This window comes from Nicotiana tabacum, chromosome 20, assembly GCF_000715075.1.
Source record: "Nicotiana tabacum cultivar K326 chromosome 20, ASM71507v2, whole genome shotgun sequence".
Taxonomy (NCBI): domain Eukaryota; kingdom Viridiplantae; phylum Streptophyta; class Magnoliopsida; order Solanales; family Solanaceae; genus Nicotiana; species Nicotiana tabacum.
The window spans coordinates 17457937-17602115 of record NC_134099.1 but is presented as its reverse complement, the minus strand read 5'-3'; the positions used below and the strand labels follow the sequence as shown (position 1 = coordinate 17602115).

Here is a 144179-nt window from a genome sequence, read left to right as displayed (position 1 = left end):
TATTTATAGAGTTTTTGAAATTTTAGGCTCGAATTCGATGAAAACTAGGTGTTTTTGGTGTTGTTTGTAGCATTCCTAAGGTTGGAACAAGTTTGAATGATATTTTAGGTTATGTTGGGTCTTTTGGTTGAGGTCCCGAGGGTCTCGGGTGTGTTTTGGATGCTCAACGGGTCATTTTTGGAACTTGTTGAATTGTTGAACTGCTTGTATCTGGTGTCCTTCTACACGATCCCAGCCTTCATTTCGCGATCGCATAGTGTAATTCTGGAGGGAACCCAATTCCTTCTTCGTGATCGCATTGCTTGACTCGCGATCGCATAGTACTACCCCTTCCTCTTTTGTGTTCACATCTGCCCCTTCGCGTTCGCATAGTAGAAACATAAGTCGGTGGCTCAGTAGCCCAATTTCTTCTTCGTGTTCGCGTGTCTTCAACCGCGATCGCGTGAGGCAATCCTTTCCTCTTACGCGATCGCGTCCTTCCTGTCGCATTCGCATAGGCCATTTTTGGAGCCTTCCTTTTTACTCTTCGCGATCGCATGACTTCTTTCGCGATCACGATGTACAATATACCTAGGCAGAAATTAAAACCCAAAATCGAGGGTTTAGACCATAATTCATATTTTGGATTTGGGAGCTCGGGAGATCTCAAATTTTGAGCGGATTTTCACCTGGGCAACTTGGGTAAGTGATTCCTACTCGGTTTAGATTAATTTCCATGAATCTTCACTTAAATTCATCCTTTAATTTCGAGATTTTGGGGGAAAAGTTTTTAGATCTAGAAATTGAGTTTTGATTGGGTATTTCACATCAGATTTGGATAATTTTAGTATGGTTGGACTCGTGAGAGTACGATATTTCTAAAAATATAAATTTCACCCGATTTCGAAAAGTGGGCCAGAGGGGCATTTTGGTCATTTTACATAATTTCGCATATTAGCTTAGAATTTGATTGTAGAATCAGCTTCTTGAAGTATTATTTATATTATGAAATGGAATTTAATAGATTTGGGCCATTTGAAGTCGGATACTCATGGCAAAAGCGTGATTTCGAGTTGATTTTGAGCCGGTTCAAGGTAAGTGGCTTGTCTAATATTGTGTGGGGGACCTTTTCCCTTAGGATATGATATTTGGTAATTGAATGCCTTGTACGTGAGGTGACGAGCGCGTACTTGAGCTAATTGTTGAAAATCCAGTTTTACTTTAAGTACTTAAACTGAGTTCTTTTCTAACTTGTTTTATTCTACTTGCAAACATAGCCTGTGTTAGTTTAGAAAAGCATGCTTAGTTGACTTAATTTACTATTTGCTTAAACTGCCTTAATTGCATTACGTGAAGCATGTTAGTCTAGAATTTACTGTTTACTTGTTACGGACTTAGTATTTGTTTTGATATTCTTGAGTTGCTGCTGTGTGTTTTAAATTGGGACTACGGGATGGCATCCCGGGAGATCCCCTGCACGTGTTTATGATCTGGAATAGGATGCGGGATACCAAGAGATCCCTGGCATATATATATTGAGGATACCAAGAGTTCTTCGGGATACCAAGAGATCCCTGACATATTTATTTAGGATACCAAGAGATCTTCGGGATACCAAGAGATCTCTAGTGTATATGATGGGGATACTAAGAGATCATCGGGATACCAAGAGATCCCCGATTATCATCCTTGTTGTGAGCAGTATTTCCTTGTGTTTGCCTTATTTCTATTTCCGTTATTGTACCTTTATTATCCTGTATAGATTTTTACGGTAGATTCTCAATTATACTGCTTATTTATCCTGTCATTTTATTATTTATTTATCTCAGTAGGGCCCTGTCCTTCCTCGTTACTATCTAATCGAGGTTAGGCTTGACACTTACTGAGTACTGCTGTGGTGTACTCATGCCCTTTCTGCGCATGTTTTTCATATGCAGATCCAGGTACCGATTCACAGGCTTATCATCCTTGAGATAGGAAGAGCTTTTGGAGACTTCGAGGTATATCTGCCGCGTCCGCAGACCGAAGAGTCTCCCTCTTTATTCTATCTTGTAGTGTTAGCCCTTCTATCATACTATTGATATAGACATTTCCGGAGTTAGAGAATTTACTATCTTTCTTCAGCTTGCGTTCCCATGAGTTTTCGGGTTTTGGGATAGTACTGTAGGATCTTGTGATGTTGAGTTGTATATGCCGAGCGGCATTATATATACTATTTTTCCTTCAGTTGTTCCATTTTGAGTAATTATTTCGCAAGTTAGTTTATTTTCCGCATTGTTAGGCTTACCTAGTCGTAGAGACTAGGTGTTGTCGCGACAGTTCATAGAGAGTGAACTGGGGTCGTGACAATTTGGTATCAAAGCTCTAGGTTCATAGGAGTCACGGAACACAGGCCAGTTCTTAGAGTCTCGCTGATCAATACGGAGACGTCTGTACTTATCTACGAGAGGCTATGTAATTGTTAGGAAAAAATCTTCACTTCATTTGATTTCCTTGTCATGTGATATTGTGGCATACAATTCTAAACTTATGTCTTCTATGCTCTCACAGATGGTGAGGACACATGCTACTCGGGATGGTCAGGCACCCGCGCCCCCTACTGCATCCGTCAGAGGCCGGGGCCGGGGTAGAGGCTGAGGACACGCATGTGGTGTAGCGAGATCACCTGAGCGAGCTGCTGCCGAGGAATCGCTAGCAAACACGCCTACTTCTACTACTACTCCAACCCTTCAGGAGACTTTGGCACAGTTCATGAGTATGTACAACACTTTGGCTCAGGCTGGATTGCTTCCCCTTGCTGCAGCCACATCCCAGGCCTGGGGAGGAGCACAGACTCCCTTTGCCTGCACTCCTGAGCAGCGAGTGTATGTTGAGCAGGTCCCTGAGATTATTCCTATACTTCCTGCAGCGCCAATTCAGCCCGAGGGCATGGCAGTGGCTTTCGAGCAGGAGCAGCTAAGGCTTGAGAGGTTCAAGAGGTAGAAGCCTCCTGAGTTAAGTGGTTTAGCATCGTAGGATGCTTTGAGTTTTCTTGATGAGTGTTACCGTATTCTCCATACTATGGGTATTTCAGGATCGAGCAGAGTTTCTTTCACTACTTTCCAGCTTTGGGGAGCCGCCTATGATTGGTGGTGCACCTATGAGTTAGACAGTCCAGATGCGACTGCTTCACTACTTGGGCTTAGTTTTCTGATCTGTTTCTAAGAAAGTATGTTCCTCAGAGTGTTAGGGACGCATGGCGTGCAAAGTTTGAGCATTTGCACCATGGTGCTATGACTGTTTCAGAGTATACTGTCCGTTACACCAGTTTGGCTAGGCATGCACCAGTCTTGGTTGCTATTGTCCGCGAAAGGCTTCACCGGTTTATTGAGCGGCTTATTCCCCCCATCAGATCTAGCATGGCTCGTGAGTTGGAGATGGATATTTCTTATCAGCAGGTGGTGAGCATTGCTAGGAGGATTAGGAGTATACATTCTAGGGAGAAGGAGGAGAGGAAGGCCAAGAGGTCTCAAGAGTCGGGTCATTTCTCTGGTACCCGTGCCCCGCTTTAGGTCGCCATGGTAGGGATTATATGACTCTCCCCATTCATTCATCTCTTCCAGCAGCTAGCAGTGCTCCAGCCCCTCCTAGGCCTCAGGATCCATATTATGCACCTCCGGTGTCTAGCGCACCTCCTGCACGGGTTGCTTTTAGAGGTCAGTCCAGCAGACCTGGCCCGAACCAGTCATAGCCACCACGTCCTCCTAGGTCTTGCTTTGAGTATGGTGACACACGCCACATGGTGAGGAATTGCCCTAGACTTGGGAGGAGTGCACCTCCACTGACTTCTCAGCCATAGCATGCCCCGTAGAGTTCTGAGGCTATGATTACAACTCTAGCTGCTACCCTACCTACTCAGCCAGCTAGAGGTGGAGGTCGGGGAGGTAGAGGTCGCCCTTGAGGGGGAGGCCAGGCCAGATACTATGCCATTTTTGCCCGTACCGAGGCTGTTGCCTCAGATTCTATGATCACAGGTATTATACTGGTTTGCCACAGAGATGCATCGGTTCTATTTGATCTAGACTCCACTTATTCTTATGTGTCTTCTTATTTTGCTCTGCATTTGGGTGTACCCCGAGATTCTTTAAGCTCCCCTGTTTATGTTTCTACTCTTGTGGGAGATTCTCTTGTTGTGGAGTGCATTTATCGATGGTGTTTTATTACTATTTGTGGTTTTGAGACCAGAGCTGATTTATTGCTACTCAGCATGGTTGATTTTGATATTATTTAGGGCATGGACTGGTTGTCATTCCATTATACTATTCTTGATTGTCACGCCAAGACCATGACGCTGGCTATGCCAGGTGTACCACATGTCGAGTGGAGTGGTACTTTAGATCACACTCCCAGTAGAGTGATCTCTTTCCTTAAAGCTCAATGTATGGTTGAGAAGGGGTGTGACGCGTATTTAGCTTATGTGAGAGATGTCAGTATTGATACCCCTTCAGTTGATTCAGTCCCAGTAGTACAGGATTTTACCTATGTGTTCCCAGCTGATCTTCCGGGCATGCCGCCTGATAGAGATATTGATTTTGGCATTGATCTATAACTGGAACTCAGTCCATTTCTATTCCTCTGTATCGTATGGCTCCTCCTAAGTTGAAGGAGTTGAAGGATCAGTTATAGGAATTGCTTGATAAGGGTTTTATTCGACCCAGTGTTTTACTTTGGGTGCTCCTGTCTTGTTTGTGAAGAAAAAGGATGGTTCTATGTGTATGTGTATTGATTATTGCCAATTGAACAATGTTACAGTGAAGAACAGTTATCCGTTGCCTTGTATTGATAATCTATTTGACCAGCTTCAGGGAACACATGTGTTTTCTAAGATTGACTTGCGCTCAGGTTACCATCAGTTGAATATTCGGGAGCTAGATATCTCAAAGACTGCCTTCAGGACTCGGTATGGTCATTACGAGTTCCTTTTCATGTCATTTGGGCTGACCAATGCCCCAGCAGCTTTTATGCATTTGATGCACAGTGTGTTTCGACCATACCTTGACTCGTTCCTCATTGTCTTTATTGATGATATTCTTGTATACTCCCGAAGTCGGGAAGATCATGAGCAGCACCTAAGGACAGTGCTTCAGACTCATAGGGAAAAGAAATTATATGCAAAGTTCTCGAAATGTGAGTTTTGGTTGAATTTCGTGGCATTCTTGGGTCACGTGGTGTCGAGTGAGGGTATACGGGTGGATCCGAAGAACGTTAAGGCAGTGCAGAGTTGGGCCAGACCCTCCTCGGCTATAGAGATTTGCAGTTTCCTTGGCTTGGCGGGTTACTACCGTCATTTTGTAGAAGGGTTTTTATCGATTGCAGCCCCTATGACTAGGTTGACCCAGAAGGGTGCTCTATTTCAGTGGATAGAGCAGTGTGAGGCGAGCATTCAGAAGCTCAATATAGCTTTAACTACAGCCCCAGTTTTGATATTGCCTATAGGTTTGGGGTCTTATACAGCCTATTATGATACCTCAAGGGTTGGCCTCGGAGCGGTGTTGATGCAGGACGGTAAGGTGATTACCTACGTGTCTAGAAAGTTGAAGATACATGAGAAGAACTACCTTGTTCACGACCTTGAGCTAGCTGCCACTATTCATGCCCTGAAGATATGGAGCTATTACTTATACGGTGTGCCTTGTGAGATATATACTGACCATCAGAGCTTGCAGCACTTGTTCATGCAAAAGGATCTAAATTTGCTCTAGAAGAGGTGGTTGGAGTTGCTAAAGGACTATGATATCAATATTTTGTATCACCCGGGCAAGGCCAATGTGGTGGTCGATGCTTTGAGTTGCCGGGTAGAGAGTTTGGGGAGCTTGGCTTATTTACCAGCATCAAAGAGGCCTATGGCGATGGATATTCAAGGCCTAGCCATCTAGTTTGTGAGATTAGACCCTTCGGAGCCCAGTCGGGTTCTAGCTTGTGTGGTTTCTCGGTATTCCCTATTTGATCATATCAGGGAGCGGCAGTATGATAACCCTCATTTTCTTGTCCTCAAGGACAAGGTTCAGCATGGTGATGCCCAAGATGTGACTATTGGTGACGATGGGGTGTTGAGGATGCAAGGTCGGGTCTGTGTACGTAATGTTGATGGTATTCGAGAGTTGATTCTGGAGGAGGCCCATAGCTCGCGGTATTCCATTCAACCGGGTGCCGCGAAGATGTATCAGGATTTGAGGCAGCACTATTGATGGAGGCGGATGAAGAAAGATATAGTTGGATTTGTAGACCGGTGTCTCAGCTGTCAGTAGGTGAAGTACGAGCACCAAAGACCGGGTGGGTTGCTTCAGCAAATAGAAATTCTGGGGTGGAAGTGGGTGTGGATCACGATGAACTTTTTAGTTGGGCTTCCACGGTCTTTGAGGAAGTTTGATGCCATTTGGGTGATTGTGGATCAGCTGACCAAGTCCGCTCATTTTATTCCTATGTGTACTACTTATTCTTCGGAGCGGTTGGCAGAGATTTATATCCGGGAGATAGTTCGTATGCATGGTATTCCAGTTTCCATCATTTCAGACAGCGGTACTCAGTTCACATCACGGTTTCGGAGGGCCGTACAATATGAGTTAAGTACTCGGGTGGAGTTGAGCACATCATTTCACATTCAGACGGACGGACAGTCCGAGCGCACCATATTGATTATTGAGAATATGATTCGTGCGTGCGTGATTGAGTTTGGAGGGTCTTGGGATCAGTTCTTGCCATTGGCGAAGTTTGCTTACAACAATAGTTAATAGTCTAGCATTCAGATGGCGCCATATGAGGCCTTATATGGTAGGCGGTGTAGATCTCTGGTGAGTTGATTTGAGCTGGGTGAGGCTAGACTATTGGGCACAAATTTGGTTCAGGATGCCTTGGAGAAGGTTAAGGTGATTCAGGATAGACTCCGTACAGCCCAGTCCATACAGAAGATTTTCGCGGACCGGAAGGTTCATGATGTTTCCTATATGGTTGGAGAGTGGGTTCTACTTCGGGTTTTGCCTATGAAGGGCGTTATGAGGTTTGGGAAGAAAAGGAAGTGAAGTTCGAGGTTTATTGGCCCTTTTGAGATATTGAGGCGTGTTGGGCAGGTTGCTTATGAGATTGCCTTACCTCCTAGCTTGGCAGGAGTTCATCCGGTATTTCATATTTCGATGCTCTGGAGGTATCACGGTGATCCGCCGTACGTGTTGGATTTCAGTTCAGTCCAGTTGGACAATGATCTATCCTATGTTGAGGAGCCAGTCGCTATATTGGACAGGCAGGTCACAAAGTTGAGGTCAAAGAACATTACTTTAGTAAAGGTTCAGTGGAGGGGTCAGCCGGTCGAGGATGTAACCTGGGAGACCGAGCAGGATATGCGCATCCGTTACCCTCATCTTTTCACTACTTCAGATATGTCTCTATGCTCGTTTGAGGACGAACGAATGTTTAAGTGTTGGAGGATGTGACGACCCGGCCGATCATCTTAAGAATTAATGCCCTAATCCTCTATTAACTGTTTTCCCCAAGTTTATTTCTGCTAATGTGAATTGCCGGGATGTTCAGCTTTGAGTTTTGGATAGTTTTGGGACACTTAATCCCTAAATGAGAGCTTAAGTGTTGGAAAGTTGACCGTAGTCAGAACAATGTAAAGACGGCCTTGGAATGGTAATCTAATGGTTCTGTTAGCTCCGTTGGGTAATTTTTGGGTTAGGAGCGTGTTCGGATAGTGTTTTGGAGGTCCGTAGCAGTTTTAGGCTTGAAATGCCGAAGATTGAATTTTGGAAGTTTTCGGTTAGGTAGTGAGATTTTGATCCGTGGGTCGGAATGGAATTCGGAGAGTTGCAGTAGCTTCGTCATATCATTTGGGATGTTTGTGCAAAATTTCGGGTCATTCGGACGAGGTTTGATAGACTTTTTGATCAAAAGTGTGTTTTATAGAGTTTTTGAAATTTTAGGCTTGAATTTGATGAACAATAGGTGTTTTGGTATTGTTTGTAGCGTTTCGAAGGTTGGAACAAGTTTGAATGATGTTTTAGGTTATGTTGATGATTTTGGTTGAGGTTCTGAGGGCCTCGGGTGTGTTTCGGATGCTCAACGAGTCATTTTTTGGAACTTGTTGAATTGCTGAACTGCTAGTATCTGGTATCCTTCTACGCGATCGCAACCTTCCTTTTGCGATCACATAGTGTAATTCCGGAGGGGGGCCAATTCCTTCTTCGCGATTGCATTTCTTGACTCACGATCGCATAGCACTGCCCCTTCCTCTTTCGCATTCGCACCTGCCCTTTCACGTTCGCGTAGTAGAAACATGAGTCGGTGACTCAGTAGCCCAATTTCTTCTTCGCGTTCGCGTTGTCTTCAACCGCGATCATGTAAGGCTATCTTTTCCTATTACGCGATCGCGTGCTTCCTGTCGCGTTCGCGTAGACTATTTTCTGGAGCCTTCATTTTTACTCTTCACGATCACAGGCCTTCTTTCGCGATCGCGATGTACAATATACCTGGGCAGAATTTAAAACCCAAAATCGAGGGTCTAGGCCATAATTCATATTTTGGACTTGGGAGCTCGGGAAATCACAAATTTTGAGAGGATTTTCACCTGGGCGACTTGGGTAAGTTATTCTTACTCAGTTTAGATTAATTTCCATGAATCATCACTTAAATTCATCCTTTAATTTCGGGATTTTGGTGGAAATTGGGGGAAAAGTTCTTAGACCTAGAAATTGAGTTTTGATTGGGCATTTGACATCGGATTTAAATAATTTTAGTATGGTTGGACTTGTGATAGTACGAGGTTTCTGAAAATATAAATTTTACCTGATTCCGATATGTGGGCCCAAGGGGCATTTTGGTCATTTTACATGATTTCACGTATTAGCTTAGAATTTGATTGTAGAATAAGCTTCTTGAAGTATTATTTACATTATGAATTGGAATTAAATAGATTTAGACCATTTGGAGTCGGATACTCGTGGCAAAAGCGTGATTTCGAGTCGATTTTGAGCTGGTTCGAGGTAAGTGGCTTGTCTAAACTTGTGTGGGGGACCTTTCCCATTAGGATATGATATTTGGTAATTGAATGCCTTGTATGTGAGGTGACGAGCGCATACTTGAGATAATTGTTGAAAATTCGGTTTTACTTTAAGTACTTAAACTGAGTTCCTTTCTTACATGTTTTATTCTACTTGCAAACATAACATGTGTTAGTTTAGAAAAGCATGCTTAGTTGACTTAATTGACTATTTGCTTAAACTGCCTTAATTGTATTACGTGAAGCATGTTAGGATAGAATTTATTGTTTACTTATTATGGACTTAGTATTTGTTTTGATATTCTTGAGTTGTTGCTGTGTGTTTTAAATTGGGACTACGAGATGGCATCCCGGGAGATCCCCTGCACGTGTTTATGATATGGACTGAGATGCGGGATACCAAGAGATCCCTAGTGTATATGATGAGGATACTAAGAGATCCTCGGGATACCAAGAGATCCCCTGTTATCATCCTTGTTGTGAGCAGTATTCCTTGTGTTTGCCTTATTTCTGTTTCCGTTATTGTATCCTTATTATCCTGTATATATTTTTACGGTAGATTCTCAATTATACTACTTATTTATCTTGTCATTTTATTATTTATTTATCTTAGTAGGGCTCTGGCCTTCCTTGTTACTACCCGACCGAGGTTAGGCTTGGCACTTACTGAGTATCGCTGTCGTGTACTCATGCCCTTTTTGCACATGTTTTTCATGTGTAGATCCAGGTACCGATGCACAGGCTTATCATCCTTGAGACAGGGAGAGCTTTTGGAGACTTCGAGGTATATCTGCCGTGTCCGCAGACCGAAGAGTCTCCCTCTTTATCCTATCTTGTAGTGTTAGCCCTTCTATCATATTGTTGATGTAGACATTTCCGGAGTTAGAGCATTTACTATCTTTCTTTCAGTTTGTATTCCCGTGAGTTTTCGGGTTTTGGGATAGTATTGTAGGATCTTGTGATGTTGAGTTGTATATGCCGAGCAGCATTATATATACTATTTTTCCTTTAGTTGTTCCACTTTTGATTAATTATTTCGCAAGTTAGTTTATTTTCTCCATTGTTAGGCTTACCTAGTCGTAGGGACTAGGTGCCATCAGGACAGTTCACAGAGGGCGAACTAGGGTCGTGACAACAACGGTGGAAAATAAACCAAAAATCGCGAAGGCAACTGTTTAAACATTTTGCCCAGGTGTTATTTCCTTCTTCGCGAACGCAGTCAAAGCCTTGAGTTCACGAAGCACAAAATCCACTGACCAATTATTCCTCCTTCGCGAACGCGATGCTTCAAACGTCCAAGCCTTCGCAAATGCGACCTTACCTACGCGAATTGTGAAGCACAAATCTCTCGGGGTCCCAACTGCTCCAATTACCTTACGCGAACGTGACTCCTCTCACACGTTTGTAATTCACTGGAATCCAAACCTACGCGAACACGACCCTAGGCTTGCGAATGCGAAGAATAATTTATCTTCTAGGTCCAGCTCTTATTCGCGAACGCGGGACTATCTTCGTGACGAAGAACAATTTCCTATGCAACACAAACCAGAAAATCTACAACTCTCTAAAACCAAGAATTGGTTCGTTAACCACCCGAAACTCACCCGAGGCCCTTAGGACCTCAACCAAACATGCCAACACATCCCATAACATCATTAAAACTTATTCCAACTTTCGGAATGGCCACAACAACATCAAAACATCAAATCACCCTCGAATTCAAGCCTAAGAAATCCAAAACTTCCAATTCTTCTTTCGATCAAAAAGTCTATCAAACCTCGTCCGAATGACCTAAAATTTTTCACACACATCAAAAATGACACAGCGGACCTACTCCAATTTCCGTAATTCCATTTTGACCCCTATATTAAAATTTCCACTACCAACCAGAAAACGCTAAAATTCCAATTTCACCAATTCAAGCTTGAATCTACTACGGACCTCCAAAATACATTCCAATCATGATCCCAAGTCCCAAATCACCTAATGAAGCTATCTGACCCATCGAAATTCACATCCGAGTCCTTTTTCACATAAGTCAATATCCAGTTGACTTTTCCATCTTAAGCTTACTCAAAAGAGACTAAGTGTCTCATTTCTCTACAAAACCCCTCCGCACTGAACCAACTAACCCGATACCACAAAATACAGTTGAACAAGACATAAAGTAGCAGAAATGGGAAAACGGAGCAGTAACTCATGAAACGACCGGCCCGGTCGTTACACTCCTACGTATAAACTTCCAACATATTATATTAGAATTGCAGCACATTATGCTGGAATCTCATATGTAAAAAAGTCGAACTGTATATTGGAATTTTTAAGGGTGTTTTGTTTAGATTTTATCTTTACATAAAAAAGTCACAAAATTTTGATTGCTTTTGAAATTGTGTCTATTTTTCAATTATTAGTAGTACATATAGCTACTTATGATTTTTTAGCAATAACCTTAACGAATGCAATTGATTCTTTTTGGCCCAGTGTTTATTTATGTGCCAACCTTGTTGGTATCCTTATTGGACTGGGATTGATTCATAAGAATATGTTGATTTTATCATCTCTTTACCATATGATGATGGCTTTGTACTTCCCAAAAATCTAATCTTATTAAGGAGGCAACATATATGGTTTTGTAGTTGAAATATAATAAATCCATATGGGGTTACTTATGAGTGATTGATACATGTATGCTGTGAAATCAATCAATGAGACTGAATGGCTTTGTGCCTAGTTGGCTCCCGTGGCTTAAGCTAGTTCTTTGACTAACCATCTGATTGGTCTTGATTCAAAAAGCATTGCCTTTTGTGTCGAGATAAGCTAAGCTGTCTAGGTTAAGATTTTCTATGACTCTGCATATTTCCTTGCAACCATGAGGTTTCTAATACATACTCAGGTCAGCTACACCATGATAAAGGAGAACGACACAAGATGCCAATGGCTAAACAAAGATCATCAATGTAGCACAATGAGAGAAGCGGATAACAACTAAACAAGGATCATCCATCAGCAACAGCAATACCAGCCATTCATCTGAGAGTTATGAAAGAAGAGAAGATACTAAATAGAGAGCAACAGTTGAAACTCATTGAACCTATCAGAGAAGAGGAAGTGTACAATGATTTGAAGAGCATTGATGATTTAAAAGCATCAGGATGTGATGGCTTCAACTCACTGTTCTTCAAAAAAATATGGGATATCACTGGTGAGGAGATCACAAAGGCAGTCTTGCAATTCTTTACAAGGGAAATGTATTGACATATCAATGTAACAACATTAACATTGATACCTAAGGTGCACTACCCCTCAGCAATCAGAGAATTCAGACCTATATATTGTTGTACAGTACTTTACAAAATTATCTATAAGATTCTGATTAATAGGTTGCAAGAGGTAATAGACCATTTAATTGATAATAGCCAGTCAGGTATTGTGCCAGGAAGAGTAATTGCTGACAATATAATTATGAGTCATGAGTTGGTAAAGGGATATGGAAGGAAAGGTATCTCACCTAGATGCATGATGAAGTTAGATTTGCAGAAAGCGTATGACTCCATTGAATGGGTGTTCCTTAAACAAGTGTTGCCACGTATGAATATACCTGTGAAGTTTGTTCAATGGGTGATCATGTGTGTGAGTACTATGTCCTATTTAATCCTTATAAATGTGAAGCCTACTGAACCATTTCAAACTAGGAAAGGGCTAAGACAAGGTGACCCACTGTCACCTTATTTGTTTGTGCTTAGTATGGAATACCTCACTAGGAATCTGAAACAGCTGAGGAATGATCATAATTTTAATTTCTATCCCAGATGTGACAAACTAAACATCATTCAACTTGGCTTTGCAAACGATTTGTTACTATTCTGTAGGGGAGATATTGTGTCAGTGCAGATGGTATATGAATGTTTCAAATAATTCCCTAGAGCATCTGGACTTAAAGCAAATGTTGCTTAGAGTTCCATATACTTTGGAGGTGTTCCACATGAAGTTCAACTGGAGATCCTACAAAATGTGGGCTTTTCCAAAGGGAAGTTACCTTTCAAGTACCTGGGTATACCACTTAGCACCATGAGAATATCCATGTCTCAATGCCAACCATTGGTGGATAAAATTCTTGGTCGAATAACCTCCTGGACATCAAGATATCTATCATATGCTGGAAGATTACAACTAATTAAAATTGTACTATTCTCCATTCAAATATATTGGTCTTAGATTTTTGTGCTGCCTAAAAAGTTGATAAAGAAGATAGAAGTTATGTGCAGAACCTTTCTATGGACAGGGGGAGTGGAAACAACAAGAAAGGCTCTTCTAACATGGGAGAGAGTGTGTATGCCAATGTGATGACCTAAAAGGTCATCACTTAATTTTAAATTGGATTTTGTGCTTCCGAGGCCTTGAAAACCTCATTTATCATCACTTCGATTTGCGTACGCAATCCGGGTGCGTAGCCAGAAAGCTTATATATGAAATTCTGTGAAAATGATAAAATTTAGTTATAAAATGAGTTAATTTGACTTCGGTCAATGTTTTGGGTAAACGGACCCCGACCAGTGATTTGACGATCCCGGAGGGTCCATAGAAAAATATGGAACTTGGGCGTATGCCCTAAATCTAAATCCGAGGTCCCGAGCCCGAGAAATAAATTTTTAAAGGAAATTGTTTTCTGAAAATGTTTAAGGAAATTTGAAAAAAAATTTGATTAGAATATGTTAGTATCGGGCCTGTATTTTGGTTTCGGCGCCCGGTATAGGTCTTATATATGATTTAAGATGTTTCTATGAAAATTTATGATAAACGGATATCATTTGACGTGATTCGGACGTAAATTGCTAAATTTGATACTTGATGAAGTTTGAGAAAACGTTATTGATTTTGAGGATTAATTCGTTGTTATTGAGGTTATTTTAGCGATTTGATCGCATGGATAAGTTTGTATGATGTTGTTGAGTTAGAACGTGTGTTTGGTTAGGAGCCCCGACGGCTCGGGTCTGTTTCAGATGTATTTCGGGAAGTTTTGAACTTGAGAAAATGTTGTAGATTTTTTCTGTTAGTGCCCAGAAATTTAACCCTTCACGTTCGCGTGGTCCCTCTCGCGAACGCGTAAGGAAAAAATACTAAGTGCCCAATTTATTCTTCGTGAATGCGATGGTTGATACGTGAACACGAAGTTGAGGGGGGAGACCCTTCGCGAACACGTAAGGTTCTGGGGAGGGGTCACCACTTGTGCATCGTGAACGCGACCACTGGTCCGCGAATGCGTAGTCTTGAGGAGCCAAAGCTCCGCGAACGCGAAGGCCTAGCAGGCCTAACCCATCGCAAATGCGAAGAGTATGTCGCGATCGCGATGAACACTTTTGCCCAGTTATTTTAAAGTCTCAAAACAGAACCCTTTACGGGATTTTCACAAAATTTCATAAACCTCTTCTTCTCCAAAGCTCTTAGGCGATTTTGAAGCTTCTCTTAACCATAATCTCTTGGGTAAGTAATCTTTAACTTGTTTTCTTCCATTTTCATCAACATCCATTAGATTTATAGGCCTAAAACATGTGATTAAGGGTAGAAAATTAGGGATTTGGGTAGAATTAGAGTTTTTTGATTAATTGTGATTTAGACCTTGTTTTGGGGTCGAATTTGAAAACAAATTATATATTCAGGCTCGTGGTTGAATGGGTGATCGGGTTTTAGTATGAACCTCGTATTTTGACCAAGCGGGCCCAGGGTCGATTTTTGGATTTTTGAGAAGAATGATTGGAAAACTATAATTAAGCATTAAAATTGGATTGTTTAGCATTTATTAATATTATTAAATCGATTATGTATAGATTCGATTGGGTTAGAGCCAAATTTAAAAGGAAAAGCGGTGTTTGGGGCTTGAGTTGGCCGTGGAAGTTCGAGGTAAGTGTCTGGTCTAACCTTAGCTTGAGGGATTAGGAGTTGAGTCCTATCTGCTATTTGCTTCTTGTTCAGTACGATGTATAGGCATGGTGATGAGTATCTATACATTGGTGTCGAGCATGACCGTGAGTCTTTAATTGATACTTGTTGTACTCTTAAATAATACTATGGTTGCAATAGTGGGTAAATTCTTGATAATGAGTAAAGACTTAGTTTGTTTTTGTGGAAGTTATATATGATTGAATAATGGTGATAACTAAGATAAGTAGGAGTTGAGTTGAGATTGGTTATAGCTGATTCTCCCTTGCCGAGACGTATAGACTTGTACTATTGAGTTCCCTTGCCGGGATAGTGTAGTTTATTATGGATCCCTTGTCGGGACAGTTGTTAAGATTATTGGTGACTGTATACATGGAACGGGTTGTGCGCCGCAACATTATTATATATATATGGATCGGGTTGCACGCCGCGATAGTTATATATATGTAGATCGAGTTGCATGCCGCAACAGATATTATATTGGATCAGGTTTCATGTCGCAATAGATATTATATTGGATCGGATTGCATGCGGCAATAGTTATATATATATGGATCAGGTTCCACGCCACAATAGTTATATATGTGGATCAGGTTTCACACCGCAACAGTGTTAAATGATAAGGGATCGGGTTGCGCACCGCAACGGTATCGTTATTGTATTATTGTAGATATTGAATTGTCCTTTCATCGTTTATTGAGTTTTTGTTAGATTGCTATGTTCCCCAAAGCATGTACCCCTCTCCCTTTTAAACTGTTTATTTCCTATTTATTTTTCCACCAAATATTATATAACTGCACAGGTTTATCTGTAGTTTGGTCCTAGCCTCGTCACTACCTTGTCGGGGTTAGGCCAGGCACTTACCAGCACATGGGGTCGGTTGTGCTGATACTATACTCTGCACTCTGTGCAGATATCGGAGCAGTACTCGGTCAGCAGAAGTAGCTCGGAAGCCAGCCTTCAGTCCACCGAGATTTTGAAGTAGTCCTGCAGGCGTCCGCATGCCCAGCATCTCTTCTATCTATTTAGATGCACTATTTTCTTTTGTATTCGAGACAGACTATATATTTCTTTTGTTTCAGACACTTGTATGTAGCATTCCTAGACAGTCCGTGAATGTTGTGACACCAGTTTCTGGGTAGAGACATATGTAGATTTCCGCATTATTTTGGTTTATTTTGTCTAAGTCTTCCACTAAATCTCACATTCCGCTGTTATTAAATGTTTATCACTTGTTAATACAATATGTAAAAAAAAAGATTAAAACAAAAGAGTTTAAAGATCCCTAATTTTATGGCTTGCCTAGCTTTTATGAGTAGGCGTCATCACGACTCCCGAGGGTGGGAAATCCGGATCGTGACAAGTCGGTATCAGAGCTATAGGTTACATAGGTAACACATTCGAAAAACTATAGTTAGATAAAAATTATAACAATATTCATAATAATTATACTTTTTAACTTAATATTATTAAATTTTTGAATATTTTCAAAATGAGATTTAATTATTGAATATCAGGTATACATAATTTAATAACATTCATATCACTTTCTAAGTACTATACTTAGTAATATAGGGTACACATGCAACACGTGTATACCTATCTTTCTATTTATTCGCATTTTTTACTCTTCAAAATTTATTTTACACTGGATAAAATAATCATTTAATTATTAACTTAATATTCAAAATCTTAAAATCAACTAAAATTTTGATTATTAAATCTTCACTTAAATTGTGTAAGTCTTGATTATAATTATGTGATGACCCAAAAGGTCATCACTTGCTTTTAAATTGAATTCTGTATTTTTGAGGCCTTAAAAACCTCATTTAACGTTACCTCGATTTGCGTGCACAGTCCGGGTGCTTAGCCGGAAAGCCTAAATGTGAAAATCTGTGAAAAATGATAAGTTTTGACTGCAAAATGAATAAATTTGACTTCGGTCAATGTTTTGGATAAATGAACCCGGACCCGTGATTTGACGGTCTCGGAGGGTCCGTAGGAAAATATGGGACTTGGGCGTATGCCCAGAATCGAATTCCAAGGTCCCAAGAATTTTTGAAAGAAATTGTTTTCTAAAATTGTTTATAAGGTTTGGGAATGAATTTTTATTAGAACATGTTGGTATCGGGCCTGTATTTTGATTCCGGCGCGCAGCACATGTCTTATATATAATTTAAGATAATTCAGTGAATTTTGGTAAGAAACGGATGTCATTTGACGTGATTTGGACCTAAATTGCTAAAAGTGATGTTTTGAGAAGTTTGAGAAAATTCTTCGATTTTGAGGTTTAATTTGTCGTTATTGATGTCATTTTGGTGATTTAAGTGCACGAATAAGTCCGTAGGATATTTTTGAGGTTGTGTGTATATTTGGTTTGGAGCCCCGGGGGCTCGAGTGAGTTTCGGATAGGCGTCGGAGTGTTTTTGGACTTAGGAAATTGCAGAATTATGTTGTCTGCTGGTGTCCAGATATTTGTGTTATGCGATCGCATAGCTAAGTTCGCAATCGTATAGTGTAAACTTCAGGGGTTCTGTTCTGTTCTATGCGATCGCATAGTACCTTCCGCGATCGCGTAGAGTTAAAGCTGAGAGGTCCATTTTTGTTCTATGTGATCGCACTGTTTCCTCCGCGATCGCAATGTGATAGCCCCCCAACCTTCATTTTCTTCTATGCGATCACATGGTATTGTCTGCGATCGCAGTGCTCAGCCTCAATTACTCTATGCGATCGCATCCCTTTTTTCGAGATCGCGTAGGTCAAATCCGCTCAGTTATTTTAATTGTTCAGAAACAGTAGCATTACGGGACTTAACCCAAATTTCATAACTTCTTCTTCTCTACACCTCTTGGGGCGATTCTTGAAGAGCTTCTTCACCATAACCTCTTAGGTAAGTAATCTTTGACGTGTTTCCTTCCATTTTTATTATCAACCATTAGATTTCTAGGCTTAAAACATGAAATTAAGGGTAGAATATTGAGGATTTTGGTAGAGTTAGGGCTTTTTTGATTATTTAGGAATTTAACCTCGTTTTGGGGCCGGATTTCAAAATAAATTATATATTCGGGCTTGTGGGTGAATGGGTGATCGGGTTTTGGTCCGAACCTCATGTTTTGACCAAGCAGGCCTGGGGTCAATTTTTGACTTCTTAGGAAGAATGGTTAGAAAGCTATAATTAAGCATTGGAATTGGATTGTTTAGTGTTTATTGATGTTATTAAGTCGATCATGTCTAGATACATTTGATTTGGAGCTAAATTCAAAAGGAGAAAGCGGTGTTTAAGGCTTGAGTTGGTCGTGGAAGTTCGAGGTAAGTGTTTGGTCTAACCTTAGCTTGAGGGATTAGGAGTCGAGTCCTATTTCCTATGTGATAATTGTTGCATACGACGTATAGGCATGGTGACGAGTATCTATACATCGGAGTCAAGCATGCCCGTGAGTCTTATATTGTGATTTTCATGACTTCCCTGTATTATTTATGCTTTAGAGGGGATTTGTTTGTTGTTGTGAAAAGTTTGTGGAAGTAATTGTGACCTTTCAACATCTAGGAGCATTGGCTCAAGCTACATTATGAATTGTGAAAGTAAAGAAGTTGATTGAACCCTTGGAGCATTGGCTCAAGTGGTAAAGTGAGTTGTGAAGTAAAAGTGGAAAAGAGAAAGAGTCATTAAATTGTTCCCTTGTAGGGATATTGTTGCTTTATTGGTTATCTCCCTTGCCGGGGTGTTGAGATTATTGATGTTGTTCCCTTGCTGGGATTTAATTGTTTAATCGTTGTTCCTTTTCCAGGATTCCTATTATAATCTTGTTTATTCCCTCGCCCCTTTGTTTGTGATTGTTGTTTGGGTGAGGAAGAGTGTTAAAGCATGAACGGTGATGTCGTGTATTGTTTGTTTTGTGAGAAAAGAGTGTAAAGCACGAAGGGTGATATCATGTATGATTATGAGGAAAGAGTGTAAAGCACGAAGGATGATTTTGTGCCGCACGATATACCATTCCGTGCTGATTATATTGATTATATGGTGAGGAAAGAGAGTAAAAGCACGAAGAGTGATGTTGTGCACATTTTTATTTTATAATTGCCTTGGTGAGGACGAGAGTAAAAGCACGAAGGGTGATGTCGTGCATTCATTGATTTCTGCTTCTTCATTGATATCCGAGTTATGTTGTTGCTTTCCTTACTTGATGTCTTTCTATTCGGAATTGCTATCTCCCTCACAGTATGCTCCCCATCCTATATTGACTGGTTATCTCTATACTTCTTTTCTAACGTACATATATTTGAACTGCACATGTTTATTTGGTATGTCTGGTCCTAGCCTCGTCACTACATTGTCGGGGTTAGGCTAGGCACTTACCATCACATGGGGTCAGTTGTGTTGATACTACACTCTGCACTATGTGCCGATCCCGGAGCAGCTTTTGGGCAGTAATTGGAGTGCTTCCTTCAGTCCACCCGGAGACCCAAGGTAGACCTGCAAGCATCCGCAGGCCCTTGCGTCTCCCTCTATCCCTATTTCCAGTTTCATTTTCCTTTTATTCAGAAATAGTATAATGTTATTTCTTCAGACTTTGTATGTAGAAATCTTAGATAGTCTGTGACACTGTGACACCAGATTTTGGGTGTTTGAGATTTAAGAGTTGTAATAGATGTAGATTTCAGATATTTAAATTGTCATCTTCCGCTTAATTATTTAAAGTTTCGCTGTTTTCATGATTATCGCCTTATATTTGCTAAAAAGAATTAACTGGATAATGAAGTAAGCAGTTAAGGATCGGCTTTCCTGGCTCTCATTTGTAGGCACCATCACGACTCCTGAGGGTGGAAAATCAGGATAGTGACAAGTTGGTATCAGAGCTCTAGGTTACATGGGTCTCACAGTACACATACAAGCTTTGTATAGACTAAGGGATCGGTACGGAGACGTCTGTATTTATCCCTAGAAGCTATAGAGTTTGGAAAATTTCACATCTTTTCTTTCCTGTCGTGCAGTTTGGTTTCTCAATGATGATTGAATTTCTATTATATTCTCTCGCAGATGCTGAGGACACGCGCTTCCTCATCCGTTGACCAGTAGCCCAAGCCCCTAGCAGCAGCTCCCACGAGGGGTAGAGGGTGAGGCCGTGCTAGAGGCCGAGGTAGGGTTACAGCTCAGCCCAGGGCAGTAGCACCCGTAGCGGAGCCTTAGGTTGACTTTGATGATGAGGTTCTAGCCCCAGCAGTTCTGATGGGCACAGTTCAGGTCCCAGAGGGGTTTATTGCTACCCAAGTTCTTCAGGATGGTCTGGTCTATCTAGTAGGCCTTATGGAGAGTGTCACCGGGGCAGGTTTACTTCCTGTAGTACCAGCCGTCTCTTAGGCTAGAGGAGGAGCCCAGACTCCTGCTACTCGCACTCCGGAGCAGGTAGCACCCTAGTTTCAAACTCCAGCGGCTTAGCCAGTTGGAGTAGTTCGGCCGGGTGTAGTAGCTCAGATCGGCGATGGAGCAGCTATGTCTGTCGATGCTTTGTGGAGATTAGACAGGTTCACCAAGCTCTTCACTACTACTTTCAGCGGTGCATCTACTGAGGATCCCTAGGATATCTAGACTGTTGTCACGAGGTTCTTCGGAACATAGGGATAGTTGAGACTAACGGGGTCGATTTTGTCGCATTTCGCTTGTCTGGATCCGCCAAGACTTGGTGGAGGGATTATTGCTTAGCTAGACCAGCAAGATCGCGAACCTTGACCTAGGAGTAGTTCACGCAGCTCTTTCTGGAGAAGTTTCTCCCTATCACACAGCGAAAGGCCTATTAGAGGTAGTTCGAGCGCTTCCAACAGGGTTCCAAGACTGTCACCCAGTACAAGACCAGATTCATTGATTTGGCTTGCCATGCTCTTATTATACTTCCCACTGAGAGGGAGAGAGTGAGACGATCCATTGATTGACTTATTCAGCCGATTCATCTCCAAATGGCTAGAGAGACTGGGAGTGAGATATCCTTCCAGGAGGCGTCCAATGTGGCCCGGGGAGTTGAGATGGTACTATCACAAGGGAGTGGTCATGGGGCAGACAAGACACCCCGTCATTCAGGCAGATTCAGCGGTACCTCATCTGGAGGTAGAGATTCATATGGTAGAGACCATCCTCCTAGGCCCTTTCAGTCAGCGCTTTAGGTTTCTCACGGTGCTTCCGGTGGTCTTGGTTCTCACATGTTGTATTCTGATCAGTAGCCCTACATTGCACTGCCAGCTCCTATCAGTGCACCGCCACTTCAGAGTTTCGGGGTGGTCATTCAGGTCGATAGGGTTAGTAGTCTCAGCAACCGAGGGCTTGTTACACTTGTATTGATACGGGTCACCTTACTAGGTTTTGCCCTCGAGCACCGAGTAGCTCTCAACATCAGTGTTCTCCTACCATGGTTCAGGCACCAGGTATTCCACAGCCCGCCCAGCTAGCTAGAGGTAGGGGTAGAGGTGCTAGAGGTGGAGGTAGAGGTACTACAGGTGGAGCTCAGATCACCAGAGGTGGATGCCAGCCAGTTGTAGGTCATCCCAGAGATGTAGTCCAAGGTGGTAGGGCCCAGCCCCGATGTTATGCTCTTCCGACCAGGCCCGAGGCTGAGGCTTCAGATGCAATTATCACAGGTACTGTTCTGGTTTGTGATAGAGATGCTTCATTGTTATTTGATCCAGGGTCTACATACTCGTATGTGTCATCTTATTTTCCACCGTATTTAGTCATGCCTAGTGATTCCTTGAGTGTCCCTGTATATGTGTCTACACCAGTGTGTGATTTTATTATGGTAGATCGAGTCCATCATTCTTGTATTATGGTAGATTTGTTTATTCTGGACATGGTTAATTTTAATGTTATATTGGGTATAGACTGGTTATTACCTTACCACGCTATCTTGGACTGTTATGCCAAGACTGTGACCTTAGCTTTACTGGGTTTGCCTCGTTTAGAGTGGAGAGGCAACTCCTGATCATTCTACCTGTAGTGGTATCTCCTATGTGAAGGCTCGGCGTATGGTCGAGAAGGGGTGTTTGGCCTATTTGGCATATGTTTTTGATTCTAGAGCTGAGTTCCTTCTATTTATTCTGTGCCCGTTGTTTGTGAGTTTCCTGAGGTATTCCCTTCAGACCTGCCAGGTATGCCACCCGATAGGGATATTGACTTTTGCATTGATTTGGCTCAGGGCACTCAGCCCATTTCTATCCCTCCGTATTGTATTGCCCCGCCTGAGTTGAAAGAATTGAAGGAGTAGTTGCACGACTTGCTTGAGAAGGGTTCATTAGACCCAGTGTTTCACCTTGGGGTGCACCGGTGTTATTTGTTAAGAAGAAGGATTGATCAATGAGAATGTGTATTGATTACCGGCAGTTGAACAAGGTTACAATCAAGAATAAGTATCTATTGCGAGGATTGATGATTTTTTTGATCAGCTTCAGGGTGCCAAGGAATTTTCAAAGATTGACTTGAGATCTGGCTACCATCATTTAAGGATTAGGGCATTCGATGTCCCTAAGACAGCTTTCCGCACTCGGTATGGGCATTATGAGTTCTTGGTTATATCATTCGTGTTGAACAATGCCCCAGCAGCTTTTATGGATTTAATAAACAGAGTGTTCAGGCCTTATTTGGATTCGTTCGTGATAGTTTTTATTGATGATATTCTGATCTATTTACGTAGTCATGAGGAGCACGAGCAGCATCTTAGAGTGGTTCTTCAGACCTTGAGGGATAGTCAGTTATATGACAAGTTCTTGAAGTGTGAGTTCTGGTTGAGTTTAGTTGCATTTCTGGGTCATGTTGTATCAGCAGAGGGTATTCAAGTTGATCCGAAAAAGATTGAGGCAATCAAGAACTGGCCTAGACCAGCATCAGCTACAGAGATTTAGAGTTTCTTGGGATTGGCAAGCTACTATCGTCGGTTCGTGGAGGGGTTCTCATCTATCGCATCCCCGATGACCAGGTTGACCTAGAAGGGTGCCCAGTTCAGATGGTCGAACGAGTGTAAGGTAAGCTTTCAGAGGCTCAAGGCAACTCTGACCACGACACCGGTGTTGGTTTTGCCCACAAGTTCAGGGCCCTATACAGTATATTGTGATGCATCTCGTATTGGACTTGGTGCAGTGTTGATGCAGGATGGCAAGGTCATTGCCTATGCTTCCCGGTAGTTGAAGATTCATGAGAAGAACAATCTGGTTCATGATTTGGAGTTGGCAGCCATTGTTCACGCATTGAAGATTTGGAGGCATTATCTGTATGGCATGGCATGTGAGGTGTTCACAGATCACAAGAGTCTTTAATATTTGTTCAAGAAGAAAGAGTTGAATTTTAGGCAGATGAGGTGGTTGGAGTTGTTGAAAGACTATGATATCACCATCTTATATCACCCGGGAAATTCCAATATGGTAGTTGATGCTTTGAGTAGGAAGTCAGCCAGAATGGGTAGTCTCGCGTATATTTTAGTCGGTGAGAGACCGCTTGCTCTAGATGTTTAGGCTTTGGCCAATCAGTTCGTGAGGCTGGATGTTTCTGAGCCCAGTCGTGTGTTAGCTTGCACGGTCACTCGTTCTTCTTTATTGGAGCGTATCTATGTGCCTAATGTGGATGGACTCCAAGAGTTGATTTTAGAAGAGGCCCATAGCTCTAGATACTTTATTCATCCGGGCACCGTGAAGATGTAACAGGATTTGCGGCAGCGTTATTAGTGGCGGAGAATAGAGAAAGATATTATTGCGTATATGGCTCGGTGTTTGAATTGTCAAGAGGTTAAGTACAAGCATTAGAGGCCCGGTGGTTCATTTCAGAGGACTGAGCTTCCCGAGGAGAAGTGGGAGAAGATCAATATGGATTTCTTTGTTGGGCTCCCACAGACTCAGAAGAAGCTCGACACAGTATGGGTCATTGTTGATATGCCGACCAAGTCAGCACATTTCATTCCTGTGGCAGTCTCCTGTTCGTCTAAGAGGTTAGTTGAGATCTATATCTGGGAGATTTTTTGCCTTCATGGTGTGCCCATGTCTATCATTTTGAACCGAGGTACACAGTTTACCTCACGTTTCTAGAGAGCAGTCAGTGAAAGTTGGGCACACGGGTTGAGTTGAGCACAGCATTTCATCCCTAGACAGACGGGCAGTCCGAGTGGACTATTTATATTTTGGAGGATATGCTCCGAGCTTGTGTCATTGACTTTGGAGGCTCGTGGGATCACTTTTTGCCTTTAGCGGAGTTTTCTTACAACAACAGCTACCAGTCGAGTATCTAGATGGATCCTTATGAGGCTTTATATGGTAGACTTTGTCGGTCTCCGATTGGATGGTTTGACCCGGGGGAGGCTCGGTTGTTGGGTACGGATCTGGTTCAGGATGTCTTGGACAAGGTCAGGATCATTCAGGATAGGCTTCTTACAGCTCAGTCCAGGCAAAAGAGTTATGCCGACTGCAAGGTTTGAGATTTGGCTTTTATGGTCGGTGAGCGGGTATTGCTTCGAGTGTTGCTTATGAAGGGCGTGATGAGATTTGGGAAGAAGGGCAAGCTTAGCCCTAGGTTCATTGGTCCGTTTGAGATTCTTGATTGAGTTGGGGAGGTGGCTTATAGACTTGCATTGCCGCCGAGCTTATCAGTCGTGCATCCAGTGTTTCATATGTCCATGCTTCGGAAGTATCATGGCGATCTATCCCACATGTTAGATTTCAGCACTGTCCAGTTGGACAAGGACTTATCTTATGAGGAGGAGCCGGTAGCTATTCTAGACCGGCAGGTTCGTCAGTTGAGGTCGAAGAGTTTTCCTTCTATTCGTGTTCAGTGGAGAGGTCAGCCTCCTGAGGCATCGACCTGGGGGTACTAGTCCGATATGCGGAGCCGTTATCCCCATCTTTTCACCAACTCAGGTAGTTACTTCTTATGTCCGTTCGAGGACGAACGGTTGTTTTAAAGGTGGAGAATGTGATGACCAAAAAGGTCATCACTTTCTTTTAAATTGAATTTTGTGTTTCTGAGGCCTTGAAAACATTATTTAACGTCACCTCGATTTGTGTGCGCAGTCCGGGCGCGTAGCCGGAAAGCCTACATATGAAAATCTATAAAAAATGATAAGTTTTGACTGCAAAATGAATAAATTTGATTTTGGTTAACGTTTTGGGTAAACGGACCCAGACCCACGAATTGATGGTCTCGAAGGGTCCGTAGGAAAAATATGGGACTTGGGCGTATGCCCAGAATCGAATTCCGAGGTCCAAAGCCCGAGAAATGAATTTTTGAAAGAAATTATTTTCTGAAATTGTTTATAAGGTTTGGAAATGAATTTTGATTAGAACATATTGGTATCGGGCCCGTATTTTGGTTATGGCACCCGGTACAGGTCTTATATATGATTTAAGATAATTCTGTTAAGTTTGGTAAGAAACGGATGTCATTTGACGTGAATCGGACCAAAATTGCTAAAAGTGATGTTTTAACAAGTTTGAGAAAATTCTTCGATTTTGAGGTTTAATTTGTCGTTATTGATGTTATTTTGGTGATTTGAGTACACGAATAAGTCCGTAGGATTTTTTTGAGGTTGTGTGTATATTTGGTTTGGAGCCTCGGGGGCTCGAGTGAGTTTCGGATAGGCGTCGGAGTATTTTTGGACTTAGGAAATTGCAGAAATCTGCTGTGTGCTGGTGTCCAGATATTTGTGCTATGCAATCGCATAGCTAAGTTTGCGATCGCATAGTGTAAACTTCAGGGGTTTTGTTCTTGTAACGACCTAGCTGGTCGTTTTGAGCTCTAGCGTGTCGTTCATCAGTATGAGGCCATGCACAACTTCATTTCAGGTATTATGACTTGTACACATGGTCGGAATTGAATTTCGGGAAGTTCAGAGTTGATTTGGAAATAAAATTCTCATTTCGGAAGCTTTAAGTTGAAAGAATTAACTAGGATTAGATTTTTGAGTAAATGACATCGGAATCGGGATTCGAAGGTTCCAGCATGTTCGTATGATGATTTCGGACTTGGGCGTATTCCCGGATCGGATATTGGATGACCAGGGAGCGTTTTAGTGCCTATTGTGGAAGTTAGCATTTTGGAAGAAATTTCATAAATTTGGCTTGAAGTGCATTTCAGTGTTATCAATGTCTGTTTGGAATTCCGAGTCTGGGAGTAGCTCCGTATGGTGATTCTGGAGCTGGGAGCGCGATCGGAAGTGAATTCGGAGGTCCGTAGGTCATTTTGAAGTTATTTGGCTAAAGATAGAAATTTGAAGGTTTTGAGAAGTTTGACCGGAAGTGGACTTTTTGATATCGGGGTCGGAACCCCATTCCAAAAGTTGGAGTAGGTCCGTAATGTTAAATATGACTAGGATGCAAAATTTGAAGTCAATCGAAGTTGATTTGATAGGTTTAAACATCGAAAATTGAAGTTTCAAATTCTAAAGGTCATAAAGCTTGGATTGGAGGCCGATTCATGATTTTAGCGTTGTTTGATATGATTTGAGGCCTCGATCAAGTCCGTAATGTGTTTTGGGACTAGTCGGTCTGATTGGATGGGGTCCCGAGGGCCTCGGGTGGATTCCGAATGGTTAACGGATCAAAAATGAAATTTTTGGAAGGCTGAACTTGTTGGTTGTTGTCATAACTGCACCTACGAGAATTGGGACGCAGGTGCAGAGACGCAGAAGCGGCCAGAGGAACCGTAGATGCGGTGTGGACCAGAAGTGAAGGGGACCACAGATGCGGTCGAGCAGCCGTAGAAGCGGAATCGCATCTGCTGATGAGAGGGCGCAGAAGCGGAAAAGGGGAGCCTGTAGGAAACCGCAGAAGCGGTGGTGTGGCTGGCACCTGTGAAATCGCAGAAGCGGTTATGGGACCGCAGGTACGGAAGTGCTGGAGGCAGAATGGTTCTTTTAAAATTGGGATTTCGACATTTTCTCTCATATTTTCTTGGCTTGGGCGATTCTTGGAGGGTTTCAATAGGGAATTTTCTTCATCAACGTTAAGGTAAGCTATCCTCACCTATCTTGAGTTAAATATATCGATTATGTATGGATTTTAGCATGTAAATGGGTAGAAACTTGGGGTTTGAAGGAAAACCTAGAAAATGGATATTTTTGGAGTTTGACCACGATTTTGGGTATGGAATTAAGAGAAGATCATATATTTGAGTTCGTGAGTTCATGTGTAAACTTATATTCGAAAATAATTTAGGAATCCAAGCACGTGGGCCCGAGGGCAATTTTGTTAACTTTTCGATTGGGGGTTAGGAATTGCTATAAATTGGATTGTAATGAGTAATTGAACATATATTAATGGATTTGCATAATCGTTGGCTAGTTTTGGAGCATTGTGCATCGATTCGAGTCTTCGGAAGCACGTGGAATGTCGGCTATGGATCTTCGGAGTGAGGTGAGTCTCCTTTCTAACCTTGTAAGAGGGAATTATCCCCATAGCTAAAATAATTGGTTATGTGCTCCTATTTGTGGGGGCTACGTATGCACGAGGTGACGAGAGTCCGTGCATAGCTACTATTATGCTATTGTCTGGATAGTTTAGGACCCAAAAGCATTGCTATACTTGGATTATTTGTGAACTTATTGTCAGCTTGAATTTCTTAAATCACATCGAATTAGTAAATGAATTTCTAAATAGATAAAACTTCATTTTTTAAAATGGTTAAAAGAGGATTTGCTTTCTTTGGATAATTGCACCATGTGGACTTTTTTATTGACTGTCTATGTGTGTTTATTTTTTTGGAACGGGTCGAACGCCTCGGCAGATTAAATAGATGCATCTATGGTTCGCGTCGTTCGACCCTCGGTAGTGCACAATTTATTTACTGTTGGATCGGGTTGTACGACCTCGGCGTGATTTGCGCATGCTTGTATTGCTTGCCTTGAAACTCATCGAAGTCGTTGTTGCCTTCTCCCCGGCTTATGAAATTATGTTTAAATGATGAAGAGAAATTTGGAAATTTTCTATAAAAGAAAGAATTGCTTACTTGCTTCATTCCATTGAATTATAATCATGTTTATAAAAATCCCAGATTTACTATATTATCGATATAACATTATTGGACCACTAGTAAGTGTCGAAGTCGACCTCTCGTCTCTACTTCTTCGAGATTAGACGGGATACTCATTGGGTACACGTTGTTTTCGTACTCATACTACACTTCTGTGCATTTTTGTTGCACAGGCCCATGTATCTCTAGTGGCCTACTGGGCGTAGCAGCATGGTTGATACGGACACTTAGGTAAGCTGCACTTCTCGAGGTGACCCGCAGCCAGCAGAGTCCCTTTCAGTTATCTGTATTTATTTTCTGTCCAATATTGTATTCCAGACGGTTGTTTCATTTTATTTCCTTCTTAGTAAATGCTCATGCACTTGTGACACCGGGTTCTAGGATGATTAGTGAGTATCTTGTATTTACTTCCAAATATTCTTTTATTTACATTGTAAAGATTGTCTTTTACTAGTAAAATCGAATGAAAATATTACTTTTCAAAATTATTAAAATGTGAACTTAATCAAGTAATTTGATTGGCTTGCCTGAGAGTAGTGTCCGACGCCATCACGACCCTTAGTGAATTTTGGGTCGTGACAACATGGTATCAGAGCACTAGGTTCCCTTAGGTCTCACGAGTAATGAGCAAGTCTAGTAGAGTCTCGTGGATCAGTATGGAGACGTCTGTACTTATATTCAGGAGGCTACAGGGCTGTTAGGAGTACTTCCCTTCTTGATTCCTAATCTTGCGACTTGATTCCTTTGTGGCTTATGCCTTTATTTCTTTCCTACTCAATCTTACGCGACGCAAATTGCTAGTTATAAATCGAGAATTGAAGGATTTTAATGGTACTACAGATGTGGTGCGGGATGTTTCTTCCGGTATTGTGGATTGGGCTATTTTCGATGCCTTACGGGGGATATCTTGTCATTTCAGCTCAGTAACAGTATTCCTGAGAGCTTTAAGACTATGCACAGATCGCTATGATTGCTCATGATTGGTTATCGTACAATATTGACTTGATGGTAGGATACTTGCCTATGTGTTGGGGCGGCGAATAATTTGAAGGGAAGTCTACTCAGTGAACGATTCAGAGATCTGATATTTCATTTCCAACGGAGGAAAAGCAATTGGCCTATGAATGTCCAGATTTGGGGTGATAGAGTAACGAGACTTGGTATTTTTGAGCGTGGTGGAATTTCCATCACAGAAGCAACCTTTCTTAGCGCGTTTTTCAAGCGCTTAGCTTCTTCTAGTGGCGGGGGGCAAGGTCAAGTTGTTCAGTTGGAAGCCTAAGCCAAGAAGGTACGAACGAAGTGACGATGTAAGGTCGTCATCCTCGATTGCATGTGTTAAGTTCGTTGGTGTTATGGTCTTCTGCAATTTGCCTTTGGGGTAAGATATTATGAAATAATATGGGAGAACGACTGTCAGAGATCACGAGGTACGGTGGTTCAGGATTGAATCGGTGTTTCTAATGTTGACGGCTCGAGAAAGATTTTCTTCGGAAAAGTTTAAAGTCATTGACGGTTTGAGGGTTCAAGTGCTGCGAAGATAGATTTTATTTAAGGAAACAACTGAGTAGCGAAGGATGAGAAAAGACAAGTGGGGAGCGTCAAGCGATGGTTAAAATTTCTAGAAGGCCAGTTATAAGAAGCAAAGGTCGAGTAGTCGATTAAAGGGGTGAGTTCCGCCAAAGTGGGAGAGTGGCAGAGTTGCGTGTGAGCTTTGTGGTAGGATGACTATGCACCTTAAGGAGAGTTTGGAATGACTTAGGAATTATAGTGATTGGTGATTGGGGTCTACGGATTTAATTTGAAGTATGGGCTATTATGCGGCAGGAAAATTGATATAACGGGAAGGAGCTACTTGAAATGAAGAAGGATACAACATAACTTTGAATTGGAAGGATGTTGCCGCACATTTAATTGATGTCTACGAGGGGTGAATAGACTTGTGCAGCCAGAGGGTGAGCTCGGATTCAGGATGGGTTATTAATGTTGTAGTGATTGTACCTCGTGCAGTAGCGTTGGAAGATGTCGGAAAGTGATTTCCATATGTGGGTTATTCCCTATGAGTAGGTTAGCGGTCGCGTGGTTGGTGAGGCTTCTGCGATGAATTCTATAGGTTATTCAGCGAAAAGATCGGTCATGCAAATACGACTGATGATTCAGAGTATAAAAGGGGGTTTTACATAAAGATTCCGAGAATTTTGGCGGTTGATTGCGCAAGGTTATGTCAATAAGAGATTAGGAATCCTGGTGAATTCTAGAGTTGTGTAATAGTGGCTTCGAGCTAAATGAGAGAGTATCACCGCCTATGGTTGGGTTGCATGGATAACTACTTGCGAGGTTTCTGGTTATTAGCATATTGATGGGTTATTCCAGCTACAAGAAAAGAACATAAGTGGTAATTTGAGCAAAGGAATTATGAAAGGTGTGTTATGGTTGGTCTTATAGGCTCATGTTCAGACTTGGGGGAGGATTCAGGATTTATGCCTTGTATAGATGCGAGTTTCAAGGGAAGTGATTCTGTTGGGTGCTTCATCGAGAGGGTATTCATGTTCTAGAAGATTCATGGAGTTGATTATATTTGGGGCCAAGTTAGAGCGGGTGGCTCTCAGCAATGGTCCTAGTAGATTCAAAGGAGTAAAGTGTGGTGCCTAATGATTTCGAGCCTATAGGTACGGTTAAGAATCAAGCTTTTGTAGTGGCTTGTGAGAAGAGACCTAGAATGTTCTATGATGTTTTGACGTGCAATGCGGCATTTGGGAGGAAAATGAGAGAAGTCGTCGGACTCATCGTGAGATTATCAGAAGGGGTATTCCATTTGAGGATGCGAATGTGCGCGCAAGGGAGGTATGAAACGGTTTATGGGATTTGAGACATGATGGTATCGTGATTCAAGGTCACTCGAGGTGAGTGCGAATGGAGAGTGTTATGTGTTGAACGGAGTTATTTTTATTTCTAAGGCAATCAGGGTAAATCGAAAGAAGATAGATTGGTTAGCCATAGTTGAGTTGGCACGTTGATGGTACAGATCAGTCCCTTCAGCATGGTCAAGTTATACAAGCGATTTGTGGCGGTACATGTGAGGCTTGTCGGCCACCGTAATTGATGTTATTCAGAAGCATTCTACTATTATGGCCTGTTATGTGGAGGCGGATCCCGGAAGGTCTATGGTGGCCTAGACCACTACCTAGAGATTTGCATATTCTACGGTTATGCGAATTCACCTATGTACTGCTATGGTTCTCCTGAAGTGAATTAAGTGAAAAGTTTTTATATGATAAAGTGTTAACCTATTAGTGGTTCCGGAGTTATGATAAAAGGTGTGCACTATCGTATATTGGTATGTTGGGTGCAGTGAGTGGTATGGAATCTAAAGTGAGGATCAAGGTTGCAGTTCGGTGATGGCAAGGATGTCACGAGCTCGGATGAGCAGGAAAAGGGGTCTCGATATTTAAAGTAAGTTGGTATTGTCTTCAGCGTCACCTGAGATCGGTGTTTTGAGGAAAGGGTTTCGCATCCTCGTTAGGGATTCTTGATCGCTTTTCAGCGTTATTGTGGACAGTAGTTTGGATGTACAGACCTGTTACCTATTACGAAAAGTTGTGGAAGCGTGCCCCACGGGAAGGTTGTATAAGTGTGATAGGTAGTCACTTCATTGATTAAAGAAGTTAAACCAAGTATGAAGATTGTAGCGATGTCGTTAAATTGAGAATTTATTCTTGGAGGGCGCTCGGTCCATTGGGTTGTGGACTGTGGAGGATTTCTCCGGTTACGATGGTTGTTCTTATGTGTTATAAGAAAAAGGGAGTTATTATTGACCTTTGAAAGGTTATTAGCCTAGTTCAGTGTGATCAGAATCAGCTTGAGGTCTATGGATGGATCTAAATATGAGTATGGGCTCTATATCAGACCAGATGCGTTCATTTCAGCAATGCACTCTTTGTGGAAGAGTAGTCGGGGTGTTATTTTATCGTCAGCTATTTCATGTAATGATACATTGCGCCGTGTGAGATGTGAGATGGCTTGGTGAATTTCTTATGTGTTGAGGTTCCGCGTAGCGATGAGGTTATATGGGCAGGATGGCTCTCGAGATTCAAATCGTATATCGCACCTCATTTGTGCTTGAGTTTTGTAGCTTATAGCGCTATATATCCCCTCAGGGATGATATTATGCACTTAGAGTGCTTGTGACTGAAATTCGGTATTTTATTGTAATGAGCAATTTAGCTCGATGTACATCTCCTTAGGTGAGTGTTATGTGTGGATCGGGTGGCACGCCGCCATGGGTATGTTATTTTGATCGGGTTGCGCGCCGCAACAGTGTGATGTTAAGTATAGTTTTTTATGCTACTTCTGTATGCCTTGCTTCCTATTTTCTAAAGAAAGTTCGTATTAGTGCATGAGTTGAGTAGTTACTTCTAGAGTTCATTTTCCTCTTGTAACGCGTTCGAATTGGCAGCCTATTGGCACATTACGGCATCATATGAGGCTTTTGATCATGTTCGGGTGGCTTATTGCCTGAGCAGTTCGTATTGGGTGAGACGAGATCATTGGATTTAGGATCAGTGCAATCTGATTTTATGAAGTATATTAAGGAGCTAAGACCATTATTCGGTTCAAAATGAGGTGATGGTTATTGTCAGGAGTATAGACCAATGATTGTTGGTTCGGTAGTTGGTTATGAATTTCTACACATCTCTTCCGTTGTGGCGGTATTGTAAGAGTTAGAGCAAGACTTATATATATATCATGAGGTGCATTGGGAGCATCAGATTCGGGAAATTTCGACTAATTCAATTAGAAATGTTATTGTGGCTCTGTGAGTAAAGTGGTGCAAGGTTTGAATTCAACCAAGGTATGCATTCATGTTTGGGTACAGCGTGTAGTGATTGATATGGTGATCGTATGTTGGAAACAGTCCTAGCAGGGAATTTCGGATGTTGGAATTGGGCCCTAAGGCTTATTTGCTTAAGTGAGAGAGGATACCTTCATATTGATAGAGCCAGGGTGCCCAGCTGAGTTGTGGTAGCACGGGTAGGTGCTCGAGGTGTTAAATAGTGATTTCGGACAACTCCAGCACAGTTCTTAGCACGTTCGAGGACGAACATATGTTTAAGTGGGAGAGAATGTAACGACCCGACCGGTCGGTTTGAGCTCTAGCGTGCCATTCATCTGTATGAGGACATGAGCAGCTTCATTTCAAGTATTATGACTTGCACGCATGGTCGGAATTGAATTTCGGGAAGTTCGGAGTTGATTTGGAAATAGAATTCTCATTTCGGAAGCTTTAAGTTAAAAGAATTAACTAGGATTGGATTTTTGAGTAAACGACATCGGAATCGGGATTCGAAGGTTCAAACAGGTTTGTATGATGATTTTGGACTTGGGCGTATGCCCGGATCGGGTATTGGATGACCCGAGAGCGTTTTGGCGCCTATTGTGGAAGTTAGCATTTTGGAAGAAATTTCATAAGTTTGGCTTGAAGTGCATTTCAGTGTTATCAATGTCCGTTTGGAATTCCGAGTCTGGAAGTAGCTCTGTATGGTGATTCTGGAGCTGGGAGCATGATCGGAAGTGAATTCGGAGGTCCGTAGGTCATTTTGAAGTCATTTGACTAATGATAGAACTTTGAAGGTTTTGAGAAGTTTGACCGGAAGTGAACTTTTGGATATCAGGGTTGGAACCTGATTTCGAAAGTTGGAGTAGGTCTGTAATGTCAAATATGACTTGGGTGAAAAAGTTGAAGTCAATCGGACGTGATTTGATAGGTTTAAACATCGAAAATTTAAGTTTGAAATTCTAAAGTTCATAAAGCTTGCATTGGAGGTCGATTCATGATTTTAGCATTTTTTTGATATGATTTGAGGCCTCAAGCAAGTTCGTAATGTGTTTTGGGACTGGTTGGTATGATTGGATGGGGTCCCGAGGGCCTCGGGTGGATTTCGGATGGTTAACGGATCGAAAATGAAATTTTTGGAAGGCTGAACTTGCTGGTTGCTTTCATAACCGCACGTGCGAGAATTGGGCCGCAGGTGCGGAGATGCAGAAGCGGCCAGAGGAGCTGCAGATGCGGTGTGGACCAAAAGTGAAGAGGACCGCAGATGCGGTCGAGCAGCCGCAGAAGTAGAATCGCATATATGGATGAGAGGGCCCAGAAGCGGAAAAGGGGAGCCTGGAGGAAACCGCAGAAGCAGTGGTGTGGCTTGCACCTGCGGAATCGCAGAAGCGGTCAAGGGACCGCAGGTGCGGAAGTGCTGGAGGCAGAATGGTTCTTTTAAATTCGGGATTTGACCATTTTCTCTCATATTTACTTGGCTTGGGCGTTTCTTGGAGGGTTTCAAGAGGGGATTTTCTTCATCAACGTTAAGGTAAGCTATCCCCGCCTATCTTGAGTTAAATACATCGATTATGTATGGATTTTAGCATGTAAATGGGTAGAAACTTGGGGTTTGAGGAAAAACCTACAAAATGGATATTCTTGGAATTTGACCACGATTTTGGGTATGCAATTAAGAGAAAATCATATATTTGAGTTCGTGAGTTCACGGGTAAACTTATCTTCGAAAAAAAATTAGGAATCCGGGCACGTGGGCCCGAGGGCAATTTTGTCAACTTTTCGATCGCTGTTAGGAATTGCTATGAATTGGATTGTAATGAGTAATTGAACATATATTAATGGATTTGCATAATCATTGGTTAGTTTTGGAACATTGTGCATCTATTCGAGTCTTCGAAAGGGTGTGGAATGACGGCTATGGATCTTCGAAGCGAGGTGAGTCTCCTTTCTAACCTTGTAAGAGGGAATTGTCCCCAAAGGTAAAATAATTGGCTATGTGCTCCTATTTGTGGGGGTTACATACGTACGAGGTGACGAGAGTCCGTGCGTAGCTACTATTATGCTATTGTCCGAGTAGTTTAAGACCCAAAAGCATGCTATGCTTAGATTATTTATGAACTTATTGACAGCTTCAATTGCTTAAATCACATCGAATTAGTAAATGAATTTCTAAACAGATAAAACTTCATTTTTTTTAAATGGTTAAAAGAGGATTTGCTTTCTTTGGATAATTGCTCTGTGTAGACTTCTTGATTGATTGTCTGTGTGTGTTTATTTTTTTGGAACGGGCCGAACGCCTCGACAGATTAAATAGATGCATCTATGGTTCACGCCGTATGACCCTCGGCAGTGCATAGTTTATTTGCTGTTGGATCGGGCCATACGACCTCGGCGTGATTTGCGCATACTTGTATTGCTTGCCTTGAAACTTATTGAAGTTGTTGTTGACTCTTCCCGGCTTAAGAATATATGTATAAATGATGAAAAGGAATTTGACATTTCCTATAAAAGAAGAATTGTTTATTTACTCCAACCCATTGAATTATAATCATGTTTATAAAAATTCACGATTTAATATAGTATGGATATAACATTATTGGACCACTAGTAAATGTCGAAGTCGACCTCTCGTCTCTACTTCTTCGAGATTAGACGGGATACTCATTCGGTACACGTTGTTTTCGTACTCATACTACACTTCTATGCATTTTTGTTGCACAGGTCTATATATGGCTAGTGACTTAGTGGCATAGCGGCATGGTTGATACGGAGACTAGGTGAGTTGCATTTCCTCGAGGCGACCCGCAGCTAGTATAGTCTCTCTCTCAGGATTCTATTTATTTTCTGTCCAATTGTATTCTGGACAACTGTTGTACTTTATTCGGTTTTTCTTAGAAATTGTTCATGTACTTGTGACACTGGGTTCTGGGATGTATTTGGGTTTTTTCAGAAATTTTAAAAGTTGTTTAAATATTTCATTATTCATTCGGAGGAATATACTGATTATTCTTTTAAGGCAAAATGGCTTCCTGGCCACTTAAACTTGTCGGGTTTTTTAAAGCCGATACATAAACTTATAACTTTCCCATTTGAACACTCGAACTCGTTTTTTTCATAACTAATAGACACATTTGACCATTGATCATGCTCATGTGGTGGCAGTTGGTCCTAATCAGTAGCCCGCGTGAGGAACACAACGCACAGGAGCGTGAAACCCCCTTCCCAACGCCCAACAGTACAAAATACCCCTTCCTCCATTTTTAAAAATTTGAAGCTCCATTTTCAATTTTTTTCATTTTTCAGACCGTGAAAATGGTGGAAAGTTGTATATTTTGTCATTGTAGAGTTGAACCTAAGTTTTGAACTTTCCCATAACTTCCCCTTCCAAGTTCGTTGATTGAAATCCTTCAAAAGCATTCCGTACTCCTTCTGGATGTTCAAGGTGATGGTAACAGCCTTGTGGAGGAACTCGGCAATCTGCTCGAAGTCCTTCTCAACCAATCCCCATGATGTCATTACAGGAGTACATGTAAATGAGAACTTCAGTTAGTTAAAAATGTCTAATGAAGGACCTTAACATTATGCATAGAAGAAGAGATTCTGGGGGATTTCAAGTTTCAATAAGGAGGGCCTTCAGATTCTCTCTGAAATTCCAAGTAAGGTTGGCTTCTGCTTTTGTATAGAAATAGATTCATTGACCTAAAACATTTAGAAAATTACGAAACTGAACCACGACAAACCTCCAAACAGCAACCTCGGCTTTTCATTGAGGAAGAAAATTGATCAGGTGGAGTGTTGTGTGGTGAAGGGAAGAAAAAGGAGCAGAGATAGGCATAGTAGACATAGGCGTTCTTCTGTTGCTAGGGGTGTTGGAATTAGCTTGAAATGGTTGATGAAGAAGAACGCTAAAGCAGTCAAAGAGAAGGAGTTGCTGCTTGAATTTTCGCGCCCTTACGTGTAAGACATCCATTGGTCATTTGCTGACTGGATGGACACGTATGTGTATGTGTAATACACGCGCACATGGTGAATGGTCAGATGTGTTTATTAGTTATGGAAAAAACGAGTTCGAGTGTTCAAATGGGAAAGTTATAAGTTTATGTATCAGCTTTAAAAAACTCGACAAGTTTAAGTAGCTAGGAAGTCATTTCGCCTTCATTTAATCGTATAAAAGAAGTGCTTTCAAAATTATTAAAATATTTAATTAAGTATTTTGGTTGGCTTGCCTGACAGCGGTGTCCGGCGCCATCACGGCCCTTAGTGGATTTTGGGTTGTGACAATTACAGCTTTTGGAATCAGATCTTTTGGCCAAATTTAAAACTTCTGCCCCAGTTTCTGGAGTCTGGGGATTTTTTTATGGGATTTCTAAGAAATTTTGCCCCATTCTTGACTTCGGGGATTATAAAAATATTTTATTTTGTGCGACCGAACCGTAAGACTGCCTACGTATCTTGAGGTGACAAGAATCAGGTCGAACGTAGTTCAAACGACAAAGTTGTTTTTTTTTCTTTTCCCTTTCTCTTTTTTTTTTCTTTTCTCTTTTTTTCTCTTTTTTTTCTTTTTCTATTTTTCCATTTTTTTTTCTTCTTTTTCTCTTTTTCTTTTAATTTTCTAGTTCCTAACTCTACTTCTGATTCCAAAAGAGGAGTATAAAATAAAAATTATGGCTCAAAATGGGTAGCAAAAGATAAAAGTGTTTGGGTAGCAGAATAAAATGTATTCGTCATACCAAACTTAAAAATGCCAAGTACAAACATGCAATTGAAGATAAGCAAAGAAATCACACATAGTATCTATTGATGGCATCAACACAAACAAAAAGTGCCAATGGGCAATACCTTTGTCCCAATGAATGACCCTTGCTGGTTCGAAGCAGACTTGACTCAACCTTATCTTGATATGGAAGAATGCGTTTCAACACTGACTGATTTACCTCAAACTGCTTGAGAGACATTTTCTTGTTGTATGCTCTTATCAACATCTTGATTTCTCAAATTTACTGCCTCAGTTTCATTCAATTCAAAGTTTAGATCATCTCAGAATGCGTGAATCTTTGATTGTTTCCTCAAACGCATCCTTTTTTCATATTCAAAATTGTGCCATCGCTTCATGATTAGACTAACTTTCAAAATCAGACAGAGAATTATGTGTGCATGTCATGTCACTAGAGTGAGCATGAGAAGGACCATAAAGAAAAATTGACCTAAACCAAAACTGACTAGAACTAACAGAAAACAAGAGATTGCATTAGACGGATAGTGAAAAGGGTTCGAACAAAACAAGCAAAAATAGGCATGGGTTACAACCCTGGAACAATCCTAAATAACACTAGACGAGTTACAACTAAACGAACTAGACAAAAAGAAGAAGAAGAGTTAGAGCCACAAGACAATATCTGGATTACACCCTGAAATAACCCGGACAAACAGAAATGACAACAAAATAAACCATTAAACTCCTCCCTGGCTAGCCAAGAAAGGAGCGTCTTTCCAATTACCAAGCTCGACATCCTAGCCACTGGGTTGCACATCAAAATTACCGGGACCTTCACTAATTTCAATATCATTAACTTCAGTCAGCAAGTTCCCAAGAGGATTCTCATACTCCCTGTCACCATGCATCAACCCCACAAAGTGTGCATCATCATGTACAGGTAAAGGATTTTGTGCAATGTTCTGGGCGTCACTGTCTTGGACCACAATTATCCCTTCCTGGAATCATTCTTTCTATCTCTCTTTTCAAATCCCGACAACTTTCGACATTGTGCCCCTGGACATTGGAATGGTATTCATACCTTTTAGAAGGGTCAAAGCTTCTTGCACGCTTGTCCACATGATTCGGAGTAATAGGTGCAATCAGGTCATAATGCTTTAGTTTCTCAAACATGTTTGTATATGACTCTCCTATCGGTGTAAAATTATCTTTCAACCTTTGTTTACTTCTGTCCCCCTGGCTTGGATGTGGGTTATGAGACACTTGAAAATTTTGTGGAGGCTGGTGGAGATTTGCAGTGATGGCACTCGCCTTCTGGGGTGTCTTGGTGGCTGGACAACATACTAGGGTGGAGCAACAGAGTACTGTGGGTTCTCAGGAGAATTGTCAAAAACCAAACGAGGTTGGTCATGCCTTTGAGATGTTCTTCTAGGACTTCTTCTCGACCTTGATGTTATCATGATTTCTTCAACCTTCTCACTCGTGCCACTAAAATTACCAGATTCAATTTGGACAGCCTGAGTTGTAGCTTTGAGAGTTGCTTGACTTATAATTTTGCCTGTCTTGAAGCCATTCTCTACCATTTCTCCCATTTTGACTGCTTCCGAGAATGATTTGCCAACTGCGGACATCATGTTTTGAAAATAATCAGGCTCTTGAGACTGAAGGAAGACAGTGATTGGCTCATGGTCATCCATGGGTGGCTTAACTCTAGCAGCTTGTTCTCTCCATTTAATGGCATATTCCCTGAAACTTTCAGTCGGTTTCTTCTTCAGATTTGAAAGGGAATTGCGGTCTGGGGCAATGTCGATGTTATATTGGAACTGTTTTACAAAGGCATGTGTCATGTCATCCCAGACATACCAGCAAGATGTTTCTTGACCCATAAACCATTCGGAGGCTACACCCGTAAGGATTTCCCCAAAATAAGCCATCAGTAATTCTTCATTTCCTCTCCCACCTCTCAATTTATTGCAATACCTTTTCAGGTGGGCTATGGGGTATCCATGTCCATCATACATTTCAAATTTGGGAGTCCTAAAACCAAGTGGCAAACGAACATCGGGGAACAAACATAGATCCTTGAAGGTAATACTCTTCTGACCTGCTGGCCCTTGTATGTTTTTCAACTGTTGTTCTAAGCTTTTCAGTCTTTGGGTTATTTCTTCTGATGCTACCTTTGGGCCAGACTTCTCAATATTTGCAGGAAGATCAAATAGGTAAGAGTGGTACTTAGGAGAGTGGTATTGTTCTTGATGGGTAGCAAATTGTGACTCATGAGTTTTTCTCTGCACCACCGCTGGCTGTGGGATGGTAAAGACATGCATAACTGTGGTGGTTGTCTGATTGGTTGTCAATGGCACACTTTGGGAGTGCATAATAGAAGTTCCAGCTATAGTCGTACAATTGGGATAAAGACTGAACCTAAATGGATAGAATTGATCAGACAATGAAACCGGAGTGGTAGTAGTTGAGAAGGGTTTAAACTCTGGGAAAGCATAAGAAAAGGGTGGTCCTTGACCATTGGCCCATGCTTGACATATTTCAGACATTTGTTGTTTCAGCCTTTGGACCTCCTCGTTCAATTCAGATTCCAATTCCACAATCTCCCTCGACGAGTCGACAACTCGTGTATCCAAGTCTTTGCTAGTCATATCTACCTCGCTCTTTGACCTTGTGTTGTACAGATGAAAAGTGCCACAAACTAACCACCCTCTGTTATAATAATAATGAAAGTAACAAAGAGGAGCAACACAAAGCCAACATGTTAGCGTTAGAGCATTTATCAGATAGAAATATCACATTGTGTGCAATGCCCCTTAGTCACAGTTAACGGTTCTAGAATGGCTTCGAGGGTACGAAGGTCATATGGCACCATCCCAATTCCACTCTTCTTGCCCCATTTCCTTCTTTATCTTCCTTCCCAACATCGCTTGGTTTGTCATTTCTTTTTCCTTTTCTCTTTCTGATTATCCCTCTTTTCTATCCTCTCATTTCTCACATCCGCAATTTCACCTTCTTTTTTTCTTTTCTTTTTTCTTTCTTTTTTTTTGTTTTTTAAAAAATAATTCGATCGAACCCTATGTAGGTTGCCTACGTATCATATCCCTCATTAAACAGATCAAGCGTAGTTCTGAAAAAAAGTAATGGACAAATAAACTAAAAATAAAAATCTTTTTGGATTTTTCATTTATAATTTTTTTTGATTTTTCAAATACAAAGTAGAAAGTACAATAGCAAAAGACTCGACAATCTTAACTACCTAAAATACTCTAAAACAGGCTCAAAATATAAAAAGTATCCTCAAGTAACTCCTGAACGCAGTGGTCCTGGGATATCTGTTACGCTCGAGCTGTGGTAAATGAATCCATACCTAAATGATAAAAATAAGACCAAATAGATTAGTGACTCGAGACACTATGTGAGACCACAACACCTCCTACTGGACATATGCAAGACATGATTAAGGCTATTTTTGCAAAATGACCTACGTGGCCAAAATGTGGCTATTAACGCAAACTCAACAAAGATGACCTCAAAGACATGGACATACCTCCCTAAGGCTTATATGAATTCAAACTCCCAATAATTATGGCCCAAGAAAATTACTTTGCGGAAATAATTCATTTTGCGAAAATTAGGGAAACATCATGGTTTACCTCCAAACATTGCACAAACATCAGGGAACACAAATAACAACAAACAACCGATGGATTACTCCAAAATTCTGAAACCTTGCACTTTAAATGCTGCAATGCATGAGCAACAGGAAGTTGAGCCAATTCTCATTCGTCCACCTACAATATTGAATGGAGAGCATGTTATTCAGTTCACAGAAGCAGAAGTAGAAAGGATGGATATCATCGAAGGATTACAATATGCAATAGTTGGTAAATGTTCTTATGGCATCCCAGAAATTCAACAATTGTGTAAGTTAATACCAATTCAATGCTGAATTAAAGGTGAGTGTAACATTGGATTTCTAGGGGATAGGCACATTTTGATTAGAATGACGTTAAGGCAGGACTATCTTCGTTTCTCATCAAAAACTCATTACATAAAGGACAGGGATGGCTATCAATATCAGCTTAGGCCATTGATTTACGACCCAAAGTTTAGAGCAGATGAAGAAACACCCAAGGCAATGGCTTGGATTTCATTCCCAGGTCTATTGCCAACCTTCTTTGTGAAGGAATGTCTATTTTCTCTAGCTACAGCAGTAAGTAAACCTATGCATCTAGACATGGTAACAATTAATAAAACTAGACCTAGTTATGCTAGGGTGAAGGTACTAGTTGATCTACTTGCAGATTTGCCTAAAAAGGTGAGGATGGACATATTCAATGAAGCTAATGGAACAACAAGGACTGAATGGGTGAGAATTCAATATGACATTATGCCTAAATATTGCAGACATTGTAAACTTCAAGGGCATGATCAATTTGAATGTTGGAGGATACACCCTGAACTATATGTGGAGAAGGAGAATGCTAACCAAGCAGATATAGCTAAGAAGCAGGACATAGGGAACTCACAGCCTATAATGATTTTATCTAGTGGAAAGGTCGTGGGTAATGTGAATGTTACAACAAAAGAGCAATGGAAGGAAGTGAAGGACAATAGAGCTAGAAATCTAGTAAATCAAAATACTAGTCTCAATAATAATGGAATGGAGATGGCACCAACTAAGCAGATTGAAAACAATAAGAACAAGGATGGTACAAGCACTGTAGATAGACAAGCAAAAGCACAAAGCAATAGTGGTAAGGAATTGGTGGCAGTAGACAATGAAGATAATGATCATGTTCAAGTAGCTAACATGTTTGCAATATTACAAGGGATGGATGAAGAGGAAGAACCTGTTAATCAATTGGCAATGGTGGCAGCTAATGCAGCAACAAACAGTCCAGCAGTTCATAACCAAGCATCTACAAAGCAAAAACCAAAACATATGGTCAATAATGAGGGAAAGCTAAATCCAGCAGCACAAGCTTTTCATCTTAACTCATCGGGTATTGGTTCGACTAATGGTCTAGTCAATGGAAAGGAGGCATCAAAAGCAAAAAACGATACTGCACAATGGGTAGAAAGAAGTTTCAAGGATAAATCAAGGAGATGGAATAGTTAAGATCAATATATCATGCCAGGAAATCCCATCACAAGATACCTTTGGGAACAAGGAACTTAATAAAACTCCAAATTCTCAAGCAGAAGGGTCAAAATCGTCTACATTTAAAGAAAGAGTGCAAGGCTGTGGAGGAAGGCTATAGGATGCACAAAGGGAATACGATTCAGAGGAGAACGAAGTACCACTAGGAGCATAAGCTGATGAGGAACCAAATAAGAAGGAAAAAGAAGAAGATGAGCAAAGTGTAAACGAGCAAAGTGTAAATGGAGAACTTCATGCCAATGACAACAATACAACTGGTAATTTTTTAATAATGGGAGGATCAGAAATTGTTGAGCACAACAATAATTATCACATAGTAGAAGTCACAGAAATTATAAACTATGAAGGAAGAGGCCCAGAGGTAAATGATCCTGGAGGAACAGAAGACGATAAACTTCAAAAATCACAAGAAGACCCACAAGGACACAACCCAATAGAGAAGGAGAAACAACCAAAACAAAAAACAGAAATAGTAAATGTTACTGTTACATTGGAGAAAAAGTAGTTGCAGCTGTTAAAACGAGGAGAAGAGAAGGCCTTGGTCCCTAAAAAGAATGCATTTGGAGCTACATCAGGAGGGAAGGAAGATAATGAAGAAGGAGAAGAATCTGGTAGATCAGGATACGACATGGATCATGAATCAACTACCCAACACCTTATGAATGCTGCAAGGCAAGGTGATTTATCGCCTACGCAAGTGGAAAAGGCAAAATCAGCAGCAAAAGGTAAGAAGAAGCAACAAAAAGATAATTTGGCAGCCCCAAAACCTGGACTGCACACAAGGAGAATGCTAACTAAATTAAACAATCAGTGATGAATGCTCTCATTTGGAATATAAGGTCAGTCAACACACAGCAGGCCTTTGAAAGGTTGACATAAATGCACAGGAAAAATCACTATGATTTTGTAGGATTAATGGAGCCAAAGCAACAAGAAAAAAAACTGGAAAGGTACATAAACAAGATAGGACTTGCACAAGAAATTTCAAATGTTTCCAACAAGATCTGGGCTTTCATAGATGAGGTATTTGAGGTAACGTTATGTACAATTTGGTGCAATAATTAACACTACGTTGTTTCATACTGAATCGCATGTGGAGTTTGTCCTAACATTGATATATGCCAAATGTGATGCAATTGAGAGGATAGAATTATGGGATTCATTATATGCAATGGCAAGGGATATGAATGCACCATGGCTTGTAAGAGGAGATTTCAATGTAATATGGGACGAAGAAGAGAAGTTTTGGGGGTTACCTGTGTCATTGAATGAAATTGATGATTTTCGACACTGCGTCAACACTTGCAATCTCTTCGACCTTGGATTTAAAGGTAGCATATTTACATGGTGGAATGGGAGAGCAGAGGAAGACTATATATTCAAAAGGCTAGACAGATGCTTGGCCAATCTTCAGTTCCAACAAATATTTCCAGGAATAGAGGTGCAACATTTGTCAAAGACTGGTTCCGATCATAGTTCAATGTATTTGAAATGTGATATTGAGACTCCTCCAATAAAAAAACATTTTAAGTTCTTGAACTTTTGGGTAGAAAATGCAACTTTTAAAGATGTGGTGAAAGAGAATTGGACAGCTGATTTCAGTGCAAATCCTTATATTCTTTTTAATCACAAGTTAAAAAAATTAAAGAATGCCCTTTCATTGTGGAGTAAGGCTACATTTGGAGATATTTTCCAAAAGATAGCAAGCATGGAGGATGTAGTGATGGTTCATAAAGCAGAATTTGAAGCAAATCCTACAGGGATGAACAGGGAAAGGCTACAAAAGGTTCAAGCAGAATTGATCAAATATCTTGCACTAGAGGAGAAATATTGGCAACAAAAGGCAGACATGACTTGGTTCAAGGAAGGGGATAGGAACACTAAGTTCTTTCACGCACAAGTGAGAGGTAGGAGGAAGAGACTTCAGCTTAACAGAATTCAAAATAGTGGAGGAACATGGATTGAAGAAGAACAAAAAATTGCAGAAGAGGCGATCAAATTCTACGAGGAATAGTTCAAGAAGCAGCTACTCCTTCATCATTTGATATCGTAGAGCATGTTCCTAATCTGATTAACACTGAGTAGAATGCAGAATTGATTAAGCAGCCAACAAAAGAGGAGGTTAAAGTGGCAGTATTTGGACTTAATGGTGATAGTGCAGGGGGGCAGATGGTATGACGGGCAAATTCTATCATTCTTGTTGGGACATAATAGGGGATGCCCTGTATGACATGGTGAGGGCTTTTTTCAATGATCATGAGCTACCAAAGTGTGTAACACATACCAACCTAGTTCTGCTACCAAAGAAAAAAAAAAGTTACCACTTTCTCTGATTTAGTACCAATAAGCCTCAGTAATTTTTCAAATAAGGTTATATCGAGGATGGTATATGAAAGGCTAGTGAAATTTCTCCCAAGTCTGATATCGGAGGAACATGCAGGTTTTGTTAAGGGCAGGAATATAGTAGAAAACATCCTTCTAACTCAGGAGATAGTGACTGACATTAGGCTTAGAACTAAGGCTGGACCTAATGTCATCCTGAAGCTAGATATGACCAAAGCTTATGATAGATTATCTTGGCTATTCCTAACCAAGGTACTGAGAAAGATGGGATTCACAGAAAGGTTGATAGGGATTGTCTTTGGATTAGTTTCAAACAATTGGTATTCTATTCTAATCAATGGTCAAGCTCATGGGTTCTTTAAGTCCTCAAGGGGAGTAAAACAAGGTGATCCTGTATCTCCAACTTTGTTTATATTGGCAGCAGAAGCGTTATCTAGGGGTCTCAATGCACTACATACTAACCTATATTTTTGTGGATTTGGGATGCCAAAGTGGAGTCCAAAGATCAATCATTTGGCGTATGCAGATGACATGATTATTTTCTCATCCTCAGATGAAACATCTCTGATGTTGATTATGCAAGTGCTGAAGGCATATGAAGCTGCATCTGGGCAGCTTGTTAACAAGACCAAATCAGATGTGTACCTGCATCATTTAACAGACATGGAAGTGGTCAGCAAGGTAGAAAGGATCACAGGCATTCATAGGAATGATTTTCCTATAATATATCTAGGTTGTCCTATATTTTATGCAAGAAGAAAGTTGGAATACTATCAGCCCCTAATTACTAAGGTAATGGACAAATTGCAATCATGGCAGGGCAAGTTATTATCAGTAGGGGCAGGGCAGTTCTCATATCCCATGTTCTGCAAAGCATGCCTATGCATCTACTATCAGCTGTAAACCCTCCAAATTATGTGATAAATAGGTTGCACAAATTGTTTGCTTAGTTTTTCTGGAGCATCTCAGTAGGAGGAACTAGTAGGCATTGGGCTTCATGGAATACCTTATGCATGCCAGTTGAGGAAGGAGGAATAGGTTTCAGGTCACTGCATGATGTAGCAAAGGTATTATTCAGCAAGTTGTGGTGGAATTTCATAACAAAACCAAGCCTTTGGAGTTCTTTCGTATGTCAGAAATACTGTAAAAATTGAGTTCTGTAATTGTTCCATGGAAAAGGGGTTCTCACATTTAGAGAAAAATGTTGGAATGCAGAGATCTGATTGAACACCAAATCCTTTGGCAAACAAATAGGGGATCCTCACTATTTTGGTTTGAAAACTGGATAGGTCTTGGGGCACTATATTTTTTAGTTCCTCGGGACTTTGGCATTGATGAAAATGTACATAATGTACATGATGTTACCTTAGATGGTGAGTGGGATGTGGACATGCTATTTGAAATGCTTCCTGAAGACTTAGCAGTACACATTCTGGAGAAACTAAAACCACCTTCACCTCAGCATGGTCTTGACATGCCTTGTTGGATGCTGGAAACAAGAGGATATTTCAGTGTTAAGTCAGCATGGGAGTATACGAGAAGAAGAGACAAACCAAGAACAGCTTATATGATGATTTGGGTAAAGGGACAGCCTTTTAAAATAGCATTTTTCATGTGGAAAGTGTGGAAATCAAAGCTACCTTTAGATGATTTCTTGAAAAGGGTAGGCTACTACATGCCATCAAAATATTGGTGTTGTGTATAGCCTGATGAGGAATCTCTTCAGCACTTGTTTTTTAGATCAGAAACTGCAAAGACAACTTGGAAGTATTTTCTATCGAGGGCAGGAATAGCTGTGGAAGGACTTACATTGCACCAAGCAATCACAAAATGTTGGACTGCAAATGTGTGCTTAAGGCTCAAACCAGTAATGCAAGCACTCCCCTCATGTGTAGTCTGGGAACTCTGGAAAAGAAGAAATAGTATGAAGTATGGTGATGCTGTGACAACTAGCAGGGTGATTTATCAAGTTTCATCAAATCTACAGGCATTGGTGAAAGTGAGAAAGCCTGGGATGGACATGGTACCTCACAAATGGCAAGATCTATTAGCTATGATGGAAAATTTCTCTCCTAAACTTAAGGTTACCAAAGTCATGTGGGAATTTCCAAGTGCAGGATGGCTAAAAGTTAATACGGATGGTGCATCGAGGGGAAATCCAGGCAGGAGTTCAATAGGCTTTTGTATAAGAAATGAAAATGGTGACATAGTCAAGTCAGTAGGGAAGGAGATTGAGGAGACAACAAACACAGTAGCTGAAGCGAAGGCCATGGTAGAAGCACTAAGGTTCTGCAGATTTCAACAATACTTTCATGTATGGATTCAAACTGACTCAATGCTATTAAAAAGATAATGGATGGGATCTGGAAACCACTATGGATCATATCTGAGAAGGTAGAGGAAATGATGCAACTAATGAATAGGGGAAATTACACAGTTACTTATATTCATAGGGAGGGCAACAAGCTGGCAGATCACTTGGCTAATTATGCTTTAGATCATGGAGAAATAGAATGCCAACAATTCTGGCATCTAGATGCACATGGAAGGAGGTTAGTTAATGAATATAAGCTGCAATGTCCAAGGCTAAGGGTGAAGGTGGACAGGAGACAAGAAGCAAAGAGAAAAGGAAGAGCATTCAATCCACTGGGAGGACATTAAAGCAGGTGCAAAAGGGTTTAAAGAAAAATGGGATGGATCGAGACTTCCATGTAGTGTTATGGAGAGAATGTGTTTCTCCTCAAAATGGGAGCATGGAAAACATGATGGGCATTTCAAGTTGTGGACAGAAATAGATGCCAATTCATTTGGAGTTTGCACCAGCATACTAGGGAATTTCGAGGATTTCTAGGTTTATAATTGTTTAATGCTGGAAGATGAAGGGAACTCGAGAACTAGTCAAACGAGTGGAACAAACATCAGAATGTGTTTTGAAAACATAAGACAAACCAAATGCTCGACAAAAGCTGGAAGCTCACACTCTGAAGAATCTTACAAACATATGGGCTCAACAACTAGCGTGGTGGAAAACTCGTGTTCGAGGAAAAGGTGAGCAAAAATTCGCAGCTTTTGATTTTGTATTGCACACTGGTTTAATTGGAGCATATGCATATGCACGCCTGCATACTTGGGAAGCTACAGATTAATTTATTAAAGAAATTCTGGAGACTATCAAAAGGGCATAGAAGCATGCATAAAGTTCAAAAAAGAAGAGGCTTTGGGATTCCACTTTAAAATGTTCAAGAATGTCTCACAACCTTTTATTATAATTTTAAAGCATTCTCTTTGGGACCACTTGCTAAGCTTGTTGCTTGTTAAAGCTTATGCTGGTCAAGGAAAACTTTGCAGGAAACGAGGAGCAACATTTGCGTTGGGTTTCCACACTCAAAAGCACGCCAGAAGTTTGTTAATTATTGCAAAGATTTTGCTCATTGGGACATATTGCAACGCATGAATGGTACAACTTCTACTGGATTTAAATGCACGCATTATGTGCACCTTTAAAAGCACGCAGACCACGAGGAGTAGCTCCTTTAAAAGACCGCATGCGGGGGTGAAAGACACTTTTGAAGGAAACAAGAAGGCATGAGCATGGGGATTACAACGCACGTTTTCTTCAGCAAAACAATGGGCAACACCATTTTATCTTGGGACGTTGAATCAAGGGACTAAGTCGTGCAAACAGAGAGGAAATGGACATTATTGGAAATGCAAAGGAAGGCGTGGGTGCAAATGGTGGAGAGCAAAATCCATCAACTCAACAGCCTTTGTAATGGCTATCATCCGAGAAGTTTTACACTTTGAGGGCTGTGATTTTGAGCTATGTTGCAGATGCTTCGAGCAGACCTGCACAATTGAGATCCTTGGGGTGACATTGGAATGCATAAACGCAGGACAGCATATTGCAGCATGTGATGCGCTAACAGTGGCTTCTGTTTTACAGTCCAAGAGGACAACTATACCTAGGCAATGGTCAGTTTCGATAAAAGCACAAGCACATGAATCACGGATCCATTCATGGACTAGTTTTATTATACAATTTTTAGTAGTGTTGTTGTGATATCAACTTTGAGTACACTACTCAACTTTGATAATAGGGTACATGTAATCTCCAAGGTTTATTCTTTACATTTCATAAAACATTAACGCGTGTTATTGTTTTTTTTGCATATTTTATATAAATAAAAACTAGCCCGAGGCACTTGCCTAGCGGATTGAGAAAAAAAAACTAATATGATACCTAGTTATGGACTCAAGATCCTAAGACCTGGGTTTTAGAACCACTTTTGCGAAAAGGATCCTATTTTGCAAGAATGACCAATGTGGCCAAAAGTGGCTAAACATGCAAGATATGGCTAAGACCCCGCAAAGCCAAGAACCTAAGATTCACTAGGAAAATCGGACCCTATGTGGGTTGCCTACGTATCTCGCCCCGAAAGACGAGAATCAAGTTCATGTAGTTCGGGAAGATTGGACATGGGAGAAAGCCTTTTAAAAAAAATGACACTAATTTGAAAAAATATTTTTTTTTGTTTTTTTGAAAAATGATGAAAAATGTAAAATATTTTTTGATTTTCTTTTTCTCTTTTTTTTGAATTTTTGGAAAATAATGGAAAAGTGTAAAATCTTTTTTGATTTTTCATTTTCATCTTTTTTTTGAATTTTTGAAAAAAATGGGAAAGTGTAAAATCTTTTTTTTTATTTTTGGAAAACTATGAAAGAAAAAATGCGAGTGGGCCATACTTGCTTCATTTTTCACCTTTCTTTCCCAAACATCGGTCACCCTCAAAGATGCAACATGTATCACATAGGAATGATTGAATGTCTTTTTGGGCCACGGATCTATTTTTGACAAAATTTGGATAGGCCTCCTACAAAGGGACACGGTACCTGGGACCGAGCCCTGCTAGGTCTAAATGACATGATGCAAATAAAAATGACCTAAAGGCTGACCAAAGTTTGGGGTTCACTAACAAGGCAATTCGGGGTAGCGTATGGTCGATGGTGGCTGCTCAAGCTTTCCACCCACTCCATACGTCCGACGCCCCCCTTCTAAATTAAGGGTGACTCAACAAAGAGTTCGTGCATGTGACGCGTGCTCCGAGACTTGTTGCAAAAAGAAGACTCATGGTTATGCAAATGATGACAGTTTATAAAGCAGTAACACATAAACAAAAAAAATGTAAACAAATAAGCAACTAACAAATAATAAAAAGACATAAACAAAATAAAAATCAAATAAAGCAACAAAACACATAAAAACCTCAACCTAATATCCTAAAAGCCAACAAGATCAAGTACTAGCTCGAACCCGCATATCCCAGTAGAGTCGCCAGATATGTCACACCCATTTTTTTTTTACAAAACCTCACTTAACCCTTTTAAATAAATAAAAAGATTTAGTAAAAGCTTGAAAAAGGTTTTCAATTTGAAAAGTGACAAAATTTTGTTCAAACGAATTAACTCAGAGTCGCCACCTGACTTTGATTTTGGTGTGTCAGGTCACCGTTTTTCTAAAAATAATTTTTTTTCCTTTCAAAACACCTGAGACGCCAAAACTAAGTTTATACCAGAGATTCGGGTAAGGGGGTTCATTTGACTCGGGGAGAAGGTGTTAGGCACTCCCCAGGTCCCGTGAAAGTCACCGTTGCGTACTCGATCAAGCTGGCTTTTAAGATATTCAAATTGAGGTAAAAACACACAAAAAGAAAACAAACAATCAGAGAGGCTCGAGGTCGTCCCCACATAGTAAAAGAAAATGAAAAGGAAAAGAAAAGAAAAATCCTAAGCTAACCTACACTACGTCTTCTCCACCATGCTCGTCAAGGCCTCCAAAATATTTACATAGTTCTTCGGGGCATACCCCGGATAATAATATATATAAATTCTTCGAGGCATTCCCCGGATAAAATTCAACTACAGGAACGACCTCTAGCCTCAAGACTAAATCCTAAAGCTTGCCTACCCACGTGTGGCCGGCCTAAGCATGCTACTATCGATCAAATTTAAGATGGAACTAAAATAAGAACAAATATAGCAGTACTTAAGTGCAATTAATTATGTCTAAAGCCCAAACCCCATTCTTATTTCAAGAGGATGTATGTTTTAATTCCTAATTTTAATAGCCAAACCCAACAACTCAAAACCAAATTCATTTCCATGTCCTAAATTAAAAAAACAGTAATTCAAAAATAGCGACTACTCTACTAGGAGTGCACTAACACGCAAATGATAATACTGATCAAGAACACTGCATACGGTCATTCAATAAATGACAAATTTGGTAAAAAAAATTGCAAGAAGAAAGGGAAAAGAATTAGACCTTCTCTGTAGCAAAGTTTCCTCCGGATTTTGATTAAATAAGAACCTTTTCGTACATCAACAACGTAACTCAGAGATGAACGATAAACCAAATCTTACAATGGCAACTTGATTTCTTTTCAAATATGGACCAGAAACCTTGGACGAGACAACCTCGACAAACTCAAATTAGACCGCAACGAACTTTAAACCGACAACCAAAATCAACAAACTTCCGAACCTCAAGCAAATACCATATTTTTAATACCAAATCCAAAATCAAAAATGAAGAAATGGAAGCTCTTTTATATATATTTTCTGTAATTTCAAGTAAACTAAAATCTGAATTTGCTAACTACAAAATATCTTTCATTTTTTTATCCCCGTTTTCCCGCTTGTTGTTGTTCTTGCACGCCATTGATGCTAGTTCCAGCGAGCTATGGTGGTTGCTCGTGGTGAAGGGAGGTAATAGAGGGGCGGCCGATTTTGGTTTCTCTTGTGGGTGTTCTGGTCGCTGATCAAGCTCAAGTTAGGGTGAGAATGGAGGTGGAAACGGGCGGTTATGGGTGGTGGACAGCGGCTGAGAAGAACGGAGATGATGGAGCAGCGTTTCTCTTGGTGAATGAGGGTGGATAAGACGACTGGAGTGTTGTGTGTGTAGATGAGAGAATGACGACGGAGAGTCCGGTGGCTAGCGGCAGCTTTGTCTCTCAATTTGAAAGAGAGACCCTTGTAAGGGGAGCCAATGTTCTGTGTGGATTAGAGTCTTCGGCCAGTTTTGGGGTTGAAGGGGGCGGTATATGGTGGAGAAAGATGATAGGTGGCAGCTGCGGCTGCTTGGGGTTCTAGGGTTCTTGGTTAAAGATGGAGATGTGGGGAGGGAGTGGCAGCGGCGGAAATGGTGTTTTGGGTGGTTAGGGTTCCGCTAGTCTTGTCTCCATTGTTGTCTTGTGTAGGTTAAGGTTCAAGAAGAAGAAGATGGTTGTCCTTAGGTCTATTCTAGGGTTTTTTTCTGAGGAAGAAGAAGGAGGTCTTTCTAGGGTTAGGTTTAAAGAAGAATGGGTAATGGGTTAAGTCTTGTTGGGCTTGAAATTGGGCCAAAAGATCAAGAATGGACCTCTCTTACTAAAAATGTGATAAACTAAGCCAAAAACTCACTCTTCCTTTTGAAAATGATATAAAATTTACAAAAATAAAAATATAAATTAATCCTAATTAATTAAAACAAATAATATTATACTATGAAACTATTTTGGTATTTTTCAAGATTATGTAAAAATAAAATAGGTTCAAAGTAACATATCTTCCTAACAATATCTAATACGTGAATTAAATAGAGAAATCTGAAACTATTTTTGTAATTTTCAATTTTTGTTTTTAAAATAAAGTAAAAGAGTCAAAATTAGTTGAAATAACTATATTAAGCCTAAATTAAATATTTTACGCTAAAATGGGTGAAATTTCGGGGAGGGTCAAAAATTACATGTCTACACCATCAAGGAGTATAGACCTATTTTATGTTGCACCACAATTTACAAAATCATCTCAAAGGTCTTGACCAGTCGATTACAAGGAGTCATGGATGATCTAATAGATAAGACTCAATCTACTTTTGTCCCTGGAAGAGTCATTATTGATAATATCATACTAAGCCACGAGTTAGTAAAAGGGTATGGAATGAAAGGAGTGTCACCTCGATGCATAATGAAACTGGATATGAAAAAGGCATATGATTCACTTGAATGGCCTTTTCTTGAGCAGGTTTTGAGTGCATTAGCATTTCCAGAGCAGTTTGTGAAATGGATAATGGCTTGTATACAAAGTGTTACGTATATTATCATTTTGAATGGTTCACCAACTTAGCCATTTGAAGCCAGGAAAGGACTTAGACAAGGGGATCCACTATCCCCATTTCTTTTTATCTAGCAATGGAATACTTCACAAGAAGATTGAAGGCATTGCACCATATCCTAGATTTCAACTATCATCCTAAATGTGCAAAGATGCAGATCTTGCAATTTGATATTGCAGATGACCTTTTGTTGTTTTGCAGGGGAGACATTGGTTCAATTCAGTTGCTATACAACTGTTTTCTGGACTTCTCAAAAGTGTCAGGATTGGAAATTAACAAGCAGAAAAGTTCCATCTTCTTTGGTGGAGTATCACAAGATGTTCAAAAAGAAATACTAGAGTTCCTTGGAATCCAAAGAGGGAAGCTGCCATTAAGATATCTTGGAGTACCTTTAAGCTCTAAAAGGGTCTCACTAATCCAATGTCAACATCTAATTGACAAGCTAGTGGTAAGAATCACATCCTGGACAGCCAAGCTATTGTCATATGCAGGGCGACTACAACTCATCAAAAGTGTCTTGTTCTCCATTCAAACTTATTGTGCTCAAATTTTCATGCTACCATAGAAGATTGCAAAGTTGATTGAGGCAATTTACAAAAGCTTTTTATGGACATGAGATAGCAACATTTCAAAGAAAGCTTTACTAGCTTGGGAGAAAGTATGCCAACCCAGGTCAGCAGGAGGTTTCAATGTAATGGACATTGGTCTATGGAACAAAGCAGATGTCAGCAAGCAATTCTGGAATCTATGCAAAGAAAGAACAAGCTATGGATACAATGAGTGCACTGTTACTACATAAAGAACAAACACGTATGGGAGGTGCAAATAAACCAAGCATCGTGGATCATGAGGAAGATACTAAAAGCCAAAGAAAACTTTGAGAAAGTAAGATACAATTATGAAGATCTCAGGGAGATGCGAACTTGCTCTATAAAGCATATGTACCATAAACTGTAAGGAGAATTTAACAAAGTGAGTTGGAGGAAATTGGTATGCAACAATACTGGATGTCCTAGGTGGATATTCACTCTAACTTTGGTGGCAAATGGCAGGTTGTACACAAAGGATAGATTTCTAAAGTGGGGTATTCACAATGATCAGACATGTCCTTTATGTGTTCAGAGGCAAACGAATCTACAGCATCTATTCTTTGAATGTCATATGCTGCCGAGCTATGGAAAAAGATGCTCAATTCGCAAGTTATCAGCAGAAATATCTATGGCTGGTCTGAGAAATTGCAATGGGCAGAAAACTGGCAAGAAACAGAAGCGCAAATACAAAGCTGTTCAAGATTGTATTTGTCACGACCCGGATTTGCCACCCTCGGGAGTCGTGATGGAGCCTACTAATGAGATCTAAGCAAGTCAATCCTTAACTAATTACTTCATTATCACATTGCTTCTTTTTAACAAATATAAGGCGATAACATGAAAACAACGAAACTTTAAATAATTAAGCAGAAGTTAACAATTTAATATCTGAACATGAATACCTAATACAATTATTTAAATTTCGACTACCCAAAACTAGTGTCACAGTTTTACAAACGGCCTAAGAGTACTACAAATAAAGGTCTAAAAGAATTAGATACAATACTGTCTCTGGAAATATATGTAAGAAACAGGAAAGCCGATATAGGGAGACGCCAAGGCCTGTGGACGCCTGCAGGACACCTCGGGTGGCCTGATGATCAAGAATCAGCAATCTCACTGCGGTCCAAATTCCACAACACTTGGGTCTGCACAAAAGAGTGCAGAGTGTAGTATCAGCACAACCGATCCCATGTGCTGGTAAGTGTCTAGCCTAACCTCGACGAAGTAGTGACGTGGATAGGACTACAATACCAAATAAACCTGTGCAGTTATATAATATACAACGGAAAGTAAAGTAGGTACAAGCAAGTAAGGATGGGAGGGGGAAATATGCTTCGGGGAATAACAGGTAAAAACAGAATGTCAAGAGAACTATAAAGGAAATCAGAATCCAACCAGGTACAAAAATAGGGGAAAAAGGTAGATTTCACTTTCTTTTCACATTTTGTTGCAGGCGTGCAACCCGATCCCATTTCCTGTATCTCATGGCAGGCGTGCCACCCGCTCCCATTTCATGTGTCTAGTGGCAGGCGTGCCACCCGCTCCCATTTCATTTACCTCGTGGTAGGCGTACCACCCGCTCCCATTTCATTTTTCCTACTCGGATTTTTCTAATCTCTTTCTTTATCAGATTTTCAGGGTTATCTATTTCATCTTCCCAGCCCTAAATCCTAGCCGATACTGATATCTGGCATAGTTAATTTGTATGTTCCTTGCTTTTGTTTTCTAAGTTCCTTGATTTTGTTTTTTCATTGATTTTATTTTAATTATACCTTAAATGGTTTCTAAATCGTTGTTTACAATTGTTCAACTGAGATATATTCTTTATATTAGTTAGAATTTGTAGATGACATGCGTTAATTGAATTTCAATTTTCGCTTGATTAGAGTTTTGGAATAAGAGAAAGAGAAGCAATGAGATATGTGACAGACCCTTTACGTGTTGTTGCTTTTCAGGTGTCTTTTCCAGTGGTCCCAATTCTCTTTTAGGGGTCGTTTGGTAGGATGCATAAAATAATGCATGCATTAGCTTTGTATATTAATAATACATTGTTTGGTAGACATTTTGAACCGATGCATTAGTTATGCAAACATTAGTTATACATCCTGTCACACCTCCTTTTTCGCTACACCCGCAAGGGCGTAAAGGATTTTTTCCACTTAAAGGACAATCGGAACGAGATTTATTATTGAGATTTCAGAGTCTCCACTTGGGAGATTAATGGTTTCCCAAGTCACCGGTTGAATCCCAAACCGAGGAAAAATATGACTCTGTTAACAGTCTGCGAACCAGAAATCCGAGTAAGGAATTATGTTAACCCGGGAGAAGGTGCTAGGTATTCCCGGGTTCCGTGGTTCTAGCACGGTCGCTCAAATGTTGTATTTGATTTTACCTAATTTCAAAACATGTTTTAGCTTATGTGCTTTTTAACTATAAACCGCTTTTATGTTCACTCTTAATGCGAATTGCAACGTCGTGAAAATGAGCCTCGAACCACGTCACATCAATGCGCCCGTGTCTGTTGACACATTTCGACTCCGTTGAGATTTGGATTTGGGTCGCATCATTGCGCACCCGAGTTTAGGAGTGTGATTTATTAAAATCGCGCCTAAAGTGGCTAACGTGTTATTATCTTTTGGGAAGGCCGTGAAATTCGCTAAATGGCCCATTCTGAATTTCTAAAATTTTAGTTAAGCATTGGAATGACGGCCCCGCAATTTGTACATTTTATTCGGCGAGGCTCGCCTCAACATTTTTATTCAAAGGTCAATCCTAAAGTGACTATTATTTTTCTATTCATTTGTCTCTAAAAATAAAAGAAAATCCTAAACAATTATTTCATTTGAAATGGCCAAACCTTATGAACTTATTTCATGACTGCTGGCCCAATGAACCAGGCTTGTGAAAAGCCCAATTCCCATTTTAGTTTCAGGCCCCAAACAGCCCAATTCGAACAGACTGAAACTGGTCAGGTGGCGTGAGAAAGGTCGAGGGATCGATTCCCTGAGCCAGTCAACTCACGAACTGTTTCTCAAATCAAAGCTAAATGTCTTAGAGACTGGGCCATCGGCAGCCCTGTCTCTTAAATCCCAATAATAAATGAACTCCATTCTGCTGTCTCTTTTCAAATTATTCTAAATGTATTTAAATAGTTCACAACATGACTAACACTAATCAAATTATTAATGGCGAAAATGAACTAGGAGCACAAGTGGAAGTCATGTGACCTTACTTATTACATACGAGTCAACTAAAGGCCCAAAGCAACACAGTTCATTATTCAAATCACTACTATTAAACTAATACTCAAGCAATTTAGTATTTTAAATAACACTGTATTCTGCGCCGGGCCCGGGCCTTCGTGGGCCAAACGGGCCGAGCTTTGTGGGCCTGGGCTTTGGCGGTCCCGGGCTTCGTGGGCTCACTGGGTGGAACCGGCCTGTGACAGGCCTAAGCCCATGTGGTCCTGGGCTAAACGGGTCGGGCTCGTGGGCTTCGCGGGCCTAGCGGGTTTTTTTTTTGTAAGGCAATTTATTGTAGTATCATGGCTATATTAAAAATATATATGTAGTATATATGTAGAAATCTAATTATTAAAGTGCTTGACGAAAAAGAAAAATAACAAAACAATAGTAAAACACTAAATTGTCATGCATAATAAATTAATAACAAAGTACAACATGAAGCATATTAATATATATATATATATATATATATATATGTTGTGATACAATACAATATATATATAGTATACTAGTATAGAATGTTATGTATATATATTTCATTGTATATTGTCTTGTAGTATATATTGTATGTTATGTATATATATATCCCCTTATATATTTTCTTGTAGTATATATTTTATGATATGTATATATATTCTCTTATATATTTTCTTGTAGTATATATATTGTATCTTATGTATGTATATATATATATCCCCTTATATATTTTCTTGTAGTATATATTGTATGATATGTATATATATTCTCTTATATATTTTCTTGTAGTATATATATTGTATCTTATGTATATATATTATAACTTATTACTTATATATTTTGTTGTAGTATATATTGTATGTTATGTATATATATTTTCTTGTATATTGTCTTGTAGTATATATTGTATGTTATGTATATATATATCCTCTTATATATTTTCTTGTAGTATATATATTGTATCTTATGTATATATATTATAACTTATTACTTATGTGTATATATTACCTTATATATTTTCTTGTACTATATATATTGTATCTTATGTATATATATTATAACTTATTACTTATGTGTATATATTACCTTATATATTTTCTTGTAGTATATATTGTATGTTATGTATATATATATATCCTCTTATATATTTTCTTGTAGTATATATATCGTATCTTATGTATATATATTACCTTATATATTTTCTTGTGGTATATATTGTATGTTATGTGTATATATTACCTTATATATTTTCTTGTAGTATATATTGTATGTTATGTGTATATATTACCTTATATATTTTCTTGTAGTATATATTGTATGTTATGTGTATATATTATAGCTTATAAATAATTGCAAGTTAAAGACCCAAAAAATATTGTATAAATATATTCAAGGGCATGTCTTATAATTTTTATTACCAAAAATGGCATATCTTTCTTAGTCTTCCTCCCCCCAATCGAATGAGCACAACAAGGTACTAATACCACCATTAAAAGGAAAAAAAACTAAAAGAAGATATGCCAAAGTACAAGGTACACCATAATCTACATTGTATCTCTAACAAATTTCATAAATCCTTCAAGGTTCGGAGGAGGTTGCGTTGGTGGTGGTGGAAAAGAAGCTTGTTCATCACCACTTCCGGGCGAAGCAGCATCCTCCGCAATTTCCGCCATCATTTCTTCATAAGCTTCATCTATCACCGGTTGTGATTCTGCAATTCCAAAGTTCCTTTTTTCCGAGCGGATCCGATCTCTAAACAGTACAGATTTTTCCAAGCTCTCCCTCATTGACGCTCTATGATCACCTATTTGCAGTCTTGCTTGACTGAAAGCGCTCTCTGATGCAACAGTTGAAGCTTGAATTGATAAAATATCCCGAGCCATCCTTGCAAGAACCGGAAAATGTTTTTCCCTTGCCTTCCACCATTCCAAAAGATCAAAAGATCAAAAGAGCCGTCTGGATTCTCCTTTTCAAGTCCCTGAGACAAATAAACTTGAAGCTCATTTAGATGTGAAGTTTCATCATAATTATCACCTTGAGAACCCCTGAACTCCGTCCAAGATTTAAGAGCTTTTAAGCCCGCAGATCTTTTAGACGATTGTGAGCTAGACGAAGTAGGGGTTGGAATAGTTGGCCTAGCATGCTCTAAGGCTAGTTGATAAGCATTATAAACTGTTTGAGCATTAATTTTAATTGAGGCTTTTGCATCTGCAAGTGTAGCAACTTCCTCATTTGAAAGATCTAAAGCCTTATAAATATTTCAATACCAAAAATGAGGACCTCCCAATTTCATTATAGGATTTAACATTGCAGCAAGACCATAAATAGGAGGGATAGGAAAAATATATTTTTTAAACTTTTGTTTCATTTCATTTATAGCAAGTTCATAAATGTCACCACCCTCACCAAATTCAACAAACAAATCAGATAGTGCTGCAATATAAACTAAACAGTTTGAAATAGTAGGATAATATTGCCCAGAAAATGCATTTGTAGCAATTTGAAAATGTTCTAAAAAATCTAAAAGAATTTTAACATTCGTCCAATCTTGAGTAGTAAGCATTTCATCATCATCCTCACCACCTACCCGAGAATTAAACGTTGCATTAATTGGGTTTCTATATTCATATGCAACTACTAAACTTTCGTACATATAATTCCATCTAGTCGGGCAAGGTTTAGGAACCTTTCTGTCTCTAAGGCCATATTCATCACATTTTTTAAAATGCTCTCTAAGTCTACTTCTACGGTTTGAATAAAAAAGCCAATTAAGAGCCATTCTAGCCTTTTCAATTTCTATGTTTAAAATTCGCATATCATCACCGACAATTAAATGATAAATATGACAAATACATCTAACATGGAAAATATTAGTAAATGCAGGATTTAGTGTTGTTGTAAGCATGCCTATAGCACTAGTGTTACTAGAAGCATTATCCATAGAAATTGCCATTATTTTATCGCTAAAGCAAAAATATCTACAAATATCTGCAACAGTGTTAGCTATAAACTTACCTGTGTGACGCGAATTAATTATTCTATACGCAATTATGCGTTTTTGCATTATCCATTCCTCATCTATCCAATGACTTGTTAACAGTTAGATAATCACAATCATTACCACTTCTACCAATATCAGTAGTAATAGAAATCCGATTAGGTATATGAGTAAATAAATACCGTAAATATTGTTCATATTCATGTTTGAATTTATAAATATCACTCTTAACTGTTGCGCGAGGCCAACCTTTATAAGTAGGATTAAAAACTCTTCTAATATAATGAACTCAATTAGGATTAGAAGCAAAAGTATAAGGTAAGCACATAACAGTAATCATCTTTGCTAATTCTTCACGATCTCTATTTGGATCGTAATATAAAATACCTCCGGTGACAGTGTTAATTCCTGGTTGAACTAGATTTGAACCTGTACTAGGGTTAACCGCAGAATCTACAATTGTCCCCTCTAGTTGCGCTTTCATTTGTAAGAATCTAGCCTTATCTCTAGGGTGTGTTTTTATGTGCCTAGTCAAACTACCCGTGCCGCTACGGTCTCCAGTATATTTATGCGACATTAATTTCCCACAAGTTTTACACTTAGCCTTATTTTGTTCTCTTACTTGAGTAAAAAAATTCCAAACTAATGATGTTTCTAGGCGTTTAGCAGGTTCTCTATTAAAAGTAGGAGTTTCTACGGGTGGGTCAGCCGGTGCATCCGTTGGATTATTAAGAGGACTAGTAGGTGTATCATCTAAATCTGGTGCTTGAGTTTCATCATCATCCTCATTTTCCTCATTATTTTCTAAGATAGTTTCATTAGGATAAAGAGCATTCATAATTTTATCATCTAATGTTTCACCTGGTGCAACATTATGGCAAAATTCACTATCGGTAAATTGAAAACAAGGGTGATCACTATCAAGAATTACGGAAGGAGGAGGACGTCTAGGTTGGCGACTACTTTCAACTTGCTTATCTTTTCTAGGTCGGGGAGCCGGGGGAAGGGTAGTTGGTTGGCCACTACTTTCACCGGTTTTATCTTTTCCTTTACCAAATATTTTTTTCAAAGAAAATGTCATATTAATTATAATTATGCAATCTAAACCACACAAAAATATATTCTTAAAACGTAAGAGTTGAAACGAGTTTACCGGATTTCCGAACAACTTCTTGAAAATTGAAAATCGTTGAACACTTGAAAACTTCAATTCAACAACTTCACAATTTTTCACGAAATTTCAACAATAAATTAAGTAATTGTAGTAGAGAGATTGAGAGAGATTGAGAGATATTGATGAATTGGTGAATAAAAATGAAAGAATGAGGGGGTATTTATAGTTGAGAAATGGGGAAAAGTATAATTATATAAAGTTTGTGGTTAAAATAAAGTTTGGGGGCCAAATGGCCATTTTCTAAACTACCAAACGGTCAAAAAAAGCATCAAACGACTACTTTTTAAATATGGCAGTTGGGCTGTTTTAAAAAAAAATTATAGTTGTTAGGCCCGTTGGGCCTGCTGGGCCCGGACCAGGCCCGCCTGCCGGTCCCGGGCTAAACGGTCCCGGGCTCGTGGGCTTACCAAAGAAGACCAGCCCGCCTTGGGCTTTAACAGCCCGCTAGGACCGGCCCGCCAAAAACGTGAGGCCCGCTAAGACCGCGGGCCCGGTCCGGTCTGGTTCAAGACCGGCCTACAGTGCAGCATTAATTTTAAACTAGCTGGTCTATGGAATTGAGTTATAGGAAACACAGACTACTTGAACTTGTTTTTACAATTATTGGAAACAAATCAATGCTTAAAAGCTGTCATGACAACTGATATTAATCAGTAACACGAGAACCAACATCATATGAATCTAAAATTACTAGTCATAGAGTCCAATTATTACAAAAAACACTAATTGTCCATTACACATGACTGTTCTAACACGTTAAAATCAAACACAGTAGAATGAATTCAACGATCCACTTTAACTTCACTTATCCTTCAAATTGAATTACAAAGATCCATCACAGCTTACATGAGATCAAGGAAGGTACCTGGAAGTAGAAAGCAATGAAGGAGAAGAAGAGGTCAACGACAATCAGTAATCAATCACAAATAGCCCAGCAATAAAATCAAACAGCCCGAGAATGTTTAAACCAAACAAAAGCTAACAAATCCACTCCAACACAGTAGCAAGTCAACCCAGAAATGAACGCTGATGCATAAACAACAAGCAAACACCCAAACTAGATTCGAAATACCAATGTCAACTCGAAATCGACCAAAATAATTCAAAACTGAACTGAAAATCCTTCTGGAACTTCACTGATGCAAAGCTCAGCCAAAAACCCCACTTAATTTGATTTAAATACACTCGAAATGGACCTCTAAGCTTCAACAAACAAAGGTAGCAACTACAGAATGCAAGTCACAACCAAAAGCTGAAATCCATTTCCCATTTCAATGGAACAATAATCCTAAACTTTTTTTTGTTTTCTAATGATTTTCTATTGTTTTTGGGGTTTTTGAACGTTTGAATTAAAAAACAGATCTCGAAATTAGAGGGGGATTTTGGGGAACTGGCTGGCTAATAAACTTCCTCTTTAAGGCATTTAGGCATGCCATTTATAGGCAGAGCTGAGGGTAGCCCTTCTTCTCTGTTTACAAATCAGTCCCTTATCTATTTGTTCAATTAATCCCTTATTTCCTAGCTTGTCCCCCAAGTAATCCCACTAAAATTATTGACATCTACACTAAAGTACCACTCTACAAGGCCCTGGAAGATTCTAGTTTCAACTACCATGTGCTGCCCAATCCTAAATGTCTAAACTACCCCTGAACTTAAGCTAAAACTACAGCTATAACCAAGACAACTTCTTAAGCTCTGAATATACCCCAATTTAAACTCTTGTTGAACTCAGAATTAATGATCATACTAACTACCAAACGACGACTAATTAAACTGAAACTGAACTAATTAGTAATTAACTAAAGGAACAACCGAAATTAATTTAAGCAAAACTTAGTAACACTAATTACCAAATTATAAATCGAACTAAGATCAAGAACTGGAACATATTCAAACAAACAACTAGACTTAATCAAATCAGGACACAAGATTAGAGCAATATTGACAAAAATTAAAATGCAAATTAACTAGACATTAACCAAGGAATTCACACATGCAGAAAATCAGAAAAGGAAAAAGAAATTGAAGATAAAAGAAAATACCACTAAGAACTCACTGACAACAAAGAACTCCGGTCAGTGGTTGCTTCTCCAAATCCCCCAAAATTTCTGACCCGTAACATCCCTAACCATGTGTTTTCATAAGAAAACACCTGGTTAGGGTTGTTAGGGTCCGAAATCATGGAAATTTTGCCTTAGGGTTTTGGTCGGAAACCTTCGATTTGATATTCGAGCTATTCCAGGTAGATTCGAGAGATAAGGCTATGGGGGTTAGGTAGAGGAGGCCTAGGCGGTCACATGGTGTTAATTTGGTGGTGATTGGGTTACTTTGGGTTTTGGCCGGAGAATCTTTGATCGAAGATTCGACAAGCTAGGGCTGGATTTGAAGGAAACGGGTGGTGGATCCATGACGAGGGAGAGGAGGAGGTTTCGTGGTGTTATTTTGGTGGTCGATGGCGTAAGTGGTGTTCGCCGGCGGTGGGGTTCCGACGAAGGATATGGGGGCGGCTGGTTTTTAGGGTTAGAGATGGACGGGGGGGTCTGAGAGACGAGATAGGGGGCGTGAACATTCGGACATATATATATAAAACATCCTAAGACGATCTCATCCGTTTGATCAAGAAACAACGGCTGAGATGGACTTCCTGAAAAGGACGTCGTTTGGACTTTTAAAGATCCGGACCTGGTCTGTGTTGGATTGGGCTTGGGTCGTGGGAAGGAAGAAAAATGTTGGGCCTGGGTGAATCAATTGGGCATGGCCCAAGTCGTCGGCAGCCCTCCCCCTATTCTTTTGTTTTCTTTTTTTTCCTTTTCATTTGTTTCTTTTATCTATATTTTTTGCATATTTTTGTATTTTTCTGATTTTATGAAATTGCAACAATTAAAGTAAAGTCCTAATATATCTCACTAATTAATTTCTAAAATTATTTTAAAAACTATTTCGGGACGAATTCACAATTTAAACAATTAAAAATGCAAAAGTGAACTATTTTTGTTATTTTCTTCATATTTTGTTCTAAGACAAATTAACCCCTAATTAATACTAAACATATGAAATTAAATCCTAAATGCAAATGCATATTTTTGTATTTTCATATGAATTAAACTACACAGACACAATGCAACAATTAACAGAAAATGACACCAAAATTCACAAAAAATTGTAAAAATAATAAAGAAATTGTTTTGTTTGAATTTCTCGGAATAATTTGCTTTGGGCAAAAATCACGTGCTCACACATCCTATTTAGTATTACCCTATGCATAACTAATGCATAGAAAATAATGGTATTAGCAATTCAATAGGTTTTAATGCAAGCATTAGCTTAGTTAAAGACAAAATTGTCTTTCAACATTTATGCTTGATTAAAATATGCTAATTATTATATTGATGGAAGTTTAAAATAATCCAAATAGCTCTAGTAAATAAATAAATACTTAGCATATTTCCTTTTTATAAATAAATATTTAGTTCTATTTTACAATATAGATAGACAAATTAAATAAATTTTTTAAAACTTTTTCATATAAAAATATTTCTCAACATATGTTTCATTTAAAAAGTTAAAGTGATGGACTGGTTTTGAGGGCATTTTTGTAAACAAACAATTCTTTTAGAAATTGCACAATGCTTTAATACATCAAACCAAACAATGGATAAGAAATATGTCAGCATAACTAATACCAGCATTACTAATACACCATATTCAGCATTATTCTTATGCACCCTGCCAAACGACCCCTTACAAAGGATTCTCCTCTATCATCATTTTTAAGTTTTTATCCTTATTTTTAAGTTTTAACTCATTGTATTGTAAACGTTTATGATTTATCTTTTTTTGCTTCCTGCTGACCACACTTTTAAAACAGATTTGACTATTAATGGAAGTATTAGGGAAAATGTTGTAGGATATATAAGAATAATCTATATTATTATAAAAGCACGAATAATTAAAATATCACCAAAATAATAATCGATTTTTATGACCTTAAATATTTATATAAATTAAGGATATAATTGTAAATCATTTAAGGGTGATTTCTTTTCTATTTAAACTATACATACGCCGAGCCTACAAAGTCGATATAGGTCGAATTCTTTTTCGGACTCTATCGTTTTGGACTCTACTCCTCAATGCCTACTTCATCTTGGACAAGACTATGCACGTGACTCCATTACGCTTCTGGTATGCTTTATTTGTTAGGACAAGACTATGCACGTCTCCAATATGTTTAATTGTTTTCTTTTCTGTAGTTTACAAATAATTAATATGCTTATGGTATTCTATAAATGAAGACGGAGATTAACGAAACTTTATATGTATATTATTAGAAAAGCATGAATATTTTTATGCTAAATGTTGAACGATGATAATATTTTCAAACTATTGATTGAGTTTATGTCCTTACAAAAATTAAATACTTCTTCAAAAAATAATTCAATTCGATGTTGATGGAATAAAATATTCTTCAAAAATTAAATTATCTCTTTAATACTACTACAACAACAAACTAGTGAGGTCCAGAGAGGGTAGGGTATACATATACCTTACCCTCTTCAATACAATATACAAAAATGTAAACTCAACAGATTCTTATTAAAAGTCAAGTAACTCTAGAAGTCTTCCACTTTAAAAGGAGTCGTAATTAAAATCAATATAATTAAAAATTACAGCGTGGAAATTTGAGTCAAATTTGGAGAAGCGATAAATATGTTTAATTGATCTAGGAATCTTAACTTTTTACAAAGCTATTATAAAAAGAAAATTTGATACTGTATGCTACAGACATTTATGACATTTTAAACGAATTGAAAAAATTGTACTACCCTTTAAAGTCTTAACTGATAATATACGTATAAAGTTAAAACAAAATTTAGCTAGATGTCTTTTGTGATATATTTTATGTTTCTAAATATTAGGAGTTACTATATAATTTTTTTTTTAAAAAAAGATTTAATAGTAAAAAATTATTAAAACTTTAAAGTGCTAAATAATTAAAAAAATAATTAAATGACAGTATTTTTCAATAACCTCCGACATTATACTCTCTGATGCAAACAAAATCAAGCGAACTAGGACTAACCCAGAAAACGCAGAGGTTGAGCAAAACTGGGACTCCTCCAGAGCATACCCGAAACTCCCAAAAAAAAAACTGGGACTCACGACAGGTTAACATTTCAACGAAAGTTCGAAATAACACTCTTAAGGCCAAGGGTCATCGCCAAAGAGAAGAGTTCGACCTCGATCGAACAACGACGGGTTAACATTTCGACGAAAGTTCGAAATAACACCCTTAAGACCAAGGGCCATCGCCAAAGAGAAGATTTCGACCTCGATCGAACCACTACGAGTTAACATTTCGACGAAAGTTCAAAACAACAGCCTTAAGGCCGAGGCCATCGCTAAAGAGAAGAGTTCGACCTCGATCGAACAACGACGGGTTAATATTTCGACGAAAGTTCGAAATAAAACCCTTAAGGCCAAGGGCCATCGTCAAAGAGAAGAGTTCGACCTCGATCGAACAACAACGGGTCAACATTTCGACAAAAGTTCGAAATAACACCCTTAAGGCCAAGGGCCATCGCCAAAGAGAAGAGTTCGTCCTCTATCGAACAACAACGGGTTAACATTTCGACCAAAGTGCGAAATAACACTCTTAAGGCCAAGGGCCATCGCCAAAGAGAAGAGTTCGACCTCGATCGAACAACGACGGGTTAACATTTCAACGAAAGTTCAAAATAACACCCTTAAGGCCAAGGGCCATCGCCAAAGAGAATAGTTCGACCTCGATCGAACAACAACGGGTTAACATTTCGACGAAAGTTTGAAATAACACCCTTAAGGTCAAGGGCAATTGCCAAAGAGAAGAGTTCAACCTCGATCGAACAACGACGGGTTAACATTTCGATGAAAGCTCAAAATAATACCCTTAAGGGCAAGGGCCATCGCCAAAAAGAAGAGTTCGACCTCAATCGAACAACAATGAGTTAACATTTCGATGAAAGTTCAAAAATAAAACCCTTAAGGCCAAGGGTTGTCGCCAAAAAAGAAGAGTTGACCTCCCTCGAACTATAACGGGTTAATATTTCGACAAGCTCGAAATAACACCTTTACGGCCAAGGGCTGTTGCTAAAAAAAAGTTTGACCTCGTTCGAACTACAAGGGTTAATATGTCGACCATTCCGAAATAACACCTTTACCGCCAAAAAGCCATCACAAAAGGAAAAATTCGAACTCATTCGAGCCCGATAACGCCTTTGCAGATGTCGGTCGTCGTCGCACCTTTTTTCTCTCCCTACTTATTAAAAAATTAATTTTACTACAAACTCTAAGTTCGACCTCGCTCGGATATATGTATAAAAATAAAAAGAAGAAGCAACTTCGCTTGAGTTAGCGAAAGTTTGATCCCACATGAACGATTTAAGTCAAGACTAACTTCGTCCAAAACAACGAAATTGTATCAACTCAGTTGAGTCAAAGACAAATCTACTTAAAGCAACAAGCCACCAAGTCAATTCCGCCCCAAATAGGTGAATCAATTGGGACTCCATTAGGACTCACGATGAAGTCCCCTCAGTCCGGTTAAAATTGGTTCCCCTGAAAAATCAGGAATCCACCATGCGAAGATCCGAAAATTTACTCCAAAGATATATAAAGCAAAGGGGAAAAAGAAACAAAGGGCGTACGACAATGAAAGCTCCTTTATTTAAACAGTTGTGCAAATAGCCGCAGGACACACACGGCTAAAATCGGTCCAGTACAAGGTAAAAAAATTGGCAACAACGACAAACAAAAAAAACAACAACAAAGATTACTTTTCACTCGATGCCATCACCGCTGTCCTCCTCATTGCCGTCTCCAAGAACTCCCCCTCAGCATCAGCATCCTTGTCAGCCTCCGACGTCGTGCGATCATAACCACAGTTAACACGAGCCTCCCGTGCCTTCGCTCGAGCTCCTTTATAAGCAGCCTCAGAAACATTGCCCGTCTCCCACAACCTCTTGTATATGTCTTGCTGTGCTTTGGCATGAACCCAGAGTTCGTGCAAATGGCGAGAAACAGCGGCGGAGGCAAATTCAACTTGGGCCAACAATTGCGCCTTTTCGGCCTCAAGAGTAGCGACCCAATCTCCCAAAGTTGAGGCTTCCCGGTTAATGTCACCAATACGCTCTTCGAGCCTTGCCTCCCTGAGCGTTGTCGTCTCCCTCTCAGACTCCTGCTCGGATTGAAGGACACGGATAACATCCTCTAAAGCCGCCATCTTGGCCGAAGCCGACGCCCAGGCACTCTCGACACTCCCCACCTCGGAGACCTTTCTCTCCAACTCGGCTAATTTCCCCATCCACTCTGCGCTCAAAGTCTCGAATCTGATGGCATTAAGGTCCAATTCGGACTGCAACGACCGCACCTTCGCCTGAAGATGCTCGCACTCTGCGGCAACCCCTTTGACCAATTCAAGTTCTTCGTCCTTTGCACGAAGTTGTTCCTTGAGCACGCTATTTCTGTGAATAGCTTGCATCAACTCCTGATCCCTCTTCTCTAGTTCCTCGCCAAGGGATTGATTACCAACGTTCGCCCTCATTCGTTCATGCATCTCACGGCACTTGTTATGGTAGCTCAGGTAATTTTGGCCCGAGTGTCGGCCCTACGGGCACTCTCAATCTCCACCATGTACGTCTGAAAGGCGAAAAGATTGGTTAAGGCCAAGGTTGCCAAAGACAAAAAAAAAGAGAAGAGCACAAAAGAAAGGAGAAACTTACCCTCAGGCCCATAGTTTCCAACTCATGCATCAAATCAACGTCCCGGACATCCCGGAGAGCCTCTCTCTCAAGGCAAAACACAAAATGTCAAACTGCAGTACCAAGTCTTCCGTATCCATCAGGAGGTAAATATCCGATGAGATTTCAAGTACACAGGATGAGCCTCCAGCATGTACCACCGTACGAGTAAGTCCCTCTTCAAACATCCTGACGTCATCAGGATCAAGATCAGACTTAGATTCATAGTCATCGACCACGACGTCTTTTCCCCTCTCTACGGCCGAAGAAGAAGAATGACCTGGTCCAGAAGATGAAGGCCCGCCCAAAGTAACAGCAGCGGCCTCGGGACTCTGATTCCCCGTCGTAGTAGTTTGTTGGTCACTTATAACGACTGGAGTTTCTATTGACGGATTTATCACGGTGACTGGCTCTACCTCTGCAAATGGATTAGCATCATTCCCCGTCTTAGACTCCATCAAGGGGATGTCGCCCTCTAAATATACCATGGCTGATGGGGCCATTATGGACTCCACTCGTCGTCTCTTTGACGGCCCCTCACCATCCTCAGCACGGGAAGACTCCCCCGTTAGGCAGACAGTAGAAGTCGGAGCCCCAAATTGAGGAACAGCTTTCGTGCACACAGCCACGGCCGCAGATTCAACTGGAGCATCCCTTACCGTAGGTTGGGCACCATGCCTCGGTACGGGCCGAGTAGAGGATGTCGGCTCACGAAATGCAAGTGGAGGAGCCATCTCCCATCGTACTCTCCCTGCTAACGATAAACATCATATAAACAACAAAGCCAAATTGCAAAGTAAAAATAGGGACTGTGGTAAAGCTACTTACCAGTAAGGGGCTTACGTCCATATTTCCCATAGAAGGACGACCGTTCGTGAACTCCCTCCGTATGAGGAAGAATGGCGTTCACCCATTTGCGGATATCGTCAACATGCGCCGGGGGTAGTCTCGTGGCTGCAAAAGTAAAAACAATTCAATACCCCCCCCCCCCCCAGAGAAAAGCGGTCGACTATCATTCCGACCAAAGATACAAAGACTTACGTGTGAAGTTCCATCTCTCAGGGAATCCTGCAGGATCCACCACAAGGTGTTTGGTCCGCACATAAAAGTTTCATAGAAGCGACGGTTGGCCCTGTCATCCATCTTCACCACCAGACTCTTCGTCCCTCCATGGCGCATGTGGATCATCGTGCCTCGAATGAGTTGAGGGGCGAAGATATTGAGCATGTGTCTCAGAGTGATCTCCAGACCAGTAAGCTCCGCGAACTTGAGCAGCATAAGGAACAATTTGTACAAGTACGACGAAAGTTGAGCCGGACATACCTTGTAGAAACGGCAGAAATCTATCGCTAAGAGAGGGAGAGGAAGCGTGTACCCGACAATAAAAGGATAGGCGTAGAACGCACAATATCTCGAGCAATCGAAATGTATAATACTGTCTTCCACCGCCGGCAGCATTTCAACGTGGTGAGGGATCCCCCATTTAGCATTCAATTCCGCAATCCCCGCCTCAGTCATAACAGAGGAAGCGGGTTCCGGCTCTTCTCCAGCAGGACTGTGGAAATCATTCCATGGCTTTCCAGGGCAAGGCAATATTTCGGCCGTCATCGGAACCCCCTCATCCTCTATCACTTCCACCCCTCCGGGAGCAGGAACATCACTTTCCGGCGCTGGAGTTGCGGCAGGATTGTCAGCGTGAGAAGAACTATTAGCCATTTATATCTATTTAATAGGACAAAGGGATTGAGGAAAAAGAAGAGAGTGGGACGAAAATTTCTGGCTAACCACAGAAAATCAAAAATTTGAAGTATCGGAAAAGAGGGAGATCTACAATACTCTTTCAACAAACGCAAGAAAGTGTGCCAATCGAATGGTGTTTTTCTGCTATTTATAGGGTCATAAATTCCCCAAGCGGGAAACCCAAGAGTTGTTAATCGAAACTGATAGGGTATGAAACGGTTCAATCCCCAGGACGTGTGTCATAATGGCGGTAGCCACAAATCAAACAACGCTCCGATTCCGAACGGTCGCAACGGTTGAAAGGCATCGTTAGAGCGTCGTGCCATTGTCCCGATTTAAAAACTACGCCCAAGGCACGAACAGTCAGATCTCTCCTAAAGTGTTCAAAATCATAATCTGTCCGTCGGGCCCACCAATAGACGACCCCGACGGACGGAGGGATAACTGTATAGGTCAAAATCTGGTCACAGTAGTCGACCCAGCTGGGATCCCGCCTAAGTGGCGGGATAGCGAGACACATCACGGCCTACTTCAGTCCAAGCACCTACGGTGTAGTTAAGTTAAAAGTAATACTCAAGTAACAACAAAAAAGGTCGCAACGTGAAGATGCATCAGCCAGAGAATATAGCAAGGGTCCCAGAACTATATATAGAGGGGGAATTCTCGAAGAAAGGGGGGTCTTTTTTCTCTCTCTTTGTTTTCTCCATCAATTTCTTTCCAAAAAGGAGGCAAAATAGATCATGCTCTCTGTCTCGTGAAATAGGGCAAACATCAATAAAGATTGATCACTCTTATTTTGTTTTATTCATTATTTTCTGATTCATCTTCAGATCTGGAGTTTATTATTTACCTCATTATTATCATTAATTGTTTCAAGCATTTTTCTAATACATCCTACCAAACAACCCGTAACAGTTACGAATTTGGATGTGAATATACGTTTTCTAAAAATGCTCAAGTGTCAAATGTTTATAGGAAAGACGCATGTATTTCATTTATTCATTTAGTATAAACGCAAATACCGATAATTTTTTACCTATTATGTGTTACATAGTTGTGTTGAGGGAATTTGCACATTACAATATCATGATTGTTACATTTTCGTCTGGACTAGAAACCTTTGTTTAGTTATTAATAAAAAAAATGTATTATCAAAAAACTAATCCAAGAAAACTCAAAGTTAATTTCAACAAAAACTGGAGAGACAAAAAAATGTTAACTAGAAATTCATTCTAAAAGACAATACAAACAAAAAACTCCTGCTAATTGTTTTTCAATAAACAAAACAATACCAAATTAACTGCCTCCGGAGCTAATTGTGAGTTACTCCTATAAGACCAAATGTTCATTTGGTTACCTCTCGAAAGAGAAAGAAAAAAATCAGTAATGAAAAGTGTAGTCTTTCAATAAAAAGATTAATTATATTATCAATTAATTTGTTGCTCGAAATTAAAACAACCCCCCCCCCCCCCCCAAAAAAAAAGAAGGTTACCAAGGCGCGCATGTTAAAGTTTTTCTTTCTTTCTACAATAAAATTGAAGAGGACGGTTTGGGGGCAAGAGCATACAAAGTGGGTAGGTCCAAGCAACCTCATTTTGCTCATAGCTACAATAAATAAGTAAATGCTTAGCTTTGTCCTAAGAGTTACTTATAAAGGAACAAAGAAAGAAGGAAAAAATAAATCCACTCATAAGAAAATCCTTGTTAATTATAGCCCATCACTATGAGAACGTCCATTTTCTCGCTGAACAACATTCCAGGAGCAGCGGAAACTTTAAATCTATAATCAAGCACAATCAATATGAAAAATGAAGTAAAAAGAAGAAGACCAAAAGAGAAAATCTCAATATAATTTTTTTAAACACAAAACAAACACGAGATTCTTGCTGATTATTTTGCAAAATTTAAACCAATACGAAATCGAAGGGTAACTAGAACTTATGAAAGAGCAACATCAAATTTTGACGCCAAGCAACCTAATTGTTTGATCTTATTAAGAGATTTGCATTTGCATTCAATAAAGTACAAGGTATAAAATTTGACTTTTTGAATATGTTTGGCACTCTAGCTTAGGCAGGTTGATTCCACTTGCTCTTACCATACCTCAATCTCAGGCAGGGGAGGAGAACAGACTCCCGCGGCCCGTACCCCAGAGTAGCGGGTCCAGGTTGACTAGGTCCCAGAGCTCGTACCAGTTCAGCTGGTCCTCCCAGTTCAGCCCAAGGTTAGGGCAACAGCTTCAGAAGGGGAGCACCTCAGGCTCGAAAGGTACAAAAAGTACCATTCTCATGCTTTCAGCGGTTTGGCTTCAGAGGATGCCCAGGATTTTCTTGAGGAGTGCTACCGTATCCTCCATACTATGGGTATTGTGGAGTCGAGTGGGGTTGCTTTTACTGCATTCCAGCTTAAAGGAGCGGCTTATCAGTGGTGGCGAGCGTATGAGTTCGGTAGTCCAGTTGAGGTAGCTTCACTCACCTGGGCTCAGTTCTCAGAGATGTTCAGGAGGGAGTTTGCTCCCCAAAGCCTCTGTGATGCATGACACACAGAGTTTGAGCAGTTGTACCAGGGTGCTATGACCGTATCAGAGTATGCTGTCAGGTTCAGCAAGTTGTCCCGACATGCACCAGCTTTAGTCTCCACAATCAGAGAGCAAGTCCGTTGATTTATCGAGGGACTCAACCACATTATTAGATTCAGCATGGCTCGAGAGTTGGAGATTGACATCCCATACGAGCAGGTAGTGGGGATCACTAGGAGATTGGAGGGTATGTGGACCCGGGAAAGAAATAAGAGGGAGGCTAAGAGGTCTCGAGATTTTGGCACATTTAGTGGTGCCTGTGCCCTAGTTACAGCCTGTCATGGTAGAGCCTGTGTGAGCCATCCTGTTCATTAAGCACTTCTAGCTTCCAGCGGTATTCCGACTACTCTCAGGCCTCAGGTTGCCCACTATGCACTACCACTGTCTAGGCGGGAGCTCCTGTACAGGGTGCTTTCAGCGGTTAGTCCAGCCGACCGGGCCAGGCCAAAGGCAGTTCCAGCAGCCACATCCTCCAAGAGCTTGTTTTGAGTATGGTGACACTCGTCATATGGTGAGGGACTGCCCCAGACTCACGAGGGGTGCACCTCCACAGATTACTCAGGCCTCGCATATTCCAAAGGGCCCTCAGGCTTCTCAGGGCGTGGTTACTGCACCAGTTGCCACTCCACCTGCACAACCAGCTAGAAGTGGAGGTCAAGCAGGTAGAGGTTGCCCTAAAGGGGGAGGCCAGGCCAGATGTCATGCTCCTGCTCCTAGGACGGAGACGGTTGCATCCGACTCAGTTATCACAAGTATTATTATGGTTTATCATAGAGATGCATCAGTCTTATTTGATCAAGGCTCCACTTATTCTTATCTATCATCTTACTTTGCTCGATATTTGGGTATATCCCGTGCTTCTTTGAGTTTTCCTACCTATGTATCCATGCTTGTGGGAGATTCCGTTGTTGTTGACCGTGTGCATCGGTCGTGTTTAGTTGTTCTTGGTGATTTTCACACCAAAGCCGATCTATTATTGCTCTGTATGATAGATTTTGATGTTATTTTGGGCATGGAATGGTTGTCGCCCTATCATGCTATTATTGATTGTCACGTCATGATGGTAATGTTGGCTATGCCAGGTTTGCGTGGTTGGAGTGGAGGGGTACCTTGGATTATATTCCTAGTAGGGTAGTGTCTTTCCTTAAGGCACATCGGATGGTTGGGAAAGGGGTGTGAGGCATATATAGCCCTCGTGAGAGATGTCAGTGTCGATACTCCTATCGTTGAGTTAGTTCCGGTAGTGAGGGATTATCCAGATGTATTTCTGGCGGATTTTCCAGGCATGCTACTCGACTGGGATATCGATTTTGGTATTGATTTGTTATCGGGCACTCAGCCCATTTCTATTCCACCATATCATATAGACCCATCAGAGTTGAATGAGTTAAATGAGTAGTTGCAAGTGTTACCTTGGGGTGCTCCAATCTTGTTTGTAAAGAAGAATGTTGTTTCTATGCGTATGTGTATTGATTATCGACAGTTGAACAAGGTTACAGTGAAGAACATGTATATATTTCCACGCAATGATGACCTATTTGATCAGCTACATGGTGCTAGAGTATTCTCAAAGATTGATTTGCGGTCAAGCTATCATCAATTGAAGATTCAGGAGCCAGATATTCCGAAGACTGCCTTCAGGACTCGGTATGGTCATTACGAGTTCCTTGTGATGTCATTTGGGCTGACCAACGCCCCAACAACATTCATGCACTTGATGAACAGTGTATTCCAACCCTATATTGACTCATTCGTCATTGTGTTTATTGACGACATCTTGGTGTACTTTCAGAGTCGGGAGGATCATGAGCAATACTTGAGGACGGTGCTCCAGACCTTGAGAGAAAAGAAGTTGTATGTAAAATTTACAAAGTGTGAATTCTGGCTTGATACGGTGGCGTTTTTGGATCATGTAGTGTCAAGTGAGGGGATAAAGGTAGATCCGAAGAAGATTGAAGCAGTGTAGAGTTGGCCCATGCCATCTTTAGTTACTAAGATCCGGAGTTTTATTGGTTTGGTAGGGTATCACCATTGATTCATAGAGGGTTTCTCATCTATTGCTGCACCTAATACCAGATTGACCCAGAAAGGTGCTCCGTTCAGGTGGACTGAGGAGTGTGGGGAGAGCTTTCAAAATCTCAAGTCTACTTTGACTACATCCCCAGTGTTGGTGTTGCCTATGGGTTCGGGGTCTTACACTGTATATTGTGAAGCATCGCGTGTTGGCCTCGGTGCGTCGTGTTGATGCAAGATGGTAGGGTGATTGCCTACGCGTCTAGACAACTGAAGGTACATGAGAAGAACTATCATGTCCACGACCTTGAGTTAACAGCTATTGTTCATGGCTTGCAGATTTGGTGGCACTATTTTTTATGGTGTCTCTTGTGAGGTATATACCGACCACCGGAGTCTACAACATCTGTTCAAATAGAAGAATCTTAAATTGCATCAGCGGAGATGGTTAGAGTTACTTAAGGACTAGGATATCACCATTTTGTATCATCCCAGGAAGACCAATATGGTGGTTGATGTCTTGAGTCGTAAGGCGAAGAGCTTGGCAGTTTAGCATATCTACCAGCAACAGAGAGGCCATTAGCATGGGATGTTCAGTCCTTGGCCAACCAGTTTGTTAGATTGGATGTTGCAGAGCCAAGTCGAGTTTTGCATGTGTGGTTTCTCAGTCTTCTCAACATGACCGTATCAGAGAGCGTCAGTATGAAGACCCCCATCTGCTTGTCCTCAAGGACACGGTTCAGTACGATGATGCCAAGGAGGTCACTATTGTGGATGACAATGTTTTACGGATACATGGCAGGCTATGTGCCTAATGTAAATGGTTTGCGTGAGTTGATTCTTCAGAAGGCCCACAACTCGCGGTACTCCATTCATCTGGGTTCCGCTAAGATGTATCAGGACTTAAGGCAACACTATTGATGGAGGAGGACGAAGAGAGACATAGTGTAGTATGTAGCTCGGTGTTTAAATTGTCAGTAGATGAAGTATGAACATCAGCGGCCAGATGGATTGCTTCAGAGGCTAGAGATTCCAGAGTGAAAATGGGAGCAGGTTACTATGGATTTTGTTGTTGGGCTCCCTCGGACTCAGAGGAAGTTTGATGCAGTATGGGTAATTGTGGATAGGTTGACAAAGTCGGCTCATTTCATTCCAATGGTGGCTACTTATTCTTCAGAGTAGCTGGCTCAGGTCTATATTCGCGAGATCGTCGGATTTCATGGTGTGCCGGTATCCATCATCTCTGGCAGGGGTACTTAATTTACATCGCGGTATTGGAGGGTCGTACAGCATGAGTTAGGCACACAGGTTGATTTAAGTACAACATTTCACCCTTAAACGGACGGACAGTCCGAGCGCATTATTCAAATATTGGAGGATATGCTCTGTGCGTGCATGATGGAGTTTGGGGGTTCTTGGGATCAGTTCTTTCCGCTTGCGGGGTTTGCCTACAAAAACAACTACAAGTTAGATGGCTCCTTATGAAGCCTTGTGTGAGAGGCGGTGTCGGTCTCTAGTGGGTTGTTTTGAGCCGTGTGAGGCTGGACATTGGGTGCAGACTTAGATCAGGATGCTTTAGAAAAAGGTTAAATTGATTCAAGATCGGCTTCGCACAGCCCAATCTAGGCTGAAGAGTTATGCGGATCGGAAGGTTTGCGACGTTGCATTCATAGTTGAGGAGCGGGTCTTGCTCCGGTTTTCACCCATGAAGGGCGTTATGAGGTTCGAAAAGAAGGGAAAGTTGAGCCATAGGTATATCAGACCTTTTTAGATTCTTGAGAGGATTGGAGAGGTGGCCTACAAGCTTGCACTACCACCTAGTCTATCTGCAGTTCATCCAGTATTTCATGTTTCTATGCTCCGGAAGTATCACCGAGATTCGTCTCATGTGTTGGATTTCAGCTCAGTCCAGTTGGACAAGGATTTCTCTTATGTTGAGGAGCCGGTGGCCATTTTGGATATGTAGGTTCAAAAGTTGAGGTCGAAGAACATTGTTTCAGTGAAAGTTCAGTAGAGGGGTCAACCAGTCGAGGAGGCAACTTGGGAGACCGAGCATGATATGCGTAGCCGTTATGATAGGCAGGTTCAAAAGTTGAGGTCGAAGAACATTGCTTCAGTGAAAGTTCAGTGGAGGGGTCAACCAGTCGAGGAGGCGACTTGGGAGACCGAGCATGACATGCGTAGCTGCTATCCTCATCTTTTCACCACTTTAGGCATGTCTCTATACTCGTTCGAGGACGAACGTTTGTTTTAAAGGGGGGATGTAACGATACAGCCAGTTGTTTTGAGTATTTTAGCCTTGATCCCCTAATTATTGCCTCCTTTATGTTGTATTATGGTTTTGTGATTTGCCAGGGTGTTTGGTTTTGGTTTCGGGCGAGTTTCGGAATGGAATGGGACATATTGTCCCTAGGTTGGAGCTTTAAGTTGAAAGAGTTGACCATAGTTTGACTTTTGTGTAGACGACTCTAGAATGGAGTTTTGATGGTTTCAATAGACCCGTATGGTGATTTTAGACTTAGGAGCATGTCTGGATGTTTATTTGGAGGTCTGTAGGTCGTTTCAGCGTTACTTGGCAAAAGTTAGAAAGTTGAAGGTTTGGAAGGTGGAAAAATTTGACCGGGAGTTGACTTTATTGATATCAGGGTCGGATTACGATTCCGCAAGTTGGAATATATCTGTCATGTTATTTATGACTTGTGTGCATAATTTGAAGTCAATCGGAGTCGTTTTGATATGAATCGATATTAGATTTTGGAATTCGGAAGTTCATAGTTTCATTGGCTTGAATTGGATTTGCGATTCGTAGAATCGATATTGTTAGATGTATTTTTGGCCTTGAGTAAGTCCATTGCGTTTTGAAACTTGTTGGTATATTCGGACGGGGTCCTATGGGCCCCGGTGTGATTCAGATTGAATCCGGAACAAATTTCGGCTTAATCATGTTGCTGAAGTCCCAAGCCTGCTGGTGTCACTGCACCTGCGAAGGGATTGAACGCGGGTGCGGAAGGTGAAGCACAGAAGCGAAAAGGAGAGCCCAGGGCTGGGCTCGCAGGTGCGGACACCTGGGAGCATATGTGCCTCCGCAGGCGCGGACATTTCTTCTGCAGAAGCGGAATTTGGGAAAGGCCATTGTGCAGGACCGCAGGTGCAGCCTCTTTTTCGCAGAAACAGGCTCGCAGGTGCGAGCCATTGTCCGCAGAAGCGGAACCTCATAATTTAAGTGGGAACCGCACCTGTGATGGTTTTCCGCAGGTGCGACTAAAAGGTCGTAAATGCGGAATCCCTGGGCAGAAAAGGGGATCTTCGAGGGTTTGAGTTTCATAATCCATTTTTGGACCTAGAGAGCTCGGTTTGTGGCGATATTTCGAGAGTTTTTGAAGAAAATCATTAGGGTAAGAAATCCTAACTCGATTAGGGTTAAATTATATTAATCTATTGTTAATTTCATCATTTAATTAGTGGTTTGAGTTAGAAATTTGAGAAATAATGTGAAAAGTTCTTAGGCTAAAATTTGGGAATTTGAAAGGCGATTTGAGGTCAGATTTGAGTAATTCTTGTATGGTTAGACTCGTTATCAAATGGGTGTTCGGATTTTGTAATTTTGGTCGGGTTCTAAGACGCTGGACCAGGTTGACTTTTGAGTTGACTTTTTATTTCTTTGCAAAGATCGTAATTTTATCGTTCAAAATAGTTTTCTATAGTTTATATTTATAGTATGAAGTTGTTTTGGATATATTCGAGCTGTTCGGAGTAGGATGATTAAGGGAAAGGCCTACTAGTGGATTGAGTTAGCGTGTTTCGAGGTAAGTGTCTTGCCTAACCTTGTATGGGGGAATTACCCCTTAGGATTGGTGTTGTTTGTGATAATGTGATGTGTGAAAGTTGTGTACGCAAGGTGACAAGTGTGTGCACGGGCTAAATATGAAAATTTACTGGTTTTAGCTATGTAGATTCCTTTCATGCCTTATTTGAGTTACCTTAACATGTTATAGTCATCATTTCTAGTCTATCTTCACATGCCCTACTTGTTTTATCTCTTACTTGTTAATTGCCCTACATGTTTAGTTGAAGTTATTGTTGTTTCCTCTATTCCTTATTCATTATTTAACCGTGAACCCTTTACTTAAAGTTGTTATTCTTGCAATATCTTGTTGATGGAACTGGTATTGAGTTATAAATGTTGTGATTCACATTGAGGCAAAGTGTTAAGTTGTGAAATACTATTCTATTGAGTTATTCACTTCCGGTTGTTATTGTTGAGACTCTTGTGTGCATTGTGGTTGAGCCATGAGTTCTTTATTGTGAAAACACTATTATTGTTGATTTCTTTGGCAAGTTGTGATATTGGTCACTTGAGGTGCGATTTGTGATACGTTATTATATCGATATGCATGCGGTGGTATAAGATTTTCGGGTTGAAACGCATGCGGTGAGATAAAGTGGGCTTGATACGCGTGGCTAGTAGGGGAACTACTAGAAGCCAAGCGGTGTGATAAGGTGGGCTAAAACGCGAGATGCTATTTCGGGAAAATGATTTTCAAACTAAATGCAAAGCTCCCGCGGTGATATAACGAAAGATTATGAATTATTCTTTTGATTTGAGACTACGAGGCAGTTACCTTGGTTACGTGTTGGTTTTCTCTGTTGCTGCACTTGTCCTTGGTTGTTTTGTTTCGCTAGCATATCATTCCTTGTTCTTCGTGTTGCATTAATTGCTTTAGTTCCGTGTAGCTAACCTTGATATGTTATTTGTCGTTTCAATTTCATTGCTATCATTACTACACTGTCATACACTTGTACAGTTTTTCTTATTTATTCTAGTAGGGCCTTGACCTGACCTCATCACTACTCTGCCGAGGTTAGGCTTAGCACTTACTGGTACCGTTGTGGTGTACTCATGCTAAGCACGTCTTTTTGTGCAGATCCAGGCACCTTTACCGGCCCAGGTAGAGAGCTCAGCTTCAGAAACTTCAAGGTATACCAGTCGGCGTCCGCAGGCCTTAGAATCTCCCTCTGCCTAGACTATTCTATTTTCCTTATCCTTTATAGACATTGATGTATAGGATTATTCAGTACTACTATTTAGAGCTTGTGACTTGTATTCGCCAGGTTTTGAAAAATTGTATATACTGAGTTGCAGAGTTTCTTTATGTTAAATTGTTGAGTATTTGAGAGTTATTTGTCATTTCAATTATATTCTGCATGTTTTGTTAGGCTTACCTAGTCTTAGAGACTAGATGTCATCACGACATCCGTCGGAGGGAAATTGGGATCGTGACACCGATCACCGGTCTCCCACTTGAAGGGGGTGTTGCCGGAGCCTCCGCCGAAGCAATAATCTTATCAGAGGAGAAGGTGGAACTAGCGGAGAAAACTGTGTCTTCTATGTGTGATTTAAAAACAGTAGACTTGGTCCAAAGACAAATTAGATTCGGACATATTTGAGTAAAGTATTTTGGGTCTAGGTCGCATATTTTTTGGTCTCTCACAAGGTTTTGGGCTTACTGTTGTTTTCCTCCAAGGAGCCCAACAATGCTCCACCAGATTAGTTGTTCAATTGTTTTGTTCTTATCTCAGAGAATATTAGAAGCTTCCAGGTAATGTGTAGCTGTACATATTTTGGTTAAGATTGTCAAAGTTAATTAGGAGATTTTTAATTTCATTTATCATTTTCTTTATTCATTGAAATACTTGTATAAATAAGAGCTTGCAGATGTACAGAAAATACAATGAAAGGAAATATAATTGAAAATCCTATCTAGAGTCTCTCCTTTTTCATCTTTTATGAGCAGTAAGTACTTATGTCAAGACTTGTTAAAGTATCAATTATTTTTTACCTTTTCAACAAACAAAGTATAAATAAGGAAAATAGTTGAAGAAGCCAACATGATACCCCAATTTTTTAGGATTATGATATAAAATAAATTTTGTGTCTGCAGCCTTCTATAATCACATGAGATTCTTTTCCTTTTTGATCAACATATGAATTCCCAAAAATAATTTATATGATTCCTTGAATCGGTTTAATACTATAGCGCTTTTCTTGCAACTATTTAAGTACTCTTCCCTGGATATTCTCTTCCTTCCCATAGTCTCTTCCTTGATAGAAATAGAACTCTAAATATAAAACAGGTCCCGAGCCAATTAATTTATTCATTAATTTTGCAATGGAGCATCCACGTTTCTACTCTCTTGTTGAGGGTAACCTCCGCCCTATTTGCTATCAACCTTTCCACATATCACCATACACATCAGAAATTCATAGTCGCGAAAGCCAACGAATTGTCTTTCCAATGGAATGTTTTGCACATCCAGTTCATGTGGACTGCCTCTTTTACTACCGTGACGTTAAAAATATTACTGACCTGAAGTGTTTTACATGCAAACGTCCATTAGAGGATGAAACCGGCTTTATTTATTTCAACAGCATGTAGCCGCCTCCAACTTGCTTAGAACCACCAAATCTGCAGTTGCCATTGGCACCTGCAGTTATCCCTCTAGGAAACAACGGCGAGATGCTTCTGAATTACCCTTCTGGTTGCTGTGAGTATCCACACTTCCGCCGTGAGTGGTTTATTATAGCTGAACCCTGCGGACATTCAATACATACAGGGTGTTATTTGAATATGTTGTTGGGAGATTAACACGCCTGAACGTAATCCTACTACTTCAGTTCACTGCCCTACTTGTCAAGTTTTGATTGAAAGTGTTTCTTCTGGTATTGTACAAAAATTTCCTGATGTTCGTCCTGCTCGATCGGAGGGTTTGTGAATTGTGAAGTAGCAGCATTTCTGTTTTGTTCTGGTGTTTGTCTAAGTACTGGATTATTTGGGTGTTTAGTTAGTCTTTAAATTATTGTTTGTTCAAGTGCCTCTTTAAGTTTTTTTTTTCACCTGCCTCTAAGCTATTTAGGTGAGAGGGAGCATATTATTCAACTCTTTGAATAAGTTCTTTCAATTGTTGAGCACAAATTTATTCCTTCTGTAATCAGGGGCGTACACAGGTTATTAGGTAAGTGGTGTCGATATTTTTAAGAAGTGAACCTATGAACAAATTACTAAAACAAGATCATCTTAGTAAAAAAACACCCAAAAACATTAATATATTTATTTTTAAAAATATAAGCGAATAATTTTTGGTATTATTATTATGAACTTTTTCCAAAAAGCTCTTTACTGAGCCATGTTTGTATGTATTTTTTCACCACTTATTTTCATGGAATTTCACTAGACAAATTTTGCTGAATAGCTGGAACATGGGGTTAATTTCATGTGAACTTGTTTGACTAGGCACGGAGTTTAAGAAAAAATAAAGACTTTTGAAATTTATGGTCCTAAACAACTCAAAAAGGGGCCTAAAGTATTTGTGTGGCTATAAAATCTTTTCATTAAGGGTAGAATTGTAAGTTTAAGCTAAATTGTTTCCAAATTTAGAAATGGTTCATTCTTTTTAGAACATATCAAAAAGGAAATAGGTTCACATAAACTGAAACGGAAGGAGTATAGTTTTGTAAAAATTTCCAGCGAAGCGGTGTCGGATGCACCGCTTGCATGAACTTAAATCTGCCCATGTCTGTAATGTGAACTTCCTTCTCGCGCGCGCACACACACACACACATATATAGAGAAAGAGAGAGAGAAAGAGAGAGAGAGTCAGACTTCTCTACAACATCCCTATAACAATCATCCACTATAAAAGCCAAGTTTTTCCCGGAATCGATTTTTTTTGTTATGTTAAAATATATCCACTATAACAGCACTTCATTATAGCATCCAAAAAATATCAGAATGAACGAGGCTGTTATAGAGGTTTGACTATCTAATACAGTCAGACCTCTCTATAACAGAATTCCTATTTAACAACTATTTATTATAAAAGCCAATTTTTTTGGGGATCGATTTTTATGTTATGTTATAATATATGTCCTGTATAACAGCACTTCATTATAATTTATAAAAAAATATCGAAATGAACGCGACTATTATAGAGAGATTCGACTGTAGTTCCAGGAAATTAAATGCAATAATATAAAGGTAATATGGGTGTTTATATAATTTTGTGGAGTACTAGTGGGAAAAAATCAGCCCTATTTTCTTAGTATGGAAACCTGCATAAGTGCATAGTGACATCTGCGAATAAAAGGTTGAACATAAATCAACGAACTTCTGATGAAGATAAAGGGTGTGTTTGGTTATTTTATTGAAAAAACAAGTAGTAATCTTATTCATTTTCCGGTGTTTGGTACGCAAATTAAGAAAAATGATTTCTCAAGAGTATTCATAAATAATTTAGATATAATAAACATGAAGTCATAAACTCTCAAACCAACAACCTTCCAGACCCACAAATTTCATAAACTTTCGAACTACTAAACTTTCAAAACCGTGGAATTTCGAACCCGTAAACTTTATAATTTCTAAACCAGTAAAACAACAAAAAAAAGGAATTTAAATTACAAAAAAAAGTAAAAAGAAAAAATTGTGCAGGTGGGTGTGGGGGGCGGGTGGGGGGGAGGGTTAGGTGGTGGGTGGCGCAGAAAAACGTAAAAAGCAGAAATTTGAAATTGCAAAAAAAAAAAATTAAGGTAAAAAAGAAATTTTTTTGGGGGGTAGTAGGGTGGGTGGTAACGAAAAATTTGAAATTTGAAAAAAAAAACTTTTTTTGGAGAGGGGGGCGTGGTGGCTGGTGAGGGTGGGGAAGGTTGAGAAGAGTTATGGAAAATGTTTTCCTTCCTACCAAACACACCCAAATTCTTAAATAAAAGTAATGCTCATGAGTAGATTGAAACACAGACACAGAGTGACACAGCATTGCAATTGCAATTGAACATCAAACTCATCAACTCAACTACCTTGTTACTGTTCTCTAAAACATTCTTAAAAGGAAATACCAACTTCGACAGCAAAAAAATCCTGCTGATCTTTTAAATTATACGCGACAAGTATATTCAAGTTAGTGAATATAACTTCAAAATTATCAACTTTTACCTCACGAAGACAGCAAAATTACTATCTAAGAGAAGAAGGGCATCTGTTACGAAAACCAAGTCTATTAAGTTCCTCCAAGAGCATCGAAGGAGGTCGACTATGAGACGTACCTTGGGAACTACTCTATTTACATAAGACAACCCACATAATGAGCTCGAGGATGTTTCTCTTTCAATTTGGGCCATTGGACAAATAACTGATCAACCATGTGTAGCTTGTAAAGAAGCAAACCACTCAGAGAAAGTTTCCTGACTCTTGCAATGCTCTCCACATAGAAAACAGATGACCACCTTATTCCCAAGACCTGAAGCTATAAAGTTTCATTAGTATCTCAAATTGTCAGCTAAGTAAAACAAAAATGCAAGTAGCTTTACTGAATCCTACTGTAATGGAAATGATTGATTCACCCCTCACCGAGCTATCAAGGTCAATGATTCAAGCTGACAGAGATATCTCTAATCCATTGTTCAGTTTATTAACTGTTTTCTCTCCCTTTTCATCTATTTGTTCTTGTTTATTTTTCTCTATTTATTATTTTTTTAGTAGAGAAAGAAGGGCCAATGGTGGTTGGAGTATGATAGGATTACAAAATAAGCTAGAAATTTGGTAAATAGAGTTACCATTAACACCTACCATGAAGCCCCAAAAGAGAATATAGAAATGGTCCAATGACTAATGTACATTTAATGTCCTTTGTACAAATAAAAGTTAAGTGGGATTCATTCTGAAATCAAGCTTTTATAAGCCTGATATCCCAAATCAGGAATATAACAGATATGATCCATGTGTAACCTCAAACTTAATGGGATCAAACAGTTTAACAAGCAATTTTTTTTCATACTGAAGCAAATCGAAATAAATCAAAAAACAGAAATATCACTCTCAACATACGAACCTTAAAAAAGAAGGCAATTACACATAGTGGAACACACGTTCCTGGGCCATTGCACAAGATCTGGGATATCAAAAAATATATAAATCAGTTAAACAGGATCTTAAAAGGAAAAAAGAATCTGGAAATGCAGAAAAGTCGCGTTGGGAGAGGGGGTTTCCGAGAAAGTAAAATGAACTAAGATTGTCTGGTACCACTTTGGGTCTGATCTTGATCATCAACCACAATGCATGTGCAATAGCAATCAATGTCGTCCCAATGGAGGTAATATATGATTGACCAACTTCTCGACTCCGATATATCTGCATGAATTCAGCCCTTCCTACTGCATCTACTCCTGCCTAGATTAAGAGGTGAACCTGTTAATATACACATTATCAGGGATCAATCAAATCAATAAACTATGCCTCAATCCAAAGCTAGTTGGCTCGGTTACATGAATTCTCGGTATTCAGGCTCAACATTCAGAGATTTGCAAAGTTCACTATCTCTACGAGGGCCAATAACCTACTGCAACCCTCTTCCATTATCTAAAAAATAGCATCAAAAAATTTAGAGGGGGAGAAGGATAGAGTAGACAACCTACTAGGTTGCATATGTTGTGGTAGAAAGTAAGGTACTAAAAGAAAACGAACTTTTCTCTTAACCTGGAATTGATGATTCCAGAGTACATAAGAAAAGAGAGATCATTGTTAAGCTCTAAGGACAAATGCATATACCATAGGACAAAGCTGGGCAGGCACGTAATAGCTAAATGTTTTTAGCATAAAAAGGAAAAGATTGCACACATATGCATACTTTTCTCTTTTTCAGCCTCAAAATTATTGAGACAATAAGTGAGATAACGTTTTCCTATAGATAAACCAAACAATAAAAGAAAGACTTTGACAAGTGTAAGCAAAATGTATTTAGCCTACCAGATAGGCATAAAATGGAAGTACGCCACCTGACCATGTGGTCATGAAAGAGAAACTAAACAGATGTAGGATATAGCTCTAGATGCACACAACAGAGTCAGGTAGTTCTTTTTTCACCTTACCCTTCCCTGTAAACTGGAAACACGAAAGAAGAAGGAAAAAAGAATGCAAACTATTTTATGATTTCAAAAAGTATTTGTCCACCTATTTGGACAAAAATGAGATGGAAGTGGGAAAAGAATCTATTGAGTTGGACCTAAAGTTCAATTCGCCATCACATAGACATCAAATCCATATGCTAAACTCAGCTTATTCATGTCACAAATTTTCTCCACTTGTTTAGCCCCTGACTTGCGATCCTTGCCAATAAAGAATTTAGATTATGGTTAACACTTGGATCATCCTTCAAGCCAGCGATGCAAGGACAAATAATTGAGCAGATGGAGAGGGAGATAGCAACTTGGATGTCAAAACATATAGCATCTAGCTAATGAAGGCACACGCATCACCATTAATCAATGTGAATAAATCATTTGGGTGCTCTCTTTTGGCACCCTTTTGCTTCATCTCTATGGGCAACTATAACCAACAGGCATATTATTATCTGTGGGATCAACCCATAAAACTTGTTACTCTTCACTTCTAACACCAACCAAAGCACTATAGTGCTACATGCACCATTCATTTTTTCTAACAAGATAAATTCTTCAACGTCATCAGCTGGAAATAAACAAGCTATTCAGGATGAGAAGAGATAGTACAGCTAGTTACATTTGCACAAGGTGGCATCCTCTAGTTGAGATGAGGTGTTCTTTCAGACGTTAATTTTCTAAAAAAAGCAGGAACCACTGTAAAAATTAATATGCATATACGTGTTGCTTTTCGGGACTGATTAATTTCCAACTGAAACTAAACGAAGATCGATTTATTTTAAAAAAAAATGATATTTACAAGTTTAAAAGTCGTAAGAAAGTATACCTTAAACAGGACGAACTATATTTCAATTCCCAAACTGACTGCAATAATGTTAACTAGTTTTCAAAAACAATAATGTCTTTTCTGACTAAATCAATAATATGTACTTTCGTAACTTAATCTCGTATATATGGATGGCCACAAAAAATTAAAATAACTTTCATGTAATATATTGCAAAAATGAACATCACTAATAAAGACTTGCAGTGAAGAAATTCTGTTTAACGACCTTCTCCTCTGTCCACCACCTGGACCTTTTCAATGATAATATCTAAAAGATCTGTTGGAAGAGTTGAAAGAGAAGGGACTTACAAGATTTTGTTGGTAGGTTTAGAGAATAGCACTTTGTTGGCTTATATTTCGAGAACAATCACACTTAACAACTTGTTAGCAAAGACCTTTCTTTTATAATGCAACAAAGGGTAAACAAGCACATGCAACAACAATAGCCCAGTGCGGTCCCACAAGTGGGGTCTGGGGTAAACAAGCACATGAGTGTATTAATTGGTATATTTAGGAAAAGCTGCATGCATTCCTTATTAGTTCGAATATTCTAATCTGTATCATTTCAAGGAATGCTAGGTCCAATAGTTACAAAAAACACACCAAAATGAAGTATCAATACAAAATGGATGTTAATCAACAAAATATACGGTCATTAGTTACAAAATGGTCGCATCTAGTGTATATTGTATTGACATTCGGTCATTTTGTAACTAAAGATCATATATTTTGTCGATTGATAGCCATTTTTATTGGTTTACTTTATTTTGGTGTGCTTTTTTCCTTCAAAAGATTTCTATTTTTTGTTTAATTTTCTTGCAGTTTGCATTATCAAATTTTCTTGTCCATCCGCATCATATTAATCACAATGAAGTACAAAAAAAAATTGATAGGTAATTAATTTCAAAAAACGTGCCAAAATAGATTATTTTTTTTATGATGACCGAGAAATCCGTCTGGGGCCGATCCTTTGGACCAATCGCAGCCTTCGAAACTCGGTGGATAATGGGCCCACCCCTCTACCCTTCTCCACTTATATACCAAGCTTTGCTTTGCATGGTGTGGGGGCTTGAACCTGTGACCTAAGACACAAATCCACCACCTTTGCCACTTGAGCTAATGGGGTACTCAAAATTCAATTTTATGAAATTTCACAAAGAAAGATAAATAAATTTTTCTCAACCATTTTAAATTTATTCAATGTGGTGAATTTCTACTCAACTACTTTATCTTCTTGAAAAGACATGTCTGTTATAACCAACACTTGCCGCTAACACACTACTTTCGTACCCAATTTCAATGATGAATAAACACATCATGTATTAAATAAATGTTGATAATACTGACAAAAATTCAAGAACGAATGTAGTTTTCAGAAATACACCAATTAATACACACCTATTCATCTTGTTTATTCTTTGTTGCGCTATAAAATGAACATTTTTTTTTGCTAGCAAGCCCTAAAGTGGTGCTCTCGAAATATCATCAACAAAGTTTTATTTTTAAATCTACCAACAAGGTGTTGCAAGTCCCAAAAAAACTGAGATACCATCAGGATGTCCGAACCGTCTTCAAATTTTCCAACTGATCTTATAAAAATCCTCAAATCCAATATATGAGATGATAGTAACGAATTCCAAGAAATAATAGTAATAAAGGAGTCCGGAACCTTTTTATTGTCTTTTTGGACAAATGTGACGTTAATAAGTGTAAAAAAAAGTTACTTTTCTATATATAATGCCTAAATTCTCCGCGCTATAGTTTAACGGTAACTTTTGCCGTTAATGTATATTGCGGAGAATAAGCGCGCTATACCTTTTGGCGTTGGAAATCTGTGTGCTATACTCTGACGACTTGACTGCCAGGTATAGCGTTTGGAATTAAAACGATATACATATATAGCGTCTGAAATTAAAACGTTATACCTATTTATGGGCCTACCAATAAGTTAAATGACATAACAATAATTCAAATATGTATAGCGCACATTCAAAGAGCGCTATACATCAAAAATTTCAGCCTCCTGGGCTAGCCATTTCCTATATAAAGGGGTTAGGATTTTAGGAAAATCCATTCACAAAAAATTCTAATTCACGTTCAAACTTTTCTTGTTGTTAAATTCTCAAACATTTTTTCATAATATCTAAAGAGCGTAGAATAAGAGTTTCATTATATTGGGGGGGTGAGGTTGTGACGGAGAATAACTCTGTGAGGTACAGTTTATCTCCACAGTGTCATGTTAAATTACCACTTACAATGGAGTACGATAAATTGATATCGTTGTTATGCAAAAAAATGAGTGTGAGGAAACGTTCAGTGATACTTAAAGTAACCGGAATATATCCGTATTCCGTCACTCCGCAAGGGGTTGCTTTTTACTCGGAGTTAAACATCGACGATGATGAAACTTTGAGGGATTTTCTGAGGACTCCGGATGAATACTGGGAATTTCTTGTAATCAAAATGTTGGATATGTACGTCAAGGTCGAAGACGTTCCCAACAATGAGGTTGCTGACAGGTTCCGGATAACCCACAGTCATCGGGTGGTTATTCCGGAGCAGTTTTTTCCGGACAGGTTCCGGATGAAAGAGTTTTCCCAGATCTAAACTTAACACCGCCTGTTTTACATAATTCACAAGACGAGTGGTAAACTTCAATTTTCCTTTGTGTTACTGTTAGAGATAGCTATGTAATTGTCCCACATTGGAATAGGAGTAGTATCCCTTTTGTATAGAGTAGCTATAAATAGTACCTCTTGTATTGCATCACATACAATATATCAATATATATCATATTTTCTCTCGTGCCTTCTCACATGGTATCAGAGCTATTGTGAGAAATTTATCGCTGTGCATAAATTCCAGCGATTCCGGGAAGTAAAATCAGTCACCGGAAACCTTTTTTTCGGCGACTTTCAAAGTTGTTTTGCGTCTGTTTTGTCTCGGTCAGTGTTGTGCACAAAATCCAACACTACCACAAGAGTAGTCACTGTCCGGCGACCAAATCCCAGTGAAAATCTCCGGCGGTACTGTAGTTGTCCAAAGAAAATTTTCCGGCGAAGTTCCAACGTTGCGTGGGCCACCTTCCGGCCATTTTTTGACGACGACTCTTCAGGACAGATTGTTTTCCTTGCAATTCCGAGCCTACCCATCCAGGTTACACCAAATTCCGACCACTTTTTTATTTTTCCGGCGTGATTAGTGATCCAAAAAAAAAAAAGTGGACTTCCGGCCATTTTTTGAAAAAGTTCCTTCAGAACAGTTGGGTCTTCTGGTAATTCCGATCCTACCCCTACTGTTTTTATTTCATTCCGACCACTTTGAATATTTTCCGGCTGCAACAGTAACTTTCCAACTGCTACAATAGTTTCCTATTCTGGTTCAGTGTTCCTTACTCTATTTTCAGTGGATTACAGTTGATTATTTCTCTTATTTGGTAATAATTTACAAAGTGCCTTTGGGAATTGATGTTTTTGGGTCTAAAAGCATGAATTCTGGAAACTCTAATGTTATGATTACCTCGGAACCTTTAATGGGAGGTTCAAACTACTTAGCTTGGGCTTCATCTGTCGAGTTGTGGTGTAAAGGTCAAGGTGTACAAGATCATCTGATTAAACAGTCTAGCGAAGGAGATGAAAAGGCGATAGCGCTTTGGGCAAAAAATTGATGCTCAATTATGTAGCATCTTGTGGCGTTCTATTGATTCTAAGTTGATGCCTTTGTTTCGGCCATTCCAGACATGTTATTTGGTTTGGGCAAAGGCTCGTACGTTATACACTAATGATATATCTCGCTTCTATGATGTGATATCACGGATGACAAACTTAAAGAAGCAAGAATTAGATATGTCTACTTACTTGGGTCAGGTACAGGCAGTCATGGAGAAATTTGAGACATTGATGTCAGTTTCTGCTAATGTGTCAAAACAACAAGAGTAGCGACAGAAAATGTTTCTAGTTCTTACACGCGCTGGACTTCCTCATGATCTTGATTCAGTACGAGACCAGATTTTGGCGAGTCCGACTGTTCCTACAGTTGATGAATTATTTTCTCGATTACTTCGCCTTACTGCAGCACCAAGTCACCCAGTGATTTTATCACAGATACTTGATTCCTCTATTCTTGCATCCCAGACAGTGGATGTTCGGGCATCTCAAGCTATGGAGAATAGACGAGGCGGTCGTTTTGGGAGATCTAGACCCAAGTGTTCTTATTGTCACAAACTTGGACACACTCGCGAAATGTGTAATTCCTTAAATGGTCGTCCACCCAAAAATGTCTACGTTGCTCAGAGCGAGACTACAGGTAACCAGGGCTTTTCTGTATCTAAAGAAGAATATAATGAGCTCCTTCAGTATCGAGCAAGTAAGCAAACATCTCCACAAGTAGCCTCAGTTGCCCAGACTGATACTCATATTGCTGGTAATTCTTTTGCTTGTGTTTCCCAGTCTAGTACTCTTGGACCATGGGTCATGGACTCAGGCGCTTTTGATCATATCTCTGGTAATAAATCACTTTTGTCGAATATTGTATATTCACAGTCTCTTCCTACTGTTACTTTAGCCAATGGATGTCAAACTAAGGTACAAGAAGTTGGACAAGTCAACCCATTGTCTTCTATCACCCTAGATTCCGTTCTTTATGTTCCTGGTTGTCCTTTTAGTCTTGCATCTGTTAGTCGTTTGACTCGTGCCCTCAATTGTGGTATATATTTTATTGATGATTCTTTTATTATGCAGGACCGCAGTACGGGACGGACAATTGGTACAGGTCGTGAATCAGAAGGTCTTTACTACCTTAACTCGCTCAGTCCTTCCACAACATGTCTAGTTACAGATCCTCCAGATCTAATCCACAGACGTTTAGGACATCCGAGTTTATCCAAACTTCAAAAGATGGTGCCTAGTTTATCCAGTTTGTCTAGATTAGATTGTGAGTCGTGTCAGCTTGGGAAACATACCCGAGCTTCCTTTACGCGTAGTGTTGAGAGTCATGCAGAGTCTGTTTTCTCCTTGGTTCATTCTGATATATGGGGTCCTAGTAGAGTCAGTTCAACCTTGGGATTTCGTTATTTTGTTAGCTTTATTGATGATTACTCAAGATGTACTTGGCTTTTCTTAATGAAAGATCGTTCTGAGTTATTCTCTATATTCCAGAGTTTTTGTGCTGAAATCAAAAACCAATTTGGTGTCTCTATCCGCATTTTTCGCAGTGATAATGCCTTAGAATATGTATCTTCTCAGTTTCAGCAGTTTATGTCTTCTCATGGAATTATTCATCGGACATCTTGTCCTTATACCCCTCAGCAATGGGTTGCAGAAAGAAAGAATAGGCACCTTATTGAGACTGCTCGCACACTTCTAATTGAGTCTCGTGTTCCGCTGCGTTTTTGGGGCGATGCAGTTCTCACAGCTTGTTATTTGATTAATAGCATGCCTTCATCTCCCATCAAGGGTCAGATTCCACATTCAATATTGTTTCCCCAGTCAGCCTTATACCCTCTTCCACCTCGGGTTTTTGGGAGCACATGTTTTGTTCATAACTTAGCCCCGGGGAAAGATAAGTTAGCTCCTCGTGCTCTCAAGTGTGTCTTCCTTGGTTATTCTCGTGTTCAGAAGGGATATCGTTGTTATTCACCTGATCTTCATAGGTACCTTATGTCAGCTGACGTCACATTTTTCGAGTCTAAACCTTTCTTCACAACTGATGTCACTTCTGCTGACCACCATGACATATCTGAGGTCTTACCTATACCGACCTTTGAGGAGTTTAGTAATCCTCCTCCACCTTCAACCACAGAGGTTTCACCCATACCAACTTTTGAGGAGTCCAGTGTTATCCCTCCTAGTTCCCCAGCCACAGGAACACCACTCTTGACTTATCATCGTCGTTCGCGCCCTACATCAGGCCCATCTGGTTCTCGTCCTGCACCTGACACGGCTCCTACTGCGGATCCTGCTCCTAGTACACCGATTGCACTTCGAAAAGGTATACGGACCACACTAAACCCTAATCCTCATTATGTTAGTTTGAGTTATCATCGTCTGTCATCTCCCCATTATGCTTTTATATCTTCATTGTCCTCGGTTTCCATCCCTAAGTCTACAGGTGAAGCATTGTCTCATCCAGGATGGCGACAGGCTATGAGTGACGAGATGTCTGCTTTACATACAAGTGGTACATGGGAGCTTGTTCCTCTTCCTTCAGGTAAATCTACCGTTGGTTGTCGTTGGGTTTATGCAGTCAAAGTTGGTCCCGATGGCCAGATTGATCGACTTAAGGCACGTCTTGTTGCCAAAGGATACACTCAAATATTTGGGCTAGATTACAGTGATACCTTCTCTCCAGTGGCTAAAGTGGCATCAGTTCGCCTTTTTCTATCCATGGTTGCAGTTCGTCATTGGCCTCTCTATCAGTTGGACATTAAAAATGCCTTTCTTCATGGTGATCTTGAGGATGAGGTTTATATGGAGCAACCACCTGGTTTTATTGCTCAGGGGAGTCTCGTGGCCTTGTATGTCGCTTGCGTCGGTCACTTTATGGTCTAAAGCAGTCTCCTCGAGCCTGATTTGGTAAGTTCAGCACGGTTATCCAGGAGTTTGGCATGACCCGTAGTGAAGCTGATCACTCTGTGTTTTATTGCCACTCTGCTTCAAGTCTATGTATTTATCTGGTAGTCTATGTTGATGATATTGTTATTACGGGCAATGATCAGGATGGAATTACTAATCTGAAGCAGCATCTCTTCCAGCACTTTCAAACTAAGGATCTAGGCAGATTGAAGTACTTTCTAGGTATTGAGGTTGCTCAATCTCGCTCAGGTATTGTTATTTCTCAAAGGAAATATGTGTTAGACATTCTTGAGGAAATAGGGATGACAGGTTGCAGACCTGTTGACACGCCGATGGATCCGAATTCTAAACTTCTGCCTGGACAGGGGGAGCCGCTTAGCGATCCTGCAAGCTATAGGCGGCTGGTTGGTAAATTAAATTATCTCACAGTGACTAGGCCCGACATTTCTTATCCTGTGAGTGTTGTAAGTCAGTTTATGAATTCTCCCTGTGATAGTCATTGGGATGCAGTTGTCCGCATTATCCGGTATATAAAATCGGCTCCAGGTAAAGGATTACTGTTTGAGGATCGAGGTCATGAGCAGATCGTTGGGTACTCGGATGCTGATTGGGCAGGATCACCTTCTGATAGACATTCTACGTCTGGATATTGTGTTTTAGTAGGAGGAAATTTGGTGTCCTGGAAAAGTAAGAAACAGAATGTAGTTGCTCGGTCTAGTGCAAAAGCAGAATACCGAGCAATGGCTATGGCAACATGTGAACTAGTCTGGACCAAACAATTGCTCAAGGAGTTGAAATTTAGTGAAATCAGTCGGATGGAACTTGTGTGCGATAATCAAGCTGCACTTCATATTGCATCAAATCTGGTGTTTCATGAGAGAACTAAACACATTGAGATTGATTGTCACTTCGTCAGAGAAAAGATACTCTCAGGAGATATTACTACGAAGTTTGTGAGATCGAATGATCAACTTGCAGATATTTTCACCAAGTCTCTCACTAGTCCTCGCATTGATTATATATGTAACAAGCTCGGTACATATGATTTATATGCTCCGGCTTGAGGGGAGTGTTAGAGATAGCTATGTAATTGTCCCACATTGGAATAGGAGTAGTATCCCCTTTGTATAGAGTAGCTATAAATAGCAACCCTTGTATTGCATCACATACAATATATCAATATATATCATATTTGCTCCCGTGCCTTCTCACAGTTACGATGTACATTTTGTTGTATTGAATTTGTATTAACGCTCATACATTTAACAAGGGTACCGGCTGGATATGAATTTTACAAATTATGAACCCAAGCATAGTTTTGGTGTGTTGGATCATGGTGATCCATCCAGTAGTCATCACCTAAATGATAATGTCAATCATGGAATTTCATCACATTACGACTTGTAAGTGAAGTGATACAGCTATATGGAAAGTATTTATTAAATTCAGTAGCTTATTATTTTGTTGATTGTGCAGTGAAAACGAGCAAGTTGAACCACATGTACTCACTCAATTGCCCGAAGACGACATATTAAATCGGGATCTGGCAGATGCACAGAGTGAGGAAGAGAAGAGTGATTACGAAAACAATGTTGATGAATCTGGAGACGAGACACCCTTTCCTCGTGAGGATGGTGATGAGGAAGATGAGAAGGAAGGACCTGATTTGACGAGAGAGTATGCTCCCCCGCCCCTAGACGAAGAGTGTACGAGTCCCTAGTGTCGTTTCATTCAAGGGGGATTCCTTACCTTGATAACTTGCCAAGCATGTCGGATGTGGAAGCTCTCACAAGGGATTTTGATGAACTTCGAACAGCAATGTGGGATGAGTCTAGACCAATGGTGCTGGCAAAGGGCATGCTTTTTCTAGATAAAGCGCGCGTAAGCAGGGCTTGTAAAATGCACAACGTAAAAGAGTGTCGTGAGATGATAGTATGGGAGTTAAGTCCGGTTGTATACAAGGTTGTTTGTCGCAGGTGGTTTTGGCTATGTCATTGGATGTTGTGTGTGAGCAAGAAGAAGACAGGCCTGTGGAAAGTGGGTAAATACATTCCCACCCACACATACGAAGTGGACACATTCAACGGGAATCACTTCAACTTGGATATTGACTTGATTTCTCTTGTCCTTATTCCACACATCGAATGACGATTGTTGAATGGAAGCTTGAGCGGAGTCCGGGTAAACCAGAATATATATTCAATTACATGTTCTGGGCGTTTAAACCAGCAATTGATGGTTTTTTGCATTCTCGGCCCATAATATCCATAGACGACACTCATGTCAATGGAAAGTACGATATCAAGTTGTTGATAGCCGTGGCAGTAGATGCTAATGGACAGATATTTCCTCTAGCTTTTGCTATTTGTGCCAATGAAAGCCAAGAGACGTGGACGCTGTTTTTGAACCACTTGAAAGAGCACGTTGTCAAATAGCGTTCCGGTATTTGTCTAATATCTGATCGGCACGGTGATATCTTAAGTTCTGTGGAGAACTTGCCTGCATGGCAAGAACCTTATGCCTACCACTGTTACTGTGTGAGGCACTTTAAAGCCAATTTCCAGAAGGCATATCCCAATAAGTATCTGCATGATTTGATGTGGATTGCAGTAACAGACCACCAACAGCATAAATTCCGGAGGCACATAGAATATATCAGGCAAGAAGAGGAGGCAGCCTATCGTTGGTTAATGCGACATGACCCTGAAAAGTGGACTTTGCATGCAGATGGTGGCAGACGATGGGGAACTCTGAATACAAATGTGTCAGAGTCTTTCAACGGGTTATTGAAGTCGGCAAGAGGATTGCCTGTCACAGCCATGGTGCGGATGTCGTTCAAGCAGATAGCGGAGAGGTTTGTTGAAAGGTCTGCAGCTGCAACGTCATTGATGGAAAGGGGTGTTGAATTTATGACAGTGCCGATGAAGAGATTTGGGAAATACAGACGACGAGCACATTGGCATTCATTTTTGCAGTATGATAACGAAAGAAATGTTTTTGAAGTTCGCACCGCTATCCATCAAAATCGGGGAATAATGTACATACTGTAAATGAATCTACAAGGTTATGCTCTTGTGGGAAATGATCCGTCTACCACATGCCTTGCTCACATGCCATCAAGTGCTTTCAAAAAGTTGGTTTAGGTATCACCAACTATGTTGATCAACAATATAGTGTTGCGAAGTACCTAAACACATATTGTGGGCAGAACTATGCTTGGATTCATAATTTGTAAAATTCATATCCGGCTAGTACCCCTGTTAAATGTATGAGCGTTAATACAGATTCAATACAACAAAAATGTACATCGTAACACAAAGGAAAATTGAAGTTTACCACTCGTCTTGTGTATTATGTAAAGCAGGCGGTGATAAGTTTAGATCAAGGAAAACTCTTTCATCCGGAACCTGTCCGGCAAAAACTGTTCTAGAATAACCACCCGATGACTGGGGGCTATTCGGAACCTGTCCTGCAACCTCATTGTTGGGAACGTCTTCGACCTTGACGTACATATCCAACATTTTGATTACAAGAAATTCCCGGTATTCATCCGGAGTCCTCAGAACATCCCTCAAAGTTTCATCATCGTCGATGTTTAACTCCGAGTAAAAAGCAACCCCTTGCGGAGTGACGGAATACAGATATATTCCGGTTACTTTAAGTATCACTGAACGTTTCCTCACACTCATTTTTTTGCATAACAACAATATCAATTTATCATACTCCATTGTAAGTGGTAATTTAACATGACACTGTGGAGATAAACTGTACCTCGCAGAGTTATTCTCCATCACAACCTCACCCCCCTCCCCAACATAATGAAACTCTTATTCTACGCTCTTCAGACATTATGAAAAAATGCTTGAGAAGTTAACAAGAAGAAAAGTTTGAACGGGAGTTAGAATGTTTTGTGAATGGATTTTCCTAAAATCCTAACCCCTTTATATAGGAAATGGCTAGCCCGGGGGGCTAAAATTTTTGATGTATAGCGGCTCTTTGAATGTGCGCTATACACATTTGAATTATTGTTATGTCAGTTAACTTATTGGTGAGCCCATAAACAGGTATAGCGTTTTAATTTCAGGCGCTATATATGTATACCGTTTTAATTCCAAACGTTATACCTGGTAGTCAAGTCGTCAGAGTATAGCGCACAGATTTCCAACGCCAAAAGGTATAGAGCGCTTATTCTCCGCGCTATACATTAATGGCAAAAGTTATCGTTAAGCTATAGCGCGGAGAATTTAGGCATTATATATAAAAAAGTAACTTTTTTTTACACTTATTAACGTCACATTTGTCCAAAAAGACAATAAAAAGGTTCCGGACTCTAGTAATAAATTGCTAAAAATGACATCTACGAATTCCTAGAAATTATAGTTATGAATTTCCAGCTATCATTAATAGGAATTCCAAGAAATGATTGCAAGGGATTCCTAGGAATGATAGCTAGGAATTCCTAGGAATATAGCCACAGATCCCTAGGAATGATAGCTACGGATTCCTTGGAATGATAGCCATGAATTCCTAAAAATGATAGCTACAAATTTCTAGAAATGATAGCTATTAACTCCTAGAAACGATATCTATTAATTCCTACAAATGATAAGAACTCGAGATAGCCAGCTATTAATTCCTAGAAATGATAGCTAGGAATTGCTAGAAACGATAGCTAGCTATGCATTCCTTGAAATGATAGCTAGCTAGGAATCTCTCGAAATGATATCTATGAATTCCTAGAAGCGATAGCTAGAATTGCTAGAAATGATAGCTAGCTATGAATTCCTAAAAATGAAGCTAGCTAGGAATTTGTGATCATTCATTTCCCGTAGATGTCTCCTTCAGCTTCCGATGCATTGTTTAATTGCAGACAGATCCATTGCAGAAGTTTCTGAGTTTATGGGGTTTCCCTGTAATATCTTAAGATTTGTTCCCAACTACGAAGTAAATCTCACATTCCATGATGGTTTTGTTAAAGTAGAGAGAATGAGCTTCCTCGGACCCCGCGCATAGCCGGAGCTTAGTGCACCGGGCTGCCCTTTTTTTTTTGCAGCCTCAAACAAACCAAGACTTCAGTGATTCCATTTAATTTATTTCTCTTGGACATATGAGGCATGTCGCACTCAGGATAATATGATGAAAAGGAACTTCCCATTACCTAATAGATGCTACATGTGCCAAAAGGAAGCTGAAAGTACCTGTCACTTGCTCCTACACTGTGAGGTGGCTACAGCTATACGATTTATTTTTTTTGGGTCTCAAATGGATCAGCACTTACACGGTAAAGGATGCTTATAAGAGCTGGAGTTTATGGAGAGTTGGTAAAGCCATTAAGAAGATCTAGACGATGGGCCCTGCATGTATAGTTTGGTGCATTTGAACAAAGAGAAACAGGAGATATTTTGATGGAAACTCAACTCTTATAGGCTCTTTAAAGGATATGTGTATTGCTAACTTGTTTTGGTGGTCTGGATTGTACCCTGTTAGTAGTATTGACCATCTTTTGGATTTCATCAGCTCTTTTGATCTGGCTTAGTCAGTTACATATAGGGGCCGGGATAACTTTTTGTAAGCTCAAATGTTAAATCATGTAGTTCTCACATCTTCTTGATGCCTTCTATTGAAATCGCTTACTTTATCCAAAAACAAAAACAAAAAAAAGTTGTAAGTTGGCTTAAAAAGCATGTACGGAACACATGAAGTTTCGAAACCATTCAAGTACTAATCATTTTGAGGAGATTGACTGTACCTCAAGCAGTCATTATTTCCTAATTTACACCATTGGCAACAAAGTTTTTTGACTATATCTGTTACCGAACAAAAAATTCAGTAACTGGCGATTTTTAGATTCATTAAATTAAGCAAATTATTGTCTGCCAAACTACTACTCTAGGAAATGTCTCCTAGTCATTTGCCCCCTAATGCAAAAACCTTTTTAATTCCTTGGTCAGAGAAACAAGCAAAACATATATTATATTCCACCATCAGGTTGCGTTTTTATTGTAATAGGCTGTCATGATGGTACCATTCAAGTTGACCCAGCAAAACAACACAAACGGAATATAACGACAAACTGAATTTAGCCATTGTAACATACCTTATCAAGCAAGGAATCCTCATACACGCGTGCCTTTTGGAGACTCATATTATCTGTAGCAGCAGCTATATAAAATCTTGGCTTAAACCTTTCCATTTGAAGCACATTTAATAAATTTAGCATTTCTGCTGTGTGACCACCTGTATTAAAATCAAAGTTTCAAAAAATTAAAACAATGGGATGAGCAAAAGACAGCAAAACCTAAAAAGATACTCCCGCCGTTTCAATTTATGCGACACAATTTACTTATTAGTCCTTTCCAAAAGAATGAAATATTTCTATATTTGAAAACAATTTAACCTTAAACTTCCAATTTTACCCATATTACCCAACAAACTTTTCTAGCCACACAAATTGAGAGAACAACAACAAAAGCTTTTATCCTCTAAGCTTTTAAGATCGCACCTTCCAAAAGTCTTTCTTTTTTTTTAAACTCGCATTGCGCCAAACAACATCACATAAATTGAAACAGAGGTAGTAATGAAATGCTGGAAAATCAGACCTGAGCCCAAAACAATAAGGGCACTGAGAGGTTGTGGTGATTTTGGATTGAGCGGTTTGCTTCTCCGATATACAATATACATAATTCGAATCATAACTATTGTGACCACACCAATGGTGAAGAGAAGTACGAGATTTGACGCTGACATGGCAGAGAGGCAATAGCTCCCTTTCTCCATTTCAAAAATGTTAAGAGAAAATCTCCTAATTTACAATCAATCAGTCTTTCTGATCATCAAAATCTGCAAAATAAAACATTTTTCATTTCACTAACCTGATATATGCAAATTCAAATACCAATTCACCAATATTAGCACTAATGACTAGATATAGAATTAAAGGCAATGTGACCTTTGAACAGCAAGCACGGCCAGAGTAAATCTCAACCTTAGGATCTTTCAATGGCAGAGTGAATTTGGAATAACCCAAAAAAATTTGGGGTTTTGGGTTTGGCTTCAATGGCGGAATAAGGAGAAAAGCCAAAAGCATTTGTTGTTTGGTTAATTTAGGGATTTAGTTTTTTCTTCCTCTTGAATTTAGGGATTTGGTATGCATCTTTTAAAATCATTTGTGGTCACTTTTTTAAAGATTATTAATAAGTGTTAATTTTTCTTTTAATCAATAGGGTGAATCAAAATTTTCATTAAAAATGTCAAATTTCTTTCTTAAGTTTCATAAAAGAACTCTTTATTTGTAATTTTATCTTGGCTTTTAGTTATTTTATTTTAATATATTTATAGTGACGGGTATACCTTAAATTTCTTCAAAAACGAAACACTTCAAAATTAATTCCCTTATCTATATCTATATATTTATATCTATATATTATTAAAAGGAAAGGACAAAGTCATCTCCTTAAGCTAAGTGGCAGCCTAAAAAAAAGTCACATGGCATAATTAGTTACTAATTAGTTATTATTTTTAAATTTAAATATCTATAAAAATCTATATATTATTAAAAGGAGAGGACAAAACCATCTCCTTAAGCCAAGTGGCAGCCTAAAAAAAAGTCACATGGCATAATTAGTTACTAATTAGTTATTATTTTAAAATTTAAATATCTATAAAAAACAAAAAAATCTATCTATATCTATATCTATATATTATTAAAAGGAGAGGACAAAGTCATCTCCTTAAGCCAAGTGGCAGCCTAAAAAAAAGTCACATAGCATAATTAGTTACTAATTAGTTATTACTTTTAAATTTAAATATCTATAAAAAACAAAAAAATAAAAAATAAAAAACTACCAACTATATATATATATATATATATAGATATATAGATATATATATACATATATAATTAACTATAATAAAAAATGAAAATATAAATAACTACCATTCAAATTGGGTGGGAGTAGTTTCAAGTTGGAGTTTCAAAATAATTTTAAAATAAAAATGATATTAAAAAATAAAAAATTACCAATTCAAATTGGGTTGGAGTTTTAAAATCTATATATTATTAAAAGGAGAGGACAAAGCCATCTCCTTAAGCCAAGTGGCAGCCTAAAAAAAAGTCACATGGCATAATTAGTTACTAATTAGTTATTACTTTTAAATTTAAATATCTATAAAAAACAAAAAAAATAAAAAATAAAAAACTACCAACTATATATATATATATATATATATATATATATATATATATATATATATATATATATATATATATAGATATATAGATATATATATACATATATAATTAACTATAATAAAAAATGAAAATATAAATAACTACCATTCAAATTGGGTGGGAGTAGTTTCAAGTTGGAGTTTCAAAATAATTTTAAAATAAAAATGATATTAAAAAAATAAAAAATTACCAATTCAAATTGGGTTGGAGTTTTAAAATCTATATATTATTAAAAGGAGAGGACAAAGCCATCTCCTTAAGCCAAGTGGCAGCCTAAAAAAAAGTCACATGGCATAATTAGTTACTAATTAGTTATTACTTTTAAATTTAAATATCTATAAAAAACAAAAAAAATAAAAAATAAAAAACTACCAACTATATATATATATATATATAATTAAATAAAAAAAATGAAAAAATAAATATATAATAAAAAACGAAAATATAAATAACTACCATTCAAATTGGGTGGGAGTAGTTTCAAGTTGGAGTTTCAAAATAATTTTAAAATAAAAATGATATTAAAAAAATAAAAAATTACCAATTCAAATTGGGTTGGAGTTTTAAAATTATTTTAAAATAAAAAACAAAAATAAAGAAATAAAAAACTCTTGATTCAAATTGTGGAGTAGTTTCTTTCTAATATTGTAGTGTGTGTGTATTATATATATAAAGAGAAGTAAATAATTATATGATGCCAAGTGCGGTATAACCATAAAACAACAAGTGTAGATTTTTAGGACAAAGCCATCTCCTTAAGCCAAGTGGCAGCCTAAAAAAAGCCACATGGCATAATTAGTTACTAATTAGTTATTGGTTATTATTTTTAAATTTAAATATCTATAAAAAACAAAAAAATAAAAAATAAAAAACTACCAGCTATATATATATATTTATTTATTTATTTATAATTAACTATAATAAAAAACGAAAATATAAATATATAAAAAAATAACTACCATTCAAATTGGTTGGGAGTAGTTTCAAGTTGGAGTTTCAAAATAATTTTAAAATAAAAAATGATATTAAAAAAATAAAAAATTACCAATTCAAATTGGGGAGTAGTTTTAAGTTGAGTTTTAAAATTATTTTAACATAAAAAAACGAAAATAAAGAAACAAAAAACTTTTGATTCAAATTGTGGAGTAGTTTCTTTTTAATATTGTAGTGTGTGTGTATTATATATATATAAAGAGAAGTAAATAATTATATGATGCCAAGTGCGGTATAACCATAAAACAATAAGTGTAGATTTTTAGGACAAAGCTCCAACAAAGTTGGAACTTTTAATTTATTTTATAATAAATATCGAAATAAAAAAATCTATATCTATGTCTATATATTATTATTATATTTATATTATATTATTTATATTTTATACATATAATAAAAGGAAAGGCAAAGCCAAGTCAAGTGGCATAACCATAACATGACAAATGTACATTTTTAGGACAAAGCTCCTGAAAAGTTTGAATTTTAAAATTAGTTTATAATAAAAAACGAAAATTTAAAAAATAAAAAAATATCAATTCTAATTGGGAAGTTGTTCAACAATAAATTTGGAGATTCTAAAATAATTTAAAATATAAGACAAGTTTAAAAAAAGTTACCAAATCAATTAACGTGAAAAGTTCAGGTTGAAAAAATTGAAACCTGCTAATTCAATAAACACTTAATATCAAATGGCAGTTTTTTTAATTTATTAATTAAACCTGATTAGAATAGAAAATAGGTTCAAAATATGTAAACCTGTCAATTCAGTTAACATCAGTTCCTCCCACGTTTTTTAGGGTAAGTTTTTTAATTTATTCATATTGAAACTCTGAGAATGTTTCGCTTTGTGATTAGCGAGTGATTGGTTCCAAAACTTTTCCAATCATCCTTTTAGAAAACTCAAAAGTATTCCTCTCTTTATCTGTAACTCATAAATTTACTCTGAGATTTTGTATCGAGCAAAGAGGTGCAAGATATATTCGCAGTCTTCTATCGAATGTTGGACAATTGGTAATGCCGCTTCTTCTTTTTTCCCCATGTTTGGCTCACCTCTTAGCATATAATTTCTATTTTTATTTGTGGTTGATAGTTAGCTATTATCAGACAACTCTTGATATGTCTGGATTTACAAGTCATTCTTCTTGATAAGTCAAATATTTCATTAGTTATAACTGAGTTGGTGTCCAAAAATATAATATTTAAATCTACAAAAACAAAAAAGAGGTTGAAATATAAAAAATATAAAACACCTAAGATATAGTCAAGCAACATACACGGTTTGCTCCTAATTTACAACAATAATATTTATCCATTTGTTATACGTGTTGAGAAGTTTATATTAGTTTTAAAACTATTATCTATCTATTTATTAATAAATTACAGTCCTTACAATTGCTCATTTGCGGTTTCTCATGCATAATATAATTCTTCCTACTACGCATAGATAATCCATAAATGTAACAATTGTAAATCTAATATGTAAGAATTTTCAAAAAAGATACTTCCTATTTTAGAATTTTGAACGAAATATAATTAAAAAAATTAAGAGAAAAACTGCTTTCCCTGTATGCTTTGAAAACAAATTAGTACATATTTCAAAGGAGCGAACAATTACGTGACTTCTAAGTTTGGGGATTGAAAAAAAAATAAACTTTAACTGTACTGTTATACCTTTTGAAAAAGAAAAAAGATCAAAGTCTTATCCAAGCTCTAGATAACTCCCAATTTTTAAATGCGTGGCTAATATTTTGAATCTAAAATAAAAATCCTATATACAGTTGGTCTCCTATGTAGTTTGTCTAATTTTTATACGGTCTAACTTGAAAATAGTAGTAGAAAAATTCAAATATTGGTTATGTTGCAAGATGAAATAGTTTCATCCATAACGAAATCATCCTGGATATTCCCTAAAGAAAACCACAAGAGGTGGATTTAATCATTATTGAAATTGAAATCTCTGTATACTGAAAATCGGGAATGCATACAAGAAGGGTGAAAATGTATTATTAATTAGATATAGTTCTATATGTGTTTATAGTTCTTTAGTTTTTCTAGAATGTATTATTATTTAATTTTTTTGCGCGTGTTGATAGAAGTAGTAATAGTTCAATATGTTGAATGACCCTATTTTAAAAAATTTAAAGAGCCAACAATTAAGGTACCGGATGTCTGGATCTCTCACTTCTAAGAAGAAGATTACATTCAACTATATCTCCTAAAAGAGTTGCTAAAGCATTACAAATACAAAATAAAAATGAAATATTGAATGTAATTTATCATATATATATATATATATATATATATATATATATATATATATATATATATATATATAATAGTGGTATATTTACTTAAATAATTGTGGTAATCAATCAACATAATTTAACCTTGTATATTAAGTAGTTATGAAAGAGTCTCATAGGTTGAATTAGCAAATAAGCTGATAGTTAGAATTTGAAAAAACCAATATGATTTAATTTACTCAAATAAACTAAATCACATTTTGACATGATATTAAAAATCAACTTAAAATAAGTGTTGGAATACTTTGAATTTGGGATGAGAAATCTTTTTATATTAGGATGACAAAAGTTTAAATTAAGAAATTTCAAGCAACTCATTAAAATTTTAGAAATATAACAAATTTATAATATAGGTAATTTTAATAACGATTGAAATTATTATTAAATATTATGTTAAAAATAATATAGAGAGAAAATTTAATTTTTAATTTTGAAGATCGAGAAAGCTACTGGGAATTTTAAGACAATATCTATTAGCTTATTTGTTTTGGATCATGTTAATTTTCATATTATTTATAGCACAACCTATATAATTACGATATTTGAGTATTATTCAAAAATTATTCGATAATTATATGATTCATTTAATTTAGTTCCAGTGAATTTTTATTATTGGATAGGTAAGACGATAATTATGATTTAGTTGAAACCATAATCTAACATGCTCAAGTAAATTAGATTATACTTTGATAAGATTAATATTCTTTAGTAATGTCCGTGCATCGCGCACGGGTCGTAATACTAGTAAAGTGAAACGGAAAATGACCAAATATACTGTTGTATTATCAGAAAAGTTTTAAATATATTCCTTGTTATATTTTGAGTTCATATATACTCATGTCGCTATACTATTTGTTCAAATATACCCCTTTTTCCGTTAAGTTTGTCCAAAATAAACATCCAATCCGACGTGACACTGATATTTGACGAGTTGGATGGCACATGGTTTGCCACCTCATCGCCCCTAAATCATTTCACCCCTCCCTTATATTTTTTTTTTACCACTAAAATTTCTTTCTCTTCCACCACTATTGCCACTATTACCGCTACACGAAAAATATTGTATTTCAAATTTTAGTCTTTTATATATAGATTAGGGGCGCAAAGATGGCATGTCATGTGGCATCCATCTCATCAAATATCAGTGTCGTGCATGATTGGATGTCCACCTTGAACAAACTTAACAGAAGAATGGTATATTTGAACCAATAGTATTACGGCAACGGTATATTTGAACCCGAAGTATAACAAAGAGTATATTTAAACCTTTTTTCATGGTACAAGGGTATATTTGGCTCTTTACCGAAAGCGAAAATATCATCAAACTAGTAATTAGTATAATTGTCATTGTAAAGGAGGCTAAGTATATGATGTTAAAATACAAGGTATGCATCTGGAGAAAAATCATATTACAAATGTGTTTACTACTTTCTAAATTTTAAATACAAATAATTCGTGGCTGCAAATAGGGTCACCCGATCACCACAAAAGACTATTTGTGTCGTCCCAAAAATTTTCATACCAATTTTTTTCAGTGAGAATTTTTAACCTTTAGATGTAGAAATTGTGATTCCTTGCTTGGCGTAACTAATAAGATATTTTTTGTGTCTAAAAAATTTATCAATCCTCCCAAAATCCCTTAATCTGCCACTTAATTACTTTTTCTAGACTATATCCCGATTATTTGTACAGATAATGAACTATGGTACATGTAAAATGTTAGAGCTAAATCATGAAGATTGAGGAATATACGAATCTTGTTGAAACAAAAAAATGTTTATAGAAATAAAATAAAACCACAAAACGAAAATAATAAAAACGAAGGAACTAAAAATATTAGTATGTGATAGTTGGGAACCATGATTACATGTCAAAATATCATGGTATCATGCCTTAGAAGAAATTATGTTAGTTACCAACTTGCTGAATGAAGGAAAAAAAATTGAGATGTTACAAAAGTGAAAGTCATCACTCCCTTTAGGAAACAAGAATTAATTGGCCTTTTTGAGACCGTTATTTAATTCTGTATCGGCTATTCCGATGAGCTAAATTTATTTGTAAAAAAAAATATTTTTTAATTATATTTAAAGGCGAAATTTAATCCACTAAACTATACGGACAAAATTTTAATGGTAACCTCATAACAGGCGATAATCATATTCGTTACTTATACTAAAATATATAATGCTAGTGAAAATATTGTTTTCACACCGTTAATGTATACTACAAGTTAAATCCAAAAATTAAATTCTATCCCTTTTAAGTTACGATTTTCACGGTCTACCAATTTTACTATCAATGGTGTAGTAGTAAATAGTAATGATCCAAAGATGGAGATTTAGTCAATCCTCCCACAACTCTCTCATTCATCCTTATTCATTAATCTTCCCTTTCCTCACGCTCTTCCTTTCCTTCTTAACTCCCCAAAAAAATTTCATCTCTCTCTCATTTGTAAACTTGAAATATTCTACTCTATTTTAGTTTGGAATTTCACCATTTAACAATCTCTATCATATTCCTTTTCATCCTAGCTTTTTCTTGATTGTTAGAATTGAAAATGGCGTCCCAAAAAGAGAGAGAAACTCATGTTTACATGGCCAAACTCGCTGAACAAGCTGAGCGTTATGATGGTTTCATTTCTTTCCCTCTTCAATTCTTTCTTTAATTCAGTTTGCTTTGTTATCTATACTTGCATTAATATTTTTTGTACCTTAGACGGATTCTTGATTTAAAGCGTAGTACTAGTTGCTAATATTGGCATTTTAACAACAACAACAAACCCAGTATAATATTGGCATTTTAAGACTTTATATTTTCTTTTAAGTTTTGTATATACGTATTGTACATGCACCTATTGTTTATATGCTAGATTCATTTGCATCTTTTTATTGGTATTTTCTATGTAAAATAGTTGGGAAATGGAGTATAAGAGGTACATGTGCATGCGAGCAAAAGAATATTTATTCACTCATGGTCAGAGGCGGATCCAGAATTTAAAGTTTATGGATTCCTACCGTAATCTCAAATTAATATACAATAATAACTGGGTTCACAGTTAAATATTTACAAATATTTAGTGAATTTCTTAATAGAAATATAACGTTTAAGCAAAAGTTACCGTGTTCCAAGAACGGGTAATAATACTCTAGATCCACCATTGCTCGTGGTACATGCATCAAAGCAATAGGTGCATGGCATCTGTCTTTCACACAAAATTAATCCCTTTTCATGGTTAATAAATGTATTGCACCTTCTTTTTGTTGGTACACATTGATCAATAGTGGTTGTTTGAGGTTATATAATCCAAATATAAAATGTGGAACACAGTGAACATTTAATGGAATAGAGTTTCTTGCCTTTTCATTGGAATTATGCTTCTGGCTAAAGGTTGAAATTCTCATCAATTTGGAATAATGCTTGTGGCTAAAGATTGAAATATTCATTCAATGTTATCAAAGGCGCGCTTAAGCCCTAAAGCGAGGCTCAAAACATGTTGAGCGCTTCTCCTCATCTTATCTGATCTCTTAAATGGAATGTATGAATCTTGACTTTACATTGGTTTGATATCACAGAAATGGTTGAGAGTATGAAGAAAGTTGCAAAACTTGATGTGGAATTGACAGTGGAAGAAAGGAACTTGCTTTCTGTTGGTTACAAGAATGTCATTGGAGCTCGAAGAGCTTCGTGGCGAATTATGTCTTCCATTGAACAGAAAGAAGAATCGAAAGGGAACGAGCACAATGTCAAGCTGATAAAAGGCTATCGTCAAAAGGTTGAGGAAGAGCTCTCCAAGATTTGCTCTGACATTCTTGAAATCATTGACAAACACCTTATTCCATCTGCTGGTACCGGTGAAGCTACTGTCTTCTATTACAAAATGTAAGTCAAACCTATAACAGTTCTATAACTTTCTCAACGGATGAGTTTTGAAATTAAGCTCCCTTCTGCCTTTGCACTCGAGGGTCAATCTCCCTTTGGCCCGAGTAAACCCCTTCTAAGATACCGATCTATATGGAGAGAGATCTATCTATAAATCAACCTAGACTATCCTCTATCCTGATAGATATGTCCCTATGAGCGGCTAGGCCGATCTTTAAATGTTTTAGCCACGTCCTTTTCCACTCCGAAGAAGAAGGTTTGGATATTTCAATCTTATGTCGAGAGGTATGTGACCTATGTTAGGTCCATAAGATACCACAATTTTTGGTGTTCTATGATTCACTTCCGAATAATGAGTAGGTAGTTCTATCCTTTTTATTTTGATCATTTTAGCACTCGAGGGCCAATCTTTGTTCGGCTTGAGTAACCTTTTGCACACGCTTCTGATACCTTTTGGGAGGCCTAAGCAGAGGCGAAGACAGGGTTTAAAGTTTATGATTTCGAAATTCTAGTATTTTTTGCACCCATTAAGTGGATTGCTTAAGACAAATACAGGGTTTGGACCAAAGTTACTGGGTTCGGCCAGACCCGTATTGTCAGTGCTAGCTCCCCACCTATACGCCCTATGTAAATGTCTAACCGAGATTGCCCCTTGGCCTGTCGTTCCCGACACAAGGTTAGAATTCTAATTGTTCAAGAATGGTATCTCACTGATGTCTCGGGCCCTCCATAAGAAGGATATGAGATTCTTCATGTCCTTAGCAGCTGGTCCAAACCGAATTCTTTCAGTTTTCAGTAGATTTCTGATAGATTTAGGTTCTTATATTTCTCTCTGTGGTGCAGGAAAGGTGACTATTACCGTTATCTTGCTGAGTTCAAGACTGATTCTGAAAGGAAAGAGGCTGCTGAACAATCATTGAAGGGCTATGAGGCAAGTTAATTCTTCTTCTGTTCTGAAACTGCACGATTAGTCGATTAATCGATGCACATTACTTAGACCAGCAATCGATGCACATTACTTAGATCAGCACTTGATTTTGCATCCCTTTTAGGCTGCTACTGCCACTGCAAACACTGATCTTTCTTCAACACATCCGATCCGGCTTGGTCTTGCTTTGAACTTCTCTGTTTTCTACTATGAGATCATGAACTCCCCCGAAAGGTAGCACTTCATAACCAATTTTGTTTATTCTTGTAAATATATGATATGATAAGATGTAGATTAGGGTAGCCCGGTATACCAAGCTCCCGCTATGCGCGGGGTCCGGGGAAGGGGGAAGGGCCAGACCCTTTAGATGATGTAGATTGACAATTCAATTTTGCAGGGCTTGTCATTTGGCTAAACAAGCTTTTGACGAGGCAATAGCTGAGTTAGACACTTTAAGTGAAGAATCATACAAGGACAGTACCTTAATCATGCAGCTGTTGAGAGACAATCTCACACTATGGACCTCTGATTTGCCTGAAGATGGAGGTAATTCTATTATCCAAATAAGTGATATAGAATGTAGTCCAATAACATTGAAGTATCTCTAAACTCTATAAACGTCATACTATATCAAGCATAACTCACACTTCATACAACAACAACGACAAACTCAGTAAATTCCTACAAGTGGGGTCTGGGAAGGGTAGTGTGTACACAGACCTTACCTCTACCTTGAGAGGGCAAGGATGTTGTTTCCTCGGCAACTCACACGTCAAACATTTTCAAATTCTTTGAGGTCTATGTGATATAAAACTATTTCTACTGTAATCATGAAAGTATGGTAATGCAAACTGGGGTGGATGTAGGCTTTAAGATATGGTTTAAGCAGAATCTAGTAACTTTAGGCCAACTCTTATATGTATAGCAAGAAATTCACTAAATATGGAAAAAAAAATTTATAACTCAGTTACTAGCATTTGAGATTGTTGTCCTATAATTCAGAACCCACCTTCGAATGCAAGAAAGATATAAGTTATATATACTGACAGTGTACATATCTTTCACACTATCAGGGTAGTTTAGCCTCTTTATTGCATGGTAAGTACCATTTTCACTAAGTTACTTATTAATGCGTATTATAGAGATTTACTTGTAATTACCTCAGAAATGACCTGATTTAGTAAATATTCTTTACGCCGTCAGTACATAGAACTCTTTTGGAAACAATACTCAAGATGACTTTTTGTACAGGTGAAGAGAATGTGAAGGCTGATGAACCAAAAGTTGCTGAACCAAAATCTGCAGATGCCAAAGCTGCTGAAACTGAAGTGAGTTATTAACTAGACCTATTTCCATTTTTAAAGTTTACATCATTTTGACTCTACTAACATAAATTTCTATTTTTCTTGGCATCATTACAGGAGCCATCAAAAGCTAAGCAATAGTCGATACGCGCAAGAAATTACAACAGATTTGTTTTCCCATCTTTGCAAGATACAACTGCTTGCATAATTTTGCAATGGCCTCATCAGAAGAAGATGCAATTCATTGAATGATCAGCTGCTGTTTTTAACTAGTTTTGAGACTTATTCCTTGCTTTTTTTGTTGTTGAATTACTCTTGTTGTTAATTGTGGAAGAGTTACCATCTAAACTGCGGGCATGTTTTGTATTAATTAATATTTTTATAATGGATTTGAGCCTTTTTTATATGCTTGCTTTTTTCAAGGAGCAAGATAATGAACTTGAGATTATGGATTCTTACTTTCATTAGATCGAAAGGAAATGAATGCAAAATATTTTGATACATATCATTCTAATTATTCTCTTAGTAGTTGACTGTTTCTTTAGAATAGAACAACAATAACAAACCCAATGTAATTCCACGAGTATGGGGAGGGTAGTGTACCTTACCCCTACCTTAAGAAGGTAGAGAGACTGTTTCTGATAGACACTTGGCACAAGGAAAGTTGTAAAAAGAAGCAGTAGCAACAGACTATAACATCAGCAAGATAACAAGAAAATAAAAGCGAAAAAGGGCAGCCCGATGCAGAAAGTATCTCGCATTCACGCAGGGTCCGGGGAATGGCCGCACCCCAATGGAGTGTGATGCAGATAGCCTCTAATGCAAGTACTAGTGGCTACTTCCACGACTCGAATCCGTGACCTCTAGGTCACACAGAAACAACTTTACCGTTTCTTTAGACACGCATACACTCACACAAACTCCCGATTTTGTTGACTGAAAAATCAGAGCAGTTGTTTTCCTCTGAAACATTCTTGATTCACAGTTTTGGTTTTCCAGTTTTATCTACCTGTTAATATGAATGCATTCCCACTGTACTTTCGTGAGGACTTCAAGCGTTCAACAATCTAAAGATATTCGAGATCAACCATTTGTAGATCTTTCAGATCAAGCCTTGCTACTTGAATTTCATTCTCTCTTTCCTTTTTTTGGGGGAATAATAACGGTGGTGTCTGATTAGTTTGTGCGTAACTTGACTAATTTTTCAAATATTTATTACCTCCATTAGAACCAGTACAATAGTTTCGTCTCTACTGAAAATGCCAGTACCATACAGTTGCTTCAAAGCAAACACGATGCTCCTAGTTCAGAGGGCCAAGATATTGGTGAATACATAATCGAGAAAATAATACATATAATAACCACATGAAAACCATGAAAGTCAGTTGCTCAGACCTTGGTTCCCTCGTAATTCCACGCTCTTCAACCCCTAAGTCATCCCTTTGGGACACTCGAAATTGTGCCACATGAACATGAAGCTATTTAAGCATGTTAGGAAAAGGAACGATGTCTGAACTAACACTGTTTTATACTAGTAAATATAAGCTTTCTAGCCATTGTACATTTTTGCATTATGCAATAGAATAAACTAATTACATACTGATTTATTCAGTAATCTTGATCAGTCAGACTCCTTAAGTGATCACATTTATCCAGAAAATCTCTTAGCATGGGGAATTTTGATGCTTCGCAACATCTCCAAGTACAGAAAGAAGGTTTTGTGTGTGTGTGTGTGGGGGGGGGGGGGGGGGGTGGAGTCTCAAAGAGAAAATATGTAAAAAGATCAACTGTCTGTATCAGGAAAGCTGAAATCAATTCTCAGCATGCATACAAAAATTTCAGTAAGGTTTAGAATTTGCCAATTTAAGAAGATTCAAGAAAAGAGTAACCAGATTGATTATGGCAACAAAAACAAAAAGAACTTAACCATTCTGATACTACTATACAAGAATTGCCAGAGGTGAAGTCCAAAATCCATATCGATTTCAAACTCGTTCAAGATTCTTCCTTCGAGAAATAACTCTCTGGCAACGAAAATTCTTCCTCTTGATTTAGGATTTCTGCATCCTCATCATCTGGTTTCTGAAATTAGTTAACGGACATCAGAATAAGAGCACTCATCGCTCGTAACTCCAAGAAGAATTTGCCCCACAAAAACAAGATTCTAGCCTACGAAACAGAGATAACTAAGCCTATATTGAAGGTCCTATGATATATACAACAACAACAACAATAAAAAAAAAACTCAGTGGATTCCCACAAGAGGGGTCTTGGGAGGGAAGGGTGACCTTACCCCTACCCTCGGCAGGCAGAGAGGTTGTTTCCGTTAGAGTCTGAAGGTCCTATGATATATAAATTGAAAAATATAGTAATATAAGCAGCTTATTCAAAATGTTCACTACATAACTCCTAAGGTAAATAATGCAGTCAAACAAATTCTCTTTGAAGTATTTCAATCTCTTTCTTTCCTGCTCAAATATCAATAGAACGTCTGCTGTATAGGGCCAGAATTTAGCAACAAATTGAAGAGATCTGTCTCCTTGATGTCGCTTTCAATGTCCTAATCTAATAGCTTGTTTGGCCAAAAATTGAGGTGTTTGGCCAAGCTTTTGGAAGGAATAAAAGTGCTTTTGGGGAGAAGCAGAAGTAGTTTTTGAGAAGCAGAAAAAAGTAGCTTCTCTCCAAAAGCACTTTTGAGAAAAATACACTTAGAAGCAATTTTCAAAAGCTTGGCCAAACACTGCTCAAAAGTGCTTTTCAAATTAATTAGCCAAACACAAACCACCTCTCACCAAAAGCACTTTTTTGAGAAGTACTTCTCAAAATAAGCTGATTTTAGAAGCTTGGCCAAACAGGCTATAAGTCTCTTTGAGAAAACTAGACCAACTATGATATATTAAGAAGACGCTACCTCTAAGAAACTCAAATTACTACTTAAAGAACAGTGTGCGAATATGTGGCTCAGTGCGTCCATTTTGATCCTGCTAATCATAGAGCAGGAAGAATGGCTTTATATATATGTAATTCTCCTGCTCCAGTGAGCAACCTTTCAAAGTCAAATACTGAATAACGGAAAAGTTATAATGATTGAAGTCAAATAGAAAGCAAACCAATAATACATACCACCATTTCCAAGTTGTAGAAGCGATCCAGCAGCTTCAAAACATCATCAGGAGCAAATTGCCTATTGAAGCTGTGACAGTAAATTCAATGTTGAAAGACAAAAGATACAGTCACAAAAAGTTTAAATCAAACGCCTCACACTCTCTATCTACATGTGTGTGTGTGTGTGTGCATGTGTGTGTGTGGGGTTTTGGGGGGTGAGGGTGGGGGTTGGGGTTGGGGGGGGTGTAAGTACGTTAATTTCACACGTGCCTCATTTTTCTTATTTCTTTTCTGAGAGTGCGGCATGACCTAAGTTCATTAACAACCATAAATGAAGAGAGTTAATAAAAGAAAAGGACAAAAAGTAGCCTAGTAACCTTCTACGCAGATATTCTGTCAAGCCGTAAAGGACAAAATGACGATGTATGCCTGCAATAAGAATCAAGGTGAACATGTTAAAAGCAGAAAGCAAAATTTAATGCAAGCTACTCTGCCATTTCCACAGCTTCCATTCTTTTGCCCTTCAGAAACTTAAAAAAAGAATTCCAAGAATATTCTTATGATTACAGCTACTTTTTCTTCTCTGTCACTACATTTTACGATTTCGACGGTTATATTTTAATAGATATAGTATCAATTATTGCGACAGTGATAATTAAATTAAAAGATATTCCTACTTAGCTAAATCGCTCTTTGTTGCAGAAGGCGTAATCTCGCAGCTAAATAGCATGAAAGCAATTAATTTTGTACAGCCTAGATATAGAGCAATAATTACTAAGAATCTTGCAACATCAGGAAACACTAAGATGATATCCAAGTATATAATCCAGCCAGATATTAGATCAAAGTATGATACTACAAAGTCAAACGCTTCAGTCAAATTAAGCTTTGAAAACAACTATGCAGCTCCGTCTTTATGCGAGCATGTAGAGAATTTTCCTACCTAGCTCCAATTATTTTATGTTACTTTATTTATAATCTACCTATCTCCAGTTATATCTAGCTCCATTTATACACAGGCATGCTTCATATATTTTTTTTTGAGTAAGGTAAAATTTTATTAACAGAATAGCACCCAGAAAGTGCTATACTATTACGAAAAAAGGGGGTGACTACTACTCTCTTTAATATCACGCTACATATACTTAGGCATCGTTTGGTTGGCCAAATTAGCAAACCAATCTCCGCATAAAGTATGACGAAGTTTGGTTGGGGCGCATAAGAAAAGATAATATGAGTATAACTAATGCGTCATTAGTTCATAAAAAATGATATCCTCATAAGTAATATAGGGTTTAGTTTTCGCTATTAAGTTTAATATCCACATGTCTTTTTGTTGGAATAATTTATTATTTATGCGGGCCATAATGTAGAATAAGAACACGTGAATTAGAATCACGTGGATAAAATTATTTAAAGACAAAAACATCCTTAAGGCTAGGTAGTTCATCTGTTATCCACTGCATAACAATTCGTATATTGCTATTCACGGCGGGAATATTGTGTCATCTTCAATCCCGGCATATTTCAAATGCCGGAAGCATCGATTTTTAACCTCCTTGAGATTCTCAACTGCTCTTTTTAATGGGGAGGAATAGTGCGAGAAGAGAGCGAGACCAAGCCGAGCCACTAGTAGAGGAAGCCCTTCCCATGTATTCTAGTTGAATAAGATTAAATGGATGCAATCTCAACCAAAGAGATCAACATGCGCCTTTGAGTTGAGGCTGCTGGTGGCATATAACGAACTAATCCACGACCAACAAGTTTCCCGAAAGCAAACTCAATGGAATTGTTACTTCCCAAAAATCTTGCTTTAAAATCAAAGAAAGAAGGTCTATTTTGCCACGGCATAATACATTATTATTTACTACATAAGCAGAGCTCTAAGTAGAACAGTGAAATTGTGCATTAAGGTGCGCAATGCGTTAAATTTCTTCAAACTATAGTAATCAAAGCACTTCAATTACCACAGAATTTCAACACGTTCCAGATTATACCACGAGTTCTTATCCAGCACATTTTACTTCTGAACTAGACAAACTATGATAAAGTTGCCACCCTTCAGCTTTAATAACAAAAACGCACCAAGACATAAGGCAATTAATTAAAGAGGATACATACAAAATGTGTAATGACAGATAAAAAATGACAAATTATACCTCTCAATTTGGCAGGGGGATAGATTTCAAGAGCCTCCAACAATCTTATCTCTAATTCCACCTGTGATTGCTCCTATAGCTCGAAAGTAAACATGCTCAGAGAAGAAACAAAATAATTGATAAATTCTATAATCTAACACATTAACATGCAAATGATACAAACACAACATGTCATAATCGAGAAAATGGTACCTATATCATCTTAATTACTGAGTATCGAAATGAAAGAGACACAAATGGAGCAAAATGAACATAAATGATTCATAGAGCGGAGCGAAGGGTTTGATCTAATGGTCAATAAAGTGGGAGGAGAAACCAAGAGACCTCATTTTCAAATCCCAGTGGACTTAAAAAATACAAGCTAATTCCTTCACTGTCTGCCTAACTTTGATAGACAGAGTTATCCGGTGGATAGTCGAGGTGTCTGTAAGCTGGCCCAGACACAACTGTTATCCAAAAAAGTATATAAATGAAATAAAACAAAAAATAATTTATATAGTTGACTCCAACTAGTTTACAATTAATAAATTATATAATCTAAAACATAACATACACATGATACATACACAACATGTCACAGCAAAGAATAATAAAAAAAAACAATGAAGAAAAGGGATACCTTACGAAGGGCAGAAGAGGGAGGTTTACAAGGAGAATGTACAGACATGCCATCTTGTTCATCATGTTCTCCTTCTTCTTCCCCACCTTCTTCTACTTCCTCTTCTTCTTCTTCTTCTACTGTTTCCTTTTTCATTTCCTCTTCTTTCTTGCCTTTCCCACTTGCGCCTGTGTTTTGCCCCATAAAGTTTTTTTTATTTTTGTTCTTCGCTTTTTGGGTTTTATGGGTTTGGGGAATTTATCACAGAATGATGCATGAACAGATTTGATTTTGATGTAATCTTTTGTTTCTTGAAAGGGGTTTTGATCAATTTTTGTTGAGAAAAGCTCGTTATTCTCAGTTTGATTTTAGAATCAAGAATCTACTGGGCTGGTTTTTTGGGGGTTTTGAATGTCAAAATAGCATGGCCTAGCCCGTTTTTTGACTGATAATTAGAAAATAGCCAATATTTATAAAATTATTAAAAAATAATTATTATTTTACGTCAAAGTAATATCTACATAAAAATATGCTAGTTGAAATATGGAAAGTTCCAGCATAATATACTGAATTATGGAGTACTTATAAACTTTCAATATATAATGTTGGAACTCTAACGCATTATGTTCGTATAAAAAATTCGAACTTGAGCATATTATACTGTAGTTTTTCCGAATTTCTTAAGCGTATTTTTGTTCAAATTTTATTTTTATCCGAAAAAATGGCTAAATTTTAATTACTTTTGAAACGGTAGCTAATTGTCAATTAGCAGTTATATTAGGCTATTTCTTATTTATTTTTTCCCGTTTTGAATTGGAAAAAATTTGGGCTGTAGAATGCACAAAATTTTTACGTCAAAGAAACTAATATTTCTAAATTAAAGGAATTATTTGATCAGTCATAAGAGGATATAAATATATCTATTTTGTAAAATTAGGTAAGTATTTGCATTTTTTTGTTCCAATTATAACTCCAATTAATTTTCTTCAGAGAGGGGATACCCTGTTATTTCCAGTTTTCACATAGAACCTGCCACCCAGAGGCATATGCAGCGTAGAAGCTATGGGTTCAACTGAATCGTAGCTTTCGTTCATACCTTGTATCTCTATCCATAAAATCATTAAATATGTGCAAATAATAAATTTTGAACCCATTAAATTAGATGAGATATGACAAAATTTCAAATTTGAACCATAAAGTTAAATCCTAGATCTGACTTTGTTGCCACCCGTCCGGAAGCCATAAGTAGAGTATCTTCAGCTACGTGAACAACATAACTTCCCAAAATACTATAGTGGGCGGAGTTACTCGATGCATATGCAGGTAAAAGTAGGACATATCCACTATAATAGTTGGGATATGTGTAGATTGGCTCGAACATCATGGCTAAAAAAAATAATTAACATGTACTTAAGTTTATTTAAGAAAACATGGACTCAAGGATGCTTGCACCTTTTGCAGATTCAGGAAGAAACCTAGAGTGCCTATAGGTCTATTTCTGCAAGAAATTCGGTCACTTTCAAAAAAGTGTCAGTCCAAGAATTGGCCATGAAGTCAACAGTTAAAGGAATCAGACTCTGAGGGTCAAAAATACGTATGCTCAAAAGGAAAAAGGAAAAAAATCAGTAAGTTAAGTATGTTTAGGCAACCTTGGATAAGTGTAAGAAACTTTACCCCTTAGCCTTGGCTGTCCTGCAAATTACAGGTGCTAATCGGGCCGGACTAACATGTTTTCAACCCGCTTTAATCCGGGTCAGCCCGATTCAGTTTGTTATTATTGCTTATTGTGCGGGCTGGAATGGATTGATCGGGGGCGGGTTTTGGACGAACAGGTTTTGGATAATGGTGCACCCTACCCGCTAAACCCGCGACCCGTTAACGGGCTGCAACCCGTTATCAGCCCGATTACCGTTAAAAAAAAAATTTAATTATTTGGACCGTAGCCAACGGTCAAATTGAAAAATGACCGTTGAGGAACGGCCAGATTTTACAGAAATGGCTCCCCCATTAAAAATATAGTCCTCCCACCCCTAATAATTGAAAATTTACATTTTTTAACCTTTTAAAACCTGTAAATATCCCCCTTCTTCTTTATTTTTTCTCACAATTCACTCTCTTACTACTCTAGTTCTCTCTCAATTCTCTCTTGATATTATTGTTCTTAAATTCTCAATTATTTATTATTTCAAGTTTCATCAATTATTTAGCTTAGCCATTACAAAATTATTATTATCAAATATCAAGTATTCAAGTGAAGTGTGGTATCAAGTACTATCAAGTATCAATTATCAAGTTTCGGTCTATCAATTGAAGTTTGATTTTTGATATCAAAATTAGTGCGACACTCGAAATCTTGGTACACTCGTTCCATCTTTTTCTCTTATTTGGTGTACATTTATTTTATTATTTAGAATTATTAATTTAATTTACATAATGGATTTACTTAGAGCAGCCAAAAAAAGCGTGCACTAGTAGAGGTGTGATAGGTTTTAAATATTCTTGCCTTATGTTTTGATGATCTAACAAACTTACTGTTAAGAACCAGATAGGGAACCTGACCTACTTGGACTATACTGCAAGCTTAACGAATTCCAAACTAAAGGTTAACTGCTACAGCTTCAGGAACTAGGAACCCAAACAAGGATGTGATACCAGTATGGTTCCCTCATCACAGTACAAGTCAATTGGTCACAGCTGGAAATGAAGTGATTGGCGGCACTGTTTCTACCGCACTGCACTGTCTCCAACACCCACTCATTCTCTAACCAAATAAAGTGCTCACATCATTTCAAGTGATGTGATCACGATGTACCTACAATGAGTTTATACAAAACATCACTTGAAGGTTTCAGTTTCTCATTCAAGCTTCTTGCCAAAACAGAGAAATCAATCCTCACAAGCTTGAAGAACAAAGTTGAACGTAACTATGGACCAGTTCCTAAAAGATAGCTTATTGTTGTCCTAGTTGAGTTGTAACTTTGTGATCGTACTTATTGTATCTCCTAAACTGTTTAGCTGGAAGCGTTTGATTAGGAATCCTCTTGTAAATCCGTAAACTCCTTGAGTTTATGTTGTGACTAGATTTAGTCATAAGCAAAAGTCTTTGTAATTGTAGAGTTACAAAGTGGCTTGTGGTGAGAGTATCACAAGTTAGTAAAAGCCTTTGTAACTAGGAAGACACAAAGTGGCTTGTGGTAAGAGTACCACAAGTTAGTTGAGTAAATCCTTTGTAATGGAGTCATTGCAAAGTGGCTTGTAATAGGTTCTTACGACTTAGTGAAGTTAAAAGCCTACAGGTTGTGTGGGATTTTTCCAGGTAAAATTCCTCAGCCTTATTTACATACTGTTATATTAGCATTCTCAGCAAAATCTTGTAGAAGACCAGATACTCTACTGTTTGTTGGACTCATACAAACTAGTAAGGTGGTAGTAAGAAAACTTCCAAAAGATCAAGAGGTGGTGTTGATTCTTCTAGTAGCTTTACACATATTTCTGAAAGTTCACCTGAAAATTTAAATGTAGATTATGAGCGAATGCAAGAATATTTTGGTTTAGATGATATTCAATCACCTGATAATCTTGAAACACCACCACCTATACCCGGTAATGCTAGTCAAACTCAAAATATTAGGGGTGTAACAAGTAGGCCTCATCTCTCTATTAAGAAGAATCGGCGATTAAGAAGTAAGTGTTGGATGTTTTTTGAAAGAATACAAGATCAAAAAAATTATGTAAAATGTAAAATTTGTAATGAACATTATAAACATGAGCTCGGTAAGGGAGGGGAAACGGGTCAACTTCATAGGCATATGGAAGAGAAACACCCTTTTGATTGGGGAGTAGATGAGGAATCTGGGCAACAAAAACTTAACTCGAGTACTGGGGGTTATTTGGTAAATATGATATTAAGAAAGATCGGGAAGAATTAGCTAAAATGATTGTTTTAGGTTGTTTAGCTTTTAGTTTTGCTTCTTCACCGTATCTTGTTACTTATATTCAAAGAATTTATAACCATATGTTTAAAGATATTCCTAGAAGTACTTGTAGAGCTGATATCTTTAGGCTTTTTGGACAATATCAGACATATATACGTTATTTGTTCGCAAGTCTTCCTTGTAGAGTTTCTCTTACTTCTGATATTGGTCGTGCTATAAATGAAAATGATTATTTGACTGTTACATGCCATTGGATAGATGATAATTTTTGTATGCAAAAATGTATTATTGCTTTTAAATATGATGAAGACCAAAGTCATACTGGTCATTTATAAGTAATACTATCCATGAAGTTGCTATATTTTATAATCTTGCAGAAAAAGTTGTGTATGTCATTTGATAATGCTTCTAACAACAATGCTACTATTACAATATTAAAATTGCATCTACACCCACCACTTCCTGGAATATTTCATGTTAGATGTGCATGTCATATTTATAACTTGATTGTGAAGAGTGGCCTTGAATTATTTATAGATGAAATTACTTTAGTTAGGAGAGCTGTTGGTGTAATTCAAGGAAATAAAAGAAGTGTTAGATTAAATGCATTTAAGAAAAATGTGTACACTATGGACTAAAACCAAAACTCATACATGAAGAAATAGTTACCAGGTGGAATTATACTTATTTATTCTTAAGATGTTGTTATAAATATAGAATGCCTATAACTGAAGTCACTAATTCTCATTGTACTAATCCTAGCCGTTTGTTAACCTAGAACTTGGGATGTCATTCATGATGTTGTACAATTTTTACAAAAAAATTATGTGGTTACACTTGAGTTTTCTGGAGCTTATTATCCTACTATTGCAAATGGTTTAGTTCATACTGCTGAAATTTCTCTTTTACTACATAATTTGAAGAAGAAAGAAGGATATGCTTCTGTTGTTGAATCTATGCTAGATAAATTTAAAAATAATTTCTACCCAATTCCTCATATTTACCTAATTGGTGGTATTTTAAACCCTACTATCAAAATGATAAAGTGTCGCCAATTAATTAGAGCTTTATATACTTATATGGATATTGGACCAACTGAAACTCCTGATATTGACACATGTATTTCTGATCTAAACAAACATTTACAAACTTTATATAATTATTATGCTAACATTGTTGATTTTTCTTCGGTTGTAGATGCAAATATTCCTTCAAGTAATCCTTCAACATCTGGAACAACTATGGATGATGATGATGGTGTTTAAGATAATATCTGATTAGGTCTACACGAGGAGAGCATCAACAAACCAGTAGCAGGAATATTGATGAACTCCAATTCTACTTGCAAAAATCACCAGAGCCCCTCACAAAGGATTTTCACTGCTGGGTTGGTAGAAGAGAAACTCAAATCAATTTCTTGTTCTTTCGGCCATGGCTCGAGACGTGCTAAATGTGTCGATTTCAACAGTCGCATCAGAGAGCGCATTTATCCAAGCAAGGCAGCAGTTAGGAGATACCCGTCATTCATTGGCAGCAACGCTTTGGAAATTCTAGTGTGCTTCAAAACTTAGTTCTAGTGAAGAACAACACCTCTTTGAGGTTGTGTTGTCATTGAGGATTGTTGTGGGCTGTATTTGGAAATCAAGGGCGTGCTGAGGTAGACGAAGAGGAGGACCAAGAAATTGGAGATATAATGGTTTATAGTTTCGATTCAACCAATACCGGAAACCTAGAACCTCATGTTGACATGGAAGAACTTACAAAAATAATGCAAACTATGTGATGTACTATTTCTTATTTTTTATAGTTGTTGTAAACTTTTAATTTGCAAGTTCAAAAAATAAAAAAATAAAAAAAGAACTTGCAAATTAATTTGAAGTATTAAACATATAAAATGAAAGTCTTCGGAGTTTGTTCCTTACATATTGCCTATTGGTCTTATTAAATAATTTTTTGTAGCCACTTACTTTCTAATTTCAATTTTATAATTTTAAAATACAAATTTCAAATTTAAAACTTTAAACTTTAAACTTCAAAGTTTAATTCTAAGCCTTAAAAGTTTGCAAATACTTAAGTATCAATAACATTGAATAAGAAAAATAAAATTTAATTTTTTATAAAAAAAATACAGTAGCCCGTTAAGCCCGAACCCGGACGGGCCCTAAATAACCCAAAAAAGTTCAACCTGCCCCCAGCCCGTTAACCAACCTGGTCCAAAAACGGACGAGCTGGTTTTTTTTCCGTTCAACCCGTTCCAGTTCAACCCGTCCCAGCCCGTCCGATAAACAGGTATAGCGCAAATACATCACATGCAAACATATGTTCAGAGAAATAGGCACATTACCACAGCCAAAACTGACAGAAAGTTGATGTAGAATGGGGGAAAAAATAAAAAATAGCCATATTTACAACCAACAATTGAAAAATAACCACGGTTTCAAAAGTTATCTAAATTCAACCAATTTTTCATGTAAAGAAAAAATTTGAACATAAACACCCTTAAAATCCGGAAAAAATCCAACATAATATGCCGGAGTTCAAATTCTTTATATGAGATTCCAACATAATGTGCTAGAGTTCCAACATAATATGTTGGACTTCCATAATCCAACATATTATGCTATGCTAGAACTTTCAGAATTTCAGCTAGGGTATAACTTTCCATATACCGGAGTTCCAACATAATATGTTGGAAGTTTATACATAGGAGTTCCATAATCCAGCATATTATGTTGAAAATTATTTTTGCAACAACTTTGCAAACGCTGGCTATTTTTTAATTATCAATCCGAAAGTTAGCTAGCCCGTGCTATTTTCACATTGAATGGAGAAATCTGTCTTCTGGTATTACAAAAACTTCTCCGTTTCTGTGGCTAGAATGGTAAGAGAACTATCTAAAAAAAATGTAGCTGCAAAAGTTAAAAAACCAAATATGGTAATCAAAATCAGATAGAATATAGCAGAAAATGTATTTGATGCAAACTGCTTCAGCATGAAGAGTGCCTACAGTTTATTCACAATGAGCTGGATATCTCATTGCATTAGCAAAATTGCCGGTCTTTACGCTTCCTAAGGGGTGGAAAAAGAATGCATAAATATGTTAAAACAAGAACCTTCTAAGCAGACACCATCCTCCACAGCTTAATCCTAACCAGAGCTAAATAATTTACAGCCACTGCTTAAAGGATCGCCCAACGCGTATGAGATGCAACACTACTAAACTTTGTGAAACACCAACATCAGCACTCAGGTGTTCCACTACCAGAGGCAAGCTAGAAGAAGAGGAAAAAGAGTCCAACATTCAAATCCCAGCAAGTTTCTTCAGCAAAGGGCCGAGAAACAGTGTCGACTATGCATGCAATCTCTGATTCACCTCAGCACCATCTAACCAGCGTATTCCGTGCTGTATTGAAGATCAAAGAGCATGTTCCGTCGATTCTCTGTGCCCAGTCGGATGTTAAACTTTTTGGCCAAGTCCTCGACTCGATCATCAGACTCATAATCCATCTCTCGAGTACATCGCCTTCGGATCTTTTTCAGCATCTCCTTGGAAGGTTTATACTGTGCATGCACCTGCACATGAAACAATAGCATAATTTGTTAGCCAAAATGAAAAGCGGGCTCATTTTCTTCACTGACGATTGCAGGGGTCTGGGAGAGTGAAAGCTTTTACCATCTCATCAACTACTGAAATTGCAGCTTTTGGTTCACGCTTAATAAGATGAGCATCAACAAGTAGAGAATATGTCATTTCATTTGGCTTCACGCCTAAATCCATGAAGTGCTCATAGACCTTTGTTGCTTCATCTCTCTGCAACAAGAAAAGATACTTCGTCAATATTCATATAATCATACATCGCATGCAAATGTGCACTCCCATTATTCGTACATCTTAAAGCAGAGGATTCTATCACCATACAAATGAAAGAATGTAGTTCCCGTTTTATTATAACAGAACTTGGGATAATGACCTTCACAGATTACTATTTTTGATTGTTATAATGACCTTAACAGATTATTATTTTTGATTGTTATAATAACCTTCACAGATTATTATTTTTGATTGTTATAATGACCTTCACAGATTTTTCCCAGTCAAATGTTTAGCTGATGAACCAATAATAGGACCAAGTAAATGACCTCTAGGTTTAACATCACAAAGTTTTGTCATTAGGCCAGGAAAGAAAAAAGATAAACGGAAGTCTTGGTCTATACTTTGTGCATTCAGATCTTACATTCATTTCTATTTACCTTGCCAAGTTTCGCAAATGCATATATCAGAGCATTGTATGAATGGATATCTGGGACTAATCCAAAAGAGGATTCAATTGCAGCAAATGTCTGATAAGCACGATCAATATCCCATATATTGGCACAGCCTAGAATTACACAATTGAGGGCAGCAACAGACTTGTAAGGGGGGTCTGCTTGGCTCAAATTCTCCAGCTGATAGTAAACCTGAAATCTCTAGAAGTCAGCGGCGATACAAAGTGCAAGGCCATATAGAGAACATCTGACTGACTTAAGCAGGTGCAGCAAAATGCTAAGCTGTGAGATATGCAAAGTTCCTAGTTGGGAATTAGACGAAGTTCCTAGTTGGGAATTAGACGATCAATTTATTCCCTAATTTCAGCATTTGTCTTAGAAGAAGCTAAGAAAAAGGGGAGAGTGCTGAAAAAATATGAAGAATGCAGCAGGATGAACATTTAAACATCAGTAGCAGAAATTTTCAGACCTACTTCACACGTGTTGAAATACTTGATTAATAAAACTTGACGCAAACCAATATTAGGCAGGGTATACTGGAAGAGCAAGAACATACAGAGTCCAAAGTGACAAAACCATTCCTGCAACAAGCAACAGACAGTGGATTCAAGGTGGTAAACGGAGAAAATAGTTCTGCACTCTCTTCTTTAGAACTACCATAAGCTTTTTCAAACTCATGCAGAGTAGCAAAACCATTCTGCAATTGCCCCAAAGAAGCATGGGCATATATCTTCGCAAGGAAAGATTCAGGGTTAGGGGCCCTCATTTGTCGTAGTGAGCGCTTAAGGACTTCCCAAGCACCATTAAGGAGTTTAGCATTGTAGGTTCTACCAGCAGTTCCAAGTGCAGCCACAAGCAGTCCTTCATCAACAGAGAGCGAAACAGGGGGCCTCACACTCTCACCTCTAACAACCCATTTCACAAAGAACTCCAAGGAAGAAAAAGCTAGTTCACTATTATCTGCCTGTAGTGCAACATCAGCAAGGTGTGTGCACATGTTCCAAGGCGGCAATAGGCCTTTGTTCTGGTCTGTTTTCTGGCAAAATCCAAAAACCGGCATCAGAGACTAAATTATATTTTAAAAAAGGTGAAGCTTCATGGTAAGAATTATCTTAACAAAGGCATACATACCTTGCATTTCTCTATTATCGACACCAATATATCCAGCCTGTTGTTGAAGACACAGCTTCGCACACACTCATTAAATACATTCATGGACAGCTTATACCCAGATTTCAAGGCTGAATCAACATATTTCAAGGCATCATCAATAAGGTCTGCTTTAAACAGTAAGCCAATAACCAAGTCATATGACTCATCATCAGGCAAAGCTTCTTTATACTCTTTTCCAGTCTGAATCATCCTGGCATAAGTATTACACAAGAAATCTATCAAATAGCATTAATGCATGACAGAGTACTTACATGCATGGTGAAAATACACAGTGTGCTGTAGCAATCAGACCACGCTCAATAAACACCATGAGGTTGCCCTTAACACTTAGTAAACATACTATCCAACACAAACGACAGAAGCAAGAGAATGGAGGAATAACCAAGCCGAGAGAAAGGAAGCTTAAAAGCGACAAAGCAGAGCAAAGACATATGGCAGACATTACTTCTAAGCAAGAAATTAAAGGGGAAAAAACCCAAATAACAAAGTGATCACTTGACCAGAAGCTTGACTTAAAAAGAAACTGAAACCAGCTAACTCAATTCATTTTAGAGGCAGTAACATCTCGTCTTCTGGCAACTTTAAATGTTTCATATTTTGGCGGGCAAAATATAGAAGAGAGAGATTTTGCAATGGCGCCTGGATGTGTTGCAATTCGCAAGACCAGTTAAATCCAGAAACATATCCCTGAGACATCACGGGCAAGAACAAGAAACAATTTGATTTGAAGCTCCATGCCTTGCTTTCACATTCATAGGACCGCAAATGTCAGAATCAATTAATTGCAATGGAAATTCGCTCCTGATGCCTTTTCCAAATGGTTTTCCTGTAGCTTTTCCACCTAGACAATGTTAATAAGCGGACTCATTCACATGTTAAATTTAGCCGGTAAACCTTTTTTTGCTAGCCTTTGTATATGCCGTGGGCCCATATGACCAAATCTAGCGTGTCAATTCTCAAATCATCCTTATGATTACGTGAGAAAGCTAACCTGGATAGCTAACATTCAGATTAAAGGAACACAAACTATCTTATTCGACTCATTGTGAGATGCTTTCTTAGGCTTAGTGCAATCACTAGCATAATGACCCTTTTGATCGCATAGCGACCCTTTTTATCACAATTGAAACATTTCAGTTTAGTCATAGTTTTATTTCTTTCACACTTTCTATCGCCTTGTTGGTCATCATTTTAGGTTTCTTATCTGGCCCAACCTTGGCTTTCATAAATCAATAGAATATCTCATTAGATTTGAAAACAAGTTACCAAATAGAAGTATTCAACAAATATTTTTGTTTCACAATTAAATAGACAGTATATACACACATATATACATAAATGGAATAAAAAATAATTTTCATTTTTTTAAGAACAAATCAAGGAGAAAATCATCATAAATACCTAACTTCACTTAAGAAATAAGATATTTATTTTTCGTATATATAGAGAGACATTGAGAGAGAGACAAACAGATATGTTCTCTGCATCATACTTAATTTACGGCTTTTAATGAACTATTGAAGCTATCTAGAGAGTACCAAATGTTGGCAGTGACAAAGGTTACCAACTTTCGGTGGACACGACTTGCTTAGCTTACTAAACTAGCAACAACAAAGTAAGCTCCCATATCCATGAAGGAATGCTTTCCGACGGAGGAAAACTTCCAGTTGCTAAGCTTGCAGTTAAAGAGTAAGATGCGAGAAACATTCTTAAAAGAGCTTCTTCAAAATTTTGTTATCTTCCTTAAGATAGAAATATGAATCACTAACAAAGGAATATGTCAGAATCAATAGGCTCATTTTCTTTCTTTCTCTCGTCAACTAGGAAAGGTTCCTCATTTTTCATTTTGAAAAAATATCGCTGAAAATAATCACGACGGAATTCATTATTTCATAATAGTATTAGTTACAAGAAAATTATTTTTCAATATCCAAAAATAATTTTAAAACAATGAAATACTCAACCACGAGTGGGCATCGCCGAGCAACTTGCCTTGTCATCTTCTTCGCCCAGTGGATCAAACACGACCCATTTGCCTAGAAATGGATCCATCGTGACCCAATTTATATTTTTCTCCATTTTTTGCCACTTTGATCTAGTTAAAACACAAAATTTTGTCTCAAACATATTTTAGGATTAATTTCAAGCATTAATTGCTCACAAAATCATCAAATATTTCTCATGACGAGTAGGGCTATTTTTTGGCCAAAACTCATAAGTTTTGACCAAATATCTCCAATTAAAACGCTGAGTTTATGTACTAAATTTATTTTAGGATTCAATTGGATCATCAAATTCAAGCAAAACCGTTCAAATATTGATCCATAAGATAAAGTAAATGATGATATTTTTCTTAACCAACCCGAATAGATTCTTTTGGCGGTGGTTTGACCAATTGAATTTCAACCCTAGGGAAATACGAGATCTAGCAGAAATTTGATTCTTTTTTTTACCTCCTGATCGAATATTTTAGAAGTACAAAGAGGGTTATATCATCCCATGGTGGATTGGCGAAATATTGGGCTTAGCCCGATTTGAACTAGCGTAGACATAATGCCACCAAATATACGGTCCGTCCTCACTAACCGCTCTGGCATCGACCCAAGTAGAATCAATTTAGATTTATTGTCTTCCTTAAAATCCGATCAAATCTAATCTTACAAATTCAATAACTCACAAACACATGGCCGAAAACTATGATCTGTATATCGTTGTAAAGATCTCGATGAGCTCTATGATAACCCTAAGATTTCATGAAAAAACTAAGCAAATGGAGACATGAAATAATGCAATGCAACCCTAAGATTTCATGAAAAAACTAAGCAAATGAAGACATGAAATAATGCAATGCAGTTTCGAGATCAACACATAAAAATCCTAAAATTCATGTATTGTATATAAAGCATGTAAACAACCGAAAGACAAACTAAGGTTATGATACAAACGAAGGATTTCAAGTAAAAAACTAGTCAAAAAATTTACAAATTTTTTGTGGCAGAAGCAAATCCTTAGCAAATATAACTTGAAATACTAGTTATTAGGGATCATCACAAAACAGATGAATCCCTTGGTTTCACGACCTAATTACCCCCTTAGATGCAAAGAGTATTTCATCAAAAACCCTAGTCTATCTTTTAATGGAAGAAACCTATTTTCCAACATCCATAGTGGTGTATTTATAGGCAAGTTATGGTTTAGGCGAAGGATTAGCTAATAACCAATAAGCTAATCAACATCCCTTATGGGGGAACTAGGCCCAATAATATTTTCTAACGCCAACAAGAGGAACAAACAAAAGCCCTAAGGTTTCAAACCAAAATTGCTAAAAATATCACATGAATTAATAGCAAGATTGACTGGATTAACAAATCCTAACCTTAGTAAAAAATGAACTTTGATCCTAACATTGAAAAGTATTATTAGGCTTAGTACATCCACAAGGGATGCTAATTAGCCTATTGGGCCATTGTAATCTTCCACCTAAACCCTAATTAATTGCCTGAAAAATTTGCCTATAAATACACCACTATGGGTGCTGGGAAAATATGCTCTTTACATTAAGAGATAGATGACTAGGCTTTTGAAGAGAAAAAAATACTATTTTAATCTAGAGGACATTTCGGCTATGGAAATAGAAAGCTCATACGCTTTGTTGAGGATTCCCAATGACGGGTAATTCAAGTCATGGTTGCAAGAGATCATCTTTCCTCCGGAAGGAACTTGTAAGTCTCCTAAACAAGTTTTTTACATAATTCCTTCATTGGTATACGATTCATAGGCTTATTTTCTCAGTCCTTTACATGATTTTTGTGCAATATATAATGTTTAGAGCTTTTATTTATGTGTTAATACTGAAACTTTATTGCATTATCTCATGTTTGAATTTGCATAATTTTTGCACGAAACCTTAGGAATTTTTTGGAATTTGCCGAGATTATTTTGTAAGTAATTGAATTATAAAATTTTAAGGTTTAATTATCACAAATTTAATCCTAAAATTTCAACAATTCGAGTTTCGTGCAATTTTTGTACGTACTTTTGTACAATTTTTATTAAGAAGATCAAGGGACTCAATTCTAATGCCTATGGGGTTTGAATATCATTTGTACAACATCATCCTATGAGATAAAGACATACGCTCCATGGAAGGAGAGAATGTTGTAGCACATGTTTGACACCATGTGTGAAAATATCGACCAAAAGAGTTAACATGTATTTTATCTCGACTTATTGTTGTGTGAGACCCTATCGAGTACCCTCATGACTCTTATCAGTTGCATAAAGATATTGTTTTGCACTAGACTAACTTACGTCTCTATCCTTCATCCAATGAACAAAAAATAAGATCACAAAGCTACTCCCATAGGCAAATACCTTTACCATGAAAACCTAAAAGAAAAATACCATAACATAGTCCTGGCACACGTGATATGGTCACAATTGTCTTCATCGCTTAAGCCTAGAAACGAGGCGCAAAACATGTTGAGCATTTCGCCTTGATTAGCGGATGCTTCATTGTTTTCATTAATTCGCTAAGGCATACTTTTCATTGTCAATGAATGTAATCATGAACAGTGTTATCAAAGGCGCGCTTAAGCCCTTAAGTGAGGCTCAAAACATGTTGAGCGCTTCGCCTCGCTTTGTGGGCGCTTTAGTGTCGCATCAAGTCTCTAAGGCATACTTTTCCTCGCTAATGAGTGTAATCCTAAACAAGTGACATTAAACACTTGAATTTCACTTTATTGTAATTTTTTTTTCAATTTCTTTGTCCATATATTTGTTATTCATGCTTATAATTATTAGTCTTGGACTACATATACATATTTTTATTTTTTCTCCAGTTGCGTCTTTTTTCATTAAAGCCCACGCTTTATTTGCGCTTTGCGCTTAAAGCCCCAACAGACCTTAGAGCTGTTTTGTGCTTTTCGCATTTGATAACAATAATCCTAAAGAGGCAACACTAAATACTTGATATTTCACTTTATCATAATTTTTTTTAATTTCTTTGTCCATATATTTAGTTTCATGCTTATAATATTAGTCTTGGACTACACACACATTTGTAGTTTTTTCTCCATTTGCACCTTTCTTCATTAAAGTTTGTGCTTTATTTGCACTTTGTGCTTAAAGCCTCAACGAACCTTAGAGCTTTTTGCGTTTTTGGCCTTTGATAACACTGCCTATCACTGAGCTAAAAGGGTCACAATTGTTCTCTGCAAAATATACTTATAAAAGACGTTCTCTGCAAAATATTATCTTTAGGTAAATATACATGACTCAAAAATTCCACGTCTTTTCCATCTGTGAATATACAGGTACCAAAAATTTCAACTTCCTAATCTCCACCTTTGAAAATTATAACAAAGGTTGAGATTGCAATTTAATATAAATGAACACTAAAAAAAGAAAAAGGGATCTCCACAATTGCAACAAAGGTTTAATCTTTATAAACTGAGGTTATTATATGCGTGGATTGTAATATTAGATTGTTTTTTAAAAGGTAAATACTAAACTCAGAAAATGAGGGAAGTAACCTGCTACAACAAAAGTCAACTACTTCAAATGCCAATAACAGTAGTAAAGAACTACACTTTAGTACATACAGCTTAAATCCGGTTCAATTGGTTTCGTGGCTCATCATAACTTCATTTTAGGTTTATGTCAAATCGGCCAAAAGATCTTTACTTTTACATGTAACAAATTTTAAAATAAAACATATCATCACTTTACAGACCTTTTTTCCTTTTCTTCTATTCAAATTGTAAATGGTTATGTTGAATCATAGTCAAATATTCAAAGATACGAAATTATATCAAATACGAACCTTTCGAGCAATTTGACAGCTTTATCAACCCAAGACAATGGTTCCCCAGATTGATACATAGCTTTCAAGATCAAATTATGAGACGCTGTATTAGCAACAAGCCCATATTCCTCCATTTGACTAGCTAATCCCAACAAATCATCAGCAGTAGCACCCATCATCAAATTAGCCCTCAAATAATGATTAAATAGATTAGCATCAGGCTTATTGGGCTTCCCATTTCGATCCAAAGATCTAATCCAAAGCTCAAAAAGCTGCTTCATATCCTCCCACCGCTGTGTTGTCATCCAATCAGCAAAAAGGTTCATTAAACCTTGCACATCATGTGTTTGTGAAATTGCCTGAACGCGTGCAGCTGGTGATTGGCGGAGGAATGATAGTGGGACGACTGAGGAGGAGGAGGGTGCGGTGGATGCAAACGGGGACCGCCAGTTTTCATTGTAAAGTGGGCTGCCGGAGGATGGGTTTGGGGGTAATGGGGTAGTGTTGACTTCCGGCGGAATTCCGGCGAGTTGAGGTTCTTGTGAGAGGAAAGGAACGGTGGTGATTGATCTGTAGTTTGTTAAAGTTCTGATCAACGGTCGTGATCGAGTGAGAAGTGTCATTGTAAGTGTAAGTTTTCGGGGGAATATTTTTGCTAGGGTTTAAGGATGTTACTGGGAAATGCTGTTGGGAAGAGAGAAAGGTTATAAGGGGTGTTGTCGTTATTATCTAAAAGTTGAGGGGTAATTTGGTGTAACATAGATCTATGGGTTTTATTGCATATTGTTTTGGGCTGGATTTGTTGTAAATTGGGCCTGTCTGTGTTTCAAAATATTGGGCCGATAAGAATGAAATGACTTATGGGCTTCAAAAAGGCATATGCAAATGAATGAAGAAATTGAAGAATAAAGTTATGTAAAGGGTGAGTTATGTACGAAGGAAAATATTTTTCTTGAAAATATATTGTTTTAAAATAAGTAATTTTTTATTTATTTTTTATGTTTTATTAGGTAGCAGAAAATATTTTTTGAAAATTATAAATTTAGACAAACACTATAGAAGATGAAATGAGTAAGGAGAGGGGAGGAGGGAAGGTGGTTGGTCGGGGTCAACGGGCGAGGGTGGTAGAGGCAAGGTTAGGGCGAGGCATGGGGGCGAGGTAGGATGGTGTAGGATGTAGGGGTGTCGGTGGAGGTGGGGGTGCGGGTGCGGGTGGGAGTGGGAGTGGGGAAGGGTTAAAAAGAGTTTTGAAAAATATTTTTTCTCCTCTTGATAGGAAAGTTATTTTCTCCAATCGGAGGAATTAAGTTTTATAAGAAAAGTATTTTTTTAAAATATTTAAGTCAACCCATTAAACATGAGAAAATTAGAAAATATTTCTAAAAAATATATTCCTTTGTATCAAACACACCCAAAGTCATTCAACTTTGCATTAAGGATGTCTAACGGGCCGGGTCAACCCGTTTCCGGAACGGCCCAGGCTGGTTGAAACCGGAACCGGCCCGAACCAATACAAAGGGGGTTGGGTGGGTTGGGTTAATGGGGTAAGGGGAGTTGGTCCGTTCACCTTCGTGCAACTGGTTAACTAGACCAGTCAAACCCGGTCAACGCGATTTACTGTAGAACCGGTGAACCGGCCCGGACCAGCCCAGACCGATATAACGGCTACTTTCAATTATTTTTTTTAGTGTTTCTACTTTCTGACCGTCGGCCCACCGACTGTTTTGCACAGTTAGCCCTTTTTGGGCCAATTTTTTTTTAAATTTAACACTTTTGTAATTACTAATTTAGCCCTTTGAAAAACTATAAATACACCCCTCCTCCCCCTTCATTTCTTCACTCATCTCTCATTTCTCAAACTCAAATTCTCAATTCAAGTTAAATCATGCCCCGTACTTTTAGAGTGCACTCATATGTTTGGGAACACTTTGAGGTGGTAGAAAAAAATGAAGAAGTTCACAAAGTAAAGTGCAAGAACTGTGGTCGAGTCTTAAATCTTCGTCCAAAGTGTCTGGGCACAGGGTGTTCAAGGAGGCATATGAAAAGTTCTCTTGAGCGTCCTCCAGAAATTCGTATTTAAGTTGATTTGAGACAATTTGTGCTATTTTAAAATTATTAGACGTATTTATGCTTAATGTTTTAGTTTGTTAGATTAATTTGAAGTATTATTATGCATGAAAATTTAGTTTTACTCTTTTTTCGTTAATTTACTTGTTATATGCAAACTTTAATTTGTAATTTTGAAATAAATGTAGCACTTGCAATTTATAAGTGCAACTTTTTCTCATCTTCGTTGTATTTTTTATATTTTTACTTTATATTAATATAACTTACAATAGTTATACAAAATACAAAAAAAAATTACACTAACCCGGCCCGATCCCCTGTACCCGTAACCCTTACGGTTCATTTTTTACCCGGATGAACCCGAACCCGTTAAGCTCGGTAACTCCTAACTCATAACCGGCTCGATTCGTAACTCGTATGGTTTCAATATTTCCCTACCCATCCTGGCCCGGCCTACCCGTTAGATACCCTTACTTTGCATATTTATCACATAAAACTAGTAGGAGAAAACAAGAAAGACTTTTTTATGATACTTGGGAAATGTTGAGTGAATTCTTGGTTACAAGGAATTGTTCAAGTGATTTTATGTAATAAAGTTATGGACACATCAATGTAGTAGTATTGCTCAAAATTTACCCACGCTCATTGGTTGTCCAAAACAAATGAGACATGTGAATATGGGATTCTCTAATTATGATTAATAGTGACAAATAATTAAGGGTGTCATTTGCTGGATATAGTGGGTGTAGGGGTCCACCCCCCCCCACCCCCCTTTGGCCTTTGGATATATATGCTAAAGGCAAAGGAATATACCAACCGCGTAAGAAAAATAGTGAAGAAAATAAAATATTTATTTTTAACATTTATTTGCGTGTTTTCTGACTTTATGTGGTTGAAACTGATATGCAGTTTAGTGGTTATAGTTTTACATAATATTCAAGTGGTGCAAGATTCTTTTTTTCTTTTTTTGGTTTCTTAAGCAATTTTTGATATTCACATCCAAGCTTCAAATAATTTGAATTTGCATTACGTAAGATCCATTAAATGACGAAAATCTATTCTGTCGGGATTTTATTCAAACTCATAACTCAAATCCGAAACCTCTGATTAAGGGTGAAGGGATCTTATCCATCCTACTACGACCTCACTGAAAAGTGCTACATGATTCAAATGTTACCAAGCGCTGTCTCTTCTTCTTGTTCCATTTTTCTTAATGATGAAATCACTCTTCTTTGGAAAAAAATACTAAGGAATGAAAAAATCATTTGTGACCACTATATTGTTTGAGTAGTTTTTTTTTTCCCTTTGCCTTGTGCTTCTTGCTCAAAAGAATGAGAAATTAACTTTTAAATTTGTGTAATATCTTCTTTTTTCATCAGATGTTCTCTAATGAACGAACTTATATACATCATCCGTTATTGGAAACTCAGGAAATAGTTGGAACATAAAGATGATTAATATATCTCTCTTTGTTCGTTTATTATTTGATTTATGAATTTTTTTAATATAACCAAATTTGTTTTGACGTCTTTTGCACTAAATTGGCTCTATTGTCACGCTAAAACTAAGGATAACGGAGTAATCTTGACTATCATAAATTAAAGGAAAAACAAATACATGACAAAACAAGACTTTTATAAAGCACTAAAAAGCATAATTAGAAAAAAAGAGCAACTTATTTATTAAATTAAATAAGAAATTACAACAATAACAATAACTACAATAACAAGTGAACCTCAATTGCATCTAAGTTGAGAGTCGGATACGAGTCCTCATTATTCATGTCGCAAGAGCCAAATTCAGGATTTTAAGGCCCCGTTTGGTCGTGAGTTTTGTCAAAATAAATTTGGGATTTATTTTCAAAACTCATGTTTGGCCATAAATTTTGCCTATATTTTGGCAAAATCCCAAATCTCAAATCCCAAAATCACCCCAATTGTTGATTTTGGGCCAAAATCCCAAAACTTGGAAATTATATACATGTTTTTCCAAAATAAAGTTGGAAAATATGTTTTGAAAATGTATGTCCAAACACATTTTCATCTTCAGACCAAATTTCGCCCAAATCAGATTTTTCAAAATAAATTTGGAATCTATGGCCAAACGCTAGCTAAGTTTATGAGTTTTTATAACGATTTTAAGTTAATATACAATGATAATTGGACCAAAGAATTAGGTTCCAAGCTAAATATTTTTATAATTTAATGAACTTTTCTTACAAATATAGAGTCTAAGTAAAAATGACTGAATTCACATGAACCCGTAGCCGTTACACTAGATCCGCCCCTTTATGTCGCTTCATTTATAATATTCTAAAACTAATATTGTAAAAGATTAGTTTTGCTAAGCATTAGAAGTTTTTTGTATTTTCTACGGACATATGATTAATTTTCAATACATATATACTTGTGAATAGGGATGTTCAAATCGAACTGGAAAACCGCACCAAATTTAAAAATCAAACTAAACCGATTAAAAAATCCGATTAGGTTTGATTTGATTTGGTTTGGTATTGAATAAAAAAATCCATATATATATATATATATATATATATATATATATATATATATATATATATATATATATATATATATATATTTAAGATTATCCAAGTTGCGTTAAAAAAAATGTAGATATATTTGGGACACTATCATGTGTTAACCTTGAAAGCGTTATTAACGAAAAATTATTGTTATGCGACTACGAAAATAACTGTCATTGTGTTAATAAAAAAGTTCTCCCATTAGAATATTTTAATAGATTTTATGTTTGTCAATTTTTTCAATATTTACTAAACATATATTCACTTATCAAAACTATATCTATAACTTTAACAAAGTAAGATTGAAATAATATTTATGCAAAAAGAAAAACCTGAAAACCTGAAAAATCCGAAAAAACCGAACTAATCCAAACCGATATAGTTGGTTTGGTTTGATTTTGTTAAAAAGCGAACCAACCGATCCATGTATACACTACCAGGGAATATTTTCAGCATTTTTAGTTTTAGATCAATCCTATAGAAAGTCATTTTTATTCTATTCCCTTTTCAAAAAGGACGACAAAGATTTTACTTGGAAAACATAATAAATTGGGTGGATAGAAGATGGGAAAGAAGCTTTATTTAAGTGTATTCAAAAGAAGTCGGTGGCTTAGATTTCAAAAAGGTTGTCCAAAAACATCCAATTCTTTGCCTTTTGATATAATTTTTTTATTGTTTACTTACCAATTATATTTATAATTAATTAAAGGTTGCTCATCTTTGACGAAAAGGGTTCATTCATTTAATTTGATATTAAATAAATATCTTATTCAAGAATGTTTCAGTCAAATTAATCTGTACCTGAGTTGGGTATTAATATGCCCTTTTTGCTTGCTTATATTTGTCTCGAAAAAGAAATGACAAAAATGGTTAGGTCAATTTACAACACTATATCGTATGTTCTGATGTTAGGAAGGTCATTTTCATTTGGTCTGCAGTTGATGTGTTTGAGAGGCAAAAGCGAGAACAAATTAAAGTAAAATATAAGTTAAGTACCCTTTTTTATCATTTATCATTTACTATTAGTGGATGATAAGTTACCTCTAAAATGACTTTTTTCTATAAAAGAAATTAATTATGACAAATTCTGTAAATATAAATTGTAAAACCATAGTAGGAATTTAAATGTAAAAGAAAATTGGATACCCTTTTCATGGTTTCACGTAAATAATCCATTAGAAAAGCTCTTTGATATATAATCCTCCATCCATGTTCCGATCAAATTCATAGTTTTCGATTATTGTTAATATATTTGAAATTTCCATGTTATTGATATATTAAAATTGAATAACATCTACAATTTGAATAGAAAAAAATAACACTTTCAGATTTCTTGTGTGTATAAATCCCTAGATCTCAATATACATTAGAGGTTCGAAAAACGAAACTCAAAGTATTTAATTTTTAATGCTAATTTTGACGTAAATACTTTAAATAAATTTTATATATTTGCTAATTTCAAAAAAATAGTACTATTTATAAGACAACATAATAATATTCAGAATAGCTTCACTTATAATGAATCAAAGGGAGTAAAATAAAATAGAGGTGTATTTTTTTTAATTATATTTTCCTTGCTTCATGGCTGCATTTTCCATATTATTTCTCTGTCGACCAACCTCTCTCTTATTATTTGTTTATTTTTAGCTGTCTTTCTCTGATCATAATATTGGACCGACCTAGTGTTACTTTCACAGTCACAAATTAAAGGACTAAAATTTTTTACTGCAAATATCATAAAGCAATGTAATTATTTCTAATTACTAATTAACAAGCTCTAGTGTAGTTTATATGTTGCAATCTAGAAGGTTTGTCTCTCATCGGACTTAGTAATATTGTGAATTGCATTTGTCATCTCTTGGCTATGAACTGTGTGGCCTATAATCTATATTTCTAATATTTACAAGGAGGCTAATGATTTAGCCAATTTTACCTTTAGTTAAGTGTCTCGTTTTGAATGACATGCGCTTGTGCTTTTAACATTCCTTCACGTGTTATGGTAGATATTGTTGGGGTTCATTCCCTCGTTTGATTTTTATCTAGTTTTTTTTGGTCGCTTTGTTTCTCTTTCAAATAATGTACAAGTTTTACCATGCATAGAATCTACATGTCATTTTCGAGGACTATATTTAGAAAATCTTTATATATAATTATGAGCTCCAAAATGGAAAAGAATCCAAAAGTTTCGTTATCTATCTTGACTTTCATATTTATAGCTTTCTTCATGTCAACAATGATCGTTAAATTTTCCTTAATCTCATTCTTTCTTTGAAGAAAACATAGTAGACTGATAAACTACTTATACTCTTTTCCTTTTTGCATTTTCACTTGCTATATTAATCCCAGAGTCCAATCATTTCACAAAACTGCAATGTTCTATGTATTATTCAATATTTTCTTTCTGTATATGATTACTAAGCGAAGTATAAGACATTTGTGTGGAAGGGGAACCTTGGCGTAACTAGTAAAGTTGTTGTCATATGACCAGGAGGTCACGGGTTCCAGTCGTGGAATAGCCTCTTGCAAAAATGCTGAGTAAGGCTGTGTACGATAGATCCTTGTGGTCCGGCCTTTCCCCGAATCCCGCGCATAGCGGGAGCTTAATGCACCAGACTGGAGTCCAAAACCTAAATGTGGTCTTTTTGGACTCAAAAGACCGAAATAAGTGAAAAAATAATTAAGTGACCAAACTATATAAAACGCGATTTTGAAGAGCGCTTTACTTAAACGTCCATTTTGGACATTAAGGTAAAGCGCGTTTTAAAACGGCGTTTTACATAAAACGCATTTTCAAGATACATTTTACCTGAAGCTGAAAACGCTATGCCTGACACTGATTAGACGTTTATATAAAACAAGTTAATAAACCACGCTATACCTCTTCAAATACCCGTCCCATTCCCTTCCTCCACGTTCAAACCAGAAATCTTCCCCCCTAATTTTAAAATCGAACCAGTGGTCCATCCTCCCCCCTCCCCCCCCCCCAACGACCCAAAAAACACGAGTGGACCTCACCCGTCCCACAAAAAATAAAGAGTGTTGGTCTCACATCCTAGCTAAGGTCTTCTCTCGTTGTGGCTGCTCGTTTCAGACTAAAATCTTCAATTCTTCAACTTTCTAAAAAATATAAATCGAGGTATTCCGATTTAGTTTTTGTCGAAACTCGTATAAAAAATGCGTATTAGTTGTTTTAAATATGTTCTATGTTGTTTTGTGTATTTTTTGCGATTAAACTGGTATGCTATTTTTATCCGGACTTAGTTATTAGTGTGCTAAAAAAATATGTAAAAATTGAGAAATCATTATTATTTGTTAAAAAAAATATTAATAAGTTTTTTTACTGTTGTATATGTATTTTCGTGAATGTTTCGTGATTAAATTTATTTGTTATTTTTATCTAGTTTATATTATTTATTTGCTTAAACAATATTTATTTGCTTAAAGACTAGTAATATAGTGCCCTTTTAGCGTAGTAAAATGTAGAGCTTTTTAGCGTAGTATCCCTATAGTTTAAGTATCTCTTATATTGATAAATACGTCAAAATAATTGATAAATCAAACACAAACTCTGTCCAATTATAGTCAATGATCATAAGATAATAACATGAGAAAAGAACAACATTTTTCGGATATTTTGGTGCTACTGGGCCGCAAATATCGAGCATGGAACCCATATGTGAATATTTAATAATTAAATATTATATAATTATAAAAATTAATTATTTAATTTACAAACAAACATATAAAATTATAAAACTAACATGTAAAATAATAAAACTAACACATACAAGAATTCAGGATATCTTGGTGCTACTGGGCCTCAAATATCGAGCCTGGAACCCATATGTGAATACTTAATAATTAAATATTGTATAATTATAAAAATTAATTATTTAATTTACAAACAAATATATAAAATTATAAAACTAACATGTAAAATAATAAAACTAACACATACAAGAATTCAGGATATCTTGGTGCTACTGGGCCTCAAATATCGAGCCTGGAACCCTTATGTGAATACATAATAATAAAATATTGTATAATTAAAAAAATGTATTATTTAATTTCCAAACAAACATATAAAATTATAAAACTAAGATGTAAATAATAAATTGGATCAAATCTGGTGACAATTCTCCACTCATGTCCTTCCAGAGCTGGGTAAGTGATCTTCAAGGGCATCTCCCCGATCCATTCTTCCCAGCGCTCCTTAATCAGATCCATAACTGATGTTGCTTGTGCAGGAGTAACTAGAGAACTTAAAATTGTAATAAAGTTGTCAACTAAGAAAGACCGAAAGTCCATGCGAGTCGGGCTGATATTAACCAAAAACTAACACATACAAGAATTCAGGATATCTTGGTGCTATTGAGCCTCAAATGTCGAGCATGGAACCCATATGTGAATACTTAATACTTAAATATTGTATAATTATAAAAATTAACTATTTAATTTAAAAATAAACATATAAAAAATTATAAAACTAACATGTAAAATAAGAAAACTAATACATACAAGAATTCAGGATATCTTGGTGCTACTGGGCCTCAAATATCGAGCCTGGAACCCTTATGTGAATACATAATAATTAAATATTGTATAATTATAAAAATTAGTTATTTAATTTACAAACAAACATATAAAATTATAAAACTAACATGTAATTAATATTGTTTAATTTACAGTAAATGACATGGAGGTGCCGCCTATTCATCCCAGACCTTCCAACGATGAGTTACTGTTATTACAGGGCGATCGTACGCCCGCCCACATATGGGATGGAGAGTTACTGGCCCAGACTCTCCGTTTCAGGAGAGTGGACGACATGTGGGACTTTCTGAAGGGCAAAGTTCTCCATCCCCGTGTAGTCAGACGCCTGCAGGATACGGGCTTCTACAGGATTTCGGAGATCGGGCGGTTGCAGCTCAATTGGTCTTTAGTCATGGCCCTGATAGAGCGGTAGCGATCGGAGACACACACATTCCACTTGCCCATTGGCGAGGCCACCATCACACTGCAGGACGTGGAGGTTATATATGGGTTGCCCGTTGATGGACACCTCGTTGCTCTGTCGCAGGCCATGAGAGATATAACAAGTGCGTAGTACCTGGACATGCTGCATCAGCTCACTAGTTTCCGACCACAGGATGAGAATGCACTGGCTGGGGCCAGTCGTTTTCCGTTGACGACTATTCGAGACTATTTTGAGATATTGCATCCTGACATCAATAGCGATACACCGGATTATCATGTTCACCAATATACGAGGTTGCTGTTACCCTTTATGTTTGGAGGGGTCTTGTTCCCGAACACTTCTAGAAACCTATTCAGCTTGAGATTTCTTCATTATCTTGAGCGGCTAGATGATTTACCCCAGTACAGCTGGAGTGTTGTTGTTCTCGCCTACTTGTACAGGCAGATGTGGCGGGCGAGCATGGACACCCAGCATGACGGTGCTGGTTTTTTGCCGCTACTACATGTGATAACATATTCAAATACTCTATTAATTTTAATATACCTAGTAAAAATATATCTTAAATTTTACGTCAACCTTTTATATTAGGTTTGGGCCTGGGAGCGGTTACAACCACCTCTGCCACCATTAGCTCCGGATGTACCACCTCTGTTGCTCCCTCTAGCTAGGAGGTGGGTTCTCCGGAAGGGATATACGCGTGAGTACGAGGCTCGACATAACCTCCCCTTGTGCAGGGATATCTTGGATTTGCTGGAGGGCGCACAGGTAAATGTATACCTAAGTTTACTTATCATAGCTTCACATGTGTTGCGTATACTCACGTTTTTTGTTGTTACTTAATAGGTTATTTGGATGCCATACAGCGACACGCTGATAGCTAGCTTTCTCGATTATTGCTCTTCTGTCCCGTTGATGTGTCTTGATATTATGGAGCATCATGCCACCGAGCGGGTATGTCACGACCCCGATTTCCCACCGTCGGGATCGTGATGACACCTACTCTTGAAAGCTAGGCAAGCCAACAGATATGAATCTAATACATTAATTATTAACTCAAACAGTAAAGAAAATAATAGCTACAGCTAAACAGATATAAAGTGCGGAAGTTTTATAATAGATCCAAAACTCTAAAACAAGTCTACCCTAATGATCTGGTGTCACAATTTCACGAACATCTAAGAATTTCTACAAATACTGGTTTAAAGGAAATATGGTTGTTCTCGAAATGAAAAGAGATAAGAAAATCTAGGATAGAGGGAAGGGGACTCCAGGGTCTGCGAACGCCGGCAGATCTACCTTGGGTCTCTTGTGGACTGAAGGCAACAACCCAAACTCTACTCACAAGGTCCAGCACCGAGATTTGCATAGAAAGTGCAGAGTATAGTATCAGTACAACCGACCCCATGTACTGGTAAGTGACGAACCTAACCTCGGCGAGGTAGTGACGAGGATAGATCACGACAAACATCATAAACATGTGCAGTTAATCAATATACTAACAGGATACAATAATAAAAGTTAAGCAGAAATGAATGGAAAGGGGCAATATGCTTTGGGGGTTCCAACATAAAGAATTACAACAGTGAAGTAATTTAAACAACTAAAACACTTTGAAACGATAATAACAATAAACACAACAAATAGAAATTGCATGGCATCACCCTTTGTACTTTTACTCCCAATCCTCACCATGCAATCAATGATAGAAACGTACATGACATCACGCTTCGTGCTTTATCACTCTTCCTCACCATATGAATAATATAAATGTGCACGGCATCACCCTTCATGCTTTATCACTCTTCCTCACCATATGAATAATATAAATGTACATGGCATCACCCTTCATGCTTTATCACTCTTCCTCACCATAACAACAACAGAAATAATAACAACCCGACAAGGGCATCACAATCAAACAACTTTGTCTCGTCATTTAATTTCACAATAGAAATCTCAACTTGAGCCAATACTCATCCAATACCTAAACCATGAACAACATAGTAAAACTTGTTAACATGTATAATAACTAGTTTAAGCGGGAATAATACGTATAAAGAAACACAACTGTCACACGTATAGAACTCACTCGCATGCTATGACCCGACAACAATATATAGGTACTCGTCACCACACTTATACGCCGTACTCAACAACTAACAAGTAGCAAATAGGGCAAGCAATACCTAATCCCTCAAGCTAAGGTTAGCCACAACATTTACCTCGATTCCACGGCCAAAATCAAGCCTCAAATATCGTTTTTCCTCTAGATTCCACCTACAATCCACTCGTATCTAGCCACAATTAACTCAATATCAACA

At 38.0% G+C, this 144179-nt stretch overlaps 4 protein-coding genes across 6 annotated transcripts; 1 reads left to right on the top strand and 3 right to left on the bottom strand.

The window, feature by feature from the left end:
• Window positions 1-81485: 81485 nt before the first annotated feature.
• On the bottom strand, window positions 81486-100743 carry LOC107784209 (uncharacterized). Of its 2 annotated transcripts, XM_075241055.1 has the most exons (7): window positions 100542-100743; window positions 100192-100432; window positions 99690-99829; window positions 85320-85466; window positions 85129-85188; window positions 84344-84537; window positions 81486-81835 (listed from the first exon to the last, which is right to left on the bottom strand). In XM_075241055.1, exons 2-6 carry the CDS (start codon window positions 100367-100369, stop codon window positions 84361-84363), a joined length of 702 nt encoding a protein of 233 aa, XP_075097156.1. In that variant the 5' UTR covers window positions 100370-100432; window positions 100542-100743; the 3' UTR covers window positions 81486-81835; window positions 84344-84360. The 2 variants fall into 2 exon arrangements, with proteins under 2 accessions (XP_075097156.1, XP_075097155.1); XM_075241054.1 differs by lacking the exon at window positions 81486-81835 and having other exon boundaries at window positions 84141-84537; window positions 100542-100742.
• Window positions 100744-107477: 6734 nt separating this feature from the next.
• LOC107805679 (14-3-3-like protein GF14 iota) lies at window positions 107478-111635 on the top strand. The gene is made up of 7 exons (XM_016629754.2): window positions 107478-107748; window positions 108691-108997; window positions 109841-109928; window positions 110050-110159; window positions 110323-110471; window positions 111177-111253; window positions 111347-111635. The coding sequence occupies exons 1-7, from the start codon at window positions 107676-107678 to the stop codon at window positions 111368-111370; spliced, it is 828 nt and encodes a 275-aa protein (XP_016485240.1). The 5' UTR covers window positions 107478-107675; the 3' UTR covers window positions 111371-111635.
• Window positions 111636-113003: 1368 nt separating this feature from the next.
• Window positions 113004-117443, bottom strand: LOC142174883 (uncharacterized). Of its 2 annotated transcripts, none has more exons than XM_075241273.1 (5): window positions 117113-117443; window positions 116494-116566; window positions 114712-114763; window positions 114353-114422; window positions 113004-113311 (listed from the first exon to the last, which is right to left on the bottom strand). In XM_075241273.1, exons 1-5 carry the CDS (start codon window positions 117293-117295, stop codon window positions 113225-113227), a joined length of 465 nt encoding a protein of 154 aa, XP_075097374.1. In that variant the 5' UTR covers window positions 117296-117443; the 3' UTR covers window positions 113004-113224. The 2 variants fall into 2 exon arrangements, with proteins under 2 accessions (XP_075097374.1, XP_075097375.1); XM_075241274.1 differs by lacking the exon at window positions 113004-113311 and adding an exon at window positions 114145-114210.
• Window positions 117444-123959: 6516 nt separating this feature from the next.
• On the bottom strand, window positions 123960-133010 carry LOC107803198 (pentatricopeptide repeat-containing protein At1g26460, mitochondrial). Its single transcript, XM_016626834.2, has 6 exons — window positions 132290-133010; window positions 126424-126655; window positions 125849-126328; window positions 125278-125484; window positions 124700-124837; window positions 123960-124599 (listed from the first exon to the last, which is right to left on the bottom strand). Exons 1-6 carry the CDS (start codon window positions 132892-132894, stop codon window positions 124411-124413), a joined length of 1851 nt encoding a protein of 616 aa, XP_016482320.1. The 5' UTR covers window positions 132895-133010; the 3' UTR covers window positions 123960-124410.
• Window positions 133011-144179: the final 11169 nt, after the last annotated feature.

Coding starts and splice junctions, on each gene's coding strand:
- LOC107784209 (XM_075241055.1), bottom strand. CDS start 100,369: ATGGAGAAAGGGAGCTATTGCCTCTCTGCCATGTCAGCGTCAAATCTC. Junction 85,467..99,689: donor AGGATTCCTTGCTTGATAAG/GTATGTTACAAT, acceptor CTCTTAATCTAG/GCAGGAGTAGATGCAGTAGG. Junction 85,189..85,319: donor TCAAGATCAGACCCAAAGTG/GTACCAGACAAT, acceptor TTGATATCCCAG/ATCTTGTGCAATGGCCCAGG.
- LOC107805679 (XM_016629754.2), top strand. CDS start 107,676: ATGGCGTCCCAAAAAGAGAGAGAAACTCATGTTTACATGGCCAAACTC. Junction 109,929..110,049: donor AATCATTGAAGGGCTATGAG/GCAAGTTAATTC, acceptor CATCCCTTTTAG/GCTGCTACTGCCACTGCAAA. Junction 111,254..111,346: donor CCAAAGCTGCTGAAACTGAA/GTGAGTTATTAA, acceptor GCATCATTACAG/GAGCCATCAAAAGCTAAGCA.
- LOC142174883 (XM_075241273.1), bottom strand. CDS start 117,295: ATGGGGCAAAACACAGGCGCAAGTGGGAAAGGCAAGAAAGAAGAGGAA. Junction 116,567..117,112: donor CCTCTTCTGCCCTTCGTAAG/GTATCCCTTTTC, acceptor TTCGAGCTATAG/GAGCAATCACAGGTGGAATT. Junction 114,423..114,711: donor ACAGAATATCTGCGTAGAAG/GTTACTAGGCTA, acceptor TTACTGTCACAG/CTTCAATAGGCAATTTGCTC.
- LOC107803198 (XM_016626834.2), bottom strand. CDS start 132,894: ATGACACTTCTCACTCGATCACGACCGTTGATCAGAACTTTAACAAAC. Junction 126,656..132,289: donor GCTGTCAAATTGCTCGAAAG/GTTCGTATTTGA, acceptor TACTTATGCCAG/GATGATTCAGACTGGAAAAG. Junction 124,838..125,277: donor CATTTGCGAAACTTGGCAAG/GTAAATAGAAAT, acceptor TTCTTGTTGCAG/AGAGATGAAGCAACAAAGGT.